The sequence below is a fragment of the Anopheles nili genome, chromosome X (assembly GCF_943737925.1).
Source record: "Anopheles nili chromosome X, idAnoNiliSN_F5_01, whole genome shotgun sequence".
Classification (NCBI taxonomy): domain Eukaryota; kingdom Metazoa; phylum Arthropoda; class Insecta; order Diptera; family Culicidae; genus Anopheles; species Anopheles nili.
The window spans coordinates 467,262-605,171 of NC_071293.1; the positions used below are offsets into that span (position 1 = coordinate 467,262).

The 137,910-nt window shown below is 46.0% G+C and overlaps 13 protein-coding genes across 15 annotated transcripts; 7 read left to right on the plus strand and 6 right to left on the minus strand.

The window, feature by feature from the left end:
* Positions 1-12,943: 12,943 nt before the first annotated feature.
* Positions 12,944-16,905, minus strand: LOC128729093 (uncharacterized). Its single transcript, XM_053822744.1, has 4 exons — positions 16,756-16,905; positions 14,573-14,704; positions 13,594-14,516; positions 12,944-13,334 (listed from the first exon to the last, which is right to left on the minus strand). The coding sequence occupies exons 1-4, from the start codon at positions 16,903-16,905 to the stop codon at positions 13,112-13,114; spliced, it is 1,428 nt and encodes a 475-aa protein (XP_053678719.1). The 3' UTR covers positions 12,944-13,111.
* A 4,992-nt stretch (positions 16,906-21,897) lies between these two features.
* LOC128729318 (all trans-polyprenyl-diphosphate synthase PDSS1) lies at positions 21,898-55,770 on the minus strand. The gene is made up of 8 exons (XM_053822988.1): positions 55,255-55,770; positions 37,139-37,291; positions 34,824-34,963; positions 33,068-33,209; positions 30,890-30,979; positions 22,463-22,594; positions 22,203-22,397; positions 21,898-22,119 (listed from the first exon to the last, which is right to left on the minus strand). Exons 1-8 carry the CDS (start codon positions 55,750-55,752, stop codon positions 21,898-21,900), a joined length of 1,572 nt encoding a protein of 523 aa, XP_053678963.1. The 5' UTR covers positions 55,753-55,770.
* Positions 55,771-59,189: 3,419 nt separating this feature from the next.
* Positions 59,190-66,282, plus strand: LOC128729160 (protein dj-1beta-like). Of its 2 annotated transcripts, XM_053822814.1 has the most exons (3): positions 59,190-59,304; positions 65,432-65,553; positions 65,643-66,282. In XM_053822814.1, exons 2-3 carry the CDS (start codon positions 65,461-65,463, stop codon positions 66,180-66,182), a joined length of 633 nt encoding a protein of 210 aa, XP_053678789.1. In that variant the 5' UTR covers positions 59,190-59,304; positions 65,432-65,460; the 3' UTR covers positions 66,183-66,282. The 2 variants fall into 2 exon arrangements, with proteins under 2 accessions (XP_053678789.1, XP_053678790.1); XM_053822815.1 differs by lacking the exon at positions 59,190-59,304 and having other exon boundaries at positions 65,412-65,553.
* On the minus strand, positions 59,726-61,979 carry LOC128729159 (cell cycle control protein 50A-like). Its single transcript, XM_053822812.1, has 5 exons — positions 61,852-61,979; positions 61,662-61,795; positions 60,914-61,589; positions 60,683-60,848; positions 59,726-60,615 (listed from the first exon to the last, which is right to left on the minus strand). Exons 1-5 carry the CDS (start codon positions 61,925-61,927, stop codon positions 60,567-60,569), a joined length of 1,101 nt encoding a protein of 366 aa, XP_053678787.1. The 5' UTR covers positions 61,928-61,979; the 3' UTR covers positions 59,726-60,566.
* LOC128729161 (cell cycle control protein 50A-like) lies at positions 63,581-64,935 on the minus strand. The gene is made up of 5 exons (XM_053822816.1): positions 64,866-64,935; positions 64,676-64,809; positions 63,928-64,603; positions 63,697-63,862; positions 63,581-63,629 (listed from the first exon to the last, which is right to left on the minus strand). The coding sequence occupies exons 1-5, from the start codon at positions 64,915-64,917 to the stop codon at positions 63,581-63,583; spliced, it is 1,077 nt and encodes a 358-aa protein (XP_053678791.1). The 5' UTR covers positions 64,918-64,935.
* Positions 66,283-66,562: 280 nt separating the features above from the next.
* LOC128729064 (rhythmically expressed gene 2 protein-like) lies at positions 66,563-67,815 on the plus strand. Its single transcript, XM_053822715.1, has 2 exons — positions 66,563-66,667; positions 66,738-67,815. Exons 1-2 carry the CDS (start codon positions 66,658-66,660, stop codon positions 67,622-67,624), a joined length of 897 nt encoding a protein of 298 aa, XP_053678690.1. The 5' UTR covers positions 66,563-66,657; the 3' UTR covers positions 67,625-67,815.
* Positions 67,816-70,125: 2,310 nt separating this feature from the next.
* On the plus strand, positions 70,126-76,219 carry LOC128728315 (methyl-CpG-binding domain protein 5-like). The gene is made up of 9 exons (XM_053821935.1): positions 70,126-70,964; positions 71,084-71,207; positions 71,277-71,388; positions 71,453-72,681; positions 72,736-74,310; positions 74,395-74,485; positions 74,556-74,771; positions 75,315-75,795; positions 75,982-76,219. The coding sequence occupies exons 1-9, from the start codon at positions 70,126-70,128 to the stop codon at positions 76,217-76,219; spliced, it is 4,905 nt and encodes a 1,634-aa protein (XP_053677910.1).
* A 3,012-nt stretch (positions 76,220-79,231) lies between these two features.
* LOC128729234 (probable phosphorylase b kinase regulatory subunit alpha) lies at positions 79,232-89,038 on the plus strand. Of its 2 annotated transcripts, XM_053822897.1 has the most exons (11): positions 79,232-79,360; positions 79,532-80,647; positions 80,730-81,053; positions 81,576-81,723; positions 84,633-84,797; positions 84,878-85,045; positions 85,112-85,207; positions 85,250-85,360; positions 85,421-85,594; positions 86,333-86,544; positions 86,632-89,038. In XM_053822897.1, exons 1-11 carry the CDS (start codon positions 79,232-79,234, stop codon positions 87,670-87,672), a joined length of 3,684 nt encoding a protein of 1,227 aa, XP_053678872.1. In that variant the 3' UTR covers positions 87,673-89,038. The 2 variants fall into 2 exon arrangements, with proteins under 2 accessions (XP_053678872.1, XP_053678871.1); XM_053822896.1 differs by having other exon boundaries at positions 85,112-85,360.
* LOC128728317 (uncharacterized) lies at positions 88,550-91,621 on the minus strand. Its single transcript, XM_053821937.1, has 5 exons — positions 91,477-91,621; positions 89,357-91,405; positions 89,093-89,277; positions 88,757-89,032; positions 88,550-88,648 (listed from the first exon to the last, which is right to left on the minus strand). Exons 1-5 carry the CDS (start codon positions 91,619-91,621, stop codon positions 88,550-88,552), a joined length of 2,754 nt encoding a protein of 917 aa, XP_053677912.1.
* Positions 91,622-95,385: 3,764 nt separating this feature from the next.
* Positions 95,386-102,651, plus strand: LOC128728318 (serine/threonine-protein kinase 17A-like). Its single transcript, XM_053821938.1, has 5 exons — positions 95,386-95,516; positions 100,611-100,823; positions 100,886-101,061; positions 101,133-101,451; positions 101,523-102,651. The coding sequence occupies exons 1-5, from the start codon at positions 95,386-95,388 to the stop codon at positions 102,649-102,651; spliced, it is 1,968 nt and encodes a 655-aa protein (XP_053677913.1).
* Positions 102,652-110,566: 7,915 nt separating this feature from the next.
* LOC128728319 (uncharacterized) lies at positions 110,567-112,429 on the minus strand. Its single transcript, XM_053821939.1, has one exon. The coding sequence runs from the start codon at positions 112,427-112,429 to the stop codon at positions 110,567-110,569; it is 1,863 nt and encodes a 620-aa protein (XP_053677914.1).
* Positions 112,430-112,628: 199 nt separating this feature from the next.
* On the plus strand, positions 112,629-114,500 carry LOC128728323 (uncharacterized). Its single transcript, XM_053821946.1, has one exon. The coding sequence runs from the start codon at positions 112,629-112,631 to the stop codon at positions 114,498-114,500; it is 1,872 nt and encodes a 623-aa protein (XP_053677921.1).
* A 527-nt stretch (positions 114,501-115,027) lies between these two features.
* LOC128728324 (uncharacterized) lies at positions 115,028-117,010 on the plus strand. The gene is made up of 2 exons (XM_053821947.1): positions 115,028-116,478; positions 116,533-117,010. Exons 1-2 carry the CDS (start codon positions 115,028-115,030, stop codon positions 117,008-117,010), a joined length of 1,929 nt encoding a protein of 642 aa, XP_053677922.1.
* The last annotated feature ends 20,900 nt before the right edge of the window (positions 117,011-137,910 follow it).

The window sequence follows — 137,910 nt, forward strand, 5'->3', positions numbered from 1 at the left end:
ATGCGTCGTCATCCGCGCGAGGTCGCCCTCAGCCAGTCGAAGGGTGGCATGGTGGGCGTTTCGGGATTGTTTTCTTTTACTGTACTTGGAGTACTTGGAGCACTGGACAGGACCGTGTCTTGAGGCTATCCCGTGTAAGAAGACAATCATACGCTATTATCATCGGAGGCTTCTCTATCTCTTCGTCGTCTCTCGCGGTCAAAAGAAGGAAAATTAAAAGGAAAAAAAACACATCCAGCATTCAACGCCATCGCTCGACGCATCGCGCGTAATGATCACCGCGAGTCACGCATATCTTAACACCCCACATTTCTCCCATCCGAGCCTTCACGTCAGCAGTCAATCAAGCGGCGGTCGGGTGTGCTTTTTTTTTCTTCATTTTCATTTTTCACCCCTCACCCTTCGGACGAATTTGGCGCCGAAGCGAGCGGGAACGAGCGCCTATTGGCACGCGGAACAGGGCACACGCAGAAAGTAGCGTCACAATTGTGCACCACCGGCGTACGCCAGCACCACGCGCCAACTCGGTGCGTACGTTACGAAATGGGCTCAAGTAGCGTGGTCCAAAGATGCTTGCGCTGACCTTTCGCTTCGCGGGTCGGGCTAATTATGCGATTGAGATGGGCCTCCTGGGGAGGATGTGGCTTTTTTGCTTCTTCAGTTTTGTGTGTGCTAGTCTCGCGTTCAATGTGGTGCTGTTTGTTTGTAAGCCTGCCATGGTGTTAAATCATAAACCAGCGCTCTCACCACGCCGTAACGCACTGTTACGGTGTCTCTTTCACGCACACGTTTCGCCGACTAACGATTGCTTTCGAGTCGTTTTGGTTCTGGCGGGTGAGGTTTCATTCGATCGCTTGTCTCTATGTTTGTCCGTTCTAAACATTATATATATATATATATATATATATATATATATATATATATATATATATATATATATATATATATATATATATATATATATATATATTTATTTATATTTATATATATATATATATATATATATATAAATAAATAAATATATATATATATATATATATATATATATATATATATATATATATATATATATATATATATATATATATATGTATGTATATATATATATATATATATATATATATATATATATATATATATATATATATATATATATATATATATATATATACACATATACATATATATATTTGCGATTAAAGAGTAGAGAAAGAAAAATCCTAGAGAGCCTAGAGGGAATGCTAGGACGAATGCTTAATTGGGGAGCTTCGAGATCGACAGAGCTTTCTCTGCTCCGAGCACAACCGGCTGTAGGGAAATGAACATTTTTTTTCTCTTCTTGTTGTGCAACATAAAAATGAGGTACCATATGGTTTCCGAGGAGAATGTATCAAGCAAAATGGATATGACTGCGAGGAACGCCGCAGGCCGTTGAGCTTAGTTTGATGCGCTCGCTTCGACCAGCATGCCGCCGGTTGATCTGCTTTTCATCGTCTTTCGTGGTTGCTTGTTCATCCTCAACCCTCTCGTTTAGCCCGTCTACCCGGCCCGGTGTGAGGGCAATTTACACCGGCTGGAGGCATTCAAAATCCATTAGAAACCGTGAAGAATGAACCTAGGAATGGGATTAAACAAACCTCCGAAAGAGAAACACAAAACACCAACCCTCGGTGGATCCTCCTGCTCGCAAGGAAGGTATAATCAGAAGGCAGGGAACCGAAATGAAAGTGAATTGTCTCTGCGAGCGATGGCTCAAGCTGTCGGTGAGCCCCCCGCGTAATCCTTTTGCGCCGCCGCTTCGATCGGTAGCACGGAAATTCCAGACCAGCGACGAATGGAGAAAGCCAACGGGAGAATGCAACCAGTGAACTGGAAAAGAACGCGCAAAACCGCACAAACGTCTCATTAGACGGTTTCATTCCCGCGAGCGTCGAACATCAATCCTCCTCGAGCCAACCAGCATAGAAAGCCCCCCAAGTCCTCCAGTAGGATGCGGTTAGGCCCGTTTTTGTGTGCACTTTCCTTCGAAGATGCTGCCAGCGCGATGCCGCGTGGACGAGCAAAGGGTGCATTGGGCCTGTGGCTTGTGCTGTTTTATAGTCCCGCATTCCCGAAGGGCGCTAGAAAACGGCACAGCTATCAGGGCAAGTCTCTCCGGAGGCCACTCTCGTCACGAATGGTATTGCTGTCTCCACGGGTTCCATGCTCCTTAGGGGCGAATAAAGGAGCAACCAACCCAATCATTTACGATCGATTTGCGTCAAATGTCAACCGCGACACGGCTCTTCCATAACGGAGGTGGTTGTGGTTTGGTGGGCTCGAGTTTCCCATTGTCTCGGTAGGAAACTTCGGCATGCCCTGGAGCTTAATTCGAGGAAGGCGGTTTCGAGCCACTGCACTCTTTTACGGTCCAAACGGAAGGCAACCCAACGGCATCTGCTCAAGCAGAGTAGTATGCTTCCGTATGAACGCCCGATGATCGGTTCTAAATTGGTTCGAATTGCATTCGGGCATAAAATTGGCTCCAAATGGCAGCGATTGCAACCGCGAGGGCAAACAAATCGTGATCCGCCCGGTTACATTCGCACCCATTGGGCAACATGAATAACGAATGATGGGGAGGGTACGCGAAAGTACAATAAAATCACCCACATCGCTCTCACAGCCTCCGCGACATGCGTAACTGCCAAGCGTGATCGAGTGGGTTCGTCGCTTTACGCGTCGTTGATGTCGTTCTCGAAACCGGCTCAACTTACCAACTTCATGTTCGGCGTTTTTCGGTTTTCTTTTCGTTTCTCGCTTTGTCGCTTTCGCTTTCTTCCACAGCGCAGGCGTTTTCAGGCCAGGTTGAGCACGATGCTGCTTGATGCCGTTGATAAGGCTGATAATGAGGAAGACCGGCGTGTTCTGGCGCTTCGAGGGAAATGTTTCTTTTTGCTTTCTTGCCAACCGCTCTTGGGCACCACAAGTTCAGAAGTTCACAGAGGCCAGGCGCATGGACACTTGCACAAAATCACACGCACCCACAAACCCACAAGATGTCGGTTCCCTTCGTAGGGGAGTCAACACCGACCGAGGTTCTTTTGAGTTCTAGCACCTTCAACAGTTGGTGCGTCTCATGAAACCGTTTGAGCACATTCACACACTCACGCACCTTCACGAGTGCAACCGGTACACCTGCACGCGTCTTCGAGCGCTTCTGCGATCGCACCTCTGTTACAACGGCGCACTTGGGGGCCCTTTTGCTATGGCTCTCCTTACGTGTGCGTTAAGCTGGCTCGGTTGCTTGCACGGCGAACGACGACGTTCGACTGAAACCACCACCCGGGCACGCGAGAGCTTTTGTTGCTCGCAGACCAGCTCCCTCCGACGGGTGGGAAAAGCGACGCGCACGGCTGGTGAATGATGACGGAGGAGGGGGGGGGGATGGAGGCGGAATGAGGAGGAGGTTAAGGAAAGGGGGCGAGTCGATGCGGTCCATGCTACAGGCTGGGCGCGAGTGAACCGGTCATTTTCGGGTACCATTTTTACGGAGGGTGGCATTCCCAACATCTCCTACGGCTTTCCAATCAAAAGCTTCAGGCGCGTGGATCTTCGCTCTGGGTGTGGTCCTGTCGGATGTGGCGGATTGACGACCCATCTCAGAGCACCGTGCAGCTTTTTTTCCTACATCCGTCTATGAGCCCAATTTCGTGGATCTTAACGACACCGAATACGCCTCGAAGTTGTCTCGTTTCAAGTGACCCACTCGTAAATCGCCAGCCACATGTGACTGGAATTAAAAGCGCCATAGATGCAACACCTCGTGACAGAAGTAGAAGTTTTCAATGCAAGATGGCGGGATGTTTCTACTCGAGACACGTGCGACTGGTGAAACCAGCTGGCGTTGATCGTAGAAAATGTTTTCATACAGCTCGTAGGGGCAACAATTCTGACGAAAGCCTTCGATCGCACAGTTGCACAGGGTGTCGTTAGATCACACCAAGCGCTACACAAAGCGTTCAATCAACGGACGCCTCGCAACCACCCACCAGATCCAACGCTTGCAGCCTACCACAAGGGGATCAGCAATACCGCCTCGGCAGAGGCATCACCTCGATCGTTGCCAATTATGTCTTTAGGTGCGGACGATGGGCGATCGGATCTGGAATGGTGTTGCTTCACCCCACGATGGCCACTGGCCACCCGCAAAGGCCGACGATGATGAGCCGCGAAGTGTAAATTTCGATCGAATTGAGCTGAGGTTTAGGAATGATCGATTTTGATCCATTTCGTACAGATCGCCCCCTTCTTTTCCGTGAAAAGCGTTATGCTCACAAACCATCCATTCATCACAAAGTTCGGTTTGTGTCGCGAATTTTTTTCCATTTCTTTTGCTGCGTGACAACATCATCATCATCATCAGCTGCTGCTGGCACGAGCGGGAGATGGAAAACATTCAAGTGCGTAAAAGAAAGAAAAAAAGATCCGGTTAAGCCTGCATATCTCACTGGCTGGCCAGGTGTTTAAATAATCGTTAGTGTTTGCACATACGCTTGCCACTCGGTAGTGGAAGGTAATATCCCCGCGTGTGCATTGTGATGGAAGTCGATAAAACGAACAACGGACCCGAGGAGGACATGCTTGGCTCGCTTGCGGTCGTATGATTGATTAAGTGATGGCCATCGGCTGATTATTTCCGGCCGTTTTCGAGTCCACGTGGGGCACGCAAGGAAATTTCCGAATTACCTGCCCGAAGCGTGTGAAGGAATGCAAACAATTTCGAACCTTTCAACAAGCCACCGGTAAAGGTGAACCCGGTGGATAAGTCAGATGAGCTCATCCTCTGGCGCATCTCTCATCGGTTGTACCTTGCGATCGCTGCCTGCGGCAACGTCAGTGACATAAGGGTAAAGGATTTTACGATTTCACTTTCGTTTCGAAAGGGAAGTGAGGGACGATTAGGGTGCGACTTCTTGCGTACATTCCATTGCACTGTGGCTAGTCTACGCTAACTGCTTCAACGCTTATGGGATACCGGAAAACGCCATTTGGTATTACGCCAAAAAAGCTGTTCTACATGTGGCTCTTGAGAAGGAGAAAATGGTCTAGAATTTATCACATATTATACAATTCGCCAAAAGACCCACCATTATTTGCTCATGGTGAATCTCCGATCCTCCGTCATCAACAGATCTCCAACAAGACGACATATCCCGTCATATCGAATATTTCAGAATCTTCTCGCAGGCAGGTAACTCAACACTCGTTCTACTGGTTCTCGGATTCTGATCACTCTCACTAACCTCGAGGACGGCATTCGACATTCCACGGCGATCCAAACCTTCTTGCCTCTGGACGATTTACGGCTGGAAACTGTTCATACTCCGTTAGAATGATTCGGTAAGCTTGATCGATGGGTTCAACAAGCGGGTATCGTGTCCTCTAGGGATCGCCCGGGTCAGGTCGGATCTTGCTACAAGCTGACGGGATAATTTATTGGCGATTTAATAGCCGAACGAACAGGCGTTGGATAGGCCAAGCGCAGGTGATAGAATCCGCGGGCTCCTCTCGGTGCTCGGCCAAGATGGGCTTTCTCCTGATGAGCCCTCAGGCGGAGAGAGGTACAATAATCCCTCAGGCTCGTGGGATTGTCAGATCTAAGAAATCTCTGAAGCTTAGCTGTATTCTAAACCCTTAGATGCCTGTGGAGCGGTTGTGAGAGGATAAACAAATTGTATGTTGAGCTTAGTGAACCCAGTGAGCGAACAGAAAGGGCTCACGAAGGGTTTTGGAAGAGAGCGCGGATTCGTGCTAGAATGCGCTGCCTGTTCGCGTGCTCCAACCTCCAATGTTGAAGTTGATTCGGTTCGAGATCATCGAGGGCTCCCTCTTGATCCGGACAAGCACGCAAACGAAGCATCGAGAGTATCGAATCGAAGTAAAACGCGGCACCATCCCCAAACCAGCCGCCATTCGGGGTGAAATGCTGGAATGGGGCAAGGGAAGGACGAAAGCGAGACCGCATCATCATAACATTAACTTTCACTAGCGCAGCATTCGCTGCGGTGCGGCGGCTTTGTGAAAATAATATTATTTTCGAAGATGATGCTCCCGATGGTCGGAATGACGACACCCATTCGAAGGAATGTAAACGCATGCGGTACGGTACGTCTCCGGTTTGGGTCGTCCAATTAATGGTCCAGCGCTTCAAACCGAACGCAGATGATCGCATCGCGTCCCCAAAAATCCCCCGTGGCCCTCTCGCCCTTGCGCTTCTGCCTTGAGTTGACACACACACACGCACCCCTAGCAAGAGGCTTGTTAATACTACGCTGCCCTGGGAACGCCATATTCGGAAACGGATTAGCATCGTCCATTGGGGCGTCTTCCCACGCAGCTTCCCACACTCCCACAGAGCCGCCCTTGGGCCAGGGTGATGTTTCCCACCGAGTGAAAATTGCATACGCATCTCGAGGAACTACACCTGATTTAGAAGGCAACGATCGTGGCGTGGTGGTATGAATGTCCCCAACAAAAGCGCGGGAAGCAAAAATAGAACACCGATGGTTTTGTGGGGTGCATTATTCGTGCTTAAAAAGTCACTCCAGAGACCACCCAAGAGTCATGCTCGGTCAATGCAGGACATCCTTTCCATTTGCGAACCCATCGATCGCTAGATGTGGATTGTCAAAAGCATGCAACGAGCGTCACGTTTGTGGCCAGCAAAAGCGCTTTCACGCAGCTTCAAGTCCATACAGCATACAGCTGCGCCACGTAAACGAGCAAATATTGGCGATATGGTAGGGGGTGCTTTCGAAAATTCAATTATCCAATATAATTTCACCAGTGTGCGAATTCAGATAAAGGCTCATTCAATGGGCTTTCGAGCGAGTGGAATCGATTGGGACTTCAACCGTCACCTCTGATCCACAACACGCCACAAACGGATCTGCAAAGACATACTCAGAGACACCTCAGTACACAGTCGTGGGGCTAGTCTAGATCGGGGTTAGGTGAACTGAGGCGAGAGCCACCTGTTGGACGTATTTCTATACGCGAATCGCATCAGGCAAGCTTCGTGTTGGTATTTTCGGGCATGGCAGCCAAATACGGACCTATTTGTTCGCACAGAATCAACCATCTGGGTATAGCTTGACCATTTAAATGAGTCGACCCACAACTGGTCATATTGTTCCCATCGATAACCGAGCAGCGCGTTGCACAACACCAGACGGGTCAGGCTCGTGTGCGCGCCTTTTGACCCCGTGTGCCAAACTTATGATCTGCTCATCGGTATCGTGACACGCGTTTTGGTGCGTCTGGGAGACTCATTCGCACACACCAGCGAATTTCGTGCCAAATGTCAGTCATCGCCGTTCGCTGACATTTGACAACCGGCTGGATTGAGCGATGGCACTGTTGTTGCGCAATGTTCGGTGAGTTCTACGACGAAGTGACCTTCCTGGGGTCTCTGAGTTTCGGTAGACTTTCTCCCCAAAATTTGCGCCACTAAAACATCACAAAATGCGCGCGCTAAACAATTCCACGAGGCTTTGAACAGTTCGGTAGAACCCAGCGTTGTTCGATGGCAGCTACTTTGAAAGCAGCACTCCACGAAGAGCTATTTTATCGATGATCAGGAACCGTGTTTGGGTTAATTGCATTTGCTGATTAATTTCCACCGTTCCCTGCACCCATCGCTGTGTCTTTCCGGGCTTTGAGCTGATGCCCTGTAGCCGAAGGAAGGCAAAAACCAAAACGAACCAGCTCAGCGGATGGCCGCTACTTACGCAATCCCGGTCGGCCATCTGGGATGTCCTGCAGGCAATCACGTCTCGCTGGAGGGAGAGCCCGCGCTCATCTGCCGCTGGTGATGAGAATTCAATGGATCAAACTCGTGCTCGATTAAACGAGCAAACACTTGCCTGGGTGGCTTGACTATGACGCAGGAAATGAGCAAATCAGAAAACCAAAACGTCACACGGCGGCAAAAAAGGGCAGACCCAATAGGCACGAACCGAAACTTCAACCCATGACCGTTGGCCAGGCGCAGGAAAGCGAGATGATCGGTGAAGTTGCGTGCCGGGGTTGATCGGAAAAGCGGCTACGCTGGAAGCGTGGGACTTGGCGGGAAATGCGCTGTGTAAAGGTGGGCTTGCGTAAGGGTGAGATTGGCGCTTGGGGCAAGGGTCGATAAAGACAATTTTGACGCTCTTAAATGTCAAACGATTATTGATTTTTTTTGGAAATTTAATTTTGTATTAGGTTGCTCGATGTTTTCTTTTCTTGTTTTCTTTTTTTGCTTACAATCATGCGCGTAAAAGCGTTAATACGTAATAAAAAAAAAGCTTTTAGCAGAGCTTTTTTGCTGACGAATGCGACTAATCTACGTATACGAAAGTACAATAGAGTATACTTACTTCACCTTTGATCCGTGCACGGGTGAAAAACAAAGAGAACCGTTTGAGCACTCCAACCACCTATTCGAGAGGTAGTTGACCCTGCCAACTGGGTCACCGCATAGTGCCCCTATGTCGCCTTCAGATTTGTTACACTCGCCAAAGCCAATCTGCATCCGTTGCCCAGAAAAACCAGAACGCATTTGGGACGTTAATTAGTGCCAGCCACCTACCTTGAGCTGCACACATTGTGTTTGAATGAAACGGGCTCACGTTGGTAAAATTTTCCTGCCGTTTTGTTCCTTCGCTCGACCTACGTCGTGCAAACCGACGAATAGGGTCGATTCTCAGTCAATTAAAGAGTGCGGCGCTATCATTGCGCTCACACTGATTGTGCCATTTCGTACGTACCAATTGTTGGTGCCTTCAAATCCCGACGATTCAATTCGCAGGGCCGCAAAATGCAGCCCTCTCGCGCAACATGCAACCGCAGGGGTATGTCTAGTGCATAGTGGAAGATTGGTACCGAGGTGGCTTAGATAAGAATGTGGGACTAAACGAGGCAAAAAAAAAATGTGAGATATTGAAATTGAAATTGAATTGAATGTTGAGAGTGAGGTAAATTTATTAACTCATTTGTTGACTAAACCGGGCCTGGAAAATCAATGAGAACTGAGAGGTTATGACCCTCTGTGGCAACGAATATATATATATATATATATATATATATATATATATATATATATATATATATATATATATATATATATATATATATATATATATATATATATATCTCGCTAGAATGCTTCGGAACATTCTCTCTTCACACGCTAAAATATGAAGCAATCGACTCAGGAGCCTGGCTCAATTGCATCTAGTTAACCAATTCCCCCACGTATACATGAGCCACGAGGCGACCGAACCACGATGTACAGTACCCGGAACATGCAATTGGAGACGGCCCTTAAAGAGCTCGCAGCTTGTGGCACATTTTATCGAGCCGTCTTCTAGCGCGAGTCGTAAAGTGGCATCGTTAAAACCAATCGCGCGAGAAATCGATCGCCATTAAAGGCGACTCACTTCGGCTGGTGTTGCTTCCGCGGATCAGAGCCACCGGTCTCGGTTACGGTAACCATATTGCTCGGGAAAGCGCCCGAACGTCGCACTCTCGCTGAGTTACATCTTTTGACAGGTTATTGTTTCGCGTTCGGTGTGCCGTTTTTTTTGGCTCGCCTTTTTTTCTCTTAGTGCCCGAAACGCAAAACAACGAACTCTGCTCCATCCGACTGACAGCTGGTGAGACGCAGTTGTCATAACGGTTAGCATCAATTATTTGGATCTCTTCGGAATGCCGCAAACGGTCGGGGAAAGTGCGTGCCTCTTCTCAGCTCAACACCGATCGGTGGGGAGTTTGATTTCATAATGGCGCATCATTTTCTCGTGCGATCCCCCCACTCGAACGGTGCAGATGTGTTCAGTGGGGTTTTGGGTCACTCTTGGGTGTCTACTGCTGCAAGTAGCCTGGTAATGGGGCTTTTCTTTTGCCTCTACTTCCCGCCAACTACGCATCATCGCATCGACGATGATTTCCGCTGCGTTTTTCTTACAAACCCGTTGTGCTTAAAAACGCCATCGGTCCGGTACACGTGTACGCAGCGTGTATTAACTAATTATGCACTCAATCCGTGGCTACTCGAATGCCACCTAAGGAAGGCTCCACCGGGGCGGCGAAAACTCGCTGACCTTTCGACCATCGGCCGTCGCCGTAAGCGGATCGAGCTAGTCGAGACTGCATTGAGGAAGTTTTGTAAGCATCTTCATGTCATCAATCAACCCGGCAGCGCCAGTAAACCGACGACTGCTGCGACACGCGATCAACACGGTGTCGAGCTGTGATTAGCATATTTTTGCAGCGAACCCCTGCGACTGATGAGACGCCCCCGTCATCTTCGGCTCGAGATTAGTCGCTATCAGGTTCTGGTGTACGTGGACAGGAAGTCTTTTCGAGGCCGAGGCCATACATCGGGCTAGCCAGACACACACGCAGTGGTGCTAATGAGCATGAGTTATGCTAAACGACGCAGAAGAATATAGCTGTCTCTGCCAGGGCCAAGTCGTCATTTTCGGTCACCTTGAGCATCTCAATGTCACGTGGTGTTCTTGGAGGTGTTCGATTTCACAACCTAAGCTTCGGAATATCGCGTGGCGTGAAAAGGACCTATCACACGGCCACCTGGAAGGCAATTCGTGCCAAAGAGCAGCACTACTGGGTGCTCAATCGCATCCCTGTTGGCGTATCACGGTGTAATGGCGCTTTCGCCAAGCTTCACACCATAATCGACCGCTGATTGCGAGGTATGGCGTCATCAAATCACACCTCCAGTCGCGTCGAGGTGCCCGTAGGACCTCCCAATGGCATTCCTGGACCGATCCCGGTGGCCTCACAGGGCGATTTGCCTATGGCCGTAGGCGATTCGGGTGAGCTCGAGGAACTTTGACACTTGCCATCAAACGCCTCAATGGCTCGTAATCTTTGGTCCAGGCTTCAAGCGCCTTGACCTCAGGGTATCCAGGGGTTGTGGGCATCCCCGTAAAAGGGCACGGGCTGGGGCAGCACCCTTTCCGGGTGGACAGTTGATGTAGGTGAAGATTGCCGTCATATAACCATCATCACTTGCATGGAAATTTCGGAATCGCCCAAGTGTTGCATAACGGCGCCCTACCAACCTGGCTCTGCACTTCGGTGTATAGTCGTCGATCGATTACTTCAAACCACCCAATGCCCTTTCCCACCTTTCCTACCCTGTGCAGTCTTTTCCCTCGACTCGAGCACATTTTCGTGCTTAATTTCTCTTCGTTTTCGCTCCCTTTAGCTTTTGCGCGAGGCGTTTTAATTTGTGTACATCCTCAGACCTCGAGTGCGCCCCGCTGCGGTGAGTGAGTGAGGAGGGGCTCATTAATTGCAGCCCCATCTGTCTGGTGTGCAAATTCCAAAGAGGCCACAAAAACGACCTCACTTCGTTAGCTATTCCAGAGCCGGCATCGTTGACGTGCAGAGAGGCAACGCAGGTGCTTTTTGCAATCTGACTGAGGTAACTCCGACGTTAATCGATGATCGCCAGCGTTCCTACCTACCGGACGGGATTGGCCGGGATTAGCAACCCCCGGCGGATGTGAGCTGTTCCGTTGCCAAACAAAGGCCTTGGGATTTGCGAGACTATAAATGGCGTGACATGACGGAATGGCTCCGTACGACACCCATGTACGGCGCACTGAGCAGGCCTCCTTCGTTCGGTAAGGTTCCACGATCGTGGGCTCTGGAATTCCGTTGGGATCACAAGACTCCTCCAGATTGCTATGACACCTGTCAACTCCAACCTGCAAGACTCGCCGCCAATTCCCACCGAACCGTCTCGACTTAGGCGAAATGAGAAAGCTAGCTTAGAGCGAGAAGTCAACGCTAACAAGCAACGCTGCACTGGCGAAACCGAGGTGTTGAGAGATGTTCGTACAAATCGAAAGTGACACCCCATCGGTCGATGCGATATTCGATTTCCTTCTCCGTCGGCCGTTGCCGGATGTGCGGGAAGTAAACGTGAGCCATTCTATCGTCACGACGAGACTATTAACACACACGTACCTTCGCCCAAGATAGCGCTGCTGATGGGCCGCAAACGGTTTTCCATCCCCATAACGTGCATCTTTGCACGTGCCCTTTTCCCACCTTTTTTCTTTGCCGACCATCGGGACCGATATGGCTCCATCTGCAACGATGCCGGATGTGAAGACACGACGCCTTTTATCCCATTAGCGAATCTATCGGTTTGACCCATGGACGCTGAAGATGCTCGCAGTTGGCCAGGTTTAAAGCGTTGTGAATCATCTATAGCTCGTCGATGTTGGACCATCTGCTGGAGACGTGTACAGCAAGGTTACACATACTGGAAAGGAGTGGCATTCGGTAGTCGCAAACCACGCAAGACGTCGAAACGACCACCTAAAATTTGCAACCACCGTGGAGCCAGTGACGCAAAGCAACAAGTGACTTTCATATTGGGCTTATTTATTTCACTTAAAGTGGAAGCTTTTCAAGACTCAAAAGACATAGATGAACGTTCTGGAGTGCTTTGTTTCCTGGGAGCCATGAAACGCCGCGACTGGTAACACTAGCGATGCATAAGTTAATAACCACATCTCGACTCCTTTATCGCGTAAACGTGAACAAATCGGAACGGATGGATCCACCGTTCTGTGATCTTCTATGAAGCGTATCGATTTTTTAAAGCTGTACAACGCGCGTGGTCGGTTGTGGTAAACAGTGGGCAGCAAACGAAAACGTAACATCTCGGCTTGGATAAACTACATGTACTAGGTAACAGCGAGCAACGAAGAAACGGTTCGAAGGACTACGGTTCGCTTTTTCCTCTCAATCACACGGCGGTCGGTTTGTGCCTCTATCTCCCTTTCTGCGCTCCTGCTCGTCCAACCTCTAGCTGTCAAACTCACCGCTCCGTCGTACCTTATATACAATGCGATGGAGGTGAAGGTCCAGGGTTGTTTCGTCGGTGTCGGATGAAAGCGAAGCAACTTTGCACTCACTTGCGCTCGATCGGCAAGTGAAGAAAATTGTCCATCTTCGAGACGGTCGCCGGGCTTGCCGGCTCACGACTCATCTGCCGCAGTCGTTAGGCTGCTGGCAGGTGTTGGAGCACGGTACAGGTTCTGCTTTAGCGGCGCGATTTGTAAAGCAGACTGTCCAGGTTGAGCTTATTCTTGTTCGGAAGTGGCGCCCCGTGGCCTGGCCGGCCCCAGAAGGTGCTCCACGTCTCGAAGTGCTGCCGGCTCGTCTCGAACTCCTGCGCACGCACCGTCTCGACCTTTCGCTGCTTCTGGTTCATCTGGTTGCACAGGTCGGTTAGGTAGCCGTCGTCTGTGCGGCGTGCGATACTGCTGCGCGGTCGTAGGGCGAGGGGTATGTGGCGGGTTCGGGTGGTGGCGGAAGGAAGAGAAAAATAGAGAGACAAAGAGAGAGAGAGAGAGAGAGAAAAACAGAGAGAAGAACGTTTGTGCATCAGGTACAGGTTGGCACTCAAAGATAGGTCAGGCGGCTGATTGTCTGGAAAATGGTGTCGGAATCAAATTCTTGGAGCTCGGAAGAAGTGGATGGGAAAATAGGAAGCCGTAACAGGCGGCCAATAGCAACTATTACCCATTCGCAGTGTACTTATCGATCTTGGTGACGTCGGTCGTACCGAGGCTAATGGGGCGCGGTTGGGAGCGCCGTTTGGCGAGCAGTGGCACGAGCTCGACTCCGCCCGTTATCATGCAGTTACGTGTCGGTGGAACCCGCCCGCCATTGCGCCGTCCACCCCCCGCCCCGACCGCCCCTGCCTGTTGTTGCGCCTGTTGTTGAGGAACTTGTCCTTGGTTACAGAGCCTCGGGACGCGGCGATCCGGAGGTGGTGGTGGTGGAAACTCGTGGTGGGCTTGTGGACCAGGAGCCGTGGCCGGAGGTGAGGGGTGATGCTTGGTGACAACCCCCCGCCCCGCTCCCGCACTGCCCCCCGCTGCCGGTACCTGCTCGAGGCTGTTGCTGATGCACTGACAGACACAACGTGAGCAGCAGTTGGAAAAGCGCTTCAGGAAGCGATTCTCCTCCTCCAGCTGGCGCTGCATCCGGTTCACCAGCTCCAGGTCGAGGTCCTGCAGCGTCTCCTTGTTCGTCCAGCCCATCGATTTCATGAAGTTGTGGCCAACGTTCTTCGGTGGCCGCCATGGTTTGCCTCCAGGACCCGGTTTACCCCACGGACCACCATTAGGGCGTGGGCAGGACCCAACCGGGCCAGGACCCTGCGAGGATTCGACCAACTCCGAACTCCGAGACTTGCGCGCTCGGTTCTCCTTCTCCGCCACAATCCGATCCAGCTCGGCGCGGTACGTCTGCTTCTGCGCCGGAGACGTCTTGTACCGAAGCTCGTTATCCACATGATACCGGTTGGCGTCGTTGAAGCTGATGATCGGATCATCTGTCAGACCAGTCAGGATCTGGCCTGAAGCACTACGGATAGGCGCACCACCACCACCGGCCCCTACGCCTCGGGGTCGCCCAACCGAGACGGGATTCCGTAGGTCCTGCGAAAGAAGAATATTCATCAGCACCGATTCACTTCCGCCTGACGACTACTCACGTTCTTCGTCTCCGGATAGAGCCCTTGCAGCTGGATGTTCCGCATGCGAATCGTGTCGTTCGGTGCACCGCCTCCCTTGCGACCCCACGGTGAGTAGCGCTCCATCACTTCTCGGTACTGAAAGAGAGGAAACTTTGTCCGTGAATGTTTAGTTTCTTCCGGTGTAACTAGCCAAGCACACGGTGAGGTCCTGCAAAGGACTACGGTTTGCAAAGCAGGGAAAAGGATGCCTGTACCTAGCGCATGGACGCAGTGTTGTGTATGTGTGCAGCGCCGAGGATTTGTCAAGGCCACCACGCTATCTTTCCGAACAACGTCTGCATGAGGCTCGGATAGCTTGACTGCGGCAATGAGGCGTAACCTCGCTTGACACTCGAAAGCTAACCCGACCAACGATGCGCGAATAGCGCCGACATTGGGCTCACAGAAGTCCTTGAATGTTTCGATTCAGTAGGCTCGCTTTGGGTGAATTTTACGCAAGGGGTTCAACTAGTCTATGAAAGTATCAGCAATTCGATTGAGTTGCTCTCAATTCCCACGAAGAGTGGAAGATGTCTGAGAAGATAGCACCACTACATAGTTCTGAGGAGAGCAAACTTCTCTTTCCCTTCAAAACGCTGGTGAAATCGATCACTGAAGTCCAACAAATCTTCACCGGTATCCATTGCCCACGTTGAAGCCCACAATCAAATCCCCATTTCAAGCATTCAGCCTGCCATATCTGCAATGACAAATGATTTATGTCAAATCACCGCGATTACACCCCAATCCGCAATGGGATAGGACATGGTTTCCACCAGTTTCTAGGTGTGCTTTCCTTCTACGACAAGAACGGCACGCAATGTGCGAAAGACACAGCTCCTCTGTCCCCAGTATAACTCGATCCGATGATGGAGCAAGCACATTTCGAATCATAAAACAGTAAACAAGCTCACACATACCGAAAAAAGGCCGCAATCGGTTGTAACTCTGCCTGCGAGCCAAACGACGACCCATCACGAAGCGTAGCAGTTGCTGGCAGCAGAAGTAGGAAAGGTGAAGGATGTGCTTAAATGTGTGTCATCCAACATAATATTTTCTGCCCGCCAGCCCCTTGCATCGGCCTCCAGAACCCACCCCAACGCCTATCCCGTACAGGAAGGTGACCGCAGTTGCGGGAATTCAAGCAGTTCACCCCCGTGTGCCTAAAGTTGGGCAAGTAATTTGTTTGTTTACCTCTAACCTGTTTTCAAAGCCACAATGTGCTCGGCTTGGGCAATGACACGGCCCAGGTCGCCTCGAACACACAAAAGCAGGCCACGAAAATGCTGGCGATGGTTGGAATTGAGTTCTGGAAGGTCATTACTGTTGGTTTGGGGGAGGTGGATGAACCAAAAACAGATACTCGCCCACTTTTCGATGTCACCGAACGAGGCATTCGGGGTAAATTATGGACGGCAATACACCTTCCGATAGCACGGGGCGTAATCAATAATCCTTCGGTTTATCGGTGAACTATACGTTCTACATGCCCAACCACCCCGGTGTGATAAAATCGACGTAATAAATATATTAGTACGGTGACTAATGTGCTTCACCAACCTATCTATGCGCAAGGCATCATCCCGGAAAAAAAGCACTCCAACAGAGCGCGAAGGATTCGAAATACAGCTGCAAAGGAAGTAAGCGTGACGGTTTTGCCTACAGGGTAGGTGTACTCTCGGTGCATGGAAGAAAGTAAATGTAATCGCTTAGATTGTAACTTTTTATCTACACAAACAACAACTGCTCAGCGCTAAATGTAACTTTTGTGCAGCTTCGTCAAAATTCTTTGAGTTGGTTGATTCGAACGGTTGCTTGTTGTGATTGATTTGGCGAGGAAACGATCAGCTAGACACCTCCGAGGGCAGTGAGCGAAAACATCGATCACAGTGCGCAGATAACAGACGCAACACGAGGTATCTTAGCTCTTGCGCGACAGCTATCACCTTGCTGCTGTGGGCCAATTAAAAGAGAGGGAAAAAGTAAAAGACAACGACAGAAAAGAAGAGCTGGAAAGGTCCTGTGAAAATTTCGCCTGGATAAGCTCGTCGTCGGCGCCTAAAGGTAGACAATTTTAAGACATTTGGGAGCTTTCGCCTCACGCTCTACTCTCGTCTCACGACACGTTAGCACGATGTTCCCTCGCTCTGTGGGGCTCTTACATGGGCTTGCTCCTTGGCACGGGATCGTCGCTCGATCAGCTTCCGGTTTTTCCAATCGCGAAGGCTCTCATCGGCGATTCGCTTTCGCTCGTAACGCTTCAGTTCGTCGCACCAAAAGATCGGATGATCCGACAGGTTGTGCGAGCCCATGCGCGGTCGTTAGACAATGTTAGCGACGCACTTACAGCTCGCACTGCACATTCCGCAATCGACCCAAGCAGTACACAGGAACAGGCGGGACGAAATTCAAACCAGCACAGCAGATAATGGTTCTGCCACCCATACACAATCACTTGCTCTTTCACTTGGCACAGCCCTAGTGGCACACTGTGCCAGTTGCGACAAGTCTGGGGGATCTAGGATGGGTTGGAAATCAACCTGACAGCAGCTCGGCTCGGCTGCCACGAACCCTTTAACGTCTGCAGCGGCAACTCGTAATACACCTACACACCCCAACACACACACACCCTACTTCAACAGTCACGTTGAAAGGGAACGGTGTAGGGCGTCCGTGTTTTCGTCCTTCCGACGAGCTTTCAGGGAACCGATCGGACTCAGCGCCGGTGGAGAACTGGTCGTGCAGCAGGTCGCACCGTGAAACGGAAGCGAATGCAACGCCCTGTCGTTCCGTGAGGGCGTGAGGGCTCGATTAGGCTCGAGTTTTAAGCTAGTAGCTGTGTGCGAGCAGTCCTGCCTATCGCGCTCGGGTTACGATGCGGCTCACTGTTGCGGTCGTTGTTTTTATTTCGCAAAGCGGGCTTGATTTGCCTACCACTATCAAGCGCACGCTGGGTTGCGGCTGTGGAAAAGCAAGTAGAAAACATAAAACAAACCCACGTGGCCGGGACGGTGGTGGTATCATTCGCGACAGAGCTTGGCAGCATTTTTTAGCAAACAACCAACGGCAAGTAAACTCGTTTCGTGCCAGCATTGCGCCATACCAGGACTTCGATCTAACATCCGTGCGCCCGATGGTATGCGAGGTGAGCTTTTACCGTTATCCTTAGGGGTGCTTTCAAAAAGTCCTTCAGTGGGTTCGGTTATGAAATAGAGAGCAAAATGTTGAGGTTGCTGGCAGTGCATCGGAGTACGAGCCCCTTGCTTCCTTTTTGCGACCTGAACTACTGCTGAAACACAACACTAAACAAGCGCTATATGAGGGGCAATGATAAGACCCTCGGAGGAGGATTCTCTTGGGGAGTGGAAATTGGTTGTTGTTGTTTTTTTTAATAGCGTGCTTTCGCCAATGCCATTCTTTGCAAACTTTACATTTCATTTGCTCTTGAGGATGGCTCAAATGCGTGGGGGTGAAGGATATTCAGAAGCGCTCGAGCGAGAAAACGAACAAGGTATGACGCAGTTTTCTCATATTACAGTCGTTCAAGGAAACAAGCCCTGTTGAGGATTGTTTCAAGGATTACTCCGAGAGACAGGGCTCTTCGAAAGGGAACGGTATACCAGTAGCAGAAACAATATTGCACTCCTGATTGAGTGCCATACTAGCAGTTACGTTTGTTTGATAATTATTCGTTCACTACGAACCATACAAAAAGGATCTCCCTATACGCAGTTACGAAAGGAGAGCTTATATTTACTCCACGTGATTGATTTAGATTTTATTGGTCTCCCTTTTAGACTCACGTTAATGTACCGTATTTATGTATATTTATTGTATATATAATATGTACGGAAAACATGCTCACAAAAGGATACAACTAAGTTCCAAACCCCGCTATATGATGCACCCCAGCTTGTGTGCGTAGTTGCGTTCACGTTCCGTGCCTTAGTAAATGTACATGCCATCTAAGCCCTTTCTATCTTCATTTTCTTCAGTTAGCTGGCAAGGCAAACCTACCGGTGTTGTCATTATACTTTCCTCCTGCTTTGCCAGCATACGGTTCGATTGATTTGTATGTATAAATTCTTCTTTTCTTTGATCTCAATCATTTTAAAAATTGCTTTCTTAAATTTCTCTTGATAATACAGTTTTTTCTCACCGCTATGCTTGGTCTGATTTCGCACGCACTTTCAGGCAATCTTCACATCCATTCAAGTCATCTAACCTCGCTATCAGTTTATAACAAGGCTCGAGTACAAGGCAATGATGTTAGTTTTTCTTTTTCTTATCTATATACTGAAAACATATTTATGTTTCTTCTGCCACCGTCCAAAACTCGCCATGCTAATCATTCATGAGCATATTTTTATTTTATCTATCGTGTTTTATTAAACAACATCCACGTGAATATTGTTCATGTGCAACCCTTCTGTAGCTGGGATGCAGTTTCACTCCATTGTCTTACACTTTTTTCTGTTTTATCTCGTTTTTTAAAAAACACTATTCAAAATAAAACAAAAATAATCTTTTGCAACGGATTCCGAAATAGAGTTTTACTTTTTTACTAACACATATCGAAAGAATGTTCTGAATTGTTTGTTCAATATATCTGATTCTTCTACACCCTCCAAAAAATAATGTGATTATGAAATATTAATCATGAAGGTTTTTAGCTATGCTTTACCATTTTTCTAACGCAAAGTACCCCTTACCAAGACCATGTTTCACGTGGCGTTTCTATTATTTAGGAGGTGTTAGGATTTATGTGAAAATGTGTATTGTGAGCGTGCGCAGTTTTGCTATCAAAGTGTAAAAATTTTGCATTCATTTCCACAGAACGGATGCAATCGAAGAATATAGGAGCAGAACGAAAGAAGACATCCTGTTATTTGTCGACAAGGGTTCATTAAATATTAGATACTATTTACAATAAGGTTCCCGAAATCTTGTGCATCGACTCGACCGGCTTCCTACCGCCAGGTCGAACGCTCGTTTGTTCTGTAGCTGCCAAGTTGGTACTATGTTTGGATGTGGTTTTGTGTGCTGATCGGTTCGATCCGCTGATCATGGGTTTCGCAATCCCCCTTCTTGGGCCTTCTTCCGTTCGAGTAACGCATGGAAACAACATAGCAAAGAAAATTATAAAGTAAAGTTGAGTAGCCTTATCCGTTAAAGGTAAAGCAAGCAAATCTAATGTAGATTGTCGCCTGGGGACACTCGCAACCCCAAAACAACACTTAAATTCTAACGCTCGCAGAACACTTCGTATATCGTACAAACCGTACAAAACGTTGCATATTTCTTCTATTTTCCGCCCTCACATTTCCCCCTTTCTCTACCTGTCTCTATCTATCTATCTTTCTGCCTCTTTCTCGCTCACACACACTATTTTTATATTTTATATTTTCCTTTCATCAGTTTTCATTATTGAGTTGGCTTCAACGCACTTTAACAATCATTCGCACTTAGCCAGTATCATTAGCAGCAGGCTCTTTTGCTAATCTATCACCAACACCCAAAAAGCAAAGCCTGTTATATCCGCCATTCGTACCCTGCTCGCGTAAGGCGCTCGTTGACCCCGTGGTGTCGTTCGTTGGCCAATCCGTCTCATCTGGCTGGTGGCTCGAATGGGTTCGATTTGTGCTAACATTTGACCGCTCGTTCAATTGTTTACAAATCTCGCACATCCCCACGGCGAACGGGCGAAGTGCGATTTCCTGCCGACACTGGCAACTGTGGAAAACAAACGGAAAAGTCCAGGAGGAAAGGACAGAACAGCTACGGAGGCCTCTAACAATACCCGTTTCACCTAAGTCAGCTATCGGTACGGTGCAGCTGGCAGTGCGAGTAACATTTATACTATCCTATTTGACACATTCGTTTCGTTGAATTCGCTTCGTGCTATTGCCTCTTGCACTGGTAGTCTCACATACGGTTTAAACTTTGTTTGCATTTGGGCACGAGGTACAGACAGTCACCATTTCCCTAATGCTACCCATCGTTTGAGGGCTGTAGAGTTACAGTTGAACGGGTGAATAAATTAACGAACCGGTAGAAGCAAACAATTTTTGGTAATGCAAAAATATGTTATGTAATCTCTATCTGATGCGCTGCTAATCGTACTAATCTGTGATTGCATGAAGTAAAAGAATAAAAAACAATGTGCTCTTATTTTGTGTTGCTTACGATTCCACTCATTTGCAATGCTTGCTCCGATGCATTCCAATCCAGGTTAAACAAATCATTGCACGTAGTTACTATTGTCCATCACTAGAATAACTCTCTCTGGTTCACACAATATAAAAAAAACTCGTTATGCACATTGTTCAAACACTCGATTATTCCTGATTAATAAAAGAATAGCCTTCTCCCAAACTATTTGACACAACCATACTAGTTCACGCACTTTTTCATGCTATTAATTAATAGCAGATAATTTCATTTCACTTTCGTAGATAATTTCATTTGGTCACTTTCATACAATACCTAACCAGAAAATATAAATCATGATTGAAACGTAAAAAAAACTACACGCAAAATTGTTACTTCAACAAGTAAGGAAAACGATTTGAAAAGTATAAAACGAAGAACGAAAAGGACAGATATAGTTAGAAAATACAGAAATATTGAACAAGAAACACAATTTTATCTATTTACCCCATCACCTGAGAAGAAGATGGAGAAGCGCCATAGATTCTGCAAAGTATACCCCGTCCCTATGTCGAGATTGTGAAACTGTCTTTCATGATACTCGAATAAATCGCTAATATTAGTTACTAAGTCTAAGTGTTAAACGAGCGTTCGTGGTGCTGTGTATCGTGCTTTCAGCCGATGCCTTGGGATGCAATCCTTTTTTTTTGATCTACTAGATTCTTCACACATCTCTGAGGTTGAATGATACAACGAACAGCTCAACGAACAAACCATGCTCGATGAAACCCTCAAGTACAAGCTCTCATGAATATGTTGGGTTTTGTTCGGACTTGTGAGAGTCTTGGAGCCCTCGTTTTGGGTGGTTTCTTGTCTTTTATCTTGCCTGAATTCGCGCACGTTAGTTCCTGAGGCGTGCTAATGCACACGATTGTAAAGTAGATTGTAAATGATTTTTGTATATAACCTTATCTATCTTTCTGTTACTCGTTCCCTCATCTCCCAATCGCTCGGTGAGTGCGATGGAAGCGCTGTTCGTATGATTGTTGTACGTCGAACTCCAATTGTAAAATAATCCCTCGCTGTGAGGAAAGCCAGAAAACGCACACGGGATCAATCTCGTTCCTCACATTCGCGATCGTCACTTTCAACGTTTACTTCATCCTGTTGAGCACGAAGTCGCCCACCACAATTAGGCCTTTCTGATACGGTGACTCGCTGATCTGAGACGCGAGCCGTAGGGCTTCGATGCAGTGTTTGCGGGCAAGAAAGCGTGTCTGCTCGAGTCCTTGCGACTGGTGCACCAACTCGTACGCTCGCTCCACATCACCAGGCTCCCGGAAACGGCGCAGGATCATTGGGTTCAGCTCTGGGAACTAAAAAGGAAGTCAAAGAGGAATCGATTTATGCAAGTTAGGGACTGCGTAAGGGAAACTGTGTCATGCTCGCTAAAACATACCTTCTCACACGCGAATAGCACCGGGGCAGTGGCTAAGCCGAGCTTCAAGTCCGCTGCAGCCGGTTTGCCCATCGCTTCCGAGCTCGACACGAAATCCAGCAGATCATCCACAAACTGGAAGGCGAGCCCAAGGTTGCGCCCGTATTGAAAGCTCAATTCCGCCATCTGATCATCAGCACCAGACAGTACAGCGACCTGCAATGCAACCAAGTTGTTAATACAAGAGAACGCCAGTACGGTGAGATCGTGAAGATACTTACGGCCTTCAAACTGTTGGCTATTAGCGATGCCGTCTTCCTGTACGTCTTCGTAAAGTAGTGTGCGAAGCGCTCATTCTCCGTTTCCTTCGAGCCGAGCTGCATGAACTCGCCTTGTACCAAATCGGTTAAAACCTACGATGGCGGGAGGTGAAAAGAATCATCAGAATGGGACGCGAAACAAGTCTGATCATGCGACGTTATATAACACATTTTGAGACGCGCATCATGTAATACCCCTAAAGGACAGTAATATATTCACGCCAGCAGCGATTTGCCCGGGACAGAGCAAGTAGTGGAGCGTACAGCTTACACTCAACGTTCGGTTGCCTCAAGCTCGAAAGCTTTAATGGACGAAGAGCCCAATGTGCTAATTTCTGCACAAAACTGAACAGCACCCGATGTAATCGTAGAACGGTGGCCATTGTGACCGCTAGCTTAGTGTAGCCCCGAATGTCCGCCCTGGGTCTAATGAACTCTAATAGGATGGGCTGCAAGAAAGGAGCGAAACCCACGGTGGATAAGCAAACAAAACGCCGGACACGATGGTTCGAAAACGAGATGGTCGCGATGTATAGCGCTTTTTTTCTTCTAATCATGATTCGCCTTGCCCAGGCAACCTCGCGCGCTTTGCATCGGCGAGAAAACACTCCATTATTCCACTATAACGAGCCTTATTTGAGCACATACGCCTGGCAGATAAGGTGCGATGGGGTGTTCTAGGTGTGATGAGCCGCCGAAATGTGACGCTGCTTAGACAATGGCAACATTGAAGCTGGTTCGTTTGTTTGCACGATCAAGGCAAACATTCGCAAACAAAAAGAATTCCCCAACCCAAGCTGCTTTTAGTGGGAAACCTTCGACGCTGCCTATGTGCCGGCAGCCTTAAGCGGATAGTTTGTTTGACGAAACTATGACTTGGTATCCAAAGCAGTTTTGGTAATCGAAAAAGAGATTTCGATTCAAAATCAACTTTTCGGTGTATTGCGCATCCTTCGTCCCAATCACACAAGGTCATGGCAGTCTAAAATCACGTTGCTGTTTAAGATTGCAGATATTTACGCCCCTATTTTATGGTGTATCAATATATATCTGAACAGAAACCAAAACAGAACCAAAGGAACAAATTTTCCGTCATAAAACATATCGCTCGTACTCCAGTTCATGACCTAGTCCAGTGCTGACCTCCAGTAAATTCATTATAGGCGATTTTAGAGGTTCAACCTTCGCGTAAACAGTTGTTTGCGATGGAAAAGTGCTTGACAAACTGATCGTTAATGCGTGTCTATTGTGCGCTCTTTGCACCCACCTTCCAGGGTGGACGTGGGCTGCAGAAAAGCGCGGGGTTCAGTGTACTTTTAAAATTTGACCGAGAGAACTAAACCAATTCAGTCAAAGGACGGCAATTACACCAATTCAAAACCGAAAGCGAAGCAGATTCGATGATGACCTATGCCGATCGTGGCAGGTCTCGCCTGTTTCCAGCTTCTGCGAACGTTCGGCCGTTTACTTCTGCTCAAAACCAATCCATTAATCACGGCCCAGCCACCCTGGTGGCCAAGACACTAGCTCACCAGAAAGCAGCCTCTGCTCCCATGCTCTCGTGGCAGGTAATTTAAGCGAATTGCCGTTGATCACGAGGCACAATCACACACCAGCGGAAAAATTGCTATTCGCCTCAATGGGCTCTGTGTTTCGTGTTCCCTTCTACTGCCATTGAGCATGCTCTAGCCTGAAACAGGGCATGTACACCACACAGAACAAACAGATGAGAATTACATAAAAAAATCGACACCTGAGCAACCGATCGCCAGCGCGATCGAGCATCTTCACGCACGTACGCGTATGTAAGCGTGGCTGGGGTGAAGGGAAAGGGAGAAACCTATTCAACATCAAACGAGATTCCGTTCACCACCCCACGAGCTCCAAGGTTGATTTTACAAGTCGCGGCAAGAAGGTCTTGGCCACCAGCGGTACAGTGCGCGCGCGCGCGCTCGGGGGTCTCGTAGTTGACCGTGCTAATTAGCGAATCCAACTGCCACATCTACACTTAGAGGCTGCTACACCTGCAATAGCGTAGGTGAGAAAAGCGAACAAAAAAATGCCCCCATCGCTGGCTGACTGTCAAATTGTTATCCCTCGGTAGTTGCAGCAATAGTTCCACCTGAACTGCGCGCTCCTGCGGAAATGACGATTTCTTTTGTCGCGTTTCTTACGACTTGCGCTAATTCAACGGCAAAAGACAAAACACCTCTGATCGGAGCCTTTTTCTCGCGTCCGGAGACACAGACACGATTTCCGTTGCCCTTCCCCGGCAGCGCGTATTTCTAGTGATGCAAGGTGCGGAAAATTGGCACACTTACACGCCTCGTGTGTGGGTGTATGCGTTCGTGCGCGTGTGTGTGCTACCATCGTTAGGTATAACGCATTCGTAGGATGGGTTTTCTGCCGCTTTTTCTCGTTCTTTTTCCCCGCGGGTGCTGGCATCATCCAGCATCAAGGTCGCCGGAGCAGGGCAATCATTTTGAAAAGGCACCGTTACTCGCGGGGTGGCCGGAAGAACCCCAGTGAGAGGGAGAACGGAAGGGTAGATCTGCTAAGGGACGGATGGTGCATATGTAGGTCAGAAGTTTTTAATTTTCAACATCTTTTTTTTTCATCATTCGCTTTATCTAATGGCACGGAGGAAAATTGCGGCCGCCGTGAGCGGTTGATAAATCATGGCCGCTCACAGATTGTTGATTATTGAAAAAGTAAATGGTCGGTCAGAAAGGAGGTTGCCGTGGACGGAAGGGGGACCAAAGCGCCCTGGTCGGTAACGCGCGACGGGAAAACGCGAAGTTGCGACCACACGACATCGGTTTACCCAACCGTTACAAATTGCCACTGATGTTACATGCTCGACCTTCCATTATTGGATAATTGCACATACAACATAAGCCAGGCTGAGCCACGCTGGCAACGCTGACACCCGCGACAGTTTTCAAATCCAAGTAAAACAAACATTCGACACCTAATCGAATAACGTTTTATAGGTCACGGAGCGCCATAAAGATCCGCCCCGCGATAAACCAGGAAACGTGTTCACAATGATTACGGTTATAAAACTCAGTTATGAATCTGCATTAATAACAAAACGGAAACTTTCGAGCGAGCTAGAGCTTATAACCTTCAACTCGCCGTATTTCTGCAACGCTACAGCATTCTTTTTTCAACCTAGCGCGAGTTCGTCGCTTGCGCGAGCGAAGCAGTCTTTCGTTTACGAAAACGAACGCGAAGCGAACATGCCGATAACATGTGATTATTATTATTTTATTTTGATTCCGTTTCGTTCAGCTGAACGCTTAGAGTACCGTAATGCACAGTGCGCTTCAATTGTTGACGAAACGTTTTTATTGCAATATTTGCATCGCATCAGGAAGAATGTGAGCCAGTACAAGGGGTGTACCATGTTATGTTTATACAATAAAGTATTCTTAATTACACAGCACTAAATGCTTGCGATCCCAGATGGAGCATTGCTGTCGTAAACTGGGTACTCACTGTACGTTTGCAATCAACGCGTAGAAAATCGTAAAATACTCGACAAACCCTTTAGCGATCGACATTGTCTGCATTAAGGATCGAGATCAAGTAACGATGTGGCATCTCACCCTCTTTCCCAGCAAAGAACACAGATTCTTCACGTCGATCCGAAGCAATTGAAACGGAAAGTTTGAGGAAACCAAAACGTTGATGACTTGAACGGTTCACAGTGGATCAGTAGGTCGGAATAAATTCCATGTACCGTTAATTGCAGACTTCGTATTCAACCACAGAGCGGTGGAGTTTTTTTCCCATGCCATTCGATCACCGTGACCGAAATCGAGCTGCTTTTTTGTAGTTTGCTATCGAACACCGGTTTTGATGTTGATTAATTCAGCGATTAATGATGGATGTCGGGTTTGATTTCCGATTAGAAGGAAGTCGATCAAGTACGATCAGTCGAAAGGAAGGACAATTAATTTGAATTATACTTCCGTCTTCTCGGGTCAGGCGCTCGGAGGGCAACATTTCCGGGAACGAAATAACTAATAAAAGATGTTAAAATAAACCGAGCCATCGCCAAAGGCACCGCCATTGGCGCCGGATTCGATCGCCAGCTGAAGCATACCACGCCATGCAAGAATACCACGACCGCATTACGACGGAAACGATCCCAATGCGTCGAAATATCCATCAGACCCTCGAACCAATAACGGTGCCAATGAGGTTCATCTGCGTACCTCTCCCTCTTCGACGTCTTCGGCTGTAATAATTCAGCACTCTAAGCGCTCAGCTAATGAGGAGCGAAGAGAGCTCCACCACCTGCGAGAAGAGCTCTTAACTACCGTCTAAATAAGCACTTAATGTCAGCGGCACGACCCGTCGGCTGGATGATTCTATTCGCTCAACATCCATCCATCCACTCCAGATGCGTACCACGGCGCAGGCTCGGTTACGTTCACCTCTAGCGACCCCTCTTCTGCTTCTATTTTATTGATTTTACATTCATTTGCTCGTTACTGTCAAGCTTTATATCCGCGGTTGCTACCCCTTAAACGATGCACCCTAAATCGTTAGTAGCGCTCGGCCGGAAGCGACGTTGACCAGGGCAATCAAAACGGTGTATGGGTGCGTTTCACGACTGGTACTAATTATATCATGTTCGTTTTTTGTGCTTCTCTTTACATAAATTTGGTAAGCATGTTTCCCTCACGCTTTGCAACAAGTATACGCAAAGCTGTACACAACATTTCGCGCTAAATTTTATGTGTCCACATGATGTGTGCTCATCCTCGGTTGCGTGAGCAGGGGAACAGATGGGGTCGAAAAATAGTGAAAATGGAGATAGAGAGTGAGAAAAAACGGACAGACGCATTGGTACACAACCGTGACATAATAATTTGTTATTTGCTAAAACCTTCGAAAGGCAATTACAGCAACAGGCTAGTTCTTGCTTGATTCGATTTGTCATTGGCTTTTGTCGCGGCAATTTTGCAATTATGTTTCATCCCTCTCGTGCCCTTTCACGCGCGTTATGGCCTTTTATCAGACCGCCACTTTTTCTTATGTCGCCTGCCCTTCCACCAGAGCCATTCACCGACGATGCTCTCGGTATCTGAGTAATTATTCCTCACTCCTGCATCGCTCGGGCTTTCGTGGATAATTTTTTTGTGTTATTCCGTCGTGATAAGGGGCGCGACGATGGGCCAAAATGGCATGCTGAGGCGTTGGCAAGCGACCCACACGCCAACGCTGTTCCAAATGCAATACCGCCTGCAACACCACCTCTCGCACGTTCGGCAAACAATGCGTGAGAGTGGCACACGAGAATGACATGCGACGAGGCGCAACAGCCACAAACTGCCTGCGGCATCTTCTCATCGTGCACTTCTTCGTTTTGGTCTTCATGCGCCTACTGCTCCCTCCATTCGCAACAATTATATCACACCCGGAAAAGCCCGGCGGGTGGAGAACGGTCCGCTTTGTGACACAACAGAGCCATCTCTGCGCCCAAGTCCATCTGTAGCGGTGACAAATAGGTTTCCGGCTCCAACCACCTCGGCGAACCTGAGACCCGCTGCTAAAGAAACCTCGCGAGACAGTAAGAAAGCTTGAGAAGTGAGCAGCTTTGCGCGATGTAGGTAGGTGAAGCTGACGGCAAAACTTGTAAAGATGTGATTTTTTTGATCTTATGATGTTTTTTTTTGTCCGCTTCACAGACCGGCCGACGAACTAAGATGGGGACAGCGTCCGTGCCGACAGGAGATTCGACCACAATCGGAGAAATCCATCAAATGTCATCTACATTCGCACGGATTTGCAATACGCATACCACAAACTGTGCGTCATCCGTGATGCGTGACCCATCGTTCGGGTTCGTCGCTTGATGACTCGTCGAGCGCTTTCGATTCCTATAGACAGATCCCATTGCGGATGCCGAGGTTGGTACATGAGCCCACACCTATGTCAGTGCGTGCACAAAGCGCACACATTATCAGCCTCTTCACCTACACCGTTTCCTGCACCATCAGCTGAGCCACTGTGTGTATGAAAAAAACAACCTGCACCGAAAACACAAGGCGAATTATGGCTTTTTTTGTATCCTGTTTTTCCACCTACGTAGTATTTCACTACGTAGTGAAAATGCTTTTTAACGCTTCTATCTTGCCGGAAGGTGGAAAACAAGGAGGTACAACACCGACACCTTCCAATGCCGATGGCGGTAATGGCACTAATCACCACCGCCGCCCTGCGGTGCACCGCGATGCGGTTCCAAATGGTTGTGAAATTAATTTATTTGTATCACATATGCGGCCGGCGCTACAACGCACTGTTTTCCCCACTTTCTCCTTTGCATGACATCGGGTGGCTAGGCAAACGCAAGCCGCAAAATGCGGCATAATTATGAAACGTCAACTGGCTGCAAATGGCGATGCCGAGGGAATCAACACCAACTTGCCTAATATAACGCATCCCTCGTGGCGCACGCAGGCGTTATCGAGTGTCCGAACCCAATCGAAGGTAACTGAAATCGGCAGGTGAATTTCAGTGGTACACCTAGTACCACACGGCGCATAATGCTGCGCACTGTAACGAGTGATTATGGCGCGGCTTCTCGGGGCTCTCGGCCTGCAACGATGGGATCGAAACTCGAGCACGATGGGGCATGCTTGGGCTTCTTTTTACACCCTCGTTTGGCCCTCGAGGCTCGCCAGCGATTGGTTAATTCGATTCGCCATGATATAACTGTATCGAATGTACACGGTCATGAAACTGGGCCAAAAAACGACTCAAAAGACACAGTCGGGAAAAGTGACACTAAGCGGGAGAAAAGAAAATTCCGTATGATTAGTCCGTATGATCTGGAGCCTTGCTCGATGAAAATGCGCGACCTAATCTGTTTATTTTTAGTTTTTAGTGAACATCCAGATACTCTTGCAAGAATGTGCCATAATCTGACCTCGATTTCGACAAGAAGAACGCAAGAGATTTCGTTCCAGTTTTCCGCGGGCTAAAATACAGCATTTGGTTTCTTTTCGTACCATTAAATTCGTGTTGCTATCAACAGTTCGCAACAAAGTGAAAGAGAGACGCAGCAAGCAGACGCAAGAAAAGAAGCAGCGCAAAGAAAGGTGGTGAAAATACTTGCCCGCTTGTCAGCGCGCGCAAAAGTGAAGGGCAAAGAGTCGTGCTCGCAGCCAGTCGCCATATTTAAACATTTTTTGAATTCCTCGAGCTTCGTTCAGCCATCCCTGAGGCAGATCCTTGCACCAGTAAGCTCGGAAATTTGCTTCGCCGCAGGCAATCATAAAATCGAAATGTTATACTATTGAAAAATTTGATAAGACTTTCATTTCACGTTCATTCTCACAGTGAAGTTGTGTGTTCCAGCCCAGCAAGAGCAAGAGAAAGGCAACCATATCGCAGATAAAGCTGAACCGTCTTTTGGGTCACGTTCGTCTGCTTTCTGCTTGCTTATTTAAAAGACTTACATTTCGTTATATGAGGCCCTGTAAAAATGTATTAACAGCTTCTTCAGACGCACTGATTAGCATTTCCAAAGCACAAAGCGATAAGGTTGGTGCCACCGATCTCTTTTGTATTTCAAACCCAGCGGCACAGCTTACCACTATGGTAGAAAAAAAAAGATCCTATCACACGTTTGTCTCGTCATGAAAAACACCGATGACTCCGATGAGCCCTCTTCATATGCAAAAATGGTCTGTAGAACGCGCAGATATAGCTCAACATGTTTCATTTTAAAAAACACGCCATCATCGCGAGAAAGTGGCCAGGGCACGCGGAGGATTCAGCCAAATCCGTAATCAGATTGCAATCAGCAGGAGTGCTGGGAGCCCAAAAAGAACAACAGCTCATCGCCTGCGGGCCAGACAATTCCGACAAAAGCCGAAAAGGAGCGCGCATCGGTCGCCAGAGGAAAGCTTTCTCGCGGGCGCGCGCATTGTTGAGTGCGCTAATGTGGAGTGATGAAGGTGGGAGCTGAAGCAGGCGGAAAGCATCGGCAAGTTGTTTACTCGCATACTGCTGCTGGCTGTCACGCAACTTTCACAAAATTCAAAGATGTCGCACACCGCGCATACTCGCCCCACGTTGGGCTTTCTTCCTCACTCTAGCTCCCGGGCTTCATCTCACTCGTTCTCGCTCACGCACGCGCTTCACTTTGTGCGCTTCGTCACTCTTTATCTATTTTCCCTCGACTTATCATCGGGTGCATTTATCACATAAATTTCAATCAGATGCTGCAGACGGCGAGATGAATCAAGGCAATCTAAGCGACAGAGAGCGCGTGAGCACTGTATCGATTTCCGGTCCCAAAAAGCCAATCGGTCACATTCAAATCCGCGTTTCGAGCCCAGCAAATAAGCCCACGAAGCATTTACTCACCTGACTGAGAATGTGTGTCACTTCGTCGTGTTTCAGGCGGGCCAGCAGCATCGAGGCGACGGCAAGGATGTAGTCACCGGCCTGCGTCACCTGTGGAGCACGTAAGAGAGGAGAACGTGGCCTGATGAAAAATGTGGCAAGCGAATCCCGCAAAATAGGGGTGGGAGACGAAAAGAAATAAAGCGAGAGAAAGAAGAGGAAAAAAACGACAAGAAAAAGGCCCCGCGAAAGCACGACCGATATGTTAAATAACAGGCGGATGATGAAACGAACGCAAAGGATAAACAACGCCGCAAGGATGCCAAAAAGTTAAAGGTCGTAATACTGCCCTCACCGTCGGAAGCCCAAGCAGGGAAGAAAAGGGCACGCCCCGCCAACCACCGCGTCACCGCTCCCCTAGCAACAGGGATGGAATGCGCATTGACCAGGCAGACCGCCCGGTTTGAGGGCATCAATACGCACTTCGATCGTACGCTCGTCCTGCCGGACGTGTCGCGCCAGTGGCCTCTACCAACGACTCTACTCATTTTCGAAAGCTCCAGCACGGCGTGCGTGTCAGCGCTTTCCTTCCGGACAACAGGTGACGTTCGCCATGGAACGCCGGGCGCATTGCGATCGTATCGGTCTGGTCGGGCTACCTGTCCGGTTACATTACGCCACACACTCACGCGCGTATGGAACTGCCGTCCTCGGGAGACCTTCCGCCCACTGTTCACGTGGGCAACACGGCATCGAAATAACGGGCAGCAAATTACAATGGATCGTAAACTCACTTTCTTCCCGCCGGGCGCGGTTTCGAGCTCCCACGCCCTCTGGGACTTCGCACCATCGACTCTGTGGCAGGAGGAGCTCGAACACCTGCAGCAACACGCTCGGTATGCAAACAGGCGACTCACGTAGTGCCGTTTTCCAGCGGCTTTTAACGCCTGCGCGAAATCGTTTCGATCTCTACCCGTGCTATTGTTTCAATTTCTGTTCGGACCATCAGCGTGATCCAATTGCAATTGCTCCAAGAGTTGGGGTTGAACGTTTCCCCGAAAAAGGACCCAATTGACGATCGATTCGGCACGCGCTCTGTCAGGACAACAGCTGTTGGAAGGGCAACAACTGCATGTCAACTTCGGGCTAGGATGAAATAGCTTCTCCGTCTAACCAAAAGCTACACTACAAGGACCAGCAATGCGCTGCTGAAGCAACTCCAAACACGACGCCATTTCGCGAGTAATCAAACGCCGTGAACTACCTTCAACTGCTGCAGAGGTTATTAATAAACGAAAACACATACACAACATACACAGGGCTGTGGCTGTATCGCTTGCTGCAATTTGGAATCAAAACAAAAGACTTCGTCCCGTCGTCCTCCGTCGCGTGAAGGTGCTCGCGGATGTGGATGGAATTCATCCCATCGCTCCAGTCGCCGCAGAAGCAAGCTCCTCCAAGGTCAGCATACCCCATCCGCATCTCACACCACAGCTCGAGGTGCCCACACGAAGAATACCAAACGAATGGCACTTAATTGCCATCTCGCGCGCTCAAACGTACCGAGTGTTGAGCAGCAAACGGGCGCGCATTTTGCTAATTCCTTACACATGTACACATCCTAGGCGAGCTATTGCAGCGCCCCATCCAGTGCCGATTGCTTCCGTTTCCGTATTGCGGTCACGATTCGGCTGTTAATCGATTGTTGGCGTATGTTTTCACGCAGCCGCCCGCGGCAGGAGCCAGCTGTGGAGCTCACCGTCACGCAAACCCCACCGGGAGCAGCATTGGACGGGTGCGCGTGTTTTTGTGTGTGCTTTATTATTTCTTTAATTTGAATTATTGCCAACCGCCGGCTTGTGGACATCACGGACCTTCTGGCGGCAGCTTTTCTGAGGTTTTCGATCACTCACCGATCGAGAATGTCAGCCACAAAACAACTGATTGACGTCAGGCAGGACGACGGCTTGCTTTTCGTGGTGTTGGATTAACCAGAAAATTTCACAAATCTAAAAACAGCACGCCAAGACATCCCAGAATGGCTTTTTGAAGCTGGCAATTTCGGACGGTTTAATCGAACCAATTCGCTGACGTCAAGAAACATACCACGGGATTAGAGAAGTTCACATCTCAGACATCTGGAATCTACGCGTTAGGAATTGGGGAAAAAGGGTTTTAAAATCCCGCAGGGTGGCTTACCTTTTTGTGGTTCCATAGCACGTTGACACTTGGTTTGCCTCGTCTAGCGAACGACTGGTCGATAACGTCATCGTGCACTAGGCTGGCAGTGTGAATCATTTCCGAAATCATCGCTATCTGTCGCTGCGCGTTCACTATGTTGCTGAAACGGACATAAAAGAAGAAAACAAACAGCACATGAGTCCGAGAGCAATGCAGAAAATGGAAAACGGTAGTACCACGCTACGACAAAAAGCCCAACCAGACGCTAGAAAGACCTGTTGCTAGAAAGCTTTAATAGTACTACGAGAGTTGGCAACAGCGCTCTCCGTTGGCTCCCTGTCGCATCACCAACATTCTATCGAGCTGCGGCCACCTGAGCCATCCCAGATGGTTGAAAATGCAAAAATCTGGTTGATTTAGCAACTCCCGCCCGACTTCCAACGGACCGAAATGAAGATGAATGAGGAGCAAAAGAAAGAAACCGAACCGCCAAGAGATCCGCGTGGCCCCACAGTTATTGAAAGGTTTATGCAAATGGTAACTCCACCAACGGACCTTTAGGCAGGCAAGGAGGGCGAAGGCTCAGGTCGAGAGAAAAAAAAACGCCTCGAGGCTTTTCCACCTGAAGATGCCCATAAATATGAATATTAATTCCTATGAAAGAATCTTCTGGACAACACCGCCAAAGTTGCCGCGTGCTCTCGCATGGCAACAGCTAGGCCAAAGCTGTTCTGACGTGAAGCGGTGGCTAGCAGCACTGCCGAGTCAACGCCTCACAGCCCGCCTTCTATTCGAGCCTTCACCCAATCGCACCTCGCGCCCAATCAACATTCCCAAAAGGTACAAGCATTTTTCACAGCTCACTCGATAGCGTCCGGCTTTCGGCCGGCAATTTATCGTCCCCAGGCCATGCGATCGAACGTGGTTTTGTTTGCAGGCCCTGAACCGCCCCATGAATATGCATGAACCCCCCTGGCCGGACCCTGCACACCGGCCGCACCCGCAGGACTAAGAGTGGGCCTGTTGTAAACCGAGCGGGCCACCATAAACCAACGCCAATATCCCTGTGACGCTACGATCGGTCCCTGTTCTAAGCGGGCTCGCCTAATTGGCCGCTAAATTCCCACCCGAAGTATGCCGAAAATAACTTCGAAACACCCGAAAAACTAAAGAAACCCGTTTCGACCTGATTTAGCCAACGAATCCGATACCGGTTTAGCGAATCCTGCAAATGCGCGAAATATCGCGACCGGTCGTTTCGGACCTCCCGCATTTAGGTAAAAGCCTCTTCCCTACGGTGACCAGTTCTACCGGCGATAGAGAAGATTCAGCAGAAGACCCACGCAGCCGTGGCCCCCACCCGTGGGTTGCCAGCCTGGCATTTACGTCAAGAACCCATCCGGGTCGTCGAATCCACGGGATGACTGCACCTGCATTGACGTCAATCAATGTCCTTGGAGCTTATCGGAAAGGATCATCAACTTGGCGGAAGAAAAGTGCAGCTGATCGGTACCGAGGTCCGGTTGACGGTTTCTGTAGAATACCAACACCTCAAGACCCCCACTCGAACCCCATTCCAGTCGACCTTCGGTCGGTGTATGCTCTTCCCCAGAACCGCGACCTGCTGGAGGCGTTGCATCTTTCTGCCCTCTTGATGACCGCGAATCAAGCCACTGACCTGCGGTCACGAGTCACGGTCAGATGGACCCTCCCATCCGGGTTCGGTCAGGTCCGTGGCGTGTGTGTTATTTTGTTCTTATCGCAGCTAGCATACCTGTTTTCGTTGTGCATATGATAGTTGAGAGCCTTCGCCATCAACATCGCGACCATTGGCCGGAACGCTTTGCCCTGCCCGTCGAAGTAGTAGACGGCAATTTTGTTCAGCTCCTGGTGATTTGTCGCGCGGCTGATCTCCTGCAAGGGAAGATAGGAACAGACAGAATGGAGCGGTGAGTGAACGGAGTCTGATTGAAGCAATAAGAAACACCACGAAACGAGCTGCCCGTCAAGAGTAGGTACATCAGCTTGTTGCCTTTCTTTTCGCGTTCTTGGAACATAATTGCGCCGGACTTCCCGCGGGTCAAGGTACCTCGCATGGGGAATCCCCGATAAATGTCCAATAATAGGATGCCGCAATGCTTGGGAAAGTGCGAAGACCCGGCTCAAGGCCGACGCCCTGGGACATCCCCGCTTCGTTAAAACCCTATTCAGCCCTCTGGGCAGATACTCTGCGTCATCGATCTTGTTTCGTAGCTCAATTCACGCTTCCATGATAATGTTCTGGGAAAATCCAGGAATATCCGAGGAGAACCATGTCCATACCAGATAGGGATCTTGGAATTCACAACCGTTGGATTAACACTAGCAGTCGACTAACAGCTGGTGCGAGTGTCACGTCTACGATGGGCACGCTTTGCAACCGCGCCCTTCCGCGATGATCTCAGAGTCTTAGCTCTCTTAACTTGCCGAGACCTTGGCACCACTGCTCGTCGACCCTCATCTTGATATAGACGCGGGCAGAAGCGGGCTTATCCAAAATTCCAACGTAAACAGTCGCTTGAAGGCTTAGTCGGTGTGACAACTTACGGTTGGACCACACCCGAACACAACATGTTGAAATGGCCCCTCCTTCGCCGCGTTGCATTTCCTTCTTCAGAGAGGAGCGTGCTCACGAGTCATTTTGGATGAAAAATTAAACAAAGCACGATTTCTTCTCAATCAGCTCAGCACAATAGGTGACCGTGGCGGATCCATCCCTTTAACGATCCTGCGTCCCCGACGGGATAATGAGAAGATTAGGCAAAGCATCTTCTCGCGCACCACAGCTGAGTGTTTCCTGACGTGATCGAGCGGTAGAAATCACCTTGCTCACCCGCTGAAGGACATCATTTCGTCAGAGGTGACCAATCAACTCGGCGTGAGCTGCCTGAATGCATCGACAAACCTCCTTCCCAATCCACCCAGCCCACACACGCACAAGATGCGCTGATAAACCCGATAAACCGGGCATGATAAACCGAAGGATGCGCTTGCTCAACACTCGCCATCTCGTGAGGCTGCGTTTCTTCTGCCTTGGTACCAAACCGGCTCACCCTCAAAAGGCTCCAAAGCGCGATTGCGTCTCATCGGGGCCGATGCCGTGTCTCGCTAATAATCGTCCCAATTCGAGTCACCGTTCCGAAATCGGACTGTGCCGATTGCCAAACCCGACCCTCACAGGCCCATCTGCTGGTCAGCTATTTCCCTTGCAGAAGACGTGCTCTCGGCGCGGACGGTGATAGCGCTGGCTCGTTGGCTAATGTCGAAGCGCGGTGCGTCGTTTTCGTTTATGAAAATCAACCCCTTCCGCGATGTGCGTGAGTGTATTGTGGCATCTTCAGCCACGCCTGAGTCAATCAAGACGCGCATAACGGAATGTGATGCCACTGTCAATGAAATTTTGATGTGAGAAATCCGGACGCGCCCGAGCCACATCCATTTTTTTATTGCCCAAAACGGGCCCCGATGATGATGGAGCGCTTGGCGAAACGAACCCCGGTGACGGCCCACGATCCGGCACAGATTCTGGCCATGAACACAACGATAAAAAGCAGAAATAATTTCGAACTATGCATGCGCCGATCCGGCTCATCGACTCAATCGATTATTGTAGCCACACCGCCAGTGCCAGCACGTCCATTGCGATTTTGGAGCATCGCACGGATGCCGTAATTGATATGCACGAGTATCTGCCCAGACTGCGCGAGATCACGGCACTGGCCCATGGCCATAAACCGCGGCGCAATTAACTCACAATAAAAGTGGCAAATTAGGCATAGCGCGTGAGTTTGGCATTCGCATTTCGAGCGCTTTCCTTTATTTACCGATAAATGGTGGGGCAATGCGAATAGCGTGCTTTCGCTGTGTCAGAAAAGCGCGATAATCGACAGGCTGGCAATCGGACAGCTTTCTTTTTGTTTCCGTGTAGCCATTACGCCTCGTGAGCGTCGAAACGAGATAAAATGAGAATCGAGTACCTCGAATATGCGCAGCGGCTGTGTAAAAGGATCACCAACATCTCTAGAAACTATGTACCGTACCCAAACTTACCTGCCTGATGTCCTCGAATATGTATTTCAGCTCGTCCTCCAGCAAAATGTATGGGTCGATATTGTATTCCCGTATCGGTCCAGCCGGTTGTTGAGTGTGCACGGAGCTGTATCCCCGCATACATGGATGCAGATTCACCGTTGAGCTGCATTTCTAATTCGAGACAAAATAACAGAAAGAAAGACAAATATAAGAACGGGTATGCTAGTGTATGATGCAACAAGACCTATGAAATCTAATACTAATTTCAAAACCAAAGATACTCTAGCCATGGGGAATCAAAACCTTATAGCTCATTAACAGTCGTGCTGTGCCTCCTTCAGCACTAGACTTTCGCAACGGCCGCGAATTTTAGTGAGGATGATTTCTATTTTACCCAAACTGGTGCTGCTTACAACCAATCATCAAATGGGCAAACATCTCATTATGGATTCACATTCACACGCTTATAGTTGCGACCGATAGACATGCGATTAAATGCTCTTATTGTGGCTGACTGGAGTTGCAAAACCCACCATTGCATGAACAATTAAATGGAATATTAAGTTTCGCGATGTTTAGTATGGTAGCCAGCAGTTGTTTCGATATCTTTTTGGTTGTCCAACACCGGTTGTAATGTTCAGTCCAGTGCATTTATATTGTAACTTTGAATAAGCTTTTCTGACCTGCATCAATTAGAGGGATATTTTTGCGACATGCATAGAAGAACTATCAGATGATAGTTTCTAGCAGAAAAGCTAGTTCAAGCTAGAAAACAGAATCCATCCTAAAACGATTAGAATTCCAAAGCTGGCAAGATCCACGGTAAATAAGTATAGAGGAGAGGACTGGAGAAAACTGTGGCGAGATACATCTCTAAATTCCAAACAAGCTCCGAAGACCAACAGCATGTTATTCGTTTTATGACTAGACCAGATACATTAAAAAGAATCTCCACGCACCGGGCAGGAGCTTACGGCGTCGGCCAGTGGTATGAAGTATCGTAAAATCAGACCGCAATGGGACCGCCAAGATCTTCCTGCGATAGTTTGGTTCTGTTTCGTTGAATTTTGTTAATCTCTCTTCTACTCAGGCATGTCCACCTGCGTGACCGACGGTGGGCCACCTGCTAGCAAGTTTGAAGGCAGATACATTTCAGACATTATTAGTTGCCCCGTCTGCCTTGAGTCGGGGCTCAACATATGCCCCCAGGGAGCCTAACCTTGGGTCGTGCGAGCAGGTAATATGTCGCATCGGCACACCACTATTCCACAACATTCCGTTAGATTCATTCGCTACGTTAGAGATTGTCAACGCGCCTCTCGAGAACAAAGGAAGCAAATGCTTGTATTTTAGTACAGCATCATTTCAACTCATTAGGATCACCATTCATGTAGCAAGTTCAGATATAATTGAAGACGCTTTTAAACGAATAAATTGTAAACTAAACGCAAATCAGAGAAAGAGAAAAGAAAGGTAAGATAAAAGAAAAAGAAATAGGGGGAAAGAATAGAGTGGGAGTGAATAACACATACAAAACAATGACTAGACCTTGTGTAAGTGTCATTAGTACCTTCAATAGTATCTATATCTACACATCGCATTTTAATATGTACTACAAATTCTCCTCTTTAAGTCGATAAGGCCCCTTAAGGTTTAGGTTTCAAAGCCAACAATCAAAGCCAAAAAAAATCGCTTCTTCATCCCTCCCACAGCTCCTCTTCCTTACGCTGCGTGGAACGTGGGAGCGAAAACGCGAAAAGCGAGTGCACACCCAGTCGAATGACAATGACGTTCAACGATTGAGTAACCACGAGCTTTTCGGATGCGGGAACGGAAAGCCTCGGTCGCTCGTGAGAGGGAGATAAAAAAGAAAAAAAATAGGCACAAATTGAGAAAAAGAGACAGAGATAAAATGAGAAAAAAAAAAGAAATAAAAGACAGTCGCGCGTGTTACGACGGCGACACGTAACGTTTCAACTTTTACCGACCACACGAGTAGCCAAGTGATCAATGAAACGCAACCGCTTCACACACTTTGGAGCTCTGTGCACCGACGGAATGATAAGGAGGAAGAAAGTCAGTGAGCGATAGTGAAGGTTTATGGGTGCAAAATATATGCCAAAAAATCGGAGGAAACCGAGATATTACAGCGTCAAACAAATCATTTATTATCCTCTGTCTCGTCTCTTCATTATCAAGTCGTTTTGTGAAAGAATCCGGATGTGCATCAAACAAATGTAAAATTTTGCCTATATTTTCCATACGATTTTAAACATCATACATCTCCTTACACGTTACGAGCAAAGTCCATTTGCCACCAGCCATCTGTAGATCCAATTCTAGAGTAATTACTCTATCGCACAAACATATCGCAACCCCAGGCATATCACCGTCTCCCGGTCTAAACATCCAGGACGTGTGGGTGTCTAATACTAACTCATTTTATTAAAGAAAGTTGGAAAATGTTTTTGTTTTCAAACTGCTACTGTCGGAAAAGTTTAATCACCCGTAGTCGGTATTGTCTACTCAAAGATTAGTACTGAGACGCGAATGAGTGCCATCTCGCATAATCTCGCGCAAGTCCTGCGGTAAAACTGCAACCTCAGACAGAAGCATAAGCGATAGGTTTGGCGTTTGCAAACTAGTATTTCCAGTTTGGCGAATTGCGCGTAAAAGACTTGTTCAACGTACCCAAATGTAATGAGCAAGGGAGAGTGGTATGGTAGGCGTTGTAGCGATGGTTTTAAAGTTACCGCCAGTGACGGTGTTGTGATTTGTACGTGCGCGGAATCCAACCACTACATGCATACATCAAACACTTCTTCTGCTCTACACTCGCAGGTTCATATCATCTAACGTTCTCGACCAGTCGCAGCTCTTACGGTCACCTGAGCTCATGCCTTGGCGACTATCCAGCAAACGCACATGCCCTACTTGCCTCATTACGTGCGCAGGCAGCAGTCGGCCACCGGTTTCTGCTCCACAGACCCCACATTCCACAACGTTAGAGCGGGTGTAGAAAGGATTTCTTCTGATCGTGGTTCAACATGCTCAGTAACCAACTATTCAACTGAATAAACAGTTCGATCGATGCCAGTGAAGGAGATATAGCGGAATGGATCAGACCGATGCGGAGATCCGGAGCATTCAAGAAAATCTCCATCAATCTTAAGTGATTGATTTTTTGATAATTCATCCAAAAACCGGCTTGATTCTGGCTCACGAGAAATCCAAGGACAACATAAAGGTTCTGTTTTCATACTTATCCTTGTAAAAAAACGAGTCTTGTGTACAAAAATGCTATCTATTTCAACTCCTTGAACCATACCATGTGCAAGTGCCGATGTCGATGTCACTATGTACAGATGAACTCATCAAAGATGCAGATGGGACGTTCAATGACAGTGTCGGCATATTGACCTCGTGTCATCCAACGGTATTTCCTCTCGACTCCTCAACCACTTAAAAGGTCTCGTGATCTCCAACCACCAGTCGTTTATGTACGCTTCTTCGATTGCATCATCAAAATCAGAAATACGATATAGCTACCGAAGATTGATGAAAGTCGGACATTTGTCAGAAGGAACCAAATTCACCCGGTCGGGCTATAATTCAGACCCGCCAGTCACTCCATCAAAATTGTAGCACACTTGGCAAGTGTGGCTTATTTGACTGGCACTTTCCCGCCAGTGTTCAGTCACACCTTGGAGCGTTGCAGGCCATCTTTGGAAGCTTAAAAGCTGAAATTTAGCACTTTCGCCTGGCCAACTGTACATCGTTGTGGCTTTTTGCTAAAATGGTAGCTGCAAGGGTTAACGAGAGCTCGTTAGCTCGTTGCACATACTGCATCTTGCGCTCGACGAATGTGGAGCTTCCTCCTTACTTAGCTACATGCGAGGAAGCTAACAACCCTATTGGAAGCAATAAAACGTACGGCAAATAAAGCTGATGCAAGTCCGGTAGTGCTCTGTCATAACGCAATTTCGCACGTCTGTAATTGAAGCCATTTCGGTGGGCATAGCTGAGTACTGCGTAGGCGCTCCTCAGCGACACTTCCGTTCTGCTTGGCGTAAATTGATAGCTTATTTGCATGAACGAAAGCTACAATTTGGATCGGCTACGTTACAGAGTTCGTTCAATCATTCTTTGCTTACAAAAGCTACAATACCGCTCAGTTCAATATTCGAGCCTCACCTGCCGAGGAAAACATAAAAATACCCTTTATAGTACACACATTTTGCGGTTATTGGCCTGACTCCAGCGGTTCGATCGGGACCAATATCCCCATTGTGCGTTCGTGCGCGTGATTAATAATTTTAACGCCGCGTCTTTGTGCACGCGTGCCTAGCCATGTCTGTCAGTGCGATAACAGAGAGAAAAAGCGAGACGGATAGAGAAGAAGCGAAATGCCGAACGTTATCGAACCGCGAAGGAAAAGGAAAGTCCCAAATAAGTGAGAGGACGAGAAGACGGCACGCACGCGGTTGAAAAGAGAAAGTCCGCATAGTCGACCATCAACGAGCCGCACGGCGCTTCGAAGCATGTCAAAGCGGCCAAAATGGCTACAACTAGGATGGAGGTTTCACACGACCAAGCATGCTATGGCACTTGAATAGGTGTTTTTTTTATTTTTGTCATCAAGGATTCTTCGAAATAGATACAATCTAAAGATGTGTAACTTATCCTTAGCTAAACGCTAAATTGACCAGCAACACTAACTCCTAGAGGGGCATCGGATGTGTAGTGATCAACTCGAAAAAGTAGACAACGTCGAAGAGCGTTGCGTGGGATGGAATAATGAAGAATGGAAAAGGTATGTAAGATACGTAAAATTTTATAGAGGTGCGAAGAGGAGCTGAGGTCAATTATAGAGCCAATGTTATTGCTTTTATCACTTTCGGGATCTAGCCCCACTTAAAAGTAAGGCAAAGTGACAGAAACGCAAACAAGTGACCAAATTAAGCTATTCGCATTTTAGACTTAAGTAAATGCAAATATTAAGCATTCAGCGATGATGAGTACGATCCCAAAACGATTAAAACAACCTAAAAGTTTCCCTTTGATTCTGGCTTCGTATGTATTGTTGATTTCTACAATAAATGTATTTGATAAAAGCATACATTCGACCTGAGTTTGAAGATTATACTGAACCCACTTCAGACTTTACCTTCACAAATCACCTCACTTTTTGCATTTCCTAGATCAAGCGACTTAATCAATAGCGAAAAGGACGATATACTTCAACCTCATTTTGCAGTCAACAAGTGCAATCCTAAGGGTGCTTCTCTCGGGCTGCGGGTTCGAATTTCCAGCACATGTCCACATGATGACAGCGAAACCAACCAACAACTCAGCTCAATTCATCTATCAAGCAGTAGATCGGATATGCTAAAATCGATCAATAATCTATAGGGTGCAGCCGGTAAATACCGTCACGTCTGGTGCATACGGCACGACACTTTACTATCGAATCAATGCTTCACCTCACGCTATCCGACACTAGACAATCAATAAAATATGTGTCTCACGCTCCCCACACTCAAGCTCAAGGCAGATGATGCCATGCAATCGAGCAATCAGCACGAACGGACGAAGGCGTTATGCCTACGAAGCCAGTGCATGTGATTGTGGATCTCAGTGTTTGCCTACCATGCTTGACATTCGTGTGTCAAACCTCGCCCAACCTGAAGAAACGTCCGGGTACGATAGTGGACTACCCAGCAATGGAGAGATCAATGCGTCTACATCCTGCCATCGAAATGCGGCTATCTTCATCTTTCGAGCGCGACAGCAAACAAGCGTACACGCCCGTTTGCAAAACGTTCGCCCCGAAACTACCGGGCGTTGAGGGCTTCGATCAGCACTCGAGTGCGATGGTCACGGGATGGGAGTTGGTCGTGCGATTACACTTGAGTGAACTTATGCAATCGTGGATTCCAACCTGCCGGATTAAAACCCGAGCAGTCAGGCGTAGCAGACATCGAAGGCCGTCCATATGCTGGTGTAGATGGGGCCAGCCTCGTGTCTGGGAATGGCTCATTATGAATCTATCTGCCTATGGTAGAGGTGGTTTTTGAGCCATCCAATAGCTTAGGTAAAAAAGGGGAGAATGCAACTCACTAAGAATAGCTTAAGCTACGAGATTTCTTCTAGATCTACATATAGATGCTTCTTACCTTAACCTGTTACTAAACACCGTCATTTGTAAACTGGATATAGATAGACAAGTTTTATAACATAAAGGATGTGAATCAAAGCTCTACCACAACACAACAAACTATAGGGTACTTCATTGGGAACGGTGATCACCTTAAATCTTGGTCAACAAGCTGTTTAACATACAAGATGGATTAATTCTTTTCGCATATTCGAAAGCACGACGAGATTCAAAAGTGTCAGAAGCGTATCAACTCGCTAACTTAATTGCAACCTGAGTCGATCTAACGATGGAGGCGACCTGCAGACGGCTGGCTGAGCAATCCTGTTTTCTTGAAAGCGGTAGTCGTTTGCATATCACATTGCGGTCTGCCCTAGCCACCTCGAAATCGCTCACATACGATACCATATCCGACCATTGCTACCATGGATGTTACCCGATCTTAACGCCTTCTAAACACCCGTTCTCTAAACAAACGAAAGCGAAAACGAGTGGAATTGGAACTACAACCTGTTTATGCAACTCTACACGCTGATGCGGGCTGAAGACCGACTACTGGTTTACTGCCAACGCTGAATTATAATTCAAACAACTATCCAACACCTTCGTAGTGCACGAAAACAACATTGAATACGAATTCTTGCAAGCTTCATGGAGAAATGTATTCCGTTACGTACATTTCCACAAGCAATCCCCAAGATTCGACGAGTGGGCTCGTTGCCCTGATGAGTTCGGAAGTCAAGGTTAAGCCGACGGAGTGCTGCATAGTACAGCATCCCGTGCCAGAGAGGTCTAGGTCACCTACCACCGATTATACCTACCTACTTGGGGCAGTCGTCCCCAAGCGTCGATAGCAATCCAAAAACCACCGAGGTAATCCTCGCTAACTACCATTTAATGATCCTTCGCGCAGCAAGAAAAAGGCATCAGCCGAGTGCGTGCAATTTGACAAGTTCATTAACGGTGTGAAACGGGCGTACACCTCTAGTACACCTTCCTTGTGCGGCCTCCGTATCCTCCATGGAGGAACAATGAGCGCATGCGGTGCGAAAATGAAAGCAAGACGACACCGGCAGATCACGTGGCCCTCAATCACAAGCGCGCAAAGATTTATGCCGAATGATCGAACAGCACCAACCGTGACTGCTGGTAAACGCGGAAGAGCTACATCCGGGGGCTCCAAAAGCTCCGAAAGCATAAGTAATTGACAAAAAAAAGATTATTACAAGCACTCTCAAGAAAACAGCCCCTACACTGGAGGGATGCAACAACTCGCACCAACAGCCCACTTTAAGCTCCCTCCCTGTCCGATAATTTCCAACGGCTACGGATCAACAAATGGCGGACAATCGTACCCCCGTGGCTCGAACGGTTGGGCGGAGGTCAGTGCTTTTGCCGCTACCTGGTAGACCCTGGACTTTAGACATGACGGTTCGGGGGCCATTGCCGAAATTACTAAGCCAACCGACACACACACACACAAAAGTGGGCGCATAAATTCGATCGTTTACAAATTGCGACCCCACTGCCCATGGCGGCAAACCGCACTTCAAAACCGTCAATAATGCAGCTCAGGGCCAAACAAGGACATCTAATCGTCTTGCATCTATCTAGTAGTGCGCTTCAACAGCACAGGGCAACGAGTGGTTCGTTCGAATCGAAATAAAGGACATTGAAGCAAGATTTCCGGGGCCAGCCGTTCTCCCAGACAGGGCTTCTTGTTGCGTGGGTTTTTCTTCCGGTGCCCGCGTGGTATGGAAGCGAATGAAGTTAAGCTCCATCGTTGTGCGAATACAGAGCCCGGACGACAGGCAACTAGACAACCTTCGCTATCATACGGCAGAAAGTGATTAGACGCGCAAGCTAACCAGCTGTGACGTGCTTGGGGCTGGAATTCATCGAAAGAGAAAGCCAACGCGGAAAGCTCTCGGCATGCGAGAGAGTTCGTTGGCAGCTAAACACACTCGCGTCGATTTGTGCGGATATGCGCGTGAGTGTGGAGGAGTTGATGTGCATGGTTTTCCGTATTTTTTTCGGTTGCGTGCTCGGCGTATGAAATCCGCACCGGGCTGTGCACGGAAGCATAGCAAAGACATACTAACCAGCTGAAGTAAGTTAGCAGCACTTGGCATACTCCATGCTACACGCTTCATAGGAATCTCTTCTGCTTTTGTTGGACTTGATAAACTTGATACCTTGCCAAAACCCGAAACCTGGCATTGGTCAACATGTACATTGATGCAATAGTACGCAAGTGGTGCTTGAAGATTCAGCACATTACTCCTCCTATCTATCTTATTCAAGGCTAACTAAATTGCACCTTTCCAGCAGCTGCATGATGCTTGTTCAATTCAAGCGATCGTGACAGCTTCGATGTCCTCTTTATTTAGGAGTGCATCCAAGAACACAGCCTCATGTGCCTCCTTAGCGCAAAGCTCAAAGCAATGTTCGCACTTCGAGAGGGCTCTGTCACGCTCATCCGACTCAGGGAGCATTATTAATTTTCAGCTACTCTCGCTTCTTGCTATCTACCCTTTTTCGCCTAGACTATGGAGGAACAAAGCACCAGGTCCGGGCAGTTTACTCGTAGGTCGGAACAGAGACTCCACAAGGGGAACACACACACACACTCCGAACTCCGGTTCCAGCAAGCCAGCGAGCTCCCGAGTAGGGGTATAGAGTTTACGAAACAGAAACAAACACAAAATTTATGACAACAACAAAGTAAACCCAACCACAGCTGTCGGAGGAGCTATGGCCCGGCACCGACCTCCAGGGGACGAATCTCTCCACGGGGCCGAGACCTGTGGAAGCCGATTTCATCCCTCTAGCGCGAGAGCGTGCTTTATGCAATCGCAAACCCGCGCCGTAGTGTCGTGACATACGGTGACATGCGGCTAGCCTTGCATTCCGCGGCGCAGCGGTATCGCTGCTGTCGTGATGCAGCAGCACCTTCACCTGTGAACAGTCTGTGGTGAAACCCTCTCCATAGGCAAAGGAGGAGCACCAGCAGATCGGTTGGTCAACGGCCTTCGAGCAGCGCTTCTTCGTAACGGTTCGCAAGAGACGTCAGGCGCTCCATGGAGCCGATGCATGACTTCAGTTGCAAATATCTTTCCCAGCATGTGGAAGACACCTACAGCCCTTTTTCGAAGGAGGCACATTCCACGGACCAACAAAGCGAAACACCACGGCCTCACTAGGAAACGACACCAACACCGGCCTCCGAAGCGCAAGTTCCTAGTTCAGAGCGGTAGCACCGACTCGCCAACGACCTTCAGCTATGTACAAATCAGTGAAAGTCGTGGATCCGCCATGTGGAACACTTTCCGACTACCAATTCCGAGAGTGAAATGTTCTTCTGGCTGCAACACACATACAAATCCTCGTAGTGCGGGAAAAGTGGTCGAATGGGCGAGCATTGCCTGCATGGTCGAACGAACTCGAGCCCCGTTATGGCCCACTGTCAAGTGGGCCACACCGAGACGAAACGATTCGACGAGTCAAAGTGTTTCGCCAACTACGAGACGGTGTGGCGACGTGCATGCCTTCGCACATAGGAGATGTTATCGAGCAGTTTGTTTTATCCAGATTCTTCCTTGGTGGGCCCTTTAAACGAACAACTTATAAGCTAAGCAACGATAAACACATGTTGCTACTTTCGAAAAAGCAATATTAAGGTGAAACAGCTGACACTCTAATCTACATACCTGAGCATTGACATGCCGTATTTCGATAGAGTTGATGATCAACTTGCAATTTCACCGTGCCCTGAAAAAAAGTACCTAGCAAACCTTCACGATGACACGCCTAACCGAGGGATTCCGTTTTACGAGTGGTGACAGCAACATATTCAATAACATCCTCCTCAGGTGGCGGCAATAAAAGTGCCGTGTAAAATACATGCTTTGAGCAATTGTCACCTTAGTTGTAAAGAAACATGCCCAGCGCCGGAAAATCAAGAAGACGTAGCAACACGATGTCCAGTGTGCAGAAGCTCATTAATGCAAGCGCCGCTCTGCAAAGGCATTTGTTTCTCTGCGTACGGTAAAACACCGCAATATACGCTCCAAACGGAACCAGAGGCGATGCAGATGGGAGTTGCGACAGGCAAAAGGCATTGGTAGCCAGAAAGTGGCATTTTACGACGGCAGTTACAATAAATCGTCTATTCGCAGCTAGTATACCGCCATAACTAACGCACCATTTAATAGCACCTTCTGTTACTCGTAAATGAACATTGAAATAAATATTTCTAAACTAAGAGGTGCTAAGTTAATACAACTGTAACCGACTGCTGTATTGCACATATCCTACGGCAATCAATCCTCGCTATAAATTGGTATTTAAAGCAGTTTTGTTCTAAATTGTATAAACTAAGATTCTTCCATTAGCCGGAATTTATTGTAGGAAATTCTACTTCCTCATGATGTCATCACTCCCCGCAATGAAAACACAGCAGTTTGCTGATCTGAACTTTAAAAAAGTAACGCATCATTAGCGACGCATAATTTTGCGTGGTTTAGGGGAACAATACAGCTGCCCTTGGCTTAATCGGACCACCTAGTCGGGTGCTGTATGACTTTCAGAGAAACAGTTCAAAATTCGAGGATGAATAATTATACCCTTACTAAAATGGACACATCAATCGACTGCGCCTTTGAGGCCGAGTTCTTGCCACAAAACTTACAGTTTCATTGTTACCGATAATTTCATCTCATTTCCCATGATACAAATTGCGCATTTAATTAATGCCGTATGGCAGGTTAATGACGCACAAGCTCGCAAAGGACTACCTGATAACACCCATCGGAATAAACCGATGTTTTCCGCGACGCTGCCGAAAATTATCCAAATCTCCCCACGCTCCACTTCAAGCACTCCATATCCTGCTCAAGATGGAAGGCGGGAGGTTTGGCTACCAGACACAAAAAGTGAAAGGAATCATAAGCTCCTTTTGTCCATACTAGTGTTCCGAAGACTTTTTACGGGCAAACCGTCGTTCCCCGGGCGGGAAATTCCCGAAGGGCATCATAATTGGAATGATTTGATTACGAAATACATTAATGCATCGAGTCTAGATGTTAAGCAGCTACCCGTTTCTCTAGGAACAGGTGGACAAACACACCCAGAGTCACCCAAGTCAAAATGATACTAATAAATCTGGTCTCCTCCCGGACATTGCTTCAAGAATTAAATATCCCTTTTCAACGTCTTTTCCTTTCAACTATTTTGAACATTATGAAACATTTTGAAGATAAAAGAGACCATACAGACACGGAGCGACTGCCTAGTTTTTGGGTATTCGAGACGACATCTACTACTTCGGAGCCGGGTTTTCACATCAAATACTTTTTCGATTTTTTCGAAACATGATCACTGGACAACCCTTCAGAAATAGTTCCACAAGACGTCCGCGCCCAAGAACGCGAAAAATAGTTATCGTTAACGAGGGTTGGGTTGGGTCCTTCCAAACATGGATAGACGACGGGTCTGAGACGGAGTGCAGCATTCATCCAAACGTCCCCAAACTCTCTTGAAACCGGATCTGTGCTACTTTGCGTCTCTCGTACTCGCCTTTTTGCCGCTTAAACTCAACATTTTTTTATTTTCTTCTTTATCCCTTTCCTTCTTATGAATGAGCGATGTGACAGTGACAGTATTGGCCGACGCCTCGCAAGGGTACGCTTTCCTGGGACGGACACTGTCCTCGGAGAGTAGTATGAATGAACACTATGCAAATTATCCCAACTCCACGCGACCCAACCCGCCTCTAGGCTAGAATCTTGTTTTTTAATATTTTTTCAGACATAATGTTTCAGGCACGCTTGATATACCTGCACTGAACCTTCCTAAAAGAAACAACCACTGGCAAAGGGGAAACCGGTGTCTTTTTTCCGACGACCTCCCAAAAACTTACCACCTCGCTAAAAGCCACTTTGCAGGTGTATAGATTCCGTTTGTCGCTGCCTCTCCTCTTTTTGTGGCTTGTTTCAGTTTAGCAACGTGGAAGGTGGACTTATCAGGTATCGTTCACATGCCATTGCCAAAAACGGGTTATGTGGTTGGGAGAATCGCGCTTCTTCCACCCCCTGTATCCGCTTCCTTCTAAACATTACCCTTTGTCGGGGACTGCCAGCTTTTTGGACATTCGTGAATTAGCACACATAGAGCCTGAGGCTGAACATGGGACTTGTGTATGGTCATCGGAATTGTTTCACGGCTGGACGCTCTCCCCTCGCGGGTTGCGCTAAAACAGCATGATCTCAGCGCTAGTGCAAACACCTGCTTGCCTACTATGACCGGTTTCACAGTTCACGCTGTGTACCTGTCTCCACCCTCAACGGCATCTTCGTTTGGGCTGTGATTGGACCCTCGGTATGGTTTCCTTCTTCCCGCGCAAGAATCATTTCCACGGCCATGTGCGGAACACGGCCATGTGCGGAACACGGCCATGTGCGAAGCACACCCAGCAGCTCCACCACCATCAACTACGCCCCGGATCTAGACCGCGGCAAATATTGTGTCTCGTTCAATATTGACACTTCACATGAAATTCTCAATGAACGCGTATCCGTGATGGCGTTCCGCTAGCTTCCCTCACGGGGAACCATCTCACACAAGACACAAGAACTGGTACGGGGTACACTGTTGTGGAGGTCACGTTGAGAGAATACTTAATCGTCTCTTATCCTGCCACTCTCAACCGAATTTTCATAGGTCCCACCATGAGCTGGGATAAAATTCACATTATGCGAAACTTTGACAGCCGAAGGTGTAGGCTATGCTACCACCAGGATTCCCTTTCGTGCGAATTGTTTCACTAACTGTCTCACTTTGTTTTCTTACTGCCTCTAGTGTCGTACGCATTAGTATTCAACGTAGCGCAGTCTTCAAAACAAACTCCGTACTCTGTAACTCTGTATTTAACAATCCATTTGTCATGCATAACATATGTAATCACGTCCATACATCTCTCGAGCATATGCCATAACTAGAAAATTGAGTAGTAAAAATGGCGTTCACGCTAAACTTTTGAGGTCACGGGCGTGTACGAACAGAAAACAGGCAACGAATTATAGTTGAAGTAAACCCTTGCAAGGTGATTCTCAAAGTAGCTTTGGTTTATCCACCATGTAAGAACATGTAGAGCTGATCCAACAGCGCCAATACTCCAATTGAACCGAAAGCAAATGAGTGCGCCATCAGCGGCGAGTTTTGTCGAAAGCTGAGCACCAGCTGCACAACTCCCCATGAGTCCACCGAGTATGGTCTGACCGGCCCGATAGTCGACCCCTATCTGGGTCAGCGACGTGTATCGCAACACCGTAGCACAGTTTCCGAAATTTCTCCTGAACGCACCTAAAAACTTGATTCCGAGAAAGTGGGCGGACATGGCGTGGCGTGTGCGTTTATAGGCTGCTTAGCTCCAGCAAGGCTCTCGCTGCTAGTGTCGACCTCAGCGGCACACGTTGCATATCAATGAATTCAGCACTGAGAATCCATCCGAAAGCATGGAATGGAGCTCTTATACATTTCGCTGGTGGAAAGACTTAGGGGCGGACTGAGTGTTCGCAATGCATTCCACTCGAGGACGTTGCTAGCACGATGTTTGAACTGATTTCATATGACTACCTGTTCGTTATTGCATCGAACAAAGTTATGTGGGACTCGAACAAAAAACTCCATCAATCCCTCCATCGACCCAAGATCAGTTGTCAACAAGTTTGGACCATTCACGTTGCGAATCATGAAGTGAGGTATTTTTCTATCATCTGTTATCATTCATTTCCAAATTCCTATTTAAACATTCCAAATATCGTATTCAAGTAGCAAAAAGACAAACCGATACACAATCATAGATCCTCAAACTAGTCTAGGTTGCAATTTAGACAAGGAAGTGATTTTTTGGAATGATTTTTTTAGAATCGAGCAAAAATATCCGTCCGCTGCACAGCTGCAATGTGTAGATATCGTGCGCAAGTTCAAACCTCTCATCGAAAATGAGGCCAAACATTGAGGTCAACCGAAAAGAAATGTAAAAAACAGCTAAGAAATTTTTGGAACCTGTTTCTCATATACCATCATCATCATCATCATCATCATCACCATCACCATCATCGTCTTAGCGATCATTTGATACATGGTCCAGGTGTTATTACGTTGGTATAGTTCAGGTGTCTTGAAGCCAATCCAGTCCCGAACCCGTTCGAGTAGGACTTATACTCTCGCTCATCGAACGAATCACGTAGCTTTTCTCGGTGAGTAGTACACAAATTTCTCTCCGATTCGCGATATTTTCCTTTTGAGGGCAGCTCACGCATCTTCCACAAGTTACGGAGGTAACGGCAAGTGCTCACACAACCAGTAGCAGCATATGCATAGATGCAATAACAGGCACATCGCCTCTGGTCAGTTGCATCTCCTGCAGTTGCATTTTTGAACTCTCTCTAGTGCCCGTCTAAACAACTAAAGGTATCGCCTAATAACTAGTTAACATAAATAGTTAACAAAATAAAAAAAAACCTAATGTAAAATCAAACCTGACGGATATTTGATTTCACATAATTCACGCGGTTACACACAACAATTTTAAGAATATCAATTTTGAACTATGAACTGCAAATTTAAAAATGATCGTCCTAGACATTTTAAGAATCATAGTTTTGCGTAGTTTGTCGGAACAGGTTGTTCTTCTTTGGATACGAAAAGCGCTCCTACCTTGTCATTCTCGACATGCACTCGCGATCAACGGTCAAACCCATTATGGGTTGACCCAAAAACTAAGAGACAACGATTAATCCAACCTAGCTGGTTTCGTTCGATTTCAAATGTCATTTTGTCTTCCTTTTCCAAGGCAATCCATAAAGCCTAGCCGCGTGTGACTACCCGACCGCTGTTGGTGCTGCATCGCGATCGATTTTGGATAATGACGGGGCGATCTAGGGGCGATTTTCTTATTTATTTTTTTATTGTACCGCTACTCCGACGCTGACCTCTGAGAAACTAAAGCATGTCAAAGACGATAGTTTATGCGAGAAAACCCGCTCGCTGACTTATACATACTCTCTCTTTCTCTTTTTATCTGTCTTTCTCTCTCTGATTCTTTATCTGTTAGTGTCTCTCTCTCACACACACTCTCTCTCTTTCTCTCTTTATCTCTCTCTCTTTCACACACACTCACACACACACACATACTGGTTTAAATAGTCCTCCAAGATTACAGTTTCTGAAACTGGAAGCTATGTTCACCAATTCGCCACCTCTGCCTATCATTCGACTCTGAACGGATGTTTTCGTTTGCTAGGCGATTGCGAGTTGATCGCGAGGCGTACGAAGAAAATTCGGCTATGAAATGGTCGACGACCTCGAGTAAGGTCCGTTAAGTTGGATCACAGGATATCTTTGATGGGGCACCATGGGTTCAATTCTGTGACTAGAGAGCCATCCATTATTTTTTATCAATTGCATTTTGGGTCCATTGGAGCGACAACAAATAGACCATAGTTCATACCGGGTAGAGTCATGGCGTCATCGTTCCCATGCTTGACGGTCCATATAAAAAGAATCCAGATGACCAAGTAAAAAAAAGATCAAGAAGAAATTGAAGAACGGCTTATGTCAACAAATGCTCTCGAGTAACAGCATCAGAAGAATTCACGTAGTTTCTACAACCCTAGCTTTCATAGAATAATACACTCAGCGACAAACTCTTTTAAAGGAATACGAAGACAGGTTGATTGATGGTTGAAGTTGGATGAAGTCGTAGCCTTCAATCTTTTTGCATGCATTTTAAGGTGTGTGATCAAGGCGTAGACAGCATGTCGACTGACCCCTGCTACTGATCGCATGCACCGTTCGAAAGCGCAGACACAGTAAAGACTCACAATAAAGATTGCCCAAAAGCTCACTGCTAAGAACCACTCGCTGTATTTCGAAACGTCCACCAGCTGTAATGTGTCACTAAAAATACCACGCTGAACCACTGGTGTAAATTTTGAAGAATATTGTTAAACACTTTTTCACACAAGCACACCCGTTGCAGGTCACTACAGCTATATGCATTTCATAGTAATAAATTCATAGACTCTTTTAAATTATAAAGTGAAAATTGACCTCTACAGTTTTAAAAATATAAGAAGCCTCCTCTATTGTTGATAGTAGACCAGCTGATCAGCCACTTTCATACTACACACATCCATCAACCGGACTTCATTTCATCTTCCTACGATTCCAAATCTCAACTCTCATCCCATAATTAAAAAATAAAACTCCCAGCCCTCTGTTTTGGTTTCCATCAAGATTCGATAGTTTCGAAACGAGCTTACACCTCATCCTGGCAAAGCTCCCTGCCATTACCATTAGAGCGCTTTTAGCTTGTTGGACGACGCGCCACTTCTAATGCTACTACTACTTCTGTTACTCTTTCTATAGTTGACTTTGGCCACTAATACGCATGCATTTACAAAGTATCTGTTTGCCATTGCTTTCTCCAGGTTCACGATTCACATTTCTCTTTTGGAAGCGATACTTTCCACCGTTCCTTCATCGGTGGCATCGCAGCAATTTCGCACTCTCCCATTTCTCAACATCATCACACTTCGTCTTGCTCCTACGTGGTATGCTACATTAGCTCTCAGACATCCTAACCCTACAACACTTGCAGTCGGCCCTGAATTTCTTCTTATCCTCCAGTAAAGCCATCCGCTACGCTACCCAGCACTTCTGTTATCCGATGTTTTCTAGTTCAATTTTCTCTTTTTCCGCCTCACTTTTTATGTCTTCAGTTGTACTTCACTCTATTCCTTTCTTCCTTATTTTTTCTTTATCGTCCTCGTTACGTATCTGTTTTTGTATCGATTTTTATCTTTCTTCCATTTACTTTCTATGTTGCACACGCTTCACCAGACTTGTCTTACTTATCTCTTATCTTACCATTAAGCATCCTTGAAAATGAAAGTTCATAAATCAAATCCAGTACTACTAACGCAAGAACTGGCTATTTTGAAGCGCATTGACCAAAATCAATTGATGCTCATTTCACTCACTCATTAAATGCATGCTTTTAGTATTGTTTAATATTTGAAACATCTTCACAGATATTTCCTAACAATAAAGAGGTCCTTAAACATATATGGCATGAAATATCTCAAGTGAGCCTTGATATGCAAAGAAATGATATAAATTTGTAAAATTCAAAAATTTGTTAAAAAATAAACTCCAATATCAAGCACACTGCTGAATACTTAAATTATATGATAGTATCTGTAACGATCCATGATAGTGCGACATGCCAAAAATATATTAGAATGTTTAATGTTTGGGAAAATATCTGCGCTCCCAATTAGCAAAATACAAAAAGAATTAAGGATGCCAAAGACATACTAAAACAACAATGACATTCAGCAACAGAATCATTTATGGAAATGATCGACAGTACCGGATGGAGAAAAAAAACCCACATATTGCGAAATGGTCCTTGCCGTGCCCGAATCTGTCTCGGACATCGCGGAATGCCGATTGTCGTGATTATTGGCGTTATGTAACGCTCATCGAGGCAATTCGTCAACGAGTTGCCACGTCCACCAAGCAGCACACAGCCGACGCCGTCACCAATGTCGGTTTCAAAGCATAAACACTGCGGCTCAAGGATGAAAACTTTCACACTTTCGAGAGCTACGTCAGATCGTGGCGTCTAAACTTTCGATCGAATTGATGAATATCACCGTCGAGCTCGTAGCATAGCGATAGTCGAAAAGCGCTCCTCCATGCACCAGCCAAGCGGCCTTAAAATGAGTTCATTCTGTATCACTGTTACACATTCGAAATCCTGCTTGAACGTTCTTACATAACACGCAGTCCTGACAAAGATATGATCGGCTTGATCTACATATGTCTGCTCAGCATGAACATCAAGTGATCTCGTAAAGCTTGACACCTCAAATCCGCTGGATCAAATGAAGGCCGTGACACTCACCTGATTGATTTCGAACAGGGCTGTTCCGGAACGACCGGAGATTCCGACAGGCCGAGAAGATCCGATGGAGACTGAAGAAGGTTGAATGAAGTTGCCACGACCGGAGTAGAAGTTGCGAGCCAACCCAATTGAGCCGCCAACACTGCTGGCCACTGCGGCGACCAGCGGCTTCCCGGATCCTGCGGACCCGCTACCGAACATTGGGTACGCGAACCCGGACGATAGCAGCAAGGTCCGTTTCCCAACAGTGGCCATCGACATGCCACCACCACCGCCTCCACCACCACCGCCGCCACCAGCAACACCTCCACCGACACTATTGCCGACGCCACTGGTTGCAGCCCCCGCGGTAGGCAGCAACAGGTCCAGCTGTTGCTGTTGCTGTTGCTGAAGATGCGGCTGCTGCCCGAGCTGGCCCTTGGAGCCTGCAACTAACTGACACAGTTTCTCCTGCACAACGCGGGAACAGGCCCGATTGGACGAACTTAAACACGCCATAGTCAAAACAATTGTGATCCGATCGATGGCCCGCTCGAGCACTCGAAGCCCCCGAAAAGCTCGCTGCGGCGGCTTGCCCCACCAGCAGCACCAGCACACCGTTGTCGTCAGCACCGTTGCCTGGCCGGGCCTCCCCGTACCAGAGACTTTTCAGTCGATATCACACGATCGGCCGCGCGCTGTCACTGTTCCTCGATCGCGGGCTCGCTCTCTTTCGCTCTGTCGCGCTCCTGGGCGCTCGCTCGATCCCTCTTTCGCTGGGCCGCTCTCTGCGGTCTCGCTCTCGCATGCGTACCGGTTTTCTCGCGGGCGAAGAGCGATAATTCGCGGGCCGAGAGCGAATACGCGCGCGGACAGCCTCTCCTGGGCTGCGTACTAGCACGGTGGGGCTGCCTACAGAAAGCCTTCTGAAATACGAGATGATCGCGCAAGTTGCGCCTCACGGCAGAGATCGAGCGCACCCTCGGCTGTCGCTTTCACTCCGATCGCGGACGCGCGCGCGATCGCCTTCGCCTCGCTAGATGCGCCACCGCCACCTGCGGCCGATTCTTCGAGCAACACACCGGATATGGTGGGAGTACACCGTCCTTTGCGACAGGTGACGGCGGTGATGATGATACTGCTGCTGCTGCTTTTAGGCGCACGGCCCAACGCACTACCGACGGAGACTAAATGAAAATGAAAAAACGAGAGAAGGAAAAGTCACTTTACCCATGGTGGAAAACCAACAGATAAAGGAGCATTGGACCTGGCCGCGTTATCTAGCATGTGTTGGCAATCGTATTTTTTTCAAATGCTGTTTTCCTAACCGTTTATGCACGATAGAACAATAACCTTCATTTAGGAGCTTTTTATGGAGTGGTTCGGTGTAGAGACGACGACTTTACACTTTTTTGATCTGAATTTAAAAAAAAATACTCAACATAATTTTTATTATATTGTCAAATTGTTTAACAACTAACCCTTTCAAAGTCTTTGAAAAGAAATAGATTAATAATGTCATACAGCTGGGAAGTAATGGCACAAGGAATGCAAGATCAAATTGACCGCAAATGTGAGCAAAAAGTCGTATTATGAAATTGACCAATATTTCAAGAGAGTGCAATAGCACAGTGTGGAAGAACGTTAGCAACCTCGAACGCCAAACGTCTTAATACAAATCGTTTCGGATGCTGTGTTGTCGCTGAAATCAATTAACATAAATCAGGAAACAGGCATCCATCTCGAGTCCGGTTTTGACGTCAATTTCGGCTCAGCTTCATCGGGCTTTGATCGTCATCGATAGAATCTCGGTCGCTTCTTCTTCCAGTTTAAAATTGCCGGTTTTTAGAAACTGGAATGTTCCCCAATTCAAGTTCTGAAGCCGGCGTAAAAATACGTCACAAAAAGCAATGGATAAAACATCCAACGCATTGGTTCATTACTGAAATTTGCAGCTCCAGCAGAAAGTTTGCACGATCAAGCATCAAGGTAACACAGAACCCGGAATTCATTAGCAAGCAATTAACGCGGAAACTATTAGAGAGCGATTAACCGGAGTCCTGATTACGTTTTTCGAATTATTCTAATGACCGAATGTCTAGGTTTTGCAGGCTTTCACAAAATAACCACCAGCGTGTTTTTGCGTTATCAACTCACTAATTGGATAGCGTATCAATCGCAGTATTGATTACAACGTTAAAAAACAATGGAAAAGCTGCCCGAGGGAGGCTTAAACCAACGTAAGAAAATTAGCAATCAAGCCAATGGGCTTTTACTAGCTATTTTGCGGTCCTGGTAATTAGGCAGCGCTTTCAAGTTGCTCAATCAAAATGCTTTTTATTAATGCCAATATAATGTTTACCCCAAACTATACGCCTACTTGGCATCATCTGCCTTTCTTCATTAGAATGAACATCATATAATTTCAATGTCATACCATGTATGTCGATTGAATCCTTAATTAGTAGTTTCTGATGGTAAATAAATCTTCCTATGCGAAAAAATCCCACAGGAGATAACAAAGGCACCCTTTGTCACCTGGTGCGGCAATGTAAAGAAAAATGCGCTTTAAATGCAGGAATAAGAATTGCTACCTTCGCAGCAATTCGATTTCGATGTTTCTTCACGTGAAGTGAATACAAACAAGGTGGAACTGGTGAATGGTTGGCAGAGTTAAAATTAAGTAGCTTATGGACAATATCAAGTCGGTTCAGTTTCTGTGCGGTATGATAAATAGTATAATTGGCTCGGTATGGTATAATAGTCCACGAAGGAAATGAATGGGTAAGATGGTTCTGCACGCATGCTAGCACGTACATGTTTACATAAGTTCTTTTGCTCACAAGAATTGATATTTACAATCTGATATCACAAAAATATTACTACCGTTTAAATGCTACATTTTTAGTGCTGTTGAAAAATTACGTAACATCGAAGCTTGCTCCTAATCACAATACACAAACTGGGCGCATCGTAATATTTCACTCTAAGTTATGACTGCCACCCTTACCATTTGAGCAATCAGCTGATGCACAAGTAAAAGAACAAAATCATCGCAAACTACTTCAAGCAGCAATGAACAATTGCACTTTTTGCTATCGCACACCGCCCCTTTTGTCCTGTTTCGTATTCGGTTATGATTTATTGTCGGATTTCAAAATAATATCGCATTAAGTTCTCCAATATCTTATAACCGCTCCAGTAAACCGTCCAAGCATTTCTCTCTAACTTCGCTTTCCCCCTCCCTCCTCAGCTCCCCAGCACACATGCTGTGATGGCATTTGTCAACATATATGCTATGCACTGCATAACACTTTCCCATATAGACAGAGACTAGCAAGTGAACTGAACATTAACTCACCTAGATTTCATGTTAATTTCACTCAGCTGCAGTTTGGTATTCCAGTTGTTTGTGAATATTTTGGATTTTGATCTCGCAGATCATGATTGCGAAACAACCACCTTGATTTTTTATCGCATACACGTGTTTTTTCATTCACTTATTTGTAACAGTTAGATAAACTTTGCGTCACTTTAATAATGTGAGATACGCGTCCTAGCAACTTACACTTTTTGAATTACATCAAATTGAATAATCACACTAATCATAAATACGCTGTGTCCTATTTGTTCACTTCACCTTTCTCCGATCCCCCATTAGATTAGCGCGGCAAAGAATCGACAATAACACAAAACATATGACATTGACGTTTCATTTATATGAGGACTGTTTATACTTGCGCAAAGAAAGCACCGACAACTAGTATATTTGACTATCAAAAACCATACAATCGTTGCTGCTCGAAGTGTACGATTGTATCCAGTGTATTTCACTGTAAGGCAAATGACTCTAGTCAGTCAAGCCTATAAAGAAGTGGTCAACCTTTGAATATATTGAAAGTGACTGTTTGGAGTATTCAAATATAGAAGGCTACATCCCATTTCGCAAAGATGAAGAAGAAAAAGAATATCGAAAACATGGCCTTGAAATACTCCTTGGACAATTGTATTGAAGATCAATTTGATGCTGGAAAGTTTTCAGTGTGATAACAAAGCGGCAAAGTAAGTGGGGTAAGGTGCAAAAGTATTCATGCATTGAAGCACGTGCTCAGAACAACGTGTGGCGAATAACAAAAAATTGAGACACCTTAAATTTAACTTTCGGCGTGAGAAAATAATATATATATATATATATATATATATATATATATATATATATATATATATATATATATATATATATATATATATATATATATATATATATATATACACAAATATATATATATATATATATATATATATATATATATATATATATATATATATATATATATATATATATATATATATATTTATATATATTTATATATATATATATATATATATATATATATATATATATATATATATATATATATATATATATATTCTATTACTAGTAAATTGAAATAACAACACTGGAATTAAATTACTCATTTATATATTATGTTTCAACCCCGGTACAAATCACGAGGTTTCTCATTTATTTGAAATTAGCATATCCTGATGTGATTTGGATTTATTATGCATAATATATTTAAACACCTACTTCATAGTTATTCAACATAATATAAATCATTCATTACATCATTACTTGGATCTAATCACACTTTTCAATTGCTTGCCATAAGGACACTTATTAAGTTATTTTCTCATAGCTTAGTTGTACTACTACAGATACATAGCATACTTCGGTACAAGTGATTATTACTATGATAAATTGACTGTAGCCTTTTTATGTAATTCGCAACCAAATACAATGTAAAGTAATATTTTAATAGATACTGAATATGGCTCAATCTTTTAGGAACCGAGTTAATAGCACACCAAGGTAAATGAAGCTCCGCGCCTTACGATGATGCTAGAACTAATTGCATAAAATTTATTCTCTCCCCATGCACCATCATTTTATCTTTCTACCATAATAAGACCATAAGCCAATAATCGCCATGCGTTTGGAATATGCTATGCAAATTTCAAATACATAGGTTAACATCCATAGATAAACGATTAAAACTTTCGATTAACCAATTTCATAAACTTTCTCGCAAACATATTTTAACTGAGAAAAAATTACCAATTCTTCTACAATGGTTAAGGATACCAAGTCTGCGATTATAATTATACAGACCATATCTAAATTTATATTCCAAGTTTCCAATACAGTATAAAGCCCGAAAAGAGCATCGATACAAAGTCAAACATTGTAAAATTCACCCATATATCAATATAATCAAATTAAATATTGATTGCAAATGATTATTCAATTTGCTGTTCAAACACATTAACTCCTACGGACGCGATGAAGACCGCTGATGAACGCTGCTGATGCCACCGTTGCTGAAATACATAATAACCAATATGTGTTGTTATACGACTCCACTATCTTCATTTTTTAAACACTTACGTTTTGCTGCACTTTATATGAATAATAAGTAAAACACAACCTAGAAGCAAGCAAACACTTCCTACCACTATATACGCAAAACCAAGGAATGGATTTTTTCCTCCCAAAAGCGAAGTGGTTGATAGGATAAACTTCTTGGTTCCTTCGAACTCAATCACGGAATAGGCTAACGAAGAAAGCATGGTTTAGTGTACATCCATCCCTTACTATAACAGAAATACTTTTACTCACAGTACATTACAGTCAGAGAATAGTTGCCCTTGAGCAGCCCTTCCTGGAATTGCGCCTGGGAATGATCAATGCGCCGGTGCAGCTTCCGGAAAGTGGGCAAGGCTGCCGTGCGCATCCATACAATGAGGTCCTCGTTCTGGAATCCATTATTATCCTTATTTGTTTCATCAAGTTCCCACAATTCACGAGTCCACGCCTTTGGCCGACTGAAACCACGCAGAGCCTCTTTCAGATCACCTTCTGGATTGCGGAACTTAATCTGACGATCAGATGGCCATGCAATTTCCGTTTGAAGCAATGGAACTTGTGTTCCTTGCGTCATCGAGTATAATTCAAATTTGTCGCTGAACAACGAGTTTGCAATAGCCCCACAAGGAGCTATCGGAATCCGATCATCATCATCTGCGTATGCGAAAGGAGCGCAATCACTCGACGGTACCAACGAAAGCCGTCCAAGCAATTGATCATCATCACGAGACTTTACATAACGACGATGATTTTGGTAATAATTTGTAAGCCCATAGTACATGTACACCTTGCCAAGAAAATCTTTTTCCAGCTCGAAATGAATAGTGCATACGCAACTTGACCCCGGACTGCCGCTGATAATTTCCGCACACGTTTGGTTACCACTGTCCGGCTTGCAGTGTGTGTAATCATACATAAATTCGTTAATCTGTGCGGAAGAGACAGGTTATTACTGTTTAGATATCTCGACACGAGATTCTAGTAACATATATACACTTACCGAGTTTGATGAATATAACAAAAGCGCGCCGATAGGGATAAATAGTATACCTATCAAAAAGAAGGCTGGTAAAACTGTACCAGCAGTTAACACTGGTTGCCATGCTGGAAGTCTTTGCTGTTTGAACGCCGAGTCTGTGAAAGAATATTACATTAAAATATGCAAAACAAGGTTTTTTCTTTACGCCTACCTGAAGGTCGTTTAGATTTAGGTATGTCTGCTCCGTCTACCGTCTCGGGCATGGCTTGACTGATTATTGCAGCCATTTTTATCGGTTCCGCCTGTTCTATCAGCAAAATGAATTAGCCAAAATACTCCAATCACTCAGATTTCTGAATCTTACTTATTCTTTCTGTTTTGTTTCCAAAGGACCACAATCAACTTCGTTGAACATGACTCATTCGCAGTTTGACAGATTGACAGATGTACAATGTTCACATGATACAGTAGTAGCGTTCTTTTAAGTAGATCAATATTTCAAATATAGCACAGAATTTTAATCACTTTATTCTTCTATTAAAATCAATCTAATAAAATATCTTACACTAACAAAAAATTAATAAAGTAATTTCATAAAAATGTTTTGAGTATAATAAATTTAAATTACCCCATGAACTTATTCTGGACCAATGACAAATATCTCTCGAAAATGGTTCCAAATTTTAGTTTTAATTCATTATAAATAATGGTGCCATTCTAAACATGCAAAAGTTCAACAGAAAACCATTTTAATCAAAATTATTTATTGCGGTTTCATTACAAACGAGAATTATTATCACGTTCTTTTTGCTTAATTTGATTGTTTAATTAAAATCATCACGTGTACCCAACCAGACATGAACCTTAGAAGACCAACCAAATACAAGATACATCATTCAATTTTTCATATATTAGCTCAGTGTTCATCAAATGCACTTGAGAAAAAAGTTAATACAATACTTATTACAACATGAAAATGATGCAAACCAATATGGTATTAAATAAAACAGCAAATAATTCAAATGCAATGAATATATCCAATCATTTTAGCTCTTCTAACATTCTTAGCGATTCCTGTGTAGATAATATTTTTGAAATATTTTATTTCCGATTTGCTAACAATTATTTCAATCCACTACTGGTCTATCTACTAATTTTCAATCATGTGTATCTTGCATCATGGGCTACGTAAGCGTGCCAAATAGCTTTCAAGATCCTAATTGTATATATTGCATATGGATAATATGTAACTTTCTTAGCCAATTATCAACAATTACAGGCTCATAGGCCTATTGTACATTATCTAAAATATGTTACTTATTCGGCGCTTCAGCCGTTTAGCGGACTTGACTTCAACTTCAAGACCAACCGGAACCGCTCGTGTGCGAGTGCCTTCTTTGCCCATTTGGGCAGTCTGTAAGACTCAGATGCGATTCTAATGACATGACCAGCCCACCGGAGCTTAACGAGTCTAATTCACTATAAATTACTTCATCACAATTCACAGTACCATTAATCAGACATGTAACATTAGTCATGGTCTTGTAACTATCATGTTTGAATTTTTTTCTTTACGGTCATATGTGTTTTTGAAAACGAGTATGCCAGAACTGGAGCAATTGTTCCAACACCGATTTTAAGATTTGTTGCATGGTAAACATGCCGTAGCGGATAAATTGCAGCTCCAGAATCTTCGCTGAATAAGTCGCAGAAAACATAAAATATCCACGGCTCACCAATTTTTAGAATGTTAATTATTAATTTTTATATGTAATCTGATTCTAACTATTGTATCTAAAACAATTCATACAGTTTAATTAATTAAACTGAACATATTCGATTATTACAATAAACACAAACGACCAAACCAACCACATTTCAATGCAATCAAATATTAGTGACAAATAATAATTAAATTAGCTATTCAAACACATTAACTCCTACGGACGCGATGAAGACCGCTGATGAACGCTGCTGATGCCACCGTTGCTGAAATACATAATAACCAATATGTGTTGTTATACGACTCCACTATCTTCATTTTTTAAACACTTACGTTTTGCTGCACTTTATATGAATAATAAGTAAAACACAACCTAGAAGCAAGCAAACACTTCCTACCACTATATACGCAAAACCAAGGAATGGATTTTTTCCTCCCAAAAGCGAAGTGGTTGATAGGATAAACTTCTTGGTTCCTTCGAACTCAATCACGGAATAGGCTAACGAAGAAAGCATGGTTTAGTGTACATCCATCCCTTACTATAACAGAAATACTTTTACTCACAGTACATTACAGTCAGAGAATAGTTGCCCTTGAGCAGCCCTTCCTGGAATTGCGCCTGGGAATGATCAATGCGCCGGTGCAGCTTCCGGAAAGTGGGCAAGGCTGCCGTGCGCATCCATACAATGAGGTCCTCGTTCTGGAATCCATTATTATCCTTATTTGTTTCATCAAGTTCCCACAATTCACGAGTCCACGCCTTTGGCCGACTGAAACCACGCAGAGCCTCTTTCAGATCACCTTCTGGATTGCGGAACTTAATCTGACGATCAGATGGCCATGCAATTTCCGTTTGAAGCAATGGAACTTGTGTTCCTTGCGTCATCGAGTATAATTCAAATTTGTCGCTGAACAACGAGTTTGCAATAGCCCCACAAGGAGCTATCGGAATCCGATCATCATCATCTGCGTATGCGAAAGGAGCGCAATCACTCGACGGTACCAACGAAAGCCGTCCAAGCAATTGATCATCATCACGAGACTTTACATAACGACGATGATTTTGGTAATAATTTGTAAGCCCATAGTACATGTACACCTTGCCAAGAAAATCTTTTTCCAGCTCGAAATGAATAGTGCATACGCAACTTGACCCCGGACTGCCGCTGATAATTTCCGCACACGTTTGGTTACCACTGTCCGGCTTGCAGTGTGTGTAATCATACATAAATTCGTTAATCTGTGCGGAAGAGACAGGTTATTACTGTTTAGATATCTCGACACGAGATTCTAGTAACATATATACACTTACCGAGTTTGATGAATATAACAAAAGCGCGCCGATAGGGATAAATAGTATACCTATCAAAAAGAAGGCTGGTAAAACTGTACCAGCAGTTAACACTGGTTGCCATGCTGGAAGTCTTTGCTGTTTGAACGCCGAGTCTGTGAAAGAATATTACATTGAAATATGCAAAACAAGGTTTTCTCTTTACGCCTACCTGAAGGTCGTTTAGATTTAGGTATGTCTGCTCCGTCTACCGTCTCGGGCATGGCTTGACTGATGATGGCCGCCAGTGTGACTTCGTTTCTCGTTACCGACGACTATATTATACTGGTTATCAAATGTACTCGAGAACTTTGTTAATATCGATTTGTGAGCAGCACTCCTTTCCGTGTTGTTATTTTATGTAATGTTATGGTTTTTCTATTCTGTCAGTTTTGGCAGTAAATTTTCAGGTCGGTTTGTAATGTGAAGCGGAATGTGAATAATGCTCAAAAATTTATTACATAATCATCTTTAAAACAATTTTAACTAACTATCTGCTATTCTACTGTCGTCCAAGCAAACTAACTTTCGTAGTAATACACACCATTTAACTAAATTACTAACCTGAGCTAACCTTTGTTTATATGTGATATGCTCCAAATAACTAACAACAAACTAAATGTCAAATGCTTCGTTCAGTTGTGTCGCAGATAGCTGAAGTGTCGTACCGGCGTTGTAATATTATTGGCTCATTTGTTATTTCTTAGATATATTTCATCTGTTTGACCACTTTTTTAGTTTACAAATTTTAAATTAAATAACTTACAATGGCGGCAAAGAAACACGTGTTAGTATTGATAGCTCCTGGTACAGAAGAAATGGAATTGGTCATCACGGTGGACGTACTTCGTAGATGTGAGGTAATTGAATATTTATCATCAATTATACTTTCTACGTTGGAGGTAGCTGTATATTTTTTTAATTCGTTTGAAAATATTTTTAAAAATAGATTAACGTGACCGTCGCATTAGTGTTAGAAGAAAACAACGCTATTGGAGCGCAAGATTCAATTGCTCGTTGTTCGCGTGGAGTTAACATAAAAGCAGACACAACTCTTCAGGATTTTCTCGCTAAAAATGTTGATGCCGATCTACCTGATGTAGTTATATTGCCCGGTGGTCTTGAAGGATCACGTTTGATGGCCAGAGCGGCGATAGTTGGTACACTGCTGCAACGCTACCACGAAGCCGGCAAAATCGTTGCAGCTATTTGTGCCGCGCCGACAGTTCTTGCTGCCCACGGGAAGCTTTTTGCCGGATATCGTCTGACTTCCTATCCTTCCTTCAAAGATCAGATGAATAATGATGGCTACGTTTGGGAGGATCCCACTGAATCCCCGAATGGACGTGTGGTTCAGGACAAAAATTTGATTACTAGTCTTGGTCCGGCAACCTCTTTCGACTTTGCACTCACCATCGGAGCGACACTAGCTGGGCAAGAAGTAGCTGAAAAAGTAGCCAATGGGATGCTTTACAAGTGGCCCAAATAAATTTACTAATTAATCTATTTTTTTATCATTTGAAAGTTTGTGAAAAACAAAACAAAATTGGAAATGGTAACAAAGAAAGTTATATGTTCAATTTAGTTCGAATAAATGTTATTTCGTTAAGTTGCAATGTAAATTCTTTTGTCCGTTTTGATCTTGTTAACTCGCTGTCGCAGAGCTAGAGTATACAATTACAATGTTACAAATGCTGTTTGTTTATGCATGCATGCACATCGGAAACCATTTGTGATTACACCAAACAGATAATAAAATGTCTGCTATTTTTTCCGCAACATTACTAGATAACCATGAATCGTTTTACTTACATGTGCTCTATCATTATTGTAAAATCATTACAGCTTTCAACAACAGACAAAACATACCGCTAATTTTTCTCTAAAGAATGCATTATTGAATTACATAATATGTAAACATTGCTTGAAGTGCCAATGACAACAAACGTATGCCGTAAGTGAAAATGAACCATTGTGAGTTTAGTATCGCTTAATCATAATATTGTACATCGTACATTAAGTATTCCGTTTTTCCTATCTTTAGTTCGAAATAACTTATCACGGTTCCGATTGATTACGTTCGATGTCACTGATACTTTGCTGGAATACTCTATGCGCCCTGAGCTGTATTATTTGCAAGTGATAAATAGTGTCTTAGAGCCGCGGCTTGGGCTTTCAATCGAAGAGAAAGCAATCGGCACCTCATTTGTGCGATGCTTTGGCAAAATGAAAAAGCAATATCCCAATTTCGGGTGCGGCCGAAAGCAATTCAGCCAACCAGCTTTCAGCAACCATAAAATACAGGATGAGAACTGGCGTTGGTGGTGGCGCACCCTTGTAGAGCAAGTTATACTAGATGCTGCGGCGGACTCTGATTGTCATGCGATCCCATCACCAATTCTCACCACGATTGCAGAGCAGCTTATCGACGATTATACATTTGATGCGAAACACATCTGCTGGAGGCAGCGACCCGGGATTGCAGACTTTCTGAAGAAATTGCGCATACCAGGACGTATAATAGGTATTGTATCGAATTTTGATCCTCGATTAGAGATAATTCTGCGCAACAACGGCATAAACCGATCTGACGACGTCCAATCAGGAGCAATCGATTTCATTCTTACCAGCTACGATGTTGGCGTGGAAAAGCCAGACCCAACAATATTTGAAATAGCTCTAAAGCGAGCAAACCTGCTTAATACTTCATCTGATAACATTATACGTCCCTGCGAAGCTCTGCACATCGGTAATCTATGTCGCGAAGATTACACCGGAGCCCGTAATGCCGGTTGGCATGCGCTTCTCGTGAATGTAACACAGACGAAGAAGAATCATGAGCTCTTTTCAGCTATTCCATCCAAGTATATTTTTACAGGCCTTCCCGATTTGCAAAACCGAATGGAAAAAGATGCATCCTTCCAATGGTAAATCGATGAATTGGTTCAATACGAATAATACGAAATAATTCAATAAATCAATACGAAACTTCGAAATGATTAGTTATATGTAACCACACCATAATATATGTATAGACTATGTGATATTATGTGATGTGCTTACTCATTCGGTAAAATATTCTCGCTCAATATATGCATACATAATGTTAATTTAGTAAGAAAACTGGTGTACATTTAGGAATGCAAATGTGCAGCAAAATATGATGAAAGATTGTACGAATATTCGAAAATTTAGCATGTATAATATGGCATATACATCTATCATAATTATTTTTGATATATTACTATCCATTGTAGTTTTTGATGTACAGTACAACAAGATAGGCCTGCCATTTGTTTATTGGAAATTTATATTCAATTCCATAATACAAATATCCTGAAAGTGCTCGTAATAATAACATAATATTTAATGAAATTTAAAAAATGAATTGCTCGAGAGCTTAATGCAAGCACATATGAACTTGAAAGCCATAATCTTTCGTTGAAGCTCAAGCTTGATATTGAACGAAGAATATTACATGGGGCAGCATGCAACCGTACGCATGCTTAGCCTTACGCATCAAGCACTAAATGTGCTAGCGCCTGTCAAACTCTGTGTCAACCGTCTGAATAATAAAATCAACCGAGTAAAAGCAGCAGAAGGGGCTCAAAACGGTACGTAATGCTGATATTTTGCTGTTCAATAGGGCTATTCGCTACCTCTTAATGAAAAACAGATAGCCATAACAATTTGAGTAATTGGTCAGCTGTAAATCAATCTCCGTTCTCTATACGGGAGTGCAATAGTGTAATTTTGCATTAAGTAAATAATGAACCCAATGCATTGAGACTTGCGGGAGCACGTTTCCCTTAGCGTATATTACTTCGAATAGTGACTCCTATATTAAATGGGCCGCCGTGAGGCGAGCATATTATAAATTAAGCATATTACAGATTGGTATTCTGTAAAAGTGTAAAGAAATAAAAATCTGGTAGATTCAACTACACTATATGTACCCTTGAAGATGGTGCGTGAAGCGAAATTTGACGAGGTGGCTCTTTGTTATTGCGCGAACAAAGCAAACGTTTGGCGCATACGAGTATCATCTTCTAAATGAACGGAATAAAATCAGTAAAACTATACGGCTACTCGACAATCGTCTTTTTCTATTTGGACCTAGGCTCTGCCCGATTTTTTGATGTGTAAGAAAATAATCGCTCTCTCATCTTAGAATGTTTCTATCTCTTACATTGCAGTGGGTGGAATTAGCAAGTAGGGTGGGAAAAGTTTGCACGAATGAATGAGTGTATGTGTGTAACCTTTAGTGTGAATATGCAATACTATCAGTTACACATGGTCCAGGAAAACGGTGGCTTACAAAAACATCCAGAAACTGATTTTGCTAGCGTGCCAACAATTTCTAGTGCCTGATGATTTATTCCAAGCATGATAATGAGGTCAACATAGTAAATTTCAATGCGCTACGCAAGTAGAAGAAACAACTTCACAGAACAAATCATCCAGCAACTTCATGGGCATGGCCGAGATTCCTGCACTAAGCCAGCAGCAGGTTGCAGTATTGTGAAAGTGCAATGGTGCCTACGTCAGTGTCCAAGTGTATGTGTTTCGAAGTCTTTCTTTTGTTGTTGAAATTAGGAATGTGTGTCAGCATATGTTTATGCTCACTTTGGTTATGTCATGGATGAACAAGATTCCTGGCATCTCATATACAGGTGGTTCCAATGCCACCTAGAGTAGTAAAGATCACTCGGGCTTTAAACACCGTAAAACAGTGCAGTTTAACCTCCTTGAAACATCGTTAGAAAAAAAAACTCAATCTACTCATGCATTCTCCCAACATAGAATGAGTCCTAGTTCAGAAAAGGGCGATATATTTATTACTTTTATCACTATCTTGCTTTAGTTCCTCATTTGTTTTCTCCTATTCATTCTCTTCCAACACATTTTATGACATCAGCTTCAAAAATCAGTGTTAAATAATGATATATTCATGATGCATGAGAAAATGTATAATTTTCGAACAGCAACTAGATTATAAAAATTATGAATGAACCGATGTAATTGAAGTAACGTATGATTACAACATTTTCAAAGACGGGCTAAACCAAAATGCATAGCGTTAAATGTGCTACAACTCTCTAAAGCTACCGTTTCAAAGCACACATTATTTAGGTATATATTTGTGCAACGAAAAGAACATTCTTGTACACATCTATCAACTATCAATTCTGCTACCTTCAAAATCAAATACGTCCACACAAACAATAGAAAAAAATGTTTTCCGGAATGTCCCAAGAACCGTTATCTAACCCGTGTATCACTCTATTATTTATGTGTACTGTGTCTTGATTTTTACATTTATTTTAAACAACTATCTTGATGTTTATTTTTTGAATTGCATATCTCTTTCAGACTCACCCATCGGCAAACTTGCGGAGGGTGGGGTGATACTAGGATCTTGAAATAAACAGATGGCTGCCGCCCGGGCGGATAATAGCAAAAAACAAGATGACAAGAGCATCAAGTCAATACAACATGCAAAACCAGCCTTGCCGCCACAGCGCTATCCGATAATTCTGCTAAATGGCAAGAAACAACCTACTAATGCACTGTCACAATCAACCTCGGTCTCTTTGTCATCGCGTCAGAATGTGCTGCATCGGCTGGGTTCATTGCAGCCTCGGCTCCTCCAACAGGAGCCAGAAGCACAATTGCCTGTCTCTGCTGGTCCAACGATGAAGCCCTCTTCTGCCTTGGTCAGCCCAACGACGGCCCCAGGCCACCGGGCCTTGGTACCATCAATATCCGTCTGTAACGCTGCACCGGTGATAATTAACTCCGAGAGCTTACGTCGGACGGTGTACACTACGCTACCTCCCGCAACGTTACACAGCAGTAACCTCAACACCAGCACTGGCACCTCTGTTGATGGAGTTAATTCTATAGTCAGTTTCGCGGATAAACCTGCGGTTACGATTCCTGTACCCTCAACAACCGATGGTCTCATTTCGGTTGTGCGGCCAACTTCTGGTGGAACTGTTGTACCTCCCGTCTCAAGTACCCCTAATGCAAACTCCTTTAGTAAGCAACCAAACACTGCAACAAATGAAGTAAAACTATCACTGGTTGCCAAACTGCCAATCAAAAACGGAGAAACAATGAATTCTAGTACCAAACGAACCATCAATGGCTTACAATCGGTAACTATTGCTAACAGACCGAATGGTGTCACTGCACAGGCTTCCATACAGTATAATAATGCTCCAGGATGGCGGCGTATCTTGCGTAACAAAGTTATAGTTTATATAAGGTAAGCTATTGTTTTTCCTGAGGATATGATGGATAGTATTGTACAACTCCTTTAACATAAAAATATTCGCAACAGTTGCAGAAATGATCGATAACACTTATATTTGTTTCAACTTGTAGCCCTTCAAATGCCGTACTTCATAATTTTGATCAAGTAAAGGAGTATCTGCTTACTGCCGGTACGTGCAAATGTGGTTTGCCCTGCCCGTTCTATCCGGAAGTATTTTTCCAATTCGATGCTGAGGTCAGATTTAAATTTTCTTCCATTTGATGGGTTACAATAACGTAATTTTTACATGATCTTATGATGCAGATTCCGAACCTCTCGATGCCTCCCAGAAGTAAACAAGTAGAATCGTGCACGCATTTGAAAGCGATGGTTACTGGATCGGAAAGGACAAAAAGAGTGCACACGGAGACTATAGGTAAGAAACGTTAAGCAGCAAATCGTTGATAATTTTTGTTACAATACTTGTGATGTTTTTGTAGCAAATAACGTACAACGAATAGCTTGTGGTTCCGTCCATCGTGCACAGAGTGCAATTTTGCTGAAGACACCTCCTTGGCGTAAGAATATTCCCATTGGGAAAATATCCTCATCTGGTTCCACGCTACTGCCCACAGCTATCAACCAATCGTTTCCAGCAAAAATAGTATCAGCAAGTGATACTAGCCTCAATACACCCGTTCAAGATCGGCTCGATTCGTTAGTTACAAAAGTTACGTGTACGCCAAAGAGCGACAGTACAAGCACGTCTTACGCCGTTGGCACCGCAGGACATGATGCTTCAGACAAGCAACCACCATTAAAGGACCCTGTTGCAATGGTAGAGAGTGACAAAATTGACTGCAAATCTAGAACAATACCGACGCAGAAGAAAAAACCAACGTTCAAAGATGACCCTACGGGCTACTTGAACCAACAAACAGCCATTTTGCACAATTCCATTTCTATACTTCACTCACCCGATCGACGATCCCCATTGACGTTGAGTGAATTAAGTCCCAAGGCAACCATATCAAGCTCCGACACACAAAAGCCCGTCCAAAATAACATCTCTGAGAGCAGGGAAATAACAACCACCAAGATGGCAGCATCCAACCCGTCGAAAGATGATCACACGTGTACACGCCGTCAACGAACGGTTAATCGAATTTTGCCAAAAATTCGTTTGCAACAAACACAATTAACGGGGCCAACAAAACCTCTTCCGAGCGTACTGAGATTCGAAGCAGAAAGCACTAGTTTTAACAATCAAGCCTTGGCCATCACTAACAGTATTACAAGTAAGAGAGTAACGGATCGAAACAAGACGTTACCGATTACCAGAATAACCAGTCAGAATGAAAATAGTAAGATGACATACTTCGTACATGCTAATAGTACTCGGCCGACGCCAATAGAACATTGTTCTTCGGCAAAAGTAGCTAAATTGAATGTTTCGACGACTAGTGAATCCTTGATTTCCGTTCCAAATTCGTACCCAATGACAAGTACGACAACGACCACAACTATCGCTAGAACGAATCCCACAACAACGGCTACAGCAACAATGCTCGTTTCATCACGTTCTACACAGCTGATCAATACTGGTGGAGCGCAAATCGTTGTAATTGATGGTCTACAGCATTCGGCTATGCCAAGCACTTCAGAGGTAAATCGGGTTCGAATTACAGGGTTCCATCCTTCACGACAACAGGCGACAAGTGCACAGATTGTATCCAAATCGCATCAACAACAGCTGCAACAGCAAAAACAGAAACACCTGCAGCAACAGCAACAAAAACAGCAACTGCAGCATGAGATCCAACCGAAAGAACCCCATCAGTCCCAGCAACAACCGAACATCATTAACTACAACCTGCCACGTGGACCGAATAACACAACTGGACCATTATCTAACCCAACAGTATCGACGATGACTTCTGCCGCGATGGTTATTAACGGCGCCAATATCATTCATCTCAGTAACGGTCTGCAGTCTAGTAACACAGCTACCAGACAGCTGTTGTCCACCTACGGTGGGGTGTTAACATCTAATTCGTCATGCCCGACTAGCTCCAATCAGTGCCTGTCTCAAAACACATCAGCGCTCGGTTCCACCAAAACACCTCTCACTCTAACAAATGGTTCACTTGGCCTAGCATCTGGCCCAACGGTCGTACTCAATCCTACTACGAGCATTCGATTTACTGATAGCTCCAACCTAAATACATCTGGTACTTTTACTACATCGACGGTACCGTCCGGCTTTGATAAGCTTAGCTGTGGGCCAGAAAGTGTGCGTCCGATCATCGACAATTTCCAATACCCTCCATGTTCTACTTCGAGCACAAATGGATCGAATCTAGCTACCATTGAAGGAAGGAAGATAAAAAAACAAATGAAGAATGTACTCAGTGACGGCACTATGGGCACGACTACAGGAATTAGTAGTGGCATCGTGTTACCACCTTCTTCGATCACGGCCTTGAACCAACCTCAATCAGCGTTTCAACAGCAATTACATACTCCTTTTGTGCAGATTGCCGCCCCGTATGGTGGCCTTCAGAATATTCAGCTCGCCTCAAATCTATCTGGAATAACCGTAGTCCCCGTAACTAAATCGGCACCAATTGTGCTACCATCGCCAACTTCTAGCCAGCATACGCAACCACAGCAACATCAACAGCAACAACATCAACAACCATATAACCTGCTCGGACAGACTCAAACGATTCTCTTGCCAGCCGGCAGTATGGTAATGACATCGGATGCAACTTCGCCCACAACAACCTTACTCCAAATACAAAACATGGGAGCATGCACTAGCAGCGCATCGCTTCTTACCAACCAATCAGGAATCGTATTACGACATCCTAAACCTACTCCAACCAGTTTCCTTTCGACGGTGGGCTCGCAATCCTTTCTAATAGGAGCAAATAGTGGTTCCAGTACTGCCCGCTCCGTAAGCATGGGGCAGCGACAGCTGACCGCAACAAGTGGAGCTACACTTTTTGGAACTAGTGCAACAGCCCCCCTAGGTATAGTTACCGCCCAGTCTCTCACAGTTGGTAGTATCTCAATTCAGCAAGCAGAGCTATCATTGACACCCTCATCTGCTAATAGCACTGTTGTCAAACAACCAGATATATCAGCTAAGATTATCGATGCTAGCAAGCAAATCGATATGAGTCAAAATCAAACATGTGGCAAAGTGCTACTGCATTGTGATGTAACATCTCAAGATTTATCGGGAAGCTCTGGTGATAATAATTATGGAAGTATTGATGCAAAAATCCGAAACTGTAGTTCCACCAGAGATGCAGATCGTAAACCTGCAGTTTACAATGTCAAAAATAGTATGGTAAGCGAACATTATTTATTATTATATTTCTATTAGTAAAATCTATTGTTCTTGTATTTTCATGTTCCAATGCGTTATCGGCAGCGCTTAGCCTGTTCTACATCCGATGTGCCAGCGGTTACCGCAATAGAATCAGATGACCAAATTAAATCATGGCGAAATGTTACCAAACAAGGTAAGGTGAATGTAACTGGAAGGTGCCGTATTTTAAACATAATAAACGTATTACGTATGTACCGTTCCAGGTCGCCTACTGCTTAACTCACCAGATCGCACATGCAGAGAAGCACTTTCCGAAGAGCGTGTTACAGGCATAAGTGAACGACGAGGGGTTACTTCGCAGCCCACGGACAAACATCTCACGGCCGGTGCAGAATGTGTCAAGTTGAACCTCACCATACCGCAATCAACAACCGAAGGATCTTTGTGCCTGTTTGCAGATCTCCCAGATCAATCGTATGGTGAGTGATCTCCTATTATTTTTATAATTTAAAAGCTTCAAGCTTTAGGCGACTAACCTTGCATGCTTTTAAGCACGCATCAATGGAAACTGCTGTGACGGTCGCTGATACACTCGATAGGACATATAGATAGCTGTTTTTGATCATGGTTCTAGAGTTCAGATAAGGATTTAAATGTAGTACTGCATTTGTTTGTTTCTCACACAAAGACTATAATTCATTGTTCCGCAGGAATGCGCTTCATATTGGTTGCGGCTAAACTAATCATTTTCATCTCATCCAGCTGGTGCATCAACTAACGTGTCTACGTATCATTATTTCTTCAATTTTCGAATTGAAGTTCTATGAGTAATTTTTGGTGCTTCGTTAATAATTCGATTTTCACGGGGCTGAGCCACATTATGCTTCAATGTTTTGTGCTTTTGGCAATCCATACTTACCAAATCGGTGGCGGTACCTGGCAATATATTCCTTTTCTTTTTGCTCTATGCCCACCATTTCGTTCATATTTAGTATATTTTATTTTTGCGCACCTCTTACTAGACACCGCGACCCCGTTGATTCCGAAATCTCCTGCAAAATCCCGCAAAAGACGATTAGCACGGAGCGAGCTTAGTGCACAGCCAAGCGCCGACACTACCGCCAACGCTGAACAGGATGAAACTATTGACAGTAATCAATGCATTGTATCAGGAGAGCAGACATCACACTGGTTCCGCGTAGGTGATCTAGTGTGGGGAGCCGTGCGTGGCTTTCCTGCCTGGCCGGGTAAAGTGCTACCATCTCCGCCTCCGTCTCCATCCATCGAAATCAACAAGCATCTTGGCGAGTGTACTTCATCTTCATCGACTTCTTTGATGGTAAAAAAATCCGTGTCACCCACAGACGCTGCACAGCAGAAATACGTCTGGGTGCGATGGTTCGGTACGGGGCGCACCAACGCGGAGAGAGTCGAGGTCGCCACTTTGCAGAGCCTTTCTGAAGGTTTGGAGTCTCATCATCGCGCGCTAAAGGATACTAGAAAGTGAGGCACCAGTCTAAATGCACAAGTGAAAACTAGTGGAGAGTCAGCAGTTTTCCATTCGTTTCCCGCGAAATGAGAAAGAGGGTTTTTTTCTTGGCGGGATTTGATTTTCACTTTCAAAACATTCGAATTATTTGCTAATCCAGTTACACAAACTGATGTTTTTCGTATTTTTTTCTATTTTAGGAGCCGTAAACTAAACTCGCATCTAGAGTATGCAATTCAGCAGGCGATGCAAGAGTTAGATCAGACAGCGACCACATCTGGTCTCAACCGCCGAGGATCCACTGTCAGTAAACAACAGCGGCGGCGTAGGCGACGCAAACCGGGCAAACACCGCACATCCAGTGCTAGCAGTATGTGCAATAAAAGAACCGCTAGTGTTCGCTATTTGCGTGGCAACAAATTTAAAGCCAAATCGTGAATCAACGAAACAACGATGGTTGTTGAATGTTGTCACGCTAGGTAGTTAGTAAACGATGTCGATTTGATGCATATTCTGTTAGAGTACTATCGAAATGGTAGCCACTACGTATAGAAGGTCTAAACTAAGTTGTTGATAAGTAATTGTTCGGTGTGAAGCTTAGGTACATGACCCCGGTTACGCTTTGGTACTAAACCAAAATTTTCCCACCTTGTTCGTATTAACTGTATTCTGGGGTATACGTTCTCTTTATTTCAATGAGATAACGTAGGGCTTTGGCATGATTTTATCCCCAGAAATTTAAATTATTTTACATATTTGTCCATGTTAACGAGTTTTGAACACTAATTTACTTTCATGGCATAAATCGCATTAGAACTAGACAAAAAGCATAATGTGAAGCTTAATGGCTTGGTATCAAAAGTGAGAAGTAAACGCTTTCTAATGTCTAAAAATGCTCTTCGAAAACGCAAACCAAACAACTGACATGGGCTTTAATAATAATTCGTCTTGTATAGTTAGGATTTTGCACACTGAAATAGTCGCTATAATGACGAGCTTTATGAGTTGTATGATACATACTGTTGTGCAGCAAATTAAGTTCGCTCGACTCCGGGGAGTTGGTCATGTTATTGAATGGCACCGGACGACCTAGTCCGTGAAATCCTTTTAGGCCTTCCATGTGGACAACAGAGGCATGATATGCCCAAATGAACATGGCATTTGGCGTTGATATGTCGTAAAAAAGATCGATCTGCTAACATTGGCAGACGTCTGCCCTCGGATAAACAAGTAAAAATAGTTTATATAACCAATGTCCTATAAACTATGTTGATTTCTTCCCACGTCTTGTCAAAGCTAACAATCGAAGTTAATTCGAAGCGTAATATTCAAAACCATTCATTCATAGCACGAAAGCAAATTAAATCGATGTTCGTTACCATACAATTGAAACCGAAATGGAATGGTAATTTGAAATAGCTAAAAGTGTAGTAATATAGAAAGCGATATGGTGAGGATATGATTGTTGCAACATTATATTTTAAACGAAGAAAACAAAATTAGCGTATCATATTCTGTTTAATTTAAAACATATACAATCTGCTCCTAGGACAAAAAAGTACAATAACCTAATTTCTGGTTGTACTGAATTAAGCAATTAGCTCAACTTATTAACCATGTTCGAGTTGCTGCAATAGGTGAAAAAGCATTCATGTGTACTCTTTTCGTTCAGCAGTTAACAAAAAGTGTAAGTGTTTAAGTGATATCCTGTTATATTTTAAAATTGTTTTTCGATTTATTTCTTAACACAAGCATCCAAAGGATGTTATTTAGTCTAAGCGTGTTAATTAACCAATAAATGTGTAATGTTAGGTTATAGGGAATGGGTACTTGGTATTGAAATCAAGTTATTTTTGTATGAGTCATCACAAATGTTTAAGAAACCAGAAAACTATTACGTGTTTCTACGTTGAAAAAAGTGAGATCAATTTAGCAACTTTGAAATAGGTGTTAATAATTTGTGTGCTAGAATGCTAAATTTTATGTTTTTCTCGAACTTTGTTCAAACATATATTGTTTTTTTTTTGTTACTGTTAATGATGCTAGTTTATCGTCCTTATTATTCATGTTGTTGTTGTTGTGATTAAAATGATTATTTAACACAGGAAAAATGAATCATAAGTTTTCTTTAAAGTTAAACACATTATGCATGATGTAGATTCAAACAGACAATAAGACCCATCCGAATGTAAGGTGACGAAGAACTGATGGCAAGGAAATATACATCAATACCATAGGAATTTCTTGCACTTGCAGACCACCCCGTACAAACGGTTGATAAAATAGATTAAAACACGGTCTAAATAATTCTATAAGTAAAATATTCAACGGAAATAAAAAGGCGTTTTTAGTCAAATACTCGTTCAATCGAGCGAGTCTATGTGAGTATATGCATTGTTTGATTTAATGAACTAACAACTATTACGAAATAAGCAAAACATATTGTTATTTCTTTTAAATTAAATCAAAGAAACATATTATATCCAACGATAAATTTATTCTTAGTGTGGTGATTATTTCAAATTTTAAAAAGACAAAATATTCATTTTACCATGCTAGAGTGTGTATTATGATAATTTGAAAATTATTTGAGTTACACTAATTGCATTGGATGTTAATGCGATAAATTCTTTATTTTAATTTTATACAATATGTTTGCATAGACCATCTCTCAGCTGTATAACTGTACACATTGCCAATCTATGCTGATTCCTAGCAACAACGGAATTTCAAAATAAAAGTCGTGTAATAAACGTCAAAAACATAGAAAACGTGAAGGTCAAAGTTGATCCCAAAATTACGGAACATATTCACTCACACTATCATATCAATGTGACAGGGAGTGAAAATAAACAACATAAATATGTTCATTATTCATCCTGGTCCTTCGAGAATTATGTTAATAAATTTGTTTTAATGTTTTGATTACTCATCCCCGACTGCGTTTGTGTTTCTGATAGTGGCTAAATACAATAAAGTCATTTTCGCACAACTTCACCGCAAAGAATCCTCGTAAAAGTAGAAAGTGATTGAATTGACATTCAAGTGACATTCTCGCCTTCTGACGACCACGAATCTCGACGAGAACGGGTGAAAATTTCACTCACTCGCTCGGGTTCGAAAGAATTAGTGTATTTTTACTCGATAAAAGCGTACAATTTGCAAAGGAAAACTCTATCAAACTAGAATTCAAACAATTAACAGCCAATCAACTTTTGCTGAGGTGTGGTGACGGGAAATTAAGTCAAGCTGAAGTGACCGACACTAGAGAAAATCGAAGGTAACCACTGCGAATTGATTATTTTGGTTTGATGTTTTACGTAGGTAATAGCAAGATAATAGTAAAAATAATCATTTACCATCGTTTGCCGGCAGAATCTGCGCAGTAGCAATCAACCGGCGTTGGGAAAAATCTTCTTTTAAGATAATTATTGCAGCAGTCTCAACAAAATGCGTAGCCGAAGCAATTCCGGGGTACGCCTCGATTACTATCAGCGGATAGTGCATCGCTTAATCATGCGCCATCAGCAACCAGTTACTGGGTTATTTCCAGCTAGCCCACAAACTCAACACGCTTGGGTAAGTATGATTCTATTGCAAAGTCATCTTCTGTGAAAGAGGATCGATTAACTGCTCAATTGATTGGACCTTAATCAAATTACTACACCACTGCTATTGTTACGTTTAACGATGAATAATTGTTTGAATTCTCCCTACTCTATCACGCGGCATTGCTGCTCATGTGCTCAGATTCGCGATAACGTGTACTGCATACTGGCAGTTTGGGGTCTCTCAATGGCATACAAAAAAATAGCTGATCAGGACGAAGACCGTGCTAAGGCGTATGAGTTAGAGCAGTGTTGTGTGAAACTCATGCGCGGTCTGCTGATGGCTATGATGAATCAGAAGGAAAAGGTAGAACGCTTCAAAATATCGCAAAATCCGCTGGATTCGTTGCACGCGAAGTATTCGAGTCGAAACGGGCAAATCGTGGTTGGCGACAGTGAATGGGGCCACTTGCAAATCGATGCCATTTCGTTGTATCTGCTTATTCTGGCTCAGATGACAGCTTCTGGACTACAGATTGTATTCTCGCTCGACGAAGTCGCGTTTATTCAGAACCTTGTGTTCTACATCGAGTCTGCCTATTGCATCCCGGACTACGGTATATGGGAACGAGGAGATAAATCGAACCATGGTCAGCCAGAGCTCAATGCTAGCTCGATCGGTATGGCGAAAGCAGCGCTCGAAGCCATGAATGAGCTAGATTTGTTCGGTGCCCGCGGTGGCTCCGGTTCCGTGATACACGTGCTGGCGGATGAGGCGCATAAGTGCCAAGCTGTGTTACAGTCAATGCTGCCTCGTGAATCCAACAGTAAAGAGCTGGATGCAGGCTTGCTATCGGTTGTCGGGTTTCCTGCATTTGCCTGCGATGATCCTCAACTCATCGAAACAACCCAGGAGGCAATTATAACACGGCTTCAGGGAAGATATGGTTGCAAACGATTCCTGCGTGACGGTTATAAGACTCCCAAGGAAGACAACACGCGGTTATACTATGAGCGCTGGGAGTTACGTATGTTTGAGAAGATAGAGTGCGAATGGCCCTTGTTCTTCTGCTACCTCATTCTGAACAAGGCGTTTCAAAACGACAAACAAGCCGTCGCTGAATACTCGCAAAAGTTGGAAGATATTCTTGTCAAAACAGAGGAGGGCATGAAGCTGATACCGGAATTATACGCTGTACCGGACAAAGCGGTTGCTGCTGAGTATCAGGCTCCCGGTAGCCAGCAACGAGTAGTCGTCGGACGCTGTCCGTTTCTTTGGGGTCAATCACTCTATATACTTGGTAAACTGTTACAGGAGGTAGTTATCAATATTTTGTTTTTTATTTTATTCATAAATTCTATTTAAACTTATTTCTAATTTGTCATTAAATCTGGAAAAGGGCTTTCTTGCAGTTGGAGAACTGGATCCGCTAAACCGGCGCCTTGGTGCACAGAAAAAACCAGACGTAGTTGTGCAGGTGGTCATTCTCGCCGAGGACAACGACATTCGTGACAAGTTGGCTGAGCACGGGATACATGTTCAAACTATCGCAGATGTCGCCCCGATTGAAGTACAGCCTGCCAGAGTACTTAGTCATCTGTATACGTACCTTGGACGAAACAAAAAACTTGGCTTATCAGGTCGCAAATCTCGCGACGTTGGAATACTCAGCACAAGCAAGCTGTATTCACTGAAAGATCGCATCTTCGCATTCACACCGCAGGTATGAAGAATCTTGGGTTCAAACGTAGGTCGAAAGAATCAGCGTATTCGTTGGGTCTTCTGACTATTCGTTGCGAGTGTTGTTGCTGTTATCTTTTTAGGTCGTCTGAGACGACAGCCGTAGAGAGATATCCTTGCTGATTTACACAATTAATCTACAAGGAAACATAATGTTTCACTGTACAGCCCACGTTGTAAGCTGTATGTTTAGACAAAACATCTATTCTACTACACGTCGAACCGTATTGACCACGTCGAAATATTTTGCCAAAGCCTTCAGCCTTAAATGACTTTCATTCAAATGCTATGCATTGAAGGGTTTTTTGAAACACTGTTAAAGATTCCACGTGATGTTTTTTAAACTTTTTCAATGTATATATTTATACACTTACGCATCTTTGGTTTCGCAAAAAAATTAAGGCGAATTATTTTGATTTCGTATACATATTTGTTTTTAATGAAACAGCAACTTTTCTGCGTATATCTTCCTTTCAACCACTACCTACCACTTGCATTCCAACAGTTCTCCGACGTGAACCGATTCTATATTGCATCGGACAACGAGCTCATGATTGACTTGCTGAAGGGAGAGATTAACTTCCTGAAATCAGCTTGGCAGAACCTGCTTGGCCGCCCTCTGCTCACATTGGTGCTGAAAACTGTACATCTAGGTCGGTCAATTTCCCTCTGTTTCTTTCGCTCTACTATTTCCCACCAATCGCTCCACTACTCAGATCCCCATCATAGTCCCTTCAGTAGAACACCCCAATTTGCACAAAGTTCCTTCGCATTACTCTTTTTTAGCTAACCTCCTGTACATAGTAGATTGTTTTTTTTTCTCAATGATCCAACCCCTTTCCTTCTCCTCTTAATAGCAGAGATCTGACTCATCGAATTGAAATCTCTGTTTTATGTAATACCTTTTGTGTATTTGAAGATCAGGCCACGTTTATCGATGAATAATTGTCCTAAACCGTCCCTTATCACACGGTAGAATAAACCCAGCATTCTCCATTGAGCTTTGCAACGGTAGTGTTGTACCATCTTTTAACGTTTGTTTGATTTATTTTCTTATATTTTGTATATTCTTTAGTTATTAACTTTACGAGTTTGGTTTTGTTTCTAAATTGTGTTCCTTTTATAGTTCTATCTTAACACTAAAATGTCTTACTTAACGGCATTGATTGCAATGCAATAAACCAAGTTTAACAGTTCTAGGTGTGTTCAATGCGATAGTAACGTGCTGAGGCATTGTATAAAAATATTTGAACGTATCTAGTCGAACAATCCGGTTAAGTCTTTTGTCATGTTGATGCATAGTTCTTCAGTGAAGCTAGCAGAAAGATTTTTTTTTGCAACAGCTTTTTTTAAAATCTCTCTCCTTTTTGTTCATCAGTGAACATTAGTGTTTTTTCTATCAAATGTATTTCTTTGTACACATCACCACACAGCAGCAAAAAAAACAAAACTCATTTGGAGCAGTGCCTTAAAATAATTGGAAAGTAAGAAGCGATTCGCTCCTAAATTTTTACGTGGAATCCAGGATGTCAACCGTTTCGATACTCCTTTATTGTTCACGTTTAGGGCATATCATTTTTAGTGCGGTATGCGTTTATATTGAGTGAACAAATTAAATGGGGCTAAAATAGGGCTATAATTGTAAAATTCTTTTCATCTTCAAATTATTATTTCACTATCAAATAATTGGCAAATTTCAATTTTTCTCTTTCTCTTTCTGTATTTCCTATCCCTGCCGTATCGTCCTACAATTTTTTTTGTTTAAAACAATTTGTATTTCGACGGTCATTGGCCATGTTTGATGAATTTGGGCGCGTCACATCATACAAATCCCATTGATTTGTTCGCAAATTGTTTCCAACGCCAACAACGATAACTATGTCGACGACCGGTGGTGGTTCTCATCTACACACGTGCCACCTCATACGATCGCACATCCGCCGCGCCACACAACATCAACCGCAACATGTTACTCCCATCATATCCATCGCACTCCTTGGCTCCTGGCTTTTTCAACAACATCCCCACCTTATTACCCGTACCAACTTGTAATGGCTTGCTGTGAATCGTATGGGGACGGGGTGGCGGTAGATATTTGATCATGACGAGTACTATACATCGCGCGATCCCGCCCTGCTGGCGAGCAATTTCACCGACATTTTAGCGTTCCTTAGCTATAGCTGGCGCCATCTGCTCGGTCGACCTACGATCACACTGATGGCCACCCATTGGCTCCTAGGTAATTATACATTGTTTCTTAAAATCAATCCAAAACAAAATTGAATACACCAACAAACAGTTCCATCACTACGGCACTCATATACGACAAAATACCTTGCTATCGGCATCACGTTCCTAAGATGATGCAAATCCAAACACAGTAATCGTTCCATACATTCAATTTGGGTTTATTCATTCCTTGGGACTAGCTATTAGTACAAAACACAAACATGCGTCCAAACGCAGAACCTCCAGATTCAGATTCTTTGGGGTGTTCAGTTAACAAGGAGGGTGAAGCTGATAGAACATTCATAATCAATTTAAAATGTTACCATTTCGATTTCATGTTTAATTTTATCATTCATATTCATAGTATATTCTGCCACTTTGTTATTGGTAGTATCTGCAACACAGCATCGCATATTGGCGGATATGTGCGAATACGCGTCCACTGTTTTATTTGCTGTGGCTGGCCACCAACATCATAGCATATTTAAGAAATGAAGTATACCAGGAACTAATTATAGAAACATAGAGACATCGTTGACATCACCATTATTTGTACATCATCCGCCAAATATGCTCGTATCGTTTGGGGTTCGTTGTTCCATAAGTTCGGTTAGTGTTGTCCGATGAATGCTGGTCATATACTGAACATATACTGAACATTTGGATTTGTCACGATGCTTTATTCATGCATGGGATATATAATAAAGGGTTAGGTAAGATAAAAAATGGCACGGATGAAGATAAAAAATACTCTCTTTAAAACAGATTGTGAGTAAGAATGTAATACTCAAAGATGATTTATACCAGATAAAAAATACGTCTGGTTTTATAATGTTTTAGCACGATTGTCCAACGCAAGCATAACCTAGGTATTTTGTTGAATTTAATTGACATTGAATGCACATTTTTATGCTGAAAATAGGAACAAAAAGGAAGTGATGATCATTCATTCGTGTAAATTGTATTTTAATATCTTTGCTCGTATAATTTTTTTTGAGTACTTAAAAACAACATTATTAAGGATCGTGTATTATGTACCATATTATATCTTTATTATATCAACTGCTTCTCAACATAGTGTGAGGTTCATTGTGAGCGTAGCATCCCAATTGTCTCGCAAAAGTGTTCACTTAACTGCAATCCTCTTGTCCAATCTAATCCGATGTCCTCGCCTGCATGTTCTTAATAATTTTTATTTATTTTTGATTTTGAATTTAGCTTGATCTCCAAGCTGTTGAAAAAAAAGTGGCTCATGTTCTCACAGTTTTTGTTTTAATTTATTTCTTTCTTTTTCTTTTTCTTCTAATGTAATCTATATGCTGCTCTCGTAAAGATAATAACAAAGTTCCACTAGCTATGATCCAGACGATGAAAAAATTGAAATCTGGCTATATCAGTGGTACTCGCGTAATTCTTGGTAACTTGGGCGATTTCATCAACACTTCCGCCATTACGGACCTTAGCTTTTTAGGTAGTCAGGAGGATGGCTATCCCGATAGTAAGTTAACAAGCTTGCATTGTTTATAATCATTTGTTGCCATTAAAAATATAAAAATTAATTACTTTGGCATTTCACAGAGCTGAACCCAGCTGTGCAAGCGTATTTAGATGAGCATCTGTTGCGATCCTTTAGTCACCGCGCTTCAACTACGTCAATTCGCTCTTCTGGACTTCGACCGAAGAACCTTCGCCGTCGTATGTCCGTGAAGGGTGCCATCAAGAAGACACGCTCGATCAACGTTGACTGTGAGTTGTAATTCACTCTGCAGTTGAATCATTTGATCAATGGTCATCTTCATTAATTCGTTACAGCGGAAACTCTTGGCATGGAGGGTAATGTTACCGAGCGACGTCTGTCTCACGTCACACCTCAGTGGCTCGAGCCAAATCAGACAACTATTGGAACTAGTGCTGCTGGAGGTAGCGGTGCTACTGCGGGCGGTTCGCCAGCATCACGCGACCCGTCTCCTAATACCCAAGTGCAACCTCGTTACGGTGAACGTGTTTCACTAGATGACGACGGCAAAAAACTGCACATTCAAACCTCGGCAACTGCAGCAAGTAAGTGACTGTCGAGGGAGGATTTGTGATCGAATTATATCTGAATTTCCATTATCCCAGTGCCAAAGATACATATTCAACCTCTGCCGAGACACCGTCCTACAACGGAGACGAATTTCGAAAACACTGAAGTGGAAGAGTTGATTGCCATGCTGCGGGAAACAGAAAGCCTCGAGGAACAAGGCGATATTCTACAGCATCTTGTGGATACACAGGGACTTGATTTTAATACCGGTAGGTGCTACGTGCTCTTCTGTTGATGATACTAAATATGCCGTATGCTTGAAAAGAATATGTTTTTATCAAGGGAATTGTTATAACCATTAATTTCTACCCAGTGCTTGTTTCATGCTTGTACTCAAACACTTGAATTAGTGCCAAAAATATGTCCTACGTTCTACATATATTTGAAAGAGATTTCCTATGGAATTTCGTAATCACCGAAGTTTTCCGGTACAATGTATCACGCCATTGTGCATCGTTGTGTTTTTATGTTGTTCTTCATTTCTTTAAACAATAGTCTTGTACAATCTAATGAATGCAATCAATAATTAGATTGGGAAAATTAATTGGGATTCAACAGAATTGACTTTCCCCTCATTGTAACACTTTTATACTGTATTGATTGATTTTTTTCCTTTATACTACTTTACATTTTTCGCGTGTTCGTCGCTCGATATCCTATCCTGCCTCTTGTGTTTTGTGTCACGCTTGTACCGTCGCCCTTCCGTTTGCGTGTTATTTCAATGCATTTGCCTGCTATTATGTATCGTGTGCTCCTGCGAATCTTGGACTTGGCTCGAAACAATCTGATCGAGCTGCTTGCTCGATTTTTCTATCTGTCTGCATCTGCTGCTTGGCTTAACCTGCTTATGCTGCAACCACGTGCACACTGTACGGGACCGCCTGTGCGGAAAATTCACATTCTGCATCGTACGGAACATCGATCGGTTCGTCGCATATGGTTGACAGAGTTGACGGGTGGTGTTAATGAAGATTCCCCTTCCCAAGGCATGTTGGAGGAAGGCAGGGTCGTGACGGTGCGTGGCCTGTTGAAGGGCCTGTATGAAAAGGCCTGTCAGCAGAAGATGTGGGGTCTGGTGCGTCATACAGCCGGTATGCTGGGAAAGCGTGTCGAGGACCTGGCAAAGGCAGTCACTGATTTACTTGTCAGACAAAAACAGGTAAATGCAGCCGATAGAGGTGCCTAATATAGGTCCATTAATATTCTTTCTGCTCTATGCTCTATGTTATTGTAAAACTTCAAACAGGTAACCGTTGGCATGCCACCAAACAGCGAGCACACGATCACAGCTCCACTGCCCGAGATGGAACTACGCTCTGTGATCCACGAAGCATACGGTGACGACGAGAGTACGGCAATGTTATCCCAGGAGTTGCTCGTCTATCTGGCGATGTTTATACGCACCGAGCCGCAGCTGTTTCATGAAATGCTGCGTCTGCGTGTTGGTCTCATCATCCAGGTGATGGCGAAGGAGCTGTCGCGAACGCTCAACTGCGACGGCGAGCAAGCCTCCGAACATCTACTCAATCTGTCACCGTTCGAAATGAAAAATTTGCTGCACCACATTCTCAGCGGCAAAGAGTTTGCCATCAACAGTGTTGCTCGTGGCAACATCTCCATTGTGAGCTGCAAATCAAGCAGGGTGAGCAAGAAAAGCCAAATTGGCATTGGCGAACCGGAGAGCACCGAGGGTTCCCTGATTGATGATCGGCAGGGTCAATGGCTGCGTCGTCGTCGACTTGACGGAGCACTCAATCGCGTGCCACGTGACTTTTATCCACGCGTCTGGACGGTTTTGGAGCGCTGCACAGGCTTAGCTATCGAGGGGCGCATCCTTCCACAGAGCCTCACGCAGGAAATGACTCCAAACGAGCTCAAGTTTGCGCTTGAGGTCGAGACCGCATTAAACACGATCCCGCAGCCAGAGTATCGGCAACTGGTCGTCGAGGCGTTGATGGTGCTGACGCTCGTAACCGAGCACAACATCCTTGCCTCGATTGGTGACATCATCTACGTAGAGCATTTGGTGCACAAAGCAAACCAGCTGTTCCTTGAGGATCAGCGTAAGGGCCATGGGGATGCGATGCTGTGCTGTGCAAAGAATAAGGACATTCGCGAGACAACCACTGCTGGTCTTTTGCTTTGCGGAGGGGCTGCCTATATTTGCCAGCATCTGTACGACAGTGCCCCAAGTGGTAGCTACGGTACAATGACATATATGGCACGATCGGTCGCTTCAGTACTCGAGCTGCCGAAACACGGCGATATGGATTGTACGATTTCTTAAGGGGGTCGATGTTTAAACCAGCGAATCCAAACAAGGATAAGAATCGATATCATAAAAATCGGCCAACGCTTAAATAACACTGATTAAAGCTGAGGCTAATTAATTGTTGCAAGAAACCCATCAAGGGAATAATTATTTATCCCGTTAGCGTCATCCACTTATGTATTTCTGTGTTACTTAACCACATTGCATATAGAACTTGAAGGTTTAGCTCGATTAGAAGGACTCTAATTGTTTTTTTCTTCTGAAAATGTAGCAGATGCGATTTGTAATTAACGACTAGAAAGTAGCTTTTTGGTACATCAGGCGTGTTACGTTGACATAATGGTTTAAGCGATATGTTTTAATCAATGCAGAATGGCTGGTGCATAGTAACCAAAAGCATTATCCTTTGCTCTCAAAATAAAAAAATATAATTCAATCTATTGTTTTCTTGTTCGTTGAGACCATCCAGAAAATATCCATCCTTTAGTAGGCTTTTCGATGAATATCTTACGACTGTTATAACTGCTTACTTCGATTATGTGATACCCTCTTCGTGCAGAGCAACAACATGTAACATCGCGTACCTAAGCGTAGGTGCCCGGGCTAATTACAATGAGGGAAATGAGATGTAAAATAATCGGAATATCGCCATTGAGCAGAATAATCTTATTGCAAAAGATTTGAGCATATTTTATTTATAAACGGCTTGCACTCTGTTACAGAATTGGTACCAAAGAATGACTGTGTTAAATAAAGAAAAAAAAAAGTAGCAAAAAGAGAATCCGCACGTTACCGAACATGACTTCGACGCCAACAATGTTCGTAACTGTAGCGACAACTTCTTTGTAATACATTTACAGTGCTGAAACAAGGAAATATTCGACTATTTCCGCTATTTCTTGCACATAGCAGCATCCAACGAATCGCATTTCTGTTCCGGATCCATGCTCGTATCCATCTCATCCATCTCGTTACCGTCCCCTGGCTTAGCCTGAAGCACGAAACGTTCAAGGTTATGTAACTCAACTGCAGGGGCTGCGTTCCTGACATAACAGAAGAGCTTAGCCAGCTCGTCATCAAGCGCATCGCTTAAACGTACATATGCTTTGTCCAATATTTTACAAAGTTGATCAACCAAGAGACGAATTTCTCCGTTACGCGTTTCGGTGGCACAGTCATGTTCGAACTTGGCTGGTAGCAACACTTGAATCAAACATTGGATATAATTGCTCATGCAGCTCCGCATGTATGCACTTTCGTTGCCTGTTGCCGGTAAGTGGCATTGCAAGGATTCTACCACCTTCGGAATATGGGACCGTAGCAGCTCATCCTGAGCCAGGGAAAGTGCTTCCGTTTGCGTACACTGGGGATATACCTATATGTGAGCAATAAAATGTTAATATACAGCAGTAGTAACTATAGAATTGAAATTTACCCGTAAGAGAAATGCCGATATTTTCATGTCATCCGAAGATGCAGATAGTTCACCTTTGTACATAAAGGCTGCGAACGACTCGTGATCCTCATTCGACAACGGAATCATACGAATGTGCTTCCTAAAGTAGTACTGTATACTGCGAGGCATTTCTTGCTCGATTTTTAATAACATTCGTTGCTTATCTAGAAGAGGAGAAAGGCATATAAGGCAAGCTTAGAGTAAGTAAAACTGAAATCAACCATTTTGTACCAATCAAAATACCTTCGTTGGATATTATTAGCTGCAATTTCTGCAGCACCGCTACCAACTGCTGAAGCGCCATCGTGACGAGTTTCGTCTTACCCGGCTCAATGTTGCTATCGTCGTCGTCCGGTAAAGCTGTAAAGCGCATTCCGCACGCAATATCGCTCAAACAAAGCACTGCAGCTTTCAGTAGTTGCTGTTTTTTGATGATGGCGTCTTGGTCCGTCGTTTCGATGGCCGCATATGATGGGTAAACGATACCGAAGAGCGTTAGCAACTCGTAGAGAGCTGGTCGCTCCTTTTTGGTGTATGCTTCCACTAGACCTTTTAACACAAATTGTTCAATATATTCGTGTGGCTCGAAAAGCTGCACCTCGTATAATTGCTGCACTAGTCGACGCAAGGCCAGAGAGCGACAGATATCGAAGTCCCGTACTAGTAGTGTTTCAAGGTGTTCGCGTAGATACAACTTTGAGACAGATTTGTACTCCAAGATGATAGATACGATTGTGTTAACGTACTTATCCTGACTGCTTCTACCACTGGTGTCGTACAAGGATCGTATCAGTCGAGAGAAAAATACAGATGGGGCTTGAAAGAGCAGTTTCTGCACATTCGGTGGTCCATCAGCGTCGGGCTGAGCAGACGTATCTTGTAGACGATTTATTAATTGAATCATGGATGGTATCATGTCCGGTTGCTGAAAGTGACAGAAGTCCAATCCAAAAGTTTCGACGGCAAATGTGAAAATGTTAAAGAAGTCTTTCGGTGGCAATACGTCCACGCAGCCCATGATCAGTTCGCGCAACTTAATGCGCACATCAGAGATCTCATCGTCATCCATCGATTCGTTGTCGTCGTCTATGGGCTCACGTGTGTCGAACTCGATCATTGACCGAACGTGATCTCCTCTAAGCTGTCGCATATGCTGCTTAATTGTATCCAAGCATTCTGCGTTATCGAACACTAGTCCTGCTCGGCTAACGAACTCGTTCAGGTAGACAAGACGTTCGTCCTCAGACTGTGCACCGTCGATACGCATCAATAGCATGCCTAGAGGCATTTTAGCTGCCTTATCAGCCAACGTCTTGGGTCGCTGGGCAAACTGTGGCAGATGATGTGTGATACTGTGCCGGAAGTGCTTGTGCGATTTCAATTCTTCATACAGACGGTAAGCCGATTCACCGATCACCTGGTTCAGCGTGAGCGTCTCCTCACCCTCTTTAAACAGGTCGATCTCGGTCCAGTAGCACAAGCAAAATACTGTCACGGGTTTGAGGCATGTCTCGAGCGTGTTCAACAACCAGTGGTTAATTTTGAGTAGGGCGGTGTCTGTCGCTTGCGAGTACTGCCTCATAGCTGGCTTGGAGACGTGCCGATCATCCATCAACTCGTACACAGCCATGTCGGGATCAACGGTAATGGCAGGTTTGCGGAAGTACATATCTAGACAAGCCATAGTCATGCTGAACATGTGTTTCAGAACGAAGCCGACGTATCGGTGTTTGCGTAGCTTGGACCAGCCTTCGAACTTGGCAATATCCTGGGTATTAAAAAAGCTCAACATTTCCGCGATAAAATCAAACATACGCCCAAGCGTACGTTGCTGGTCGACGAAACGATTCCGATCGATCTTGCGCCAGTCGCAGTCAGTTCGGCAGATTGCGAAGTAGATGGCACATACCATTGACTCGACGCGTTCTAGTACCTCGTACGGTTTGGCATACTTCAGGCTAACGATGGCTTGGTCTAGGAACTGCATGGAAAACCAAAGTGGAGCGTAGCGGAGCATTTCGTACAGGAAGCGGTCCAGATCGAGTCCCCAGATACAGTTGAACAGAAGGCACTTCGTTAGTTGCGGTAGGCTATTCAGCAGATGGTTCACACGTGAGTCCTGCTCCAAGTCATAGCGGAAACAGACATCCGTATTTAGTAGCATGTACATTGTGATTCGGCGCAGTTTTTTCTCATATTGCTTGTTTACTTTATTGTCTCCATCCAGATAGTTTTGGATACGTAAGTATTTTAGTAGACGAGCAACTATTTCAATAATATAGGGCTCATTACCTGCGTAGAGAATCAAATAAGAAATTCGAATTAACCGTAGCACAAAATAACAAACCACTTAGGATTCCTACCGCTATCGAAGACAATCTTATCGAAGGAACGCACGTATTGATTGGTGTTATTAAGAATAAGCTGCAGTTTGTTGAAATCTTCGCAAAACTCCATCTCGACAACGATGTTGGTGATATCGTGTAGCAATGCAAAGAGGTCTCCCATACCGTTTGCCGTTGGCGCGTTCGTTCCGGCTGGCCGGCTTTTTCAGGACGGACTGTCTTTGCAATCCGCCTGTACGCTAATGTTTCCTTTGCGCTGTTCAGGAACCAGTGCTTGTTGTCACCCCTCTAACACGCTAAGGTAAATTCGTTTCAGAAACGAAGTTAATCCCCAAACGCATTTAGCGTCTTACATGGCCAAGAATATTGCTAGTTATACACAGCACGACATATACAGCTCCGCGAGTAAACTAAGTTCACATGCAAGCTTCTTCTTCTTCTTCTACTTCTTATTGCCTATAGCGAATAAACTTAAGTTACTGTATTTGACACTGATATGCGGATAGTTTAAAAGAAAACGCAAACGCCTGATAACTGCCTAGTTCTTTGAAACATTAAATCCAAGGAAGAAACACCTTAAGTTATTATCCTTATAAAAAGAATATAACAGACGAGCCAAACTTAACAGCATCCAAAAACAACCGCGCGCGCGCACCTACATACATCACTCTCTACCGTCAGCCACCGTATATGACAATTAGATTTAAAATTATTTTACTGTCAAATCGAAAACCGTTAGATTCACGTTAGGTTCACGTTCAATACATAAATTTGTGAGTACATTGTAAATATAAAGTTCGAGTAACAATTTTTAAATAAGAAATTGCTTTCTTTTAGTTTGCTTGTGCCAAGTTGTGCACCTGCACTTCAGTATTTTTAATCTTTTTTGTAACACAAATGTACTGCAAAATACAATATAGAAGTTAATAAAAACAGCGTTAATAGTAAAACGCTGATGCTTGCTTGAGTTTTAAGAGTGTTTTTTAATAATTTATATCATTGTTGTTTGCGCGTGTTTTACCACAATGTAAAGAGATGTTAAAGAACTTTACAGCATGCGAGATAAAACATGGCTAGAATGCTTGACATCCAGCAGGGATGCTGTACGCGAATAGCTCGTGCTTGCAAATTGCGTGTAAGCGTTTTCTGAGGGTGCTTTAAGATGCTTTAATAAATAATAATTTTTTCCTATTTTGCTGTACTCGTTGTTTTGCATTTTACCAAATTTGTATTCTTTTTAAAATACTTATATACAGCATGGTCAGAAGTGTCAAATGAACGAACGAGCATAAAAACACGACAATAAGTGTAGGGTGCGAGTCGTGCTAGTCATATTTTGGAGGGGATGTTGAATACCGCGTAGTCAGTGGCAGACATCAGTACTACGAGTGGAGTCACGCTGTGACAGAACGGCTGCGTCGAGAGAGAAGTCGACAGCGAAGTGCAGTACCACAATTGACGGTGTGCGTGAGCATGTGTGCGCGGTTGAGCTGTACGTAGTACACGTAGCAAGTGCTGGCGATCGAACGCACCATTAATGCAACCGCCCATTCAACGACGAGTAAGACGCGCTCCGCAGCTGCAGCAAGTGTTCGCCGGGCGGGCGAGTTATGTCTCTAGTAGCAACGGAGATCCAGAAAAACGGTGAGTGTTTGGTGGCGTCAGTGGTCATGCGGAGTAGGCCATGCAAGAACGATAGCGCGTTTGAAGTTCAGTGCATTGCAGTGTTTCCGGTGAGTGCATAGCTCTTCTCGCTGGAGCGTGCAAAAGTTTGTCCTGTGCTCCATTGGACTTCCTTCTGCAGTCTAGGAACTGGTAATTCAAACATCACAGCTGTTTCAGGGACAATACGCTAGATAAATCGTGACAATGTGTATCGGACGCAACCGAAGCCTCGACGGCTGCTCCTGGCATGCTGCATAGGCTCACAAGCGAGCTGTTTGTGTTGGTGAACGAAGTGTCGTGTCTGAAGTGAAGCGAAAAGGGCAGAACACGTCGCTGGTGAAAAGAAACCGCACAGCCCAATGTGCTGCTAAGAACCAACGGGATAATGGCGTATGCTTTGCAACGGTCGTTTGTGCAGTGATGAGCAGGGGTTGGGCCAGCACAACGTACACAACTGCGGTCTTCTGGTGCCCAGTTTGGCAGCCTTCGGCGCCTATGTGCATGTGCCTCTCAATTTTAGAAGGGCATTCCCGAACCACGAGCCCTTTCCACGGAGGGCGCCTACGGGCTCACACGCACACGCACAATAATCACGTCGTTGCCTCGTCTCCGAGGCGCGCTGCCAATTTTCATGGCACGGAAAATGACGCTCTGAGAGATCTAGGGGCTGACATTCTACAAATGAGAAAAACAAAAAACATTTTTTCCCTTGAATTCTAATTCAGCATTGCATTCCTTTCGTGTCTCGCGTGTGTCTGCCTGCAACATGATAGACGAATGCACGTGCACACACACATACTCATACGAATATTCACATCGGCCAGCAGTCGGCGAAGAGGTGAACAAAACGTAAAATAAAAATGAAAGATGTCCCCTTTTCCCTGGGTAAAACAACACACAGAATCCGTCCCAGCAGCAGCCGACGAGTGTCCGGAAGGGCCCGTCCGACTGATGGCCAATGGAGAGAAGGAGAACGAGCAACAGAAAGGAAGCGGGAGAGTCACAATGTGTGAATAAATGCGTTTAATTTCTTTGTGCCTTTCCCGGTGCCGCGAAAGTTGTGACTTTTTTTTTGCTCATACCATCCCAACGGCTTCGGGGACATCTTTCATTTTTCTCGTTTTTTGTTGCCTCGTGAATGTCGCCCCAAGTGCAGGTTTCGCGACTATGAGTGTGCGCCTGATGGAGGAATGTTTCTTTGGCGAGTGTTTTTGGCTCTAGATGTTGCTAGAATGACGCACCATGTTCCTGGCCCACCACGCTGTTTCTTCGCTGGTCGGACCGCCTGCATCACTCTGCCGCTAATCGAGGCCTGTTTTTTTTTACAGAAATCAACCTTCAAATCGTCGTCAGTGTGTTGTCGCGTGAACCACCCTGTGCCGTTGCTGAGCTCACTGCTGCTGCTGCTGCTGCTGTTGGGGGTCGAGTGCTTGGAAAGCGCACCGGTTTGCGAGCCGAACGTGTGTTCGGATAGCGCGTGTGCTTTAAGCCGCAGCGCAAAAACAAAACAAAAAAAAACACAGAATCAAACAACTCGAAAGGCAGGCAGCTGAGGGCAGTGTTGTTAGAGCGAAGAAAAAAAGCAAAAAAAAAGGTGAACGAAAAAAAAACGAGTGAGGAGGAGTGCGTGTCGTGTACGCGTGTGCGTGCGTGTGTATGAGCGGTGCACAGTGGACCGGAAACGTTGCTGCATCCGCACGGGGTCGTTCTTATCGATTTCATCTGGTGCAAAGCATGTTGCAAGCGTGAGTTTCGCCAGCCTAGAACCAGCATCCGAATCTAGCCGCTTCCGCAACACCAACGGCAACACCAACACGCACGCCACCACATTCAATCAAACCCCAACGGCTCGCTCCGCGTGCGTGGTCGTTGCTGCAATCAACCCGAACCAAAACAGAGAGCGCATACGCCGTGGTGCGTTTGTGTGTGCGTTCGTTTGCGCGCCCACCCCTCCGGAGGGGTTATTGTTCTGTAGTGCCCCCACAGGCAGCCAGCCCTGCCAACCAGCCAGCCTCCCCCTCTCGCGGGAGTTGAGTGTGTGGCGCGGTGCGGTGGGAGGAAACCGATCAAGACAACCGAAACGGCCATCCGTGACTCCGGGGTTGGAACCTCGCGATAACGATTTCCGGTTTTGGAGTGGCGCTGCGTACGTGCGTGACAGCGTGTGAGTGTGCGCGACAGTGGACCAGTGGACCAGTGTGCGCCACTGAAGGGGTGGTGACGAGAGGGCGGCTGGCTGCGAGGACACGCGGCGAGGACATCATGCATCTGCCGGAAGGCTTTTACCACGTCGGCGATGGCCGGGTTGGTCTGAGCGATGACCACCTGGGGCGGGTGAAGACGTCCAGGGCCATCGCGGACGTGTACGAGATCGAGGAATCGTGGATCGCCAAGTAAGTGTGCTCAAACACACGCAAACGCGTGCTATTCTACCCTCCACAGCATACAGCATTCATCGCAAAGCAAACCCGCGATCAACTAACCAACAGAACAAACCAGCCTCCGTTTGCCCTTGCCGCGAGTGTTACATTCACACGTACACGTACGTACACTCCGCGGCCGCTGGTGTGCGTTTTTGTCGTGGCACCCTTTTCGAGGCCCCATCAATCTGCTGGCTCGTGTGCTGGCTCAACCCACCCCTCATGGCTGTCACATTTCGCCAACAAAGCCTCAGGTTTTGCATGCCCAGCTCCAGGCGCCCATGCCCATGAAAGAGCCCACTCTCTGGAGTCTCTCTTTCTCTCCAAGGGCCTCCAGACGCCGGCCAGAGTGGCCGCTTTCTGAGGGCTTTCCGTGACCGCCATATTGGTGTGGAAGCGCGCGCGCGCATTCTCTGGACTTTGGCCATCGAAAGGGCCACACGATGGCCCCACCCGGGAACTTCCAATGTCCTCGAGCACGCCTGCCCAGTAACCGATTTTTCCCCGTTACCGATAAGGCCGGGCGTCGGTGGCGTCGACAGTTCTCCACGGGTTCGTTCTGCGCCCCAAAGGCCCTTGCGAGACCACCGCTGATTCGCTTCGGTGACGCAATCGAGCTCGCCTAAGTGGTACGTGCGTTGTCGCTTCCCACTTGTACTCGACGGTGCTGCTATGGCCACTACCACCACCAAAGCCACCGTAGTCCGCGCTCCGGACTGGCGTTCTACCCTTTAATGGCCATGCCTCAGAGCTCCACCGGTTCGTTAGCTCCGTCGTCGTGGTCTTTGCTCACTTTGGAGCTTCGGTCCGATCACGAGCTGTGCGAGTTGCGCTTGTTGAAGGTTGTTGCGGGTTGCTTGCTTGCTTGCCTTCCCTCCCGCACACACACACACACACGCGCGACAGCGTACGCACATAAATACACAGTCGCTCGGTGCCACCCCGTTGTTTCGCGCCACGTCCTAGCGCCCGATAGCCACCCTATAGCCAGTGCTTGCACAAAGTTTGACTATCTCAAAATCGTGCCCCTAGGCACTGGGGAAGATCTTGCAGCGGATTTCTTCTTTATCGGCGCGAATACCGACCTTGGGATTAAAGCTGAGCTGGCTTGCGTAGCAGGGTTGACCGAGTTTTTTGTTGTTTCGTTTGGGTCTTTGTCATCGGCGGATATCGCCGGGGTTTGCGACTCATAAAACACCCTCCGGTCGGGGTTACTGTTAGGCGATTTTTTTCTTTCCAAAATGGTTATCCTTCCGCCAAAATTGAATACTGTTCCTTCCGGCGAATGGAGGTCGTTGTAGAACATATTTCCGTTCTCCAACAAAGACGAACCGTGGTATAGCATTAAGATATATAAGTATTAAATCATGGATAAATTATCACCTTTTTTAGTGCCCTGCAGAAAGGAGCACTGCAGTCGAAGCTCGCGTCTTGCTGAGCGGTATTGGGATTTTATTTTTTTATTTGCTGTTCTTTATCTGTGATTTGATTTTCGGATAACATTCCTGGAAACGTTACTAATTTCATTACTCATAATATTTTGCAAAATGGTCCTTCTTGGCGCTTACTAAATTTGTTTTGCTTTACGTAAACGTTCGTGAAATGCAAAAAAAGAACGAAGTGTTAAATTTTTTTTCGTTCCATTTAACTTGACTGCTGAATTATTATTTATACGTTTAACTCGACTGTGGAACATCGTCTCAGTTCGCCATTGCACGTGAGCGTTTAGCGCCATATTGTCCAATTTTTTTTGTCCAGGCACCTATTTGAGTATGTCACATCCACACGAACCATGCCTTTCGACTAGAGAAAAACAAATTAACCATAAACATGATGTGTTTTGGGGTACGAAAATTGCACACCGCTCTTATCACAGGAGGTAAGTGATATTTGATACTGCGCATTATCTGTTGAAACAGCTAATCGTCGACATTTTGCGCCATTTGGGCCTCAGTTGGTGGATCCCCGAAATAATATAATGTGCGGCCATTTTGACGAATCATATAATCGTCCGCCTAGCATCGGCTAACTTTCTCCGTATATCCTGCGATAAAAATTGAAACCCCTGCGAATCGTTGTAAGAAAAGTTCTAAAACTTGCGCTAGTCTCGAATTGGGATTATATCAATTGACCCAAATAATCACAAATGAGGCAGTGAAATATACTTTAGAGCTAGCTGAGGCTCGTTTAAGGGTTTACGTACATTTTTACGTGTTTTCCTCACCTCTACATGTGCATCGCGTTCTTTCCCACATATACACTACCTCCCAATCTCCACCAATTCAACCACAATCGGTGAAAAACCGAGTGGGAAAATTCTCATCGACACTCCAACGTGGTGTATTTTCCGCGCGTGGGAAAAATATTGTTGCTGTTATAAAATCTCGAGTTGTTTCTCTTGGTCCTACCCTTTCCCAATGCTAGAAAGGTAAAGAAAAGATTACTCACAGACACACATACCCACCTTTAGCAGTGCTGTTATGTGTGGTCTAGGCTATAGTGCTTTTTGCGTGAATTACATTAAATGCGTCGTACAAATCAACCAACGGCGCTGGCTGGGACAACGCTGGTGGTTAATGTAGTAACAGGTTATGCGCACAACCATTGTTGAACCACCGGGTGTGTGTGTGCGTTTGTAAGCCATAGAAAGAGAAAGAAAACGAGTAAGTGCACAATTTCACTGCGGATCGGATACTTTTCCACGCCTAATGGCTGTATTCCCGGTTTTTCTCTTGCACCCTTGTAATCCAGCGTGCACTTGCTGCACTGGTTCTGGGGAACAAAAGAATATTACCAACAGAGTGTAACAGCGTAGATAGCATTATCTACTGAGCTCACCCTAAGTAGGCTTGATGGGAAACCAATGTTGCAGTGGATCCCCTCTGAATTCCGCAGAAGTATCTGTTTTTTGGAATGTTGTATAACGCGTTTTGCACTTTTTGGGTTACTTTTTGTCTTTAGATGTCCTTCATTAGCATTGCTTGGAGTCCTTTGTTTCTTAATGATTCGATCGTTCATTGACAGATCAACCTGTTTTAAGCAAACATTCGAGTACGCAAAAGTATGTGCATAACGGGGTTGTATAATATTAATGATTCAGAGTGTAAGCCATGGCTTCCCTCATAAAACAATAATTACTATTGGCAGGTCATGCGATTAATTATCTGTGATTCATTGCAAATTTCGCTTCAAACTACTTTAGTCAGCCGCGTCACTGATTTAGTCAGCCTCGTTAGTAAAAATAATCATCTAAATCAAATCTGCTAAAAACGTTCTAAACCGCCTTTTTAATGACTCGAACACGTGCTAGCTCATTCTCGCAATGCAAAATCTAATGGGTGTCATCTGGGTGTATTGAATTTTATGTACATGTGCCGGAAGTTGTGCACGAAACCTGTCACCAACTAGTTGCGCCGCCTTGCGTTCCAGGGTTAAGACCTTGCCTAGGTTAACGCCACGCGAGCAGGAGATGCAGTTAACCCGGTAGTAGAATAACGAATTTTTATAGATTGAGATGGCGTTTACGGTTACGGAATGTCGAGTTTGCAACCTTTTGGGGCAAATTATTGCTCGTTGATTGACCTCGCCAGTTACGCTAACTTCTCGTTAGCGCTAGCAAACATCAACCTTATTCTAATTAGTTTTATGACGTTTCGTTTTGAAGATCCTTGCTTTATCAGATAGGTGTTGAACAATTGGCTTTAAAAATTCTTTGTTCTGAAAATTGTGACGTACCGTGCAATTTTCGATCGCATCTGAATGTATCTGAATGTCTATTGTTTTGCATTCTATTCAATCTCGTGCGTAAAAACTTGATACCCCAGTACTGCGTCACAACCGTGATCAAAGGTAGAGTACATGCGAATTGATTAGCTGAGATCAGATGAGTGAAGGCACGGAATTGAGGGAAAATTCTTGAAATGTCGAAGTTCCGTGAAGGGGAATTTGTGCTTCATGGCTGAAATCTGTCGTAAGACAACTCGGACTTCTATTTCGCACTATTTGATACGAGGCTCCCAGAGTGTACCCTTGATTTTCTAATCTTTGCGTACTCTTGGGCGTCTTCCTGGTAGCGAAAAAATGTTTAAATGCATACCAGAGCATTCGTTCCCTGCATCAAATGCTACATTTCCCAAAATTGCCCACACTGGGATTGCTAATTTTAGCCAACTATTTGGTAGTGTTGTGTTCTTGCTGCTACCTACGATACTACGATAGGTGTCGAATCGAAAGTATCGTTACCAGCCAGTCTATGAGCTGGCAAATAAAACAAACATGTAATGATGTTTTCATACATTTGCTATTTTTTACGACGAATTTTTGATGCAATACGCAAACGCGTCTATAACTATTGTCTCTGCAATGGAACATGTGTTTGAATTTACACAAAATGTTAAATGGGCTTCTTGTTACAAAGTTCAAAGCACGAAGCAAAGTCAAAGCACTTATGGTGAAATAAACTGTCTAACCAACTTGTCATCTCTTCAAGTAGCTTGACGTCTTTGAGGAATTGTTCACAAGCCGGTAGCAGTGGGCCGAAGTTGTATCTGGCCATCAGAGACTGCGAACTTTTTTCCGCATGTTCAACGGTGGCAAGTGCTAGTAGGCGTGCAGCGGTATAGTTGTTTCGCCATGGCCAGCCGAGAGTTTCTCCGGTCTTTTGCAGCTTCCCATTCATGGATTGACGACTTGTCATTGTTTCCGAATTGATTTGGCCAAGCAGCATGAGTGGGCGATGGTACAAGTTCGTCTTTTGCGCCACTGTAGTCTTGCTTGTTTGATCATGCGTAGAAGGTAGCGAATGGAAGGATCGTTGAATGCGTCACATCTTTTGGTACAATTTTGTTTAATCGTTGATCAGACAGGTTTACCAAGTTTATTGAAGTATAACGCGTTATATAACTTTACATTAAAAGCAAGTGAATTTGAAAAACGTAATAAAATAAACTGGGTGTCATATTGCGGGCTTTATTTGCGGATATATTGTAGATTCAGGTATTCTTGTCTGTTTTAAAGTCATTAGTTCTTTTTTAAAGTATTATTGGATTAAATGTTTTATTTTTGCAGGGGAATGTATGGTATTGTGCGGAGCGCTATATCTAAACAATCCGGTCAATGCTACGCTGCCAAATTTCTACGACGACGCCGCCGTGGCCAGTGTTGTCTAAACGAGATCAATCATGAGATAGCGGTGCTGTTGTTGTGTGCCGATTCGGATCATGTCGTTAAACTACAGGCTGTTCATGAGACTCGATCAGATATCGCTCTCATCCTGGAGCTGTAAGTGAACTTAATTTTTTTTTTATTTGTTTATTTGGTACAACTAAACTGCTCTATTCCAGCGCGACCGGAGGCGAGCTACAAGCCCTTATCGATGAGCAGGGTCAACTGTCAGAGCAGAAGACACGTGTTTGCATGCGTGAAATCTTGCGCGCTCTTCAACATATGCATAACAAATCCATCGCACACTTGGACCTGAAACCTCAGAATATTCTGCTGGCAGGGAAAGATGTCGAGGGTAAGTTTTGATTTTGGCATGAGTCGTGAGTTTATTAAATTCTCTTCTAACAAATTGATGTGCTTTCACAGACGGGCTAAAATTGTGTGATTTCGGTATTGCACGCTTCATTGGCGAGAACAATAAAATTTACGAAATAATCGGCACACCTGATTATGTCGCACCTGAAGTGCTGCACTATGACCCACTATCCCTACAAACGGATATCTGGTCGATCGGCGTGGTAGCCTACGTCTTGCTGACCGGTATGTCGCCGTTTGGGGGAGATAGCAGACAGGAGACATTCTTGAATGTCACCAAATGTTCACTCACCTTCCCAGATGATTTATTCACTGGAATATCGAGCGATGCAATTGACTTCATCAAGAGTACGCTACGAATAAAGCCAAAGTAAGTATGCTCGAAATATGCCATATTGCTGCGATAGTTGTTTTACATTCCGGCTCTTTTTTATATTTTAGGGAGCGCTTAACCGTGGAAGAATGTCTCGAGCATCGCTGGCTGAAGGAAGAAACCATTTGTGTGCAGGAAGAGGATCTTGCTGCTCGAGTCATAGCAGCTTGCACATCGACAGATTTTGACAAATGGCAGGAAGCAGATGGCGACGAAATGCCTACTCCAGAGAGCCGCAGCAGCTGTGCAGTGTCTCCGGTATTAATCCATAGTAATCAGAGTAATGGCGAGAGTCGCTACAGCTGTCCTGTCGTAGCTACAGTCGATGAGGAAGATCTGTGCAAAGCAAGCGAACGGCTAACAGCTCAAACAACTGATGGCCATGACACAAAATCTGTGCTGGGAAGTCCACGACTTGTTTCCGACTCTGCTGACGACAACAAGGAAAATGTATTGGTAGTCGGTGTGGTTACGCGTTCCTTATTTCCGGACGCACCCACCACACCCAAGGTCAGCAGGAAGACGTTACCTACAGAACCGCTAAACGACGGGCATCATCATCACCTTCACCATATACACCATCATCATGTACTACATCATCATCACCATCAGCATAGTTCAAACCAAACGACAACGGTTTCCTCGTCAATCTTGCACCAGCAACCGCCGTCTAATTTTGCCCAATCGGGTTCTGGTAGTAACACGGTTACGTCTACTAGCAATACTAATGACAGTACTACTACCACGTTGCACGTTTCGCTCGTATGCCCAGGCTCGTCGTCTGGCAAGAAAAATTTTGTACAACTATTTCAGTCGCAACAGCAGCAAAAATCTGGTGCTGAGATACTAATGGCACCTGCGATTGCAACACCTTCGTCTAATGGAAATGGTGAAGGTGATAGCAACTGCGCCACCAGTTCCCTTGTATTGATTTCAACTTCTTCTGCTGCACCTCATGTTTCGGAAACAAATGATACCATCGAAAACGGTGTTAGCACTGCAACAATTAGTGCAAGTTCCGCTGCGACAATAACCGAAATGCCAACTTCATCCTCCACATCTAGCAGCTGTCGGACGACCACTCTATGTGGTCTGAAATGCACTGAGTCGTCTATTCCTGGTGTCGTTAGTCGTCGCATGTCTTCGCCAGGTCACAAGTCGCTGCAGCAATGTGATAAGGACGCTATAATTTGCTGAGAACCGCAGGCGGTCGGTAGGCCGTTTCTACTTCCCTACACATACGGTTCAAGCGAAGTACTATAGAAAATAAAGCAGTACAAAGCATACTGCAGGATACTTAGGCTGCTTACAAATAGTATAAAAATATATACGCTCATTCATACGTATGTGGTATATATTTTAATAATATTTGTATGCTATTTAGTTAAGTTATGTATATATTTATAATTCATCGGAAGATGTGAGATGTGCGGGTTGTTCCCGTTCTGGGCAACCTATACGCCCACCTGTGTGTCTGGACTGTTTTGATCAAGTTTGATGAACACGACCCAAACAGATGGTGTGGTACTTAATGCAGCAAACGGTTGCCAAACGCTGCCAAATCGATAGTCTACGTATAGAAACAGATCAAACAGGAAAAGGAGAACTTATATACTAGAGATGCACATCTATCTGTTTCCGTCTGAGTAGAGATTTGTTTTAATCGGAATAGCGATACTTTTTTACTATCATTAGATGAAGCTCTTATTATCTTTTTATCTTCCCCGGCCATAGGAATCGGTTTAGTCACCGCTCTTGTTTGCGCACAAATAGATCGCTGGATCAAACTTAAAGAAACGCTGTTTTGAAACCGAAACAAGAAGCTTGGTGAGCAACGAAGAAAATAATTGGAAGATACGTACTTTTATCTTATCTATCTCCTGAGTGCTCAGGCACGTTTTGATAGTAAAAATATAATAGATAGCTAGCTAGTTTGTTCAGAAACTTTTCGGCTTAATTGAAGATGAATATTGAATAATCCCTCATATTTATTGCGCGCCATGGTACGATCAACAATACAGAAGGCCTAGCCTCAGCTAGGGTACGAAACGTTGTTATTGTCTCCTTCAGGTTGCATGGTATAGATAAAACAGCACTTTAACATGAAATGTAAATGTAGGTTAAATGCGTTTTTTATGGTTTTCGAAAATTGAATCGTTCTCGAGACAAAAATTTGTTTGAAGATGTGATAGAGAATTGAGTAGGAAGTGTGATACATATTTTGTTTCCTTCTGTATCAACTAGCTAGTAGAAACGCTAGGGTAGAGGTTTATTAAAGAAGTGTTTATGGTCCAGATGCTCACGTTCGCCGTACCATGATGTGCCTAAGATATGTATATCAATACCTAAAAGCAAGGCCATGTACTTCGCGAATCATGCGTCGGTTTGTTTGAAACGGTCAAATAGAAAATAGTTTACCCTACCAACGCCCTGTCGACGCTTGATCGTCTATCGATTAAAGCTGATTTGCATTTATACCTTGATGGGAAATATATCAATAATGACATTGGTGCAACCATGACCGATCGTTGAGAGAGCAGCTCTATATGAAACATTTGCGCTACGAAGAGTTGTATAGAATGGCAAAAAGCATGACACCTGATGGCCACCCGCAATAGAAAATATTGCTTTAGTTCTTGCAGCCGGTGAAAAATAACATCTCATCATGTTGTATGTCATCAGAATTGTGCCTTCCATGTGACATGTGCGAGCTAATGCAATCATGTTGGATCAGCTTCGCGTCAAGCTCAATCTACGTATCTTTCCTACTAACTCCCTCTGTTAAGTTGAGTAAGTCAATGGACATGAAAATTGTTGTGAACCTTTACAGCAATTTAGAGTAGTAGCATTGCAGCCGTTTTACTGATTATAGTTAAGCATAGGTGTACCTTAGGTTACCCTGTATTCTTCGAGAGAGTGAGCATTCGCCTGATAAAATTTACAACACCAAGCACCGCGAAAGTGCGCGTCTTACGTTCGTTTTAGCGAGAAGACGTAGTAGTCGAAAGGCGGGGTAAATTTGCCAAAATAAATTCAAGCAAGTAACAATGAGCGCACCGGTCGAAGAATCATGCGTTCGTAGCTTTGTTCCAAAGAAGAAGAAAATAGTTCAGAATCAGTGGTTGAATTTGTTCTACACCGCCTTACCTGTACATTTTAATTGGCCGGAATTATGGAAAACGAGCGTTCTAAAGGTTACATTAAATTATGTTTTATTTCCTTCCGTGCAAATAAATATTAACATCAACAAATCAAATATGTTCCGCACTTTGAGTAAGCTTGCTCATCGTTATGGTCACGCAGCATATATATATATTGTTGAGAATATCATATCTACTCTGGAATCGATAGCATTTCTTTCGTAAATGTGATGGTTATCACAGGATATATGAAGGTGATGAGATAATGGATGTCGCTGGTTCCATGCCTGAACTTGTAGGAGCTGTGTCGCAATGAGAAACACTCTTAGCAAGGTTGTACTTTGGTGGTCGTTGAAAGTTGGCGTGAGACAGGGCTGCACTCTGGTTCAACTTCTGCGATGCGTCGATCATCTGAAGTACACTTTCGATAATTTCCACCTGCTGAGCTTGCGGTAGTTTAGCCACTCTTTGGCCCATCGCTTTGAACAACTGCACAGTTTCCATGTTGGTGTCTTACTGAACATCTGCCAGGACTTACAGTCGTATTTAAAGGTGAAACCAAGCACGCAATTTTTTATTTAACAAGCCGTTTGGTAAATGTGATCAACTAGCGCTAATGAATTCTTTGCCTTGCTTGTAGATAAAGGTACATTTCCTAACGAAATTACCTATAATTTTACGTGGATATTCCGTATTCTATTTCGAACTGAGATATAGACGGACAGTAAGGGGTAAATGGGACAAAGCTCATATTTGACACAATTAACGGGCTTGGAGACGGCGTCCTCTGTGCGTAGGGTAGAGTGGTAGCTCCAAGAAGTACGGGTAATACTGGATGGGTGACAACCGGCGTTGGCGGAGATACCGTACCCAGACGAACTCCAGGGTAAAAACAACGATAGAAAGCCATAGTCCGGTAAAAAGTAGCAGAAAGCTGCCCAGTAGATGGTGTATGTTCAGAACTTCTGCCCGACTGTTGGTCGAAAGCGTTGGACGCTGAAAACGCATATCGAGGTTATCATACTGCCATCGTGCGATGAAACCGGTGGACAGGATACGGCGGATGTACCAACCAAACGCTGCCGCAACCGGACTAGATCGCTTAAAGTACATCGCGAAGTGGAAAGTCAGCAGTTTCTCGTCAGACGTGCGATAGTTGATGATTGTTCGATTTCGTTCGTTGAACTTAATGATTTCCTCGCGCGTATACGCGAGTGCAAGTCGGTCACGTGTGCGGATCGTCCGTTCGAGTAGGGCCAGACCATCTTCGGGTTCGATTAGTAACAATCGATCAGGGTCGGTAAGTTGATGCGTACCGTCGAAAACTTTGTGGTACACCGTCTCAGTCATAGCAAGCCGGTACCCGTCAGCCAGTAGCACCTTCAAGCTGGAGATATCATTCAGGGGAGTCGGCTCCGTGAGAAAGCTAACCAACGAGCCTTTGTAGCTTTCTCGCAGCAGGGTGGAATGGAAGATCCAAAGGAGTAGCATGAATCTGGTGGCGAATCGATGGGGCAAAACGGGTAGTGAGTCACCGACGAAAGCACGCCAGAAGTCTAGCACGTAAGACGGCAGTAAAGCGATGAGACCTATCGCCAACTCGAACAGCAAAAGCCCCCAAATGGTCCACCGGAACGGCTTGAGTAGTCGTTTAAATGGCCCGAGTGTCGCTAATGCTTCCGGCACGGCCAGTACCAGGTCGGTGATATAGTAACTATGGGACTGAGTTGTGTTGGATAACAGCAATGGATACGGGAAGTAGCCTCCAATAGTGAGGTGTACTGCTCCGTCGAGTAGCAGTCCCAACGCCCCATCCGCGGTGCCATTTGCATAGATGTGGCCCCATACCCGACCATCGCGGGGTTGAATCACCTGTACGCGAAACTTGAGTCTTTCGGCCAGCAGCTCGACGAGGCTGCCTTCGATGCCGGCAAGACGAGAGGATGGTACTCCATTTTTGCCAACGAACTGCATGAAAGGAGCCCGTTCAAAACATGCAATTCGCAGTTGGCAACCATATAGGTTGCGCTCAAAACGATCGTATAGAGCAACGTGTCCTTCCTGTAGTTGGCCATTGAGGCAACGGTTTAAGAGAATTGGTCGGCTACAGCTGCAACATTGAGGTCCATATGGCACGTATCCCAGCAGGTCGATTCCACGTGAGTTCTCAATCGCTAACAGCACGTTGTTGATACGTACGGCCCAGAGTTGGCGCAGTAATTCGGCCACCTCGTCCCTCATCACTCTATTACCAACCGGCTCAAATATTAGTAGAAAATAGCCTCGAAATTCTACGTTTTTCTTCACAAGCTGAGGTAGATGGTTTATAAACTGGCGCACACTGTCGACAATAATGAGCACCAGATTGCGCTGGTTGAAGTCAACCGTGCGTGCGTACGGCACTAAACTGACGCTGAATAAACCGTTCTCCATCAGTGGCGGCAGTAGCCTGTCCAGCATATCGCGTCGAAAGTTTAGAGCGGTCGCACTGTTGCTCTCTGCGTAGATGTTCAACTGACCCTTCACAATAGCCGCGTTTTGACGAATTACCTCGCCAATACAAGACGCCCATGCGTCGATGGACTCAATGTTAGAGTAATTGTACACGTAAATCCAGTTCCATTCCACCACCAACAGTAATAGCGTTAAGCGCATCGTAATTTCAATAAAACCACTTGTGTGACCGACACTGACCAGTTTTATAGCTTCTAATCAGTTAATTTTTAATGATATAGGTCCCACTCCTGTTATTACGCTGGTATGTTTGAATAGGTTATTAATTAGTAAGTCCTTCATGGAGCAACTTTCTTTCTCTTATCGATTCTCTGATCGATCCATTTTTTATCTAAGCATCAGTAAAGTATTTAATTCTGCATGATGAAAATGCACAACGGATTATGCAAATGTAAAATTTTAAAATATTCTAAATTTACGGATTTTTAAATTTGATTGATATATTATGTACTCATGATATTCAAGGAATGGATAAATTTAGTATACGTAATTTAGTAATTTAGTATAGTATTTTAGGGAATGTGAAATTCTCAAATAAATCCCAATTGAAGTAGCAAGGTGCGAATTGAAACATCGTTAGAAAATCTACTGGTGTGTTTGTTTCTCGTGGATTTGTATTGCTCATATCAGGGAAGCAATTTTCACACAACTGCACAGCTGACTCATGCAGTAAAAGATTCATAATCAACGATCGCATGTCGCATACGGTCACTGTCAATTACATTCGACCGATTATCCGTTTTTTCTTCATTCGACAACCTATTCACTTTTATTCCATTTTCCTCGGTTACGTCAATCATGATCCTTATCTACTGATGATGCACCCATGGATGCGTTTGCCTTCCATTAGCAGTGCCGTAAGTGCATTCCCCTACATTTATTCCTCTGACTTGCGGTTCCTTACGACGGATGTTCGCCGCAATAGCGTTTATTTTTTTCCGCTTCCAATTCAAAAATGGATCTGAATCCAATTTTCCGATTTTCCCGAGTCGTATTGGGAACGCAGTTTGCTTTTTGCGTATTCTCATAACCAGTTCGGCACCAAATGCAACCGAACTAAGCCCAAGTCCGAATAACAACAGCACCAAGGAACCGAACATATCCCTAAACACGAATTGCTGATGGCCACGGCTCTTGTAGATATCGGTGATGAACTGCAATTGGTGATATTGGCTGGCCCAGCGGCTAATCAGGCCAGATGAAGCGAATATCTGAAGTACTTTGTTGAGCGGATCGATCAGGGGCGACGAGCGTTGGCCGTAGATGGCAAGCTTGGCAAGGAAGACGCGTTCTCGTCCGATACGTAACAGCTGCCCTTGTTTGGTAATATTGCGGTTGAGAAAGGTGACAGTCTCGAGCGGTAATAGCAAGCCTAACCGTGCCGACGGACGTTGCAGTTTCGCGATGATTTCGAGGCGGAACTGATGTACTGATACGATCCGAATATGCGGCAAAACCTGCGGGAAGTTGTCGAACACGAAACTATAGTTGCGGTACATATAGATATTGTATCCGGCATCCAGCAGTGCTGGAATAGTTTCGGGTACCGAATGGTTACCACCCTCTCGAAGAAAGCGGAACATGGAGCCGGTGTAGGCACTGCGCAGGACTAGCGTACATAGCAGCCAATGCATTAGAAGAGTGCGCGCGAAATTGCGAATCGGCGCATGAGTCAAACCACCTCCTAGCAAGACGCTGATCATGGCGGGCCAGGCGTTCCTTGGGGCTTGTCCGAGGACTAGCCGTTGGATCGATGATTGAGCGCACCTTTGCAACAGTTCAATTATGGTCAACCCGATGGAGAGCGTTAGCAAGAGTATTAGCCAGATTGGGACCGTGAACGGAAAGCGCAGCAGTTCCAGCGAGCTGTAGCGATGACCTGGAGGTACCGCTAATACCAGGCTCGAGGTGTAGTATACGAAGCTGCTGGACATGTACTGATTGCGGTGTAGGGTCGTAGCCCAGTAACCGATCGTAAGGTTCGCTCGACGTTGTCGGATCTAAGAGGGTATTGGTTTATTACAGTATATCACAGAGTAGACACAGGAGCTTTGTTAAGTACACGGTGACGTTTGTGAAGAAGCTGTGGTTGTACTTACGTATGCTGATGCTCCAGTCGCATCTTTCCGTGGGCCAGCTGTACCCCAGTCAGGGGGGTCTACTATGACTATATGCAGCCGAAAATTAAACTGTTGCTGTAATGCTCCCAACATCAGACCCTCGATCCCGGCGAGTCTATGCTGACTCACAGGAATTATAAAGGGATAGATAGAGAAGGTTGCAACCGTAAGTGGGCAACCGAAGAAGTTATGCAGTTTAGAAGGAAAAGGAGTACGGTTGTGATGCACAAATCCAACACCTGGCTCGTAAACGTTCCAAACGACAGGTAGGGGACGTTCGCAGTAGCCGTTGCCATACGGGAAGTAGGTGTACAGGCGAGCACCCTTAACACTATCTGTAGGACCCAACAGCACGACAACGTTAACGATATATAGCGTCCAAAGGGCGTTCAGAATAGCTCCGGCCGTATCGAGCCCCTGCTCGGTCGGGTCTGCTACTAGCACTGTGTAGAAGCCGGAAAAGTCGTACAACTCGTCGTTCAGTGAATCCATGATGCGTTGGAATCCGGCGTAGTCATCGACAGTAAACAAATTGTGCGCACGTAATGGCCATCTATACTGTCCGGTTGTCTCCTCTAACAAGCTCAACTGTTTCGGGTGCGATTCCAACAGTAGGGTTTGGTGTGGGGTTGTGCGGCGAAGTATCGTACCGGTAAGGTCAGCAGTATCCTCTGAGCGGACGTAAAGTTGTTTGGTAATCCTCGCGTAGTTATGCAAGATGATATCCACCGTGGCAAGTACGAGAAGATCATCGACTGGGGAGTCGAACTGATGTACCAGCCTCAGCAATTCACTGTCAGTTAGTACCACTTTTGGTACTAACAGGACCCACAGAGCTCGTGTCCATGTTATCGACCACATTGCACCGCTTCGTCTGGAGTCGTTCCTATATGCGGGATTGCAAATGTTTTCCGGGGTGATGGCGTGATGCTGGTAATATCATAGATGGCCTGCAGCACGCAAAGCAATGCCTTCACTAATCACTCGACACTGCAGGAAGTAAATTGGTTCCAAAATTTAAATTGTTGTTTCTTTGAGAACCAATTAGAAAGATAGTCATCGAAACAAGTAACATGAAATATACGATAGATTCAAAAACTTTTTTTGTGATCGACAGAGGGAAAGATAATTTTTCAATTAACTTTATTCATCAGCCTTCCAAAAGGAAGTGACAAGATGTTACGCAAGACGTGCCCATATTTAGAGCTCTAGTTTTGCAGTAGATCAAACGTCGAGTTTTTACATAATGAAACGAAAGACTCAACGGGACTCAGAGCTTTTATTACAACACATGGTGCAAAATTGAGAACAATTCACAGACACATTATTCAGAGATGATTAATGTTGACGTTGGCGCGTGTGTCGTGCCCAACCAAGTTCGGCAAAGAACAGAAGCACTGCAATCGCAAACAAGACGATCAATTCCTCTATGACCCCCAGTAGGTGCCCTATGCTCACCGGAGTAGGTTTGGAATGGTCATTGAACTGGTTTGAACCGAAGAATCGATAGTCGCCATACCGTGCGGCCCAGTACTTCATCAATCCTGACGAGTCTATGCGTTCAATATGGTCATCGAAACTACTGGTCAGCATGGATCGCTTTGGGTAGAAGATGGTGACGGTGTATAAGGCCATTGGCTCACGTGCGATTCGCAACCGAGCGAAATGCTTGCCATTGTAGTATGCAACGTGATCCCGCGTGCACATGCCGACATCTTGATCCTGAGGATGAGCACCCTTCCAGCGCAACCAGGCGCCGATGTTGTCTGGTACGGTCGGAAAGAAACGTAGCCGTGCCATTCGGTGAGGAAATGGCTCGAATAAAGTGCGTGCCTCATTGTTGATATGAAATAGCGCGTCGGACTGGTCGATCTCAGCCAGCGTTGTCATCGGCTGATGGTTGGAAGCTCGCTGTAGGTATTGAAACATCGAGCCTTGGTATAGCAGGATGGACATCTGTCCGAGCAGCATCCAGTGGAACAGCAGCGTGCGTGGAAAGGTGCCGGAAGGAGTTCGAGGAATCGGGACCGCTAACATGATACGTATGATATTTAGTATAGGAGCGTGAACTTGTCGCTCTCCTACCAGGTAACGCCGTACGGTTGCGCGGGTTGTGGAAGGCAGCAGACGAAGTGCGGTGATGACGGTCATTCCTATGGTGGTGTAAACTAACATGGTAATCCAAACATCTCGTTGAAAAGGCTGGATCAGTTTCTCAAGCGAATTGTAGGGACGCCCAGGTGGCACAACGAGCACTAACTCGGAGGTGAAGTGCACTTTGCCTGCCTTCAACATGGCGCTGCGCTGGTGCGAGACTCCAAGGCAGGATAGCCCGAAGTCAACTTCTTCGGTGTATATCATGCGCATCAAACCGGTGCTGTTCTCGAACGCTGCATAGCCCCACTGCTGGGCACGAGGTGGCACTCGTATATCCATGGCGAAGTTAAGTCGCACTGCGAGACTGCGTAGTAGATCGCCTTCGAATCCCGACAGGGAAGGACTTGTCTCGGTACTTGTACTTGGCAATAAGATGGTGAAGGGACGTGTTTCGAAGCTACCTACGTGCAACGGACAGCCATAAAACTCGGTGTTCTTACGCGGATAAAAGCTAACACCGTACAGGATGGTGTCGTTGGGCCATGTGAGCAGCAGATGAGGTTTCGGAATGCGACACAATCCCGGAGAGAAGGGAAAGTATGTCCACAGCTGAACAGGTCCGGCTCGATCGGGTGATGTGCGAATGACCACCACCACGTTCACGATCTGGCGCATCCATAGTTCGTGGAAGATTCGGTTGACGGTTGCTAGCGTGACTGGGCTGCCCTCTAATACGATAAGATAGTAACCAGAAAAGTTGAATCGATCCAGCGTGAGTTGCCTGAAAATTGTATGCAACGACTCGTAACCTTCGGCAAGTATCAAACTGCGTGTCCAGGGTGGAGTGCGGACTTGAGCAGCGATTCCATCCAGTTGTACGACTAATTGCCCATTTCCGTGCTCCACCAACAGTCTATCGAGGAGATCCTCCAAGAACCAGCGACCAGGAGACGTTGTGCTGCGCAGCGTGATCAGTGTGGTCGCAAACGGTGTTCGAAAGTGGGTGTGCAGAATTATGCCTATAATTTCTGACAGCGGGGTTCGCGTTACTTGCGGCAGTGGAGGTGAGGCGTTGCTCATTGACCAAAAGGCAATACAGAGCATGCCGATGGCTATGTGCCTGATCCGCCACATCGCTGTCGCTTGGCAGCTGGAACTGACTTCGTAGTCCTTTATATGTCGAACGACATTAGCAGTCCCTCGTCGAGCACAATGGAACAATGGGAGGTCATTTGGTTGGTCTTTAGTCATCATACTAATGACGAGCCGGTCTCTGAAGCCATCCAGTTCAGTTTTCGCAGCGATGCTGTTGTTTGCACTTCTGATATCGGTCTTTCCCTGCACGGTAGCTCAGTTTCAAGCTGACGGGCATGGAGGCGAGCTGCTGTCGACAGTGGTTTCAATTTTATTGCATCAATATTTTCGCCATCCGTTTCAACCCGTGCTGATATATCATACAGCCTCCACCAGATCTCATCACCTTTTGCAGCGGGACATCCTAGACGGAGTATTGCCGTCGCTAAAAGGCCAGTGTTCTGTGGCGTTTGGAACTTTTCGTGAGCATGGAGCAGCTCTACGATCGCATGCGGTATTACTTGGACAGGATTTGGAATCGATCGAAAGCATACTCAAAGATTTCAACACTAATAGCAACGATTACTCCGGACGCTATCTACTAGTATTAACTGGTGGTATGCAGGATACTCAGATGGAGCGTCTTTTTGCTGAGCTGTGGCTACGCCACATAGTGCATGTGAATGTTTTGGTACCTGTAAACGCATCAGTGAGCGTTTACTCATACCAACCGTACTCACCGGAACATTGTGGTCATCCGAAACCGGAACTAGTAGCTACTTTACCAATGGAGCATATGCTGCCCAGTCTGTATCCTGTACGACGTTTTGACAACCTTCATAATTGTACTTTAAAGGTGGGGACGTTTGAAGCGAAACCGTACACTACTTTTGAGCGCAAGGTGGATGGGTTCAGCAATCTGGGCGGTTTCGAAGGTGAACTTTTGCATATGCTTTCCCAACAGCTCAATTTTCGTTTCAATGTGGTCGAATCACCAGGCCAAGTGCAGTGGGGAGCTATTGGACCACCTGGAAATAGTACAGGTACGATGCAGTTGGCACAAAACGAGCTGGTAGATTTCATCATTGCTTGCATGGCACTAGACGTTACTCGCAGTATATACCTTAAAGCTGGTGTTTCTCATTACGCGTCACGTATTGTGTTCGCCGTACCTCAGGGACGACCATACACTGCGTTCGAGAAGTTGTTCAAACCTTTCCAGATCGACATTTGGGCGAGCCTTGGTGCGATGCTTCTGGGGGTGTTGATTGTCGTCACAGTTCTCAGTTGTGGACAACGTGCCCGTGCCCTCCGGCAATTCGTTTACGGACAATATGAGCATATGCCTCTCTTTAATGCACTAAATGTATTGTTAGGTGGAGCAGTAGTGAACACACCTCGACGCAATTTTGCCCGTTCGTTGTTTGTGCTCTGGCTTTATTTTACATTTGTTGTGCGCACACTTTACCAAGGGTCGCTTTACTTGTATTTACAGCGAAGTGCTACTTATCCTCCGCTATCAACAATCGAGGAGGTTCACAATTCTGCGTTGCAATACCATATGGTAAACATTGCAATGCGATTTTTCGTCGACCGGCCGCAGATCCTGCCAAGGGTGCATTTCATCCCACCCGGGTTGGATACACTAGGTGAGGCGGTTGCTGGAATGGCCGAACGGTACCAAGATCGGGTTGTCGTTTGCCCGATAGATATGGTCGCATACAATAACAAACTGAAAAGGCGCAAGCATTTGGGCAAGAAGATTTACGTAACGCGCGAATCGATCACCTTCTTCCCGCTCACTATTTACTATCCGAAGAAGTCATTCCTTACCCAAGTATTCGATCACGAGATTAAGAAGATCATTCAGAGTGGTATCATAAACTTTTGGGTTCGTAACTATGGTGACTATGATTTGGATACTGGTCGACGCACGTCTCAGACAGCAACAAGCCCTCGCAAACTCACCCTTAAGCATATGGTCGGTGCATACCAGATATTGCTTGGAGTGCATCTATTGGCCATAATCGTTTTTTTGTTCGAGTTGGCTTCGATACGCATAGTGATTATACGTCGTTTGTTGGAGTTTTGTATGGACTAGAGCATCCATATTTAGCTCAATGCTTAATTTTGAAAAATGTCATAAAAAGCTATAGCTATATTTCTATACCTAACTATAACAATCCTTGAGAACTCCTGTTGAAATCCCAATTAGGGTTATATATAGGAAGGAGATATTTTAATCAGACCTTATCTAGCCCAATCGATATTTAGCAAATGTTGATATAAATAAACTACTGTTTTTTTGTTTTCTTTGATTCAATTATGTATGTCTTTTGGTTAATGGAAGGGATTAGCCCTATGAATAAACGTCGCAAGGGCTTCGTTGACATGGATCGGTGTTCTGAATTTGAATGTCATCGTTGAATATTAATGGGAAAGAATGGGTTGTAAATCTTAATAAGTCGACCACCGGTAGTATGTTTGACGGTGTCATCATTCACAATTTAATGATTCGTTAGTGTTCGGTCAATTACTATGGATGACGTTGCTCTCAAAGAGTTAGTTGTATAAATAAAAGCTTTCACTGAAGATGGCATCGAGTATGACTGTAAATCAGTTTGGGCGATGGTTCGATGCGAGTGGCTTATGTGCTTGTTTATTCAGCTGTGTGCCAGCAAAATAGAGAACGATTTTAAGCGCTTGGCTGTACGCGACAATGTGGGAAATCATTTTTCAGAAGTCATCGTTGATGCCTTGAACCGTTATTACGTCAAAAATCATTCTGCAACGATGGTGATGCGCCTGTCAACGATTAGTCCGCAGACGTACCACCTGCAATCCGACATCATGGACGAGATCATGGAGCGAACTTCTCATAGCATTGCATATGAATTTCGATCATCGAACAATCGCACTCGACGACCTAGGATTTTCAACATTGCTTTTATCGATGGTTACGGTGCCTTTCGCCAACTGTTCCATGCTCTCGATCCTGCATATTACGATTTTTCTGGCTATTACCTGATCGTGCTGACTAATTTCGGTAAACTGCTACCAGAAACTCTCGAGAGAATTTTCGGTTTCCTGTGGAGACTCAATGTGGTAAATGTCAACATTATTACGGCGGATCTACAAGACCATTCACAATGGCAGAGCGTGCTGATGTATACCTACTACCCGTATCAGCCAAACAGTTGTGAGAAAACGTTCCCGATTCTGTTGCATCGTTTTCGGAAGGGTCAAAGGCTGGATCACTTGGTGGAGTTGTTTCCCAATAAGTTGAGCAATTTTCACCGCTGCCTTGTCACAGTTGGCACCTTCCACTTGCCTCCGTTCATTCTGCTTATGAACCATGCCTCCAACGACGTCTATGGAGGTGTCGAAGGTGATCTGCTACGCGCCCTCAGCCTCAAACTAAACTTCACGGTGCATCTTGTTGAGCCACATGACGGCGAGCTTTGGGGCACTATCGTAGCAGACTCCAACAACTCCATAGTGAACTCTACTGGTTGTGTAGGTTTAGTCCTGAGCGAGAGAGTCAACCTCACGGTAGGGCGCTTTGCAATTCGCGGTGATCGTAACTTGTGGATGAAACACAGTCGCAGCTACTACACCGTGCGCATGGTGTTTGGAGTTCCAGCTGGAAGAGAGTATACTCCCTTTGAAAAGTTGTTTCGTCCGTTCGCTCGTCTCACCTGGCTGTTGTTAGCATTCTATCTCATGATTGCTCTAGTCGTCATCTTCGTTATCCGCTTGGGGCACAGTACAAAAGTTCGATCGTTCGTTTATGGACGCGGGGTCTCTACACCGGCGCTGAATTTGCTCAATGTTCTACTTGGGGGGGCACTACTGTTACTGCCTTCACGCAACTTCGCTCGTACTGTGCTCTTTCTTTGGATGTATTACTGCCTGGTGTTGCGGTCGCTTTATCAAGGCTCGCTGTTTGAGTACCTGCAAGAACGCAAAAATTTTAGTCCCCTGCAAACTGTGGAGGCGATTGTGCGTGAAGACTACCGCGTCTACTCATTACAGGGCTCAGCTCTCTACCTGCAACAGATGCCGAACGTCCTAGAACGGTAGGAACGTTGGGCCAAGCAATCCACAGGAAAAACTGATCCTTTTTATTTCAGCACCACCTGGCTGCCAGATGATGATGCTTTAATGGAGCAGTATTTACATGATTTGGCAGTATATAAAGCACCTTCTGTCGCTCTCTTCACCGATATAGAACGTGTTGCTTACTACAACCATCTCAAGAAGCGCACTGGCCCCGTGTACGTTGCTGGTACCGTGTTGGTGCGGTTCCCTATCGGGATCTACTACCCCAAAAAGTCCTGCCTCGCCAACCAGTTTGATCGCGAGATCGACGGTTTACTCACTTCCGGGCTCTTCACTCACCAATTGCAGCAGTACGTAAACTACGACTTCTTCGGACGACCCGCTCCTCATCAGAACCTACCGACTCCTCTCACTCTGGACCAGTTGCTAGGAAGTTACGAGACGCTGCTTGGACTGCTGCTATCCGCCAGCATTCTGTTGTTGCTTGAGCTCGCCTCACGCCGATTCGGATTTCTTCAGGCACTGTTCACTTTCTTACAGGCTGAGTAGGAGTGCCAAGATCCCGCAGGCAGCATACTCTCCGTTGGCTGCCCGACGGCATTCGTTCCCCTCCCGAAAGGACGGCCACAAGCAAACTTCTAATGGATTGAAATGCGCATGCGCGCTATAACGGAAGAGGAGTTCTTGCCATAAAGGAGGCCGCATTCGATGGTGTGCAGATGGGAACGACAGGTCAGTCGGCTACCAACGCTGGAGCGATAATGGTGTCGAGAATGTCCTTCTTAATCGGGTTCTGTTTAGCCGTTTCGCCGAAGGTTATTTACTGCACGATCGAATGCGCTCGATTCCAGTGAGAAGTGCTCCAAATACTCTTAACATTGCCGTAACTCTTGCAGATAAAACATGATGTTGATGTTTCTAATCTAGTCCAAAACCGGGGCCGATTGGCCAAATTTATGGATTAGATTTGTTGGTTGATTTATGCTTGGTATGTTTCTTAGAAATTGTGTAAGTTTTCCGAAATGTTCGCATTGGTTGCCTAAAACTCACAATTCTCTGGATCACACTACGCAGGTCGACATGCTCGAGGCACTTCCACATTTCCACATTAAAAAAGAAACGAAAAACATAAATCCCAGCTCGAATGACTCGTGATCGTATGCAAATCGCGCTTCGTCTTTAAGCGTGGCCAGGGTTTCGTTCTGCGATTATTTTCGTGAAAATGTCTCCCATCTGTCTGCACGGATGCTCCACTTTGCCTATCCAATTGATAATTAATGCTGCAGCTGTGGGCTACCACAACGGCGCTACGTTACATGCCTGTCGGATGGGGCTAACGATGATCCCATCGGCTGTATTCCCCGATCCGGGGTCCAATCGGCACTGTAGTTCACGAAGGAGAGCCATGGGCAAATCTTTTCGTGATATAATCCTTCTTTTCCTCGGTATTTCTGCCGGGCGCCTTTCCATGCTCGGGAGCTGAATGTTTCGACCGATTCGGGGCGTTGGTGGGTGGGAACGATCTGAATTAATTTAATTACTCCACTATTTAAAAACCATAAATTATGCCGTGTCTGTTGTTTCCGGGGTTGAAGCCAGCGTGGCAGCATAAGGAAGTAGGACGCCGTGCGAAAAGGACACGCTAGCGCAGGACGACCGGGGGCTTTCCCGTTGTAAGCGTCAAATCGACCATTTTTTTTCTGGCGAACAAAAGAAGGTGGCAGGTGGGTAGGCATGGGCCGGAGGGGTAGTTATTTGTCTTGTCCACGGATTGCCTTTTTGCGTAGTATTTATGAACTCGCCTTTCGTCGACACGCTGAACGGCCCATCATCGGTATTTTGTCCTGGCGCAAGGACGAAGCAGCAAGCTGAAAAATATGAGTAGGAAAAGAACCCAAAAATGGCGTTGCACGACGGGATCTCTCGCGCAACAAAAAAGACAGTAACAATGTCCCTTCAATCCCTCGCGTTCGTAGCCCTTCAAACCTTACTTCTCGCGCCCGCGAAAGGGCGGCCGCCCTCGACGGGCAGTTTCCCATTTGTTCGCCATTGTTAGCCGCTCCGTGGACGACGCTGAATTAAGGTGTCAGAAGGAAAATTAAAAGTTTAACGTTTGAAATAATTAAGAGTGAAAATGGTTGCTCTTCTGGTTGCGGTTCCGCTCTCCATCAGGCACCGATTTCCGGAGCCCTGTCCTTACTTTTTTCGCCGTTCTGCTTGTGGCTCTTTCCACTCGTGGCTCTTCCACAGGATCTCTCTCCTTCACGGTTCCTTCATGGCCCATCTTGGCTGGAGCAACTGTTTTTGCCCTCCATACACCATTCCAGAATCTCTTAACTAAGCGCATCGTGCCGCAAATTCATGACCATTCGCAGAGTGCACTCGTCACCCGCGGGTTGCTCTGTAGAGGCGAGTTTGCGGAGCCCGAACGAGTGTTGATTGCGGTTGCTAGCTTTGCAGTGCGCACAGATGTTGCGAGATCATATTTCACGGCATCCTGGTACCGGGTGTTGCGCAGGTTGCCGGGATGCATTCGCAGAAACACTCGAGACGCGAGACCACCGCGGACCTTCCAAAGTCCTCAAGCGACTTCATCGACATCTACCGAGCGACAAGTACCGTGAGAAAGGAAGTTGAATCGGAATGGATGCTAAATTAAATGGAGTCGAGCCAAGTCACCAAGGGACTTCCGGTAGCGGTGGATGTTTCACAATTATTTATGGCGTGGCGGTTTTGTGAGCGCGAGCTCCCGAAGTGCTGCTTCAGAGAAGTTGACTCCTTGAAGGCTTGCGCCGAATGTGGTTGTTTGTTTGGTTGAGGAGGCGGAATTAACAGAGTGTGCATTTTTAAATTGTTATAGCTGCAGTCGACATCGCGCTCTGATCTGGCACTGTAAACATGAAAGAAGCAACCGCTCTTCTCGGTGTCTAGGGTGCGATCTTCTGACAGCTCCCTAATCCACCTTTAATGGCGCGATTCATTTAGCTGCTTCCTTCCAGCAGTTTTCATCGGCTTCTCCCTCACTGTGCACTCCGTTGTATTCGTTTGATGCTGCTAATGTTGCGTCGCGATGGCTACGCAAAGGAATCGTCCTTCCGCGTGCACTCTCCGCCTTGCTACACCATCCATTTATGGTATTATGTTTATCTTGTAGGTGTGCCTCGTCTGCCCACAGTCGGAGCATTTTCTTCTAATAATTTTCCGAAACTCCCCGAAAACGAAGCGCCCGTTAGTCGGGTTCGTCCCAGAGAGGTAGATTTTATGCTTACGCCAAGTGCCATTGCCTTCTCGCAGGCCGTTATTAAAGTCGGATTGCACTCGTGCGCTCTGGCACCGTGCGATTGTGAGGGCTACATGCGCGAATTCGAATAGAAAAAAAAGAAAGACCGCCTCTCTACACCTTCAGATAAAAGCGGAAACAGCCCGGGTAGGAAGCTTTACGATTCTTCCCGTCCAACGCCAAAGTGCGGATGTGCAATTTCGGTACACGGGAGCAAAACTGGGCTCAGGCTAGGAATGCGGGAACCCGTGAAAAGGCGCAGAATGTGTTCGCCTGGAGGCGGTTAAGAACGAGTGTCGGATTTCAATTCAATTGTACACGGCAGCAGAACGTTCCGTCTTGGCGAGAGCTGGCATGCTTTCGAGGACCGTGTGGGGCTTCTCACCCGTCCAAATCGGCAGTCGGAAGCTGGTCAAGCTCGCAGCCCTATGCCGGTGTTCCGCAAGAAACCATCTGCTTTCCCGAGCACCGGCAAGAAAGCCGGAAAAGGACACACTCTCTCTCTTTCGTTTACGCTCGTGGAGCCGGCTAGCGCTTGAAGAGTCGTGTGGATGAAGCTGCATGTTGACATAAGCCGTCGTCAGAATCGAGTCCGTGAATGTGCAGCTTCAGCATGCGACAACGGTGCTGGTCGGCCGGTGCACATACGTGCCGTGTGTGAGCCTCCGAGATATCCTGTTCTGTCGAGGTTGGGATCGCGTGCGTGCGTTCACCGAACGCAGGATTAGGGCACAATGGTGGTACGGAGGCTGAGAGAAGAGAGATTGAAGTTTAATTAAAAAGTTTTTAATTACGAAACCACCAAGGCCACCAAGTTTTCCCGGCACGCCTCTTGCCCCATTGACCGCGCCAGAGCTCGCGCAACATTTTGACAATTGCATCTCTCGATAGGGTCCGAAGCGTGCAGGAGTCTGCATCCAAGCACCGGTCGAGGCTGGACCGTGACCAGGACCATGACCAAGCCGGCACAATGGAGGCGCAGTCCATTCGGAAAGACAGAACGGATGGAATAATGGCCGTCTAACGGGCTTGGTTCGGGGGAAACAAATAGAAATTAATTATCGCGAATTTTCGGCCATGACTTAACTGTCACGAAGTCGCGAAAAATAACCGCTAGAGCCGGCTACGGGCCTTGTGGAAGGTGGGAAGCCGAATAATGAGCTCAACATTTTTGACGGCTCTGCTTTTGGAGACGCGTGACATTTCGCATGGTACCAATGGATTCGACTTGACATTCGACCCAGTACATCACTCGGTAGTCGCATTTTTGTGGTTGTTAGGGAGTGAGAGAGGATGCAAACGGGCACCAAGGGTAGCGGGGAAGGGGTAGAAGGGAGAGACAGCCATTGTCCAACAATGGGTGATCATTGTGGGCCGTCTCCTCGCACATAGACGGCGCCGAGTGATGATGAAAATTTAATCAATATTTACTGTAAATCGGCAGGGATTGCTGTACTGTTTCGGACGTGCTATTGCCGTCGCGTTCTCTCTCGTGGCCATTTGGTTGTCCCACCCGCAGGGTGCTGCATAATGGATGACGAAGCGTAGTTGCTTCGCAAGTAATGACTTACGCTCGAACCGCAACCGTTGATCGACAGACAAACCCTACCAGCTGGTGGGTGGAATCACCGGATAAGGGGTGATGAGCGGTGAATGGGCAGAGGGATATATTTAATAAATAAAAACGAATTGTGGCGCCAACACCCGCCAGTTCGGGTCAGTTTTCCTTGCCATTTTCCGGGGACAATTTTGGTCCAACACTTCGCGAGCTAATTGGCCGGCTGTCGATGGGTTTCGCGAGTTGTTTTAGTATTTTTACTTTTTTATTTACTGTGCCAAAACCACCGAATGGAATGTGTGATGCATGTGTGGGTGTGTGTTTTAGGTGACACAGCATGAAATCGTTCGCGAAAGGCGAGTTGGCAGCGTTTGAATAAGCGATAAAAATGAAATAAGCGTAATTTTCGAGCGCCACCCGTCGGTTGATGTTAGTATTGCAGTTTGGTCTGTCCGGCGCGACCTAACTGTTCCATTCCGGTGCAAGGGAACAGACGAGAGATGCATATTGCATTATTGCACTGCAAGCAGCAGCTAGCGAGTTGATGGATTTTAGCACAACCGTCCACGTGGGATGGCTGAAAGTGCCTGAAACGAGCGGCAGAAAATAAAACAGTGTGTCCACAAAGAGAATTATGGTGCGTGGCATCATACCCCGTTGAAGGTGTTGCGAATTTTGGCACGCACTGTAACGAAGCGGATTTTTTGTTGCTTGCGTATGCCATTCTACCAACACGGAGCAATGTCGGTTGATACATTTTTAAATATGCGCACCCGAATTCCGGCGCTTCCCACCATGCCAAAAGCGATTTATCCCCTTCTTCATCCCCACTCGGCTTGCACCCTTCAACCCGCCCACCCCATGTGTGCGTTCTCTTTCACACGTCAGCACCGAAGCGGCAAGGCGTTAATTATGCGGATAATGTTTGCCCGCCGGACCACTTAACGAGTGCCGCGCTGTCATATCCATTCCAGTCGGAGCATATATCCTGCCACTAATAGCAGACGCCATTTCGCTTCCCTCCCATCAGCCCGGCCCTTCCCTATTCCACATCGTACGCGTACGGGGTGTGAACATGTCATAGTAGAAATATTTCTTCATCTTCGGCCACTCATTCACGGGGCTTACAGCAAGGGATAAGCTTCGACATTGTCGCCGAGGAGCCAGAAAAGATGTCACCGCACAACATCCTCTCGGGCATGAAGTCCTGCAACCGAGGCGGCTCATAGTTGATGTGATAATTACACTAATTAGAGACACGCTCAAACCAGCCGTTGAACATTCACTGCTGGGCCGTTGTCACGAGGCCACATTCGCTGCTACGTAGTGGGAAAAATTGGGTAGGAAATGGAACAAATTGCCAGCAAAACCAGCTGTCTGGGGTGTTTTACTAAGCTGTATGTAAGGGTAACATTAAACGCAATAGAAACGAGGCAATAACCAGGACTCTTCGCTTGCGTTTGTAACAGTGAAAGAATAAAAGGGCGTTTAATCAGTGCAGATTGCCACCGTGCTGCTGTTGGTGCACCGGTTGCCCTGGCACAAATGGTTGAATATTTATGTCAAAGAAAGCGCTTCCGGTCCGATAGCCGGTACGGTGGTACGGTGGAAATGAAAATATTTTCCCTCTTCGGTCCGCGCACCAGGACACCATTGTTTCCGTATGCTCGACGGTTCGCGGGTCAGAGCTTCGGTTGAAGACATTGTTGGGAGCGGTTTGAACGATAAATAATTCATCTTATTTTACTGTCATTTGTCCTCACAGCCAGCGTTTCAAGCCCTTCGTCGGAATGCAGCCGGTTGGCACAAACGTCTGGTAGGGCAGACCAACCCGGACACGAGCGCTCTGTTGTGCCTGGATCACCGGAAGGACACTCTCGCATCCTCAAGACGTCGCAGGGCCACGTCCTCGGCGCGAGGATGCACTCGGTGCAGAACGGGCGTGAGTAATCGATACCGATATATCCGGCAATCCGACGAAAGCAAACGAATGTGGTGCCATTTGGTCGGGCGACAGCTACGGCAGCGGCAGTCAATTAATCAATAATAGGACCTCCCGGACCTGCGGGCGTTTGGTCAACCGGCGCCCTTTAAGGGCGGGCTGCTGACGCAGCACGAGCCTCCAGGAGCCGAGTAGGAAAATGCTAAGCATAATGTCACAAATCATTCGTCCCGTCTTGGGGAGGTTGGCTCTTCCGGACGATTTAATCGGAATTAAAGATGGTCGAGATGGGGCGATGAGCAAGCAAGCACCATGAATCGTACAGGATGTCACCTGTTTTGACTACCGATTGCCACAACAGTGAAGGATAGATCTTGAGGCGTGAATTCCATGGTGGCTTGTTTGCTCGGTGGCTCAACTTCGTGCTTCTGCATCGTAGCCTAGAGTAAGCCTATTAATTCCTCGCAAATAAAATCTAAATAAGAAAAAATACTCTTCCATCGAGGACGAGTTGGTGCAGAAAGCGGACGAAAGTTTGCCAAGATAGTCGCCGTTTAATCGGTTTAGTGGCCGGTCTTACCTTGCAAGTTTGAGAAACAACGATGCTGCGGCTCTTTCGAGCCAAAACACGGCAAAAAGGCACACGACTTTCGCCGCTTTTTCGCCCATGCACAAATATTTGTTTGGGATCCGGCCGGTGCGTGCACACGTGCAGACGGCGACCTGATGCTGTTTTTACAGCCGTTCGGGTGTTTGACTTTAATTACGGACGCCCAAAGTGGGCCCATTTGCCGCAGAGCGGCCGATGTTTGCGATGAGGAGCCCGTTTGGATCGGCGATTAGCACCGATTTGCTGTGGTCGCCGTCTTGGGCCCTTCACTAGAGAAGACTGTTTGGTTAGGGCTATGTGATGAGTTTGGGAAAGTTTGTGGCCACTGCCAGAGTAGCAAGGCTGTCGGTGATTAGTGTTAGATCAGCCCGCACACGTCAAAGATGGACGCGTGCGTCTTGGAAAACATACCCCTTTTCCACGGCAACGCCACAACCCCTATTTACCGCGCGGGTTCTTTTGAGCTTTTTCCCAACTCGATCCCATCGACGGCCGTACTGTCAAACTTTGCTCGTTTACACCAAGCCGATCGAAGTGCTCGTGGCCAAATAATGACCTGCTTGAGGCGAGCTGCGCTCTTGACCTTTTCGCCAGTCGGTGGGTCGAGCTGGGATTGAGGATGAAAGAAAAATAAACCCTTCTTCGCTTCCCACTAAAACCGAGCCAACACGGATGCAATGAACCGCGGCGTCCTAACGAACTCTCGAGCGGCGATGCGCTCGTTTGCCGGCCAAAGTAGCTGTCAATGTGGAACTCCTGGTTGGCCAGCATCGTTTGCGGGGAAAACGATTCGTGTGGGCCACCCACTCGCCGATGCGAAAACTTTTCCAGCTCCCGCTTCGCTGTTCTTCGATCCTGCCCGGAGGGTTCTCGGGTTGGTTTGTTTGCCGGTTGACTGGAAGCGGGATCGACGATCGAAGGACGGAAGGCTGGCTTTTCGGTTCCATCGGAGGACTTTGGGTGACCTCGGTTCTTGGTCTAATGATAAACACACGACACAGACCGTTCTCAGGGCGACAGGAGTCCTTTTAAAAACATCACCTGTTTGGAAGAAGCCCGGAAAAAGCGAGCAACTAGCGTGAAGAAATTCAAACCAGACCTTGCACACCCTAAGGATGGAGCGGAAAACGAACTTCTGCGAGTCTGGTTACCTACACGCAAGACAAAAAAAACCTTTTCACAGGAAGGACAGCTTATTTGCTTATTCACGTTTTTTTTTCTGACTTTTCTTGTGTGGAATTTCCCGCAGCACTTCAACCATCGGAAAACGACCTGGGACGGGTGGCCCAGACGGCGATCTAATCCATTACACTCATTCACTTTATTGGTGCCTTGGGGAGCCGCGGGTGCGGGTATATTGATATGGGGTTTGGTCCTTTTCGCCCTTCGCCCTTCCAGTGAGACCTCAGAGCGGTGATTTTCCGATTGAATTGCTGCCTCGCCTTTGCCTTCGCCCTTCGGTCCGGGTCGCGCAGTGTTTCACCTTTGGTCCGCTGTTTGATTCTTGCTCCTTGGCAAGGATCTCTCTCTCTCTTTCTCTCTCTCTTTCTGGCTTCGCTCAGCACCGCAAGACGCAGACGAAGTGTAAACACTTTCACGCTTGATTTGTTGGCGTTTCGATTCCTGTTTCCTTCGCCGCTCTGCGACCGAAGGCTGTGGCCGAAGCAACCGGGCTCGATTTCCACGGTAACCGACGATAGTGAAGCTATTAGAAAGCGGCACCTTCGAGAGTCAGGACGGTTCGATACCCCTTTTCCGGGTGAGTAAGACGCTATACGCCCTGCTGCCTTGAAGGGCGCATCTTCGCGAAGATACACCGGTGGGCTGCGATAACGAAGCATCTGTTTAATTTTCACCACTCGCCATACCGTCCGGCTGATAAATCGGCATCGCTACACCCAACAGCATTACGTGGGAGACTGTATCAGGGAGGGGTTGTTTTTTTTTGTGTTAATTTTCCCGCGAACGTGTCGACAAGGCCTGGGAAACGCGCCACAAGATGTCAAACCACGATTCGACGTCTTGACTCGGCACCCTCCTGAGGGTTGAGGGTGGTTCCGGTTTTTTTTCTCCACACCCTCTGCTAGTTCGTCATTTTTTCCCTGTCGCTGGAGGGTGAAAGATGACATCGGCAGGTGGGCAGATGGGTAGGCTGGAGGGTTGGGAAGAAAAATGACATCGCCATTATTGCCACCGGCGTGCCCTTCTGTCGTAGCACCGTTTCGCTGAGCGATGCGTTCGGGGGTGGACGAGAATAAAAAAAAGAGAAATGAAAGCAAAAGGACAGCCCTCAGTCCCATCCCAAACCTCCCCCTGATGCCTGGGTCCTCTCAGCGTTGTGCAGCGTCGGAGGTTTTGGCAGTTGTCTGGGCGCCGTGATTTCCATTGATTCCTTTTTAAGACGGACGCATTTGTCGCTTCTCGGGCGCGACAGGGCGGATGGTCGCTTTGCATGGGAAATTATGCCCGAGCAGCTTTTACATCGGCTACTCGTAAGCGCTCGAGAGGCTCGTTGGCCGCGCCCGGAGAAGATTAATGGCCACCCGACGGCGGTGGTGTGCTCGTTAAAAGGACTCTCGAGGCACGCGGCGTCCCACTAGAGGCCTGGAAAAGTACCCCCCCCCCCCCTCTTTCCTTCTCCGTTTTCCACGCCCTTTTCCTGCAAGGAGGTAGTGCGCTGTTAACAATGGCAGAACGACGATAATAAAACGATAGAATAGAATCACTTAAGTGCATTATCATCATCATTATCCTGGAGCGGGCGTCATGAATTTGATTAAATTTCGATGCCCCGGGAAAGCGCTCGTCCGCTCACGAACAATATGCCGGCCAAAGGGGTGGCAAGGCCGGAAGCGTGGGGGCAACTAATGCATCGTTTCCATCAAATCAAATTTCCTTCCACGCACCCGCCTCGATGCGTCATAGGCAACGAAAAGAGCGTGGGGAAGAAAAATGGAGTGTCCCGATGCATAATCCGTGCCCATTTGGAAAGAAGGGGGTTGATTTTGTTTTTCGGTGCTATAGGGTTCAAGATGGAAGGGATAGGAGGGGAGGGGTGGGAGTGAGAAAAAGGGTTAGGGCAGGGTTGCCTGCATCGGTAGGGCTCGGTGACGATGAGCAATCGCTCTCGGTTTGACTTGCAGCGAAAGGAAAGGCTTGCTGCGAGGTCCTGACAAATTGACGACATGAAAGGAAAGACCTCGCGTGAAAAAGAAGCGACTAGGTAGCAGACAGAAAAGTCCTGTGTGGATTAAACTAAGTCTAGCGTAATATCAACCGCTTGCGTGGGCTCCATCACTGCTGGGGGCACTTTCAGTGGAGTCGATGGAGGCGCCTGGTAGCTCGTGATTTTTTTCACCTACGCAAAGCGAAACGAAGGACGACGGCATGAAACGCCTTGTCCGCTCGCTCGCGTTCGGGCTGAAATATTTTGCGGAGTTAATTAAATTGAACCGTGCGCCCATAAACAAGGACGAACCGGCTTGCGGGTGATGGTCCCGTGTCATCTTTTCGTGCACCGATGGTGGGGCTGGGAGGAGGGGGTTATCGGGCATCCTGGCGGTATGGCAAGTTCGGTGAGATGTGGGCAGAATAAAAATCGTAATCCCTAGCGCGTCGAGTGTGGATGTTGTCTGGCTGGCATCTCGGCTGGCGTGTGTTCGGTATCCTCGAGCTGTTCTTCTGACAGAAGTTCTCCGAGTACCTCCCAGAGCTGAGGGAGTAGTGTCGCCTACTCGATGGTGGCGGTGGATGGCGTGCTGACAAAAATAATGAGAAAACTTTGCTTCTCGCCGTCCCGGTTCGACCGTCGCACGACGTCCAGGTGTGGACATGGGTATGGGAGAAGTGTTGGAATGAGGGCGGAGAAGGGGTGGGGAAGAGGCAGGGGTTAGTGAAGCCCTTCCTTTCCAATTCAAGTGTGCAGGTCTTGAGAATCTACCTCGCTACCATCAAGATGCCATATTTGGGGGTATTTTTTGTTTGTTCCACTTGATTCACTCCTTCCAGAGAGATGAGGAAGGATTGGAAGGAAACAGATGTCCTTGCGCGTTCGCCTTTGTTCGGAACGGACACCAACGGGGGCTCTTGGATCCAGTACTTAGACCCAACCGAAAAGGGGAGTGAGAATTGTCGAGTCAATTTAGCTCACGACGCTAGGACTAGAACGACCAGCTGCGAACTCGTGCTGCTGAAAGTGCTCCAGAAGTACACCGGCCCGACTGGCGCGTCCCATTAGCGTGTTGGTAGGGCTTACACGAAGGATCTAGAGCCACGTGTGGCACATTCGACGCAGGTTGGTGTTGTGATTTTCCCACCCAGCAAACTAAAAACAGCGCCATTATGCGATCAACTCGAAATAAACTCATCACCGAGCGGAAGAGCAGCAGTTTTGAGGTAGAAAAAAGAAACCCCACACACGCTCTGCAAACAACAAAGTGGTGTTGGTGGGAAAAAAATTAAGCTGTACGCTCAATGCAATGTTTTAGATTCCATTCCAGGGCGCAACCGGCTTCCGGGATTGCATACCAAATAAATCAATCAAACACGCCGTAACCACAATGAAACGCTGAAACCCGATGGGTTGCTACAATAAATTGCAAAAACCACCCCACCGCCATTTTCTTTGCTGCGTCGGGGATAGCACGGTGTCAGTTTCTAGTGGGCCTTTCATCGGGCCGGTTATTGGCTTCGCAAAGCCCATTCGAACTGCCCCTTCGGTGGTCAAGCGGTTCTTTTGTAGAGTTTCATTGGCAAAAAGAGCCACCCCCAGAGTGTGGTAATGAAGAGGTGACGCTGAAGGGCCTGCATTGAACCATGCGTAATCTCCTGGGGGGTGGTAATGCATTTGCTGATTGACCATTTAGTTTCCCAGTTAACGGAGGCGGCAAAAATCAAAATGTTTTCAAAAGCGCGCAGAATTTCACCGACCGTTGATCAAGTGGGGCCCGCTAAATGCCACTAAATGTGGTTTTAAAATACGAACTACCCGAGAAACTCATGGTCGCGGAACACGGACCACGAAAACCTCTCTACCTGATCAAACGCAGCTGCCTAGCTTCCTGAAAGGGATGTGCTCGAGGGTGGACCATGGGTGGATTGAAAAGTTACCTCACTAAAAGGCAATGAGTCGCCTCAGGCCACCCGTGATTGTTCATTCGTCGTACTTCGAGCCAACGAAGGGCCAACGAACCGGACGCATTTGTTCGATGGGGGCGTACATTAATTTCCCGTCATCGGCATTCGCGGGCATTCCGGGTCGAGGTATCGCAGTTCCAGCAATTAAGTAATCACCTTCGGAAAGGGCCACCAAAGGGTGGAAGAGAGCCTTCCAGGGCGGCTTGTTGGAGCATGGAACTTCGATGCGGAAGCCTAGTGGTTTAATAATTGTCTCGAGCGCGCGTACGACAACTGCAACCGGTTGTTGAACAGTTGTCCATTTAGCACTCGGCTTATTAGTCCGGTTGGTCCGTCGGTTGCACGCTTTTTTACCCCATTCCCTAGCCCTTTCGCTTCGTGGGGTGTTCTGGGAATGCCTCGCCTCAGACTGCTGGGTCGGGCTAGCTTGGCCAGAGCGGACACACAAAGGAAGATCATAAATATTTCAGAAACATCGACCACGAAGGCGAGGGCAGCCTGTTGTACGCGACCGGATTCTGCTCTCCGGGTGGAGTTGCACCCCACATGGCTGGCAGGCTCGCCCGTTGGGATTCCTCGACTAGTCCCCGAGGTCAGGAGTGGACCCATAAATAAGTGACGCCAAGGGCATACGCACTCACACACACACATACACACACTCATCCAAACACAAAGGACTGCAGCGATTACAACGCCGAGACGGCAATACAGAAGGTCCTGCTGTTTCGCCAAAGACGTATCCTTTTAGCAGGTGGGGGGGCGAAACAGGAGCATCTCTCGCATCAGCGTGTCAGTATCAATGATCGGGCAATGATTAACGCGTAGTTGGTAATTGCTGCAGGTTGTCCCTGTTGCAGGAATGACCAGCAAGGACGACGCTAGACACGAGTTCAGATGTCAAATCGATGGCAAACAAGGTTCGCCCGCCTGTTTGTGGGTGAATTGGCGTACTACCGACTCAACGACAGCTGGAGCGCATCCGCTGAGAAGGGCTAAAGGGCAGTAGTCCTAGAACTAGGCTCAAACCAGACCTGTAACTAGCGCAACTGCGCTCGCGGTTGATGTGACGATGCGTTGATAGCCACGATACCTGCCTGTTTGGTATTAATATCTCTCGTGTTGGTTTTCAGTTCTCGTCTCTGGATCCCTCATTCACTTGTCCTTGGATCTCTTCGAGGAAAATGAACCGAGGCGCAAGTCAATCCGAGATCGTGCCACGCGGCACGCTAACACAACGGAATAGAAAAGCAAAGCGCGTCTTATCATCGCAGTGAGTGATGAATCGTGCGCTGGAATTCGCTTGGGGTTGTTGATTTGGTTAAAATTCACCTCGAACGGGAATGAGCTGGATGACTGCTTTGCCTCGTGGAGGTACGAGCGAAAAAGAAAGTGTGTGCGAGCAGGAAAAGCGCGAACGCGTGGGAAGAAAAATAATCACAGCAAGAGAAGTCGCCCGGCAGGCTGACTGCCGCGATGTCCTGACAACGAGCGACAAATGATGATGGCGAACCACTGCACAAACCACGGGTGGTGTGTGTGTGTGTGACGGGGGGGGGGGGGGGGAAGGGAGCCAAGGGAGCCACAAAGGGAAATGGAATGGTACGGCGCAGCCACGTCAATGTGCTGAAGTCAAAACGAACGAGAGCATGGACACGAAGAGGGAGCCAGGAAACCACGCAAGGGGGGAGTGAAAAAACAAACGAACCAAGCAACACGAGTGAAAGCGAGACATCAGATAGCAATGGCGGACGACACGAGCGCAATGGGAGGCGGGAAAAATGTTTTTCCAATTTTATTCCATAAATTAATTCTAAACAAACAGGCAAACTTTCCCCTACCCACGTTTGCAAATATTCTCTCGTCCCACGCAACGGCCCTTCTTCCTCCGTCCATGGGCGCGTTGAACCGGAACCGGAACCGAAACCGAAGGACGCTAAGGGTGAAACAGGACATCACGAGCGCGCCCTTTGGACGTACGGATGGTGTAGTCCGGGCGTTACTGTGGCCACGTTTAGTGGCCGTTTGGATGGACAGTGGGCAGGAAGCAGTCCGTGGGGAAGGTCGTGGAGGGTGGTAGAGGGTGCCTCGGAACCATCCCTTGTGGTCACACTGTCCTTGATATCAGCCCGAAATCGGTTTTCCATTGCATTGGCAGGTCAGTGCAAAGAAAGAATGAGAGACTCATATAAGAAGAAAAGGGGTGGGGAGGGAAAGAGGGAGGAGGGTCAGGGATGTGGGAAAGGCTGGTGGTTTTTTCATCCCGCTTTTAACTGCTTCCGCACGATGGCGGCGATATTTCCTTCACGCCGGAAGTGCAATCTCAGCATGTGCGGATCCTTTAGCGTCGAGGTCGCGAGAAAAAAAAGGACTCGCAGCTGGAGAGCCGTGTGAATGGGCACGGGAAGGGGGGTTTATGCAAATAGAAAATCCCATTCGTTCATAGCTTCCTCCTGGCGGGTTGTATGAGTGTGTGTGAGATGGTGTTTTTTCGTATCCATCAGCGAGTCTGCGAGTCACCCCCAAGGTGGTTTGTTCTAGCTATAAGGGCGTGTGGTCGGTTCTATCTCTCAAACCACCTTCCAAAACAACCCCTCTGGTAGACGTGTTCTTGCCGCTGATCCTTGTTATCCTTCGCGCTGGAAAGCGTGCCACACACTCACACCCCGAGCTGCGGGAAGCAATTATAATTCGGCGGGTTGCAAATGTGATTAGGGTGGATCGCAAAAGGGCCGCCTCGGGAAATCCCGCTAGGCGACACATAATAAACAATTTGTTAGGCTCAGCCCACCCTTGGTTTGAAATTAGAAAACAACACTCCTCCCCCTCCCTCCCCCTCCTTCATGCACACAAACACACACACACTCGGCTCGCGTACTGTTTTTCTGAAGCTTCGAGAAGGCTCGAGAGGCGTCCTGTCAGACACAGATTCGCATGTTAATCGGACAAGTGGTGGCCTTCAAGATCACTAAAACCAGGTGCTCTACGCGGGTTGAAGGTTCACGGGAAAAACTGGACCTTTGTGGCACACATTAGCGGAAAGGGCGAAGGATTCCGCCTACTCGAGCCCGACGGACCCTTGTAAATACACCGCTAGTCCTTAGGCAGCTTGGATTGTGTTGGATATTCTAATGTCGTTATCATACCCGAGGCGCTCGTCCTGAGGCTTCCTGTCCTTTATTTTGGAACCCATTTACGGCCCTTATGGCTACAAACCCCTTCGCTACCTTTTCCCGGTGTCCGATCGAGTGGCTCGTCAAATTTACTTGTGCTCGTTTGTCAGAACGCGGCTTGGTTGAGTGCAAGAGCAATTCGTAGTCGCTGATGAACTGGTTGTAATAACTCTCCAACGCTCCAATGCGGGCTTGGAAAAGCCTCGAAATCGTGCGAGACCCCAAAGTGGCCGTGTCCTTGTACTGCTTGAAGTTTCCCACACCGAATGCACCCCAACAAGAGGAGGAAAAACTTTTCCCGAAACACCTCCCAGAAGGATGCCCTCTTTAGCCTTCTCCGCATTGGTTTGACGTCTTCCGGACCTGACTGGATGCTACTGCTAATGGATGATCGTTCAGGGACACATACACACATACCCACACACCCACACACCCATTACTCATCGTACCCGTCGTGTGGCGAGCTGGTGCATTATCGCCTACGTGCCAGCAATTGGTACCGGATGTAATTTTCATGAAACTTATCCGATTATCATTCACAAACCGGCCCCGTGGTCGACCCACGTGACGGTGGAGGTGTAATCGCATGCAAAATGGCGTTGTAGTTGCACTCGCCGCATCGACGCCGGACGGGTGAATCACGCATGTCCTCGAATCCTTTGGCCCTTGCCATGCAGGTCCTACCAGTCGGCTTGTCGGCGGTTCATCGCTCCGGGAAGACTCGAGCATTCCAGACACTTATCAACCGTCCGTTCGTGTCACGTTGCAACAGTGTGCGAGTGCCTCGAAGGACCGGTGACATCCACAGGACGCGCACCTCGGATCACGCGTTCGACGCCCAAAAAGGACCGCCCGTGAGGTGGGCATGTAAATGCGAGATCGGAGAGTGCATCTTCCTGCCCACACGTGCAGCTTGGTGTGGGTAGGAAAAATTGAAATTCGGGAAAAGCGTGTAGCGCGTTGCGTAGCGCTCGAGAGCGCTTCAGCCGACGGGTAGGGAATGGAACCAGACGACCGAGCCCGAGCGCTGGAGGACGTGGAAATGTGTAAATTATTCCCAAATGATTTGTTATTCAAATTTTTGCCGTTCCGCAACTCGTATGGATTTCATCGCCTTTTCATTTGCCGACTGAGTTAGTCGAGGACAGTGAGTGGAGAAAGCGGGGCTCCTGTGCCCGGCCACTGTTGCGGTGGGTCTGCTGTTCGACTCCTAGCGTCCTGGAGCTGAGCGAGAAAAGCCACGTTGAAGGGGAAAGTGCTTCACATGCAGATCCGTGCGAGGTGATTAGAGCGCGACAGCGGGAAGGTCTTGGGACCGAGCATGGGGTGTCGTTTAGTTTAGGCTCAAATTAACATCTACACTTGTTTTATTACATGATGCGGTTTATCGCCCAGTGGGGTGGGCGTAAATTGAATTCCCTCGTTCAATCGAGCGCTTTGGAAGGAAGCTGACGAGCAGCAGTGCACGTATCCTTCCATAGCTCGGGCATATCGTATCGCAACTCATCTCCGACGGGCCCTTTGGCCCTTGGCTCTTTTGGGGCCCATTGATTTTTGCTACTCCCCACTCGAAGCCGCATCGTCCCGACGGATGAAGGTCAGTCTAGGTGATCCTAAGCTTCCGCACGTGCATCGACTGCATGTCCTTGCATACTGAATGGGAGTGAGTGAACTGAATGAAATGGCGCTTTCCGGTGTGTGATTGTGTGAAATCCTCTGTCCCGAGCGATTACCAGCACCATTCGAGAAAATGTACCATTTTCATCTGGGTCGTTTCTTTTTTCCACCAACCTTCGTCGTGTCCTTTTCCACGTAGGGTCGCGTTACGCCCAGCGTTCACGTCCCTAATGAACTTCTCTCCTCTACGTCGCTTTGATCCGCGGTCTTGCGAGATCCAAACCAAGCTCGTATGCGCAATAAACACACCAACACCACGAGACTCGTTTCGGTGAAAATCGCTGTCCCGATTTCACTCTCGATTGGGTCGCGCACCATTAGGGCTGCTCGAAGGGAACGAAGACACCGCGGCGACACGGAGTTCGTTTGCAAACAAACAATTGCTAAGAATGCAAATTCAATTTTAATGATGTACCGTCGAGCTGCACCGCTTGGGCTCCTGCTGAGATGCCTTGATTCGTCCGTGAGCGTGCATGATGTTATCGTTTTCCGCTCGAAAGCCCTACGCGAGGGCTTGGAGGGCTTCGATTTCACCCCACACCCTGGGGCTAAGAAAGGAAAAAAGCAATGTTCGACAAACCGCTCGAGGATGTTTCGGTCATATCCGGCCCTTCGGAAAGGAAGCTTGCCCAAGTGCTCTAGCGCTTTCAAAGGACTTTTTTTTGGTAAGGAAATTGATGAACTGATCGTACTGAGGCAGGAGAGTGCTCTAAACTTTGCAGCTCTTCGCGTACAGCCCTTGCCTTTGATTGGTGTTTCTATTTTCGGCACCCCCAAAGCTTGCCCTTCGCTTCCGTCCTATCCACAAGACATTCCTTTCCTGCATTCCGTGTCACGCTGATTCGTTGCATTCGGCGCAGGCTGGAGCTCCTTCGGCTGTATTCGTGCGCGCCGTGGGGATGAAATATAATAATCATTGCCCTTCCCGTACCCTTCCTATTTTCCCTCATACCAAGCAAGCCAAGTGTATCATAACGACACACATTTCGAAGCGACCTCCTTCGATTGTTGTCGATGTCAGCGTTCAAGAACTCATTAGCATAAGGAACCAGCCCTTCGTCTCGGGAGCTACTTGGGTGCTGGGAAATGGGCGAATTATTCAAATGCACTTGCTGGGCGCCCCAGGAACTGTCTGTGGGTGGATCGGTGTGTATGTGTATGTGCCTCCGACCGGTCAGTCATTTAATCTTGTTTTCTCGGCTCAGATCGGCTGAATTGCCAATGGAACCGTAAGTAGCTAGAAGCCTTGTCTGTTTGGGGCTGATTTGTTCATATAAAAGAACTGAACGATGCATTACCATATCTGTGGTTGTGTTAGTTAATTTGCGAGATATTTACAAGTGACTTACTGAATCACCTCTCTGGCCTTTGGGAACATGTCAAAGCTCCTTTGGGATCATCTTAATTATCCTTCGATAAATTGAAGTTGCATCGATATAAATGCATAGCATAAGCACCACGTGTTAGAGTATGTATCATAAACTGCATATGGGGACAAGCTGCATGAACTAACATACCCAAAAATATCCCCTCTAGGACTTCTGTTGCACTTATTTCACGCCATTGAGTCCGACCCTACTGCAGGATGGGAAAGGATGCAAAAAATCAACCCAGCATAATTTATTCATCGTGATTTAATAGCAACCCAAGCTATTAAACGTTCTCTCTCTCTCTCTCTCTTTTCTTCCTTGCTTTGCTGTCCCTTTATCAGCTTATTTCGTTCTTGGGCTTCACTATCAGCGCGATGCACAACAACGCCTCTCGAATAATCATAACGGGCGGGAAAACGTCCGGTTTGGGCAATCGGTTGTAAGCGCAACATGAAACTCCCTTCACACCCAACTCCCACCTTTGTTAACACAAGCGTCGGGCGGTGGGTGGGTTTGTTTGAATTGAAAATTGTGTGCAAATTGTATAATTAATTGACTATCAATATTGACTGTTGGCGCTGCCAGTCGGTCGGTCTTTTGACACGCGTCCTAACGGGGAAGGTGGTTGTGAAGGGTTGGTTGTGTTGTTAAAATGTCACAATGGCAGGTCAACCGTTTATTATGAGCCGTTGCTAGTCGAAGGAGGAACACGATATAATGGGAAAGCGTGCTGCTGTTTTTTTCTTTTTCTTTTCAAAGACCCCCTTCGAATTTGGGGTTTTCACTCTATGGGAGTGAAGGCGTGATATTGTTGTTGATTTTTAATGGTCGTGGGTATGATACCAAGCTGTTTTTACGAGGTTTCATTTCTTCTGGCCTGACCTTGTCACATTTCCCAAAAAAATAAACACCATAACAAAGCTCCTAAATCGAGTTGAAATGACTTTAATTACCTACCTCTAGCACGAAGGATAGCGTGTGCTTTCACTTTCCCTGAAAAATTCGTCACAAATTGCATGAGGATAATACAAACGGACACTTTTCAACGAGACGCAGCTCGAACTAACCAACCAAGCTGTTTTCTTACGAAATCATGCTCGCTTCCCGGCTCCGGTTCCGCAAGAAGAATGAGCTTGTCAAGGAAAATCACACCATTGGCCTCACTTCTCCTCACCACCTCACCACCGGTGACTTCCAAGGGGCTTCAAGGCGGGTGCAAATTTATTTACATACGGTTTTCCTTTTTATTTAATTAATTAAGACACTCTCCTTAAGGCACTGAAGTTTGCGTCTGGTTGGATTGGGGTGAAGGGGTGAAGTGGAATAGGGTGGGGGTATAGTGCACAAGGAAGTGCATCCAATGCGGGTGCACCCTGCGAGGGAGCGCAAGCAGGCATGATCGGTGGCGCCCTCTGAGATGCTCTTAATAGGCAACTAAAAACTTTTCTTCGCGTTTTCCCCACTGCAAGGGCTATCCAGGCAAGGCAGGGTGAGGTGGCGCAAAGAATAGCGAGAATCGGACCGCCGAAGAGGGGCAAGGCCGTGCCACCGGCTGGGGGGAGTGGGGAAGGGTGAATAGTTTGAAAGTTGGAAGTTAAATTTGTCTTTTAACAAACAGCCCCTCTCTGCTGCTGCGGGCATTTGCGTCGGCGGGCTTCCTTCCGGTTTCCGGGGGATGAAACTGCATCGCCTTCAGATGGGGTGGGAAAAGCGCCTCCACGGAAGGGTGGGAAAAAGAGAATGAAAAGGGCAAACGGAGCGGAACGATACGGCGCGTTGAATGGCGTTCGCCTGGAAGCATCATAAGAAAATACTTCACCACCCCCGAGCCTCACCTTCTCCCTTAACACCCACTCATCCTTTGCCCGTGGAAAACCAGTACCGATCGGTCATGGTGACGAGCTCGTGAAAATTGCGGTCCAACTTGCCGAAGTCTCGTGAATACCGTTTCCTTAATAGAGCCGCTTGGAGGTATGTTTTTTTCTCTCTCTCCTTCTCTTTTTGGGGAGGTGGAAAAGCGAGTTTTCCGGCAAGAGTCCGGTCCAGTGTGAGCGAGCGACAGAGTGAGCGTGATAAAAAGTAAACAAAACTTTGACGCCACTGAAACCACCGGCTTCTCAAGTGCTGCTCCGTCGGCATTTTCCTCCTTTAGTCCCCACCATCTTTTTCCACTAACACCCCCCCCCCCCCTAGCTCCCCAGAGAACCCGAGAGGATAATGGTCCGGATGGTCGCTCGAGGTCGCCAAAGTCAACAATCTGATTAAAATTATAATTCCAATTCGATCCGGCTCACTTGGCCGTTTCGCCGGTGCGATCGAACCGACGTTGAGGTATTAATTACGAGCACCGGCTTGAACAAGCGCAATAATAATCCCACAAAATCTATTGGGTGAGGAAATTAACACTCCCAAAAACGAGCCGACATCGAGAAGGTGACTGCTGAGCTGTACGTTTCATGTCGGGAAAATTGCACGACTATTAATGGAACTTTTTCATTTCTCCCATTCGGCGGCATGGCATTTCCACGTGGTGGTGTAATGGAAAGTAATGTGGCTCAGTGGTAAAGGGCTAAGAGAAAGAGAAAGAAGAAGCGAGAAAAACGCCACTTGAGCAAGTGATTCCGAGCTCCTTCGCTGGCAGTGATTTGCATTCCTCGTTCGAACTGTTGAACTTTTCGCTCATCGTTCTACTTCTCCCAGCATACA

Excerpts from the sequence above, each read along its gene's own strand:
- LOC128729093 (XM_053822744.1), bottom strand. The coding sequence starts at position 16,905 with ATGGGCTCGCACAACCTGTCGGATCATCCGATCTTTTGGTGCGACGAA. Across the intron at positions 14,705-16,755 it reads GTGCCAAGGAGCAAGCCCAT|TTTCCTCTCTTTCAGTACCG; the intron begins GTAAGAGCCCCA and ends TCACGGACAAAG. Across the intron at positions 14,517-14,572 it reads TCTATCCGGAGACGAAGAAC|GACCTACGGAATCCCGTCTC; the intron begins GTGAGTAGTCGT and ends CTTCTTTCGCAG.
- LOC128729318 (XM_053822988.1), bottom strand. The coding sequence starts at position 55,752 with ATGGCGTGTTTAAGTTCGTCCAATCGGGCCTGTTCCCGCGTTGTGCAG. Across the intron at positions 37,292-55,254 it reads CCCTGTTCGAAATCAATCAG|AAATGCAGCTCAACGGTGAA; the intron begins GTGAGTGTCACG and ends GTCTCGAATTAG. Across the intron at positions 22,120-22,202 it reads TGCTATTCGCGTGTGAGAAG|TTCCCAGAGCTGAACCCAAT; the intron begins GTATGTTTTAGC and ends CTTCCTTTTTAG.
- LOC128729159 (XM_053822812.1), bottom strand. The coding sequence starts at position 61,927 with ATGGCTGCAATAATCAGTCAAGCCATGCCCGAGACGGTAGACGGAGCA. Across the intron at positions 61,796-61,851 it reads TAAATCTAAACGACCTTCAG|ACTCGGCGTTCAAACAGCAA; the intron begins GTAGGCGTAAAG and ends ATTCTTTCACAG. Across the intron at positions 60,616-60,682 it reads CATATAAAGTGCAGCAAAAC|CAACGGTGGCATCAGCAGCG; the intron begins GTAAGTGTTTAA and ends TATGTATTTCAG.
- LOC128729161 (XM_053822816.1), bottom strand. The coding sequence starts at position 64,917 with ATGCCCGAGACGGTAGACGGAGCAGACATACCTAAATCTAAACGACCT. Across the intron at positions 64,810-64,865 it reads TAAATCTAAACGACCTTCAG|ACTCGGCGTTCAAACAGCAA; the intron begins GTAGGCGTAAAG and ends ATTCTTTCACAG. Across the intron at positions 63,630-63,696 it reads CATATAAAGTGCAGCAAAAC|CAACGGTGGCATCAGCAGCG; the intron begins GTAAGTGTTTAA and ends TATGTATTTCAG.
- LOC128729160 (XM_053822814.1), top strand. The coding sequence starts at position 65,461 with ATGGCGGCAAAGAAACACGTGTTAGTATTGATAGCTCCTGGTACAGAA. Across the intron at positions 65,554-65,642 it reads ACGTACTTCGTAGATGTGAG|ATTAACGTGACCGTCGCATT; the intron begins GTAATTGAATAT and ends TTTTAAAAATAG.
- LOC128728315 (XM_053821935.1), top strand. The coding sequence starts at position 70,126 with ATGGCTGCCGCCCGGGCGGATAATAGCAAAAAACAAGATGACAAGAGC. Across the intron at positions 72,682-72,735 it reads AGGCGACAAGTGCACAGATT|CAACAGCAACAAAAACAGCA; the intron begins GTATCCAAATCG and ends AAACACCTGCAG. Across the intron at positions 74,486-74,555 it reads GCGAAATGTTACCAAACAAG|GTCGCCTACTGCTTAACTCA; the intron begins GTAAGGTGAATG and ends GTACCGTTCCAG.
- LOC128729234 (XM_053822896.1), top strand. The coding sequence starts at position 79,232 with ATGCGTAGCCGAAGCAATTCCGGGGTACGCCTCGATTACTATCAGCGG. Across the intron at positions 85,361-85,420 it reads AACCTCGGCAACTGCAGCAA|TGCCAAAGATACATATTCAA; the intron begins GTAAGTGACTGT and ends CCATTATCCCAG. Across the intron at positions 85,595-86,332 it reads GGGACTTGATTTTAATACCG|AGTTGACGGGTGGTGTTAAT; the intron begins GTAGGTGCTACG and ends TATGGTTGACAG.
- LOC128728317 (XM_053821937.1), bottom strand. The coding sequence starts at position 91,621 with ATGGGAGACCTCTTTGCATTGCTACACGATATCACCAACATCGTTGTC. Across the intron at positions 89,033-89,092 it reads TATCGGCATTTCTCTTACGG|GTATATCCCCAGTGTACGCA; the intron begins GTAAATTTCAAT and ends GCTCACATATAG. Across the intron at positions 88,649-88,756 it reads AAATATTGGACAAAGCATAT|GCTAAGCCAGGGGACGGTAA; the intron begins GTACGTTTAAGC and ends TTCGTGCTTCAG.
- LOC128728318 (XM_053821938.1), top strand. The coding sequence starts at position 95,386 with ATGCATCTGCCGGAAGGCTTTTACCACGTCGGCGATGGCCGGGTTGGT. Across the intron at positions 95,517-100,610 it reads GAGGAATCGTGGATCGCCAA|GGGAATGTATGGTATTGTGC; the intron begins GTAAGTGTGCTC and ends TTATTTTTGCAG. Across the intron at positions 100,824-100,885 it reads ATCGCTCTCATCCTGGAGCT|CGCGACCGGAGGCGAGCTAC; the intron begins GTAAGTGAACTT and ends GCTCTATTCCAG.
- LOC128728319 (XM_053821939.1), bottom strand. The coding sequence starts at position 112,429 with ATGCTCTGTATTGCCTTTTGGTCAATGAGCAACGCCTCACCTCCACTG.
- LOC128728323 (XM_053821946.1), top strand. The coding sequence starts at position 112,629 with ATGCTGTTGTTTGCACTTCTGATATCGGTCTTTCCCTGCACGGTAGCT.
- LOC128728324 (XM_053821947.1), top strand. The coding sequence starts at position 115,028 with ATGGTTCGATGCGAGTGGCTTATGTGCTTGTTTATTCAGCTGTGTGCC. Across the intron at positions 116,479-116,532 it reads ATGCCGAACGTCCTAGAACG|CACCACCTGGCTGCCAGATG; the intron begins GTAGGAACGTTG and ends TTTTTATTTCAG.